The sequence below is a fragment of the Ischnura elegans genome (assembly GCF_921293095.1).
Source record: "Ischnura elegans chromosome 13 unlocalized genomic scaffold, ioIscEleg1.1 SUPER_13_unloc_1, whole genome shotgun sequence".
In the NCBI taxonomy this organism is placed as follows: Eukaryota; Metazoa; Arthropoda; class Insecta; order Odonata; family Coenagrionidae; genus Ischnura; species Ischnura elegans.
Window position 1 is genome coordinate 11,898,176 of NW_025791657.1, and position 107,689 is coordinate 12,005,864.

Here is a 107,689-nt window from a genome sequence, read left to right on the forward strand (position 1 = left end):
TGTTCGGTCCAAGCACTTAAATTACGAATTAAATTTGATTTTTCGAAAAAGGTTTCTATCGATACGTCATCATCCCCACTGAATAACGGAATAAAATATACTTGTCCCCCAAGAGTGTGACGGATTGCAGAGTTAGGTGTAGGGAATGGCGGATGAGGTAAATTCTCTGAATCATTTGGGGTTATGGTATTAACGGATGGACAAAAATCAATTATATCCGAGCTATGCTCCTGCCGAAATAATGGATTCGAGTTTCGTTCGAAAGGAAAATTGTCCTGTGGCCAGGCCATACTGAAGTAATATCAAAATTAAAACACACACAAAAATAAAATAAAATAACGAAAATAACAAAAAAATCGGAGTAAATGTCCTTTAGATTATTCACTGCAAAGTAAGCCCCCGAAAAGTAAAATGAATTTTGGATAAATTAATTTTTCTCCTGACACCAAAATGTCGCGACGGGACGACACTGCTACCTACTAGTAGGTCTTCTGCCTGGATAAGGTCCCGAAGGGAGAGCGAATCAAATGCTCATTGGGAGTAACTAACTCAGCTTTTATTGTTCGCTTTTATTCCGTTCGTACACTTTCACGGGGGGGATTTGAGGCTGGCGCGCACGGAGGTGGAATGCTTGGGTATAGAACTTACGTGGCGGCGAGTAGGGAGAGGCGGTGCTGATGGTCGTGGACTTGGTCGTACCCGGTTCCATTCCCACTCGAGTTGTTGTTCGAGAACTACCGCAGCTCCCGCGTCAAGGTCCCGAAGAGTCCCCGGATGGAGATTCGCAGAAGTCCTCGAACGACGAACTCGTCCAACCCAGGCACCAGCAAACGCACTCACTGTACTGTCAAGAAAAACTGTCCACGCGGGACAGAATTTCTGCCCTATATGTCCACTTTCCGGGGGTGCGCGTGAGGGGGAAGGGGTCGCAGCGGAAAGGGTAGTGTACCCCAGTGCATGGTCCAAATTCTCGGAAATGCCCCTTGGACCCACGCACCCTAGGGCGGGAAAAGTAGCGTCACGCCTCCTTTCCCGCCACGCAGAGTATCCTCCGATCACCACAAACCGAATATGCAACAAGTGAGCTTATGTGTGGAGTCTCGCAAAATTCATACATCTAATCTGGGAACCAAAAATTCTAATAATAATAATATTAACTAATGAAACAAATTTAGTAATATGGTAAATACTACGTACTCACCTAGAATAAATCGGCGTTAGTGGTCGCAATTGATAGCTGCCTCTTCCACTCCAGTTCCTGGGGTCCTTTCTCAGCTCACAACTGCATTCACCACGAGTTCACGAAAGAGTGACGGAGTTGCAATTCAGAGTAGGTGGTGTCAGTTTTAGCCGCTAAAACAACTCCTTGGGTATGTTTCCGCGAACGTTATTATTTCTTTACAAACTTGAGATTCTCCCGTCTTCATTCTCCTCCCCTCCTTCCCCTTCCCCGAACTCTTGTTACTTTCACCCGTAAGCTCTGCAGAGCCGTTAAATCGCAACATATACATTTTGGCTCCTATAATAAGAAGAAAGGTTTGTTGACCTATTATAAAACCTAGCTTATTGCTTTGCGTGCCAAATTTTTAAAATTCAGAATTACCGTGAATTTTTATTTATATAAAGGCTTGAGTAATCAAGTTACCATCGCTCGCACCTTGTGTGGACATTTGGAGGGAAAATATGAAATAATCTTCGAACTCCATGTGAATTGGGAGGTGTTCTGTAGAATCCGTTGGCATCTGAGATCGTACAACCCGCGGACATCAGTGAAATAATGAACAAAATGAACAATCTTTGAATTAGTTCCCTAATTTAGTTCAAAGAATGTGCTGAGAACGTTCACCGTGCACATGTTCAAAGTTAGTGCAGCGGGAAACGATCTTTGCATGTTCTAAGCACGTTCTATGCACATTCATTAAGAATTAATTCAACTCTGCACATACTTTGAAGTAACTCAAACTTAATTCTGCACAAACTTTCCTCACTGGATAGTACCTAGCTCATAACCAATAGTGACCAGTGCACATAAAGTTATCACATAGTACTGCAATAATGTGATCCCTCATGGGCATTTCCCCTCACTCGCAAACCACGCTGTGAGAATGGACCATCCTTCAACCATTTCCTAACCCTTACATACTCACTCGCTTTTAGGAGGCCTGTCAACTGTGGTAACTAGATCACTCTTACCTTAGGAAATTGTTATAGCAGAAACAAACCTAATGAAACACCTTCAATAAAAATATCATAATGCCTCACAAACCGCTGAGCTACACAAGCAAAAGATATGAATGACATATTCTCATCGAATTATGAGAAGGAAAAGTAGCACTGCTGGGGAGGAATGGGTTGAAAAGCAACTGAGACACAATAAAATTCTGTTTTTCAAATTTTATTTAAGATTTTTTGGACGTAACACAACAATTTTCCTAATGCCACAAATAGATGATAAAGATGCAACTGTAGATAGACTGGCGGTTGTTGGAGAGATGGTGAGGCTGGTGGTTGTTGGAGAGATGTTGGGGCTGGCGGCTGTTACAGATACTGTGGGGCTAGGGGTGGGTATGAGAATGGAGGGGCTGGGGGTTGGTATGGGAATAGAGCGGCTGGGGGTTGGTATGGGCATGGGAGGGCTGGGGGTTGGTATGGGAATGGGGGGCTAGGAGAAGGTATGGAAATTGGGGTCTCGGATAAGGAGGGGAGATGTTGATATTAGGGTGGCACAATGGGAGAGGGTAGTTGGAGGGAGGTCCCCTCACCACCGACTCCACGAGCATCCTTAGGTAATCCAGGGCCCTCTCCTTCCTTTCCTCCTGCCTCCTCAGCATGCCCATGTAGTCTTCATTGGAAGTTCTTAGGTACGTAATTACGTCCGATTCACTCCTCCTCTTCCTCCGCGTTACTGATGGCGTGGCTGGAGCGGCTGAGGTGGGAGGGCCAGATGAGGTGGAGGGACCCCCATCATCACCCGTGATCACTTGTCTGAAACACAATATGAAGGAAGCATTACTTGTTAAACAATGGAATACGAATCGTGCCAGTTATTTAGAACTTCTATGATATCAAATGGAAAAAACACAGGGAACGGATTGAGGGCATCATTCCCTATGGTCCTTAAGAGACTAAACAGCAAATGGGTTACCAAGTTATGGTGATTCTTTGCAATGCCGGGTTACACTCATTCAAACAAGCATTCACTTATATTAGTCAGATGATTTGCATCTTTCAATTATGCCTTAGCTCACAACAAGAAACTTATTCACATTACATATTTCCCATCCCATTGAGGCTATTGTTTAAAAGGAATGAAAAGCTACCACTGGAGTGATATCTCTAAGCAACATTGAGGTGATTACGTGATTGAAGCACATGTTACATGCTATGAGTTAGTACTTACGATGATATTAGGGAGTCCATCCTTGCCTCAGGAGTCCCCGCCAGAGCAGTGGCATAAAGCTTATGGAGTGCATCCCAATGCACCCACTCCGGCGGATAGTCCCCTGACCTCATCCCCCGCTTCAACCCTAGGTACCTCCGCCTCAGGTTATTAACCTTATCTTTAATCTGGCTGGCAGACCTTGGGTATCCTAGGGTTGACAGCCGCTCCGCCAGCTCCACCCACACTCCCGCGTGGCTCCTCTGATTGCTCTGCAACCTATTTAAAGTAAAAGAAGTGATCAACTACTTTGCAACGAATATTTTGGTCTCAATAGGATATTCTGATTAGAAGTTTTCCGAGACGAGAAAAACTTAATTTAAATCATTTCATAAGAATGAAAATTTCTGTTCCAATACTAGTTAGGAAGGAAAGAAACTTCAAAGCCTATGCAGCAACTAGGAAGTCATAACAATGACACCGAAAATATAGGAAGAGGAACAAGGAAAAAGATGAAACCCATGATAGTTGAGTGTAGGACCGTAATTTCTTTCAGGATACACATAATTCACGTAGGCACATCCCCTGGAGAGCGTAAGAACATACACTTCAGCGTTTAATTAGAACACGAAAGATAAACACATTGCTACGCTTTGCTATTCACCAAGACACATTACGAAGGGTAGATCACATGGTAACCTTTTACGCATGAATCCCTACGTTATGAACACGTAATCAATTCAGAATATCAATGAGGCACTCAGCATTCTACGGTTTGATGACCTAAGATTTTAACACGAATTGAGCAACTCTATCCACTTTGTACATATGGGGAAAGATTTTCCAAACAACCATCATAGCATTCTACATGCAAGCACCATACCTCAACTTAGTCTTTCAAAAAAATGACACCATGTGCTCAACACAATTTGTAGTAAGTAGCGATTGAAATTACTTAATTTAAAAAAAATAAAATCACTAAATACCCACAAATATTGTACAATAAACTTACCTTCTTTGAACAATATTATTCGAGAAAAGAGCGAGTAGCACCTCCACCTCTCTTCGTCGTTTACTTAGAACACGAAAGATAAACACATTGCTACGCTTTGCTTTTCACCAAGACACTTAACGAAGGGTAGATCAAACAGTAACCTTTTACGAATGAATCCCTGCGTTATGAACACGTAATCAATTCGGTACCCGACCGTTTTCCTGAATCGTTTTTTCCGAAACTCCTTTTTCCCGAAAGCTTTTTTCCCGAAACCCTTTTCTCCGAAACATTTTTTACCGAACACCTTATTTCCCGATTGTATAAAAATGAGTTCATATTTTTCATATATATCATTTTTTTAGAAAATTATATTACGCGCGATAGCTCTAAGAAATTCAAGAAAATTCCTATCGTTCTTGTAATCTTCATATTCTTCTACAACCGATTTCAGCCTCTCGTGCATGTCGTACAATTTCTTTTTTGGCTTCCGGGTGGTTTTTCCCGACAAGTAACCTAAAGCGGTTATTCCAACCTTCAGATGCATTATTTGGTGTTGCATAACCTGCTTTTTTTAGCTCGAAAGTTGTTTCAACGTCTTCAACTGGAACAAACGTTAAAGCTGCCATCATATTAACTGTCGTTTTGAGGGTTCTATCTGTTGGGTCATCGTAAGGGACTTGGAGTCCCACTTGTTGAATTTTACGATAAATAGCTTGTTTTTTATACAATCGGGAAATAAGGTGTTCGGTAAAAAAAGTTTCGGTGAAAAGGGTTTCGGGAAAAAAGCTTTCGGGAAAAAGGTTATACGGGAAAAATGGATTTGGAAAAAAAAATTCGGGAAAAAGGTCGTCAGAAAAAACGATTCGGAAAAATGGTAGGGAATCAATCAATTCAGAATATCAATGAGGCACTCAGCATTTTACGGTTTGATGTCCTAAGACGCTAACATGAATGGAGCAATTCTATCCACTTTGTACAAGTGGTAAATCATTTTCCAAACAACCATCGCAGCATTCTACATGCAAGCACACTACTTCAAATTAGTATTTCAGAAATTGACACCATGTGCTCAACACAATTTGTCTTAAGTAGCGATTAAAATAAAATCACTAAATACCCACAAATATTGTACAATAAACTTACCGTCTTTGAATATCGTTATCCGAGAAGAGAGCGAGTAGAACCTCCACCTCCCCGTCAGAAAAAATTTTCCCTTTATCTCCCTCCATTTCTTTTTCCTCTATCTTCAAAAGGCGGGAAGGCTGGATAAAAATGGAAAGACTATGCATCGATCTTCATTTCCTTAATCCTTTTTTCTTGGCGCACTAGCGCTAACCATCGTAAGCTCCATAGAGGTCCCTCGACGATGGTTGTGTAGGTAAGTTCGGCAGTGTTACTAAGGCCTACGATGGTAACTCTGCGCGTTTAAACGACGCGACGTTTTGAGGTTACACGCGTACGGATCAACGTTGCGCCGATCGTTGTGTAAACGGTGCATAATGCTGCCCAACTTACGATGGTCATGAACAATAATAAACAATACTGATACATAAATAAAGGTTACAAAAAAGTTGTTTTTACAATAATATAATTTTAAAAATGAGAAGGATTTTGACATTAAAATGGATTTTTATACTTTTTATGTCAAAATTCTAGTGTATTCCTTCCTCATTTTTTAAATGTATTATTGTAAAAAACTGTTTTGTAACCTTCATATATGTATCAATATTGTATATTATTGTCGTCTCATTTTTTTCATTCATGGCCCTGATGAAGGTTTTAAAATAAGCCGAAACGTTGGCAAGAAAAACTTTTTGCATCGCATGACCTATACTCCAGGAATTATTCAATCATTAATTAGAAAAGGTCACGACAAGAGAAAAAAGAAAATCCAATTATGTAAACCAACATCATAACACATAAGATGCATTAAAATATTCGTTTGCATAAAAATTCATTATTCTGTATCATATCAAACTATTAAGCACTTTTACATGAGTGATGATGCAAACATGCTAGCTTCCGCTAACTAATTATAACGAGAATATCATGAGAGTTTATCATGCACGCTTAAATGCATTAATAAACCAAAAATCAATCATATAAATGCCAAATTACCCCTCAAATCAATGATTTTAGAACATACCATCCCTTCGCAAGACAAAATTTCAGCACACACGATCACGAAATGAAAACATTACCTACCGTGCTCGGTGAACATGTTTATATTAGTTCAAATCAGTTTTCTCAGGCAATATATTACTAATGTGGCACTTAAAAAATCACGTAAATTCGATGGAAAATATTATGATTTTCATTTCCTCCGACGAGGTTCGCATGCATGACATCAACCAAACTGGTTTGGTAATTGTTACCGAAATGGCCACAGCAGTCCGATAAAAACTACATGAGACATCGATGTAGAGATGGTTTTTAGCGTGCTGGGTGATATACTTAGCATGGATTGGGTCTAGTATGACGACTTTTATCACATGCCATTCAACATGATTGCGAACGATTATACCTGAGGAATACCTCTGATTAAGTAAGATTTCACTTTTTCCCGGCGTATGATGGCGGTGAATTCTTCTCGGGTTTCCATCCGGGTGAGCTCCATCTCCATCGCTGCCAACGTTTCGATAGAATCCTTTTCTATCGTCATCAGGGCCGATGAACGCCCTGATCGGCCCTGATGACGATAGAAAAGGATTCTATCGAAACGTCGGCAGCGATGGAGATGGAGCTCACCCGGATGGAAACCCGAGAAGAATTCACCACCTCTGATTAAGGTTTTTATGTGTCGAAATACACAAACATCTCCTAACAGCTTTAATGTAACGGATAACATTGCAATTTAAAGCATAAATAAACAGAAAAATAAACGTAAATAAAATTAAAAGTTATTGCCATCACAAATAATAACAAAATCTTCTCTACCAATCTATTTTTTATGTAAGGCATGTTTAAAAATCTTTAAAGTGATGAAATGGTTGTGAAGGGTGGGCCAGACCAACCTACGCTGACGAGGTGTCCTTCACAAGCAAAGTGCGCTGAAGGAGACCTTCAGACGTATCTCGAACTGAAATCTATCCTTCAGGAGCCGAGGAAGATGAAGGATGGCTAAAGAAGCGACAGACGATACCGGCTTAAAAGTGCATTACCTGTGTTTGGCTACGAACAGCACTTAGGCTATAAAAATCACGATTTTTTCCGTTGAAGGCAACGCATTAGAACACGCAGAGAACAGAAGGCTTCTCTTGCTTAAAGTGCCTTCCGAATCTTTTTCTATCTAAAGGATGAGAGGTCACTTTAGTCACAAAAAGATAATAATAAGTAAATCTCCGAACTCTAAATGCTCATTAGCCATATCAATTCATTAATAATTAATGTCATACCATCTTATGACCAAATCAGTCATTCTTACATTTTTTTACCCACACGAGCTGAATAGGTTGCATCAATTTGCCTTTCTCAACTTCCAAAGAAAACTCAAACAACATCTTGTATATACTACGTAGGAAACGTGCTAAATCCTTTCTTTTTCACTAGGGATGTACGGATGGGAGGGATTTTTTTTCGGATCCGGAACGGATCCTTGATTTTCGGAGCCAGATCTTTCGGATCGGATATTTTCGGATCCAAATGCATTTTCCTGCAATTCCTGCTATTAAACGAAGTAATCATTCAAGTTTATTCTGGGTACGATAATCGAAGGAATGCTTTTTAGATTTTCATGCACATTTTAATATTTTTATAAATTAAAAATCATTTTTATAGGCTTTCAAGTTGTTTTTAAATATCTTTACTTGCTCAGGACCTAAACTGTTACGCTTGGGTTTGAAAATGAAAATACGAAAATTCTTCGGATTCACTGACCAGTGGCGTAGGAGAAGAATCGCATGCGATGGCGCAGTCGAAGAGAGAATCGGAGCTCTTTCCACCCTTATGCGTTGCATTCACTGACGCGCTATTACTTGACATTTCGGAACCAGATCCGATGTCTTCCACGACTTTGGATCCGATGAGGGGCAATATCCACCGATATTTGGATCCGAGGTATCCGATCCGACCATCCCTATTTTTCACTTACCTCATTCATTCCTATATATTTATCTCCAAGAAATACCAAGCCGTACACCAGATATTGTTAATGGACTTACCTACAATTTTTATTGTAGTACTTTGCCAAACATATCCCTTGGAAAATGAAATAGGATTTTAACAGACTACCCCCTTTCACCCCATGACATATATCCTCACATTTAATGTTGAATAGGGTGGTTTCCTATTATTTTTTTATTGCCTAAAGCGAAAGATTATTACTCCTTGAGTACGTACTTCACGCTTTTAGATTTTTATATGAAGATATCTATTTTTCGCGATTAAATGAAAAGTGAAAATTTTCAAGCGCGCGAAAACGCGACGGCTAAGTATGAATGCCGGGAAAAACTACACGTGACGTCGTTCTGCTTCCCGCTGCCGCAAGTGAGGTGACCTTGGGGCGAGGATCTGAGCGCTGATATGATGCAGGATGCTAGCAGGTAGCTGAGTACCATGATAGCTAGTAGCGCTTGGCTTAAATAAGGATTATTAATGCCTTATCAAACGAATAAAACTTTCCGACGTTAGCCAGTTTTAATAGGTGATTATTAAGATGTGTTTCCCTGAGCTCTGTGCCTCATGCATGCATCAGTAATTACAGGCGATGTAAAACTCCTATCCTCTTCTGTAGAAACTAGGTACCTGTGACGTCACGTGGAGTGGAATCTCATGGGCGCCAATCTGGCCTTTTTCAAATGAGGATAAAATTGACCCTTGCCATTCGTCTAAACCGGTATTTCTAAAACCAAATAATTTGTATATTATGAATACACTATCCCATCCCATCAGCCTCCTCTCCGGATTTACGACCCTACCAGTGTCATCGGTTCGAGGTCAACTCATGGGTTGCTTATATGTGTTTGGCACATGGACAATTGTTTCTTGCACGTAAATTGCAGACTTTGAATTGAATTCCTCGTTTTCTTCTGAGCCTTGTCAAATTTTAAACGAAGTTCTAAGGTCAATATTAACGCATTTAATGCAGCATCAATTTCCATGTTGATGTTTATAAAGAACTCGAAATATAAGTTAATATTTATCGTAAAATTTCGTTTAAAAATTGTAAACGCTGCTCAAAAGACAAAGAATTCAATTCTTAGTTTATATTTATTGAGAAAAGAACAAATATTTATTTAGAAAACTGACTGGATAAACAATTGCATGACCGCGGTCCCTTTTACCCCTAAGAGGGATAATAAAGGCGAAGGGTCAGGGTAGTTGCTCCCGGACTCCGAGGGTAAAGCCTAAACCCCGCAGTATTGGGTCCCGAAACAAAGACGTCGTACACCCGCGACCGTCATGAAAGGGGGAAAGCTGGGAAACGTTTTTTCGCAGTTTTACTGGTTTTACTTTTGACTTGACATCCGAGTGACCACGTTTTTCGAAACTAGTGTCTTTGCGAGTGTCAGTTATTGAGGCTAGTGCGACAAAACTATATTCATCACTTCGTTTTTCGCGAGTGAATTTTAAACTGCTGTCACTAGTTCATTCTGTGTGACGCATTTGCTGGACTCCTCCGCCAGATTTCGACGGAAGTTTTTAAAGGTAAGTGTACGCGTACTATTAATAGCTGACCATATTCGTTAACATACCAGAGAGCACAAAAATCTCATGAAAGCGTTTCAAAAACAGCTAAAAAAAAGTACTGAAACAGTAAGTAATTAAGTCCGCCCGAGAACATTTTTTTCTCGACCATAAACACGTGTTTAAAGACGTAGGCCTTTAAATGCCTTTTCATGTGGCATCAGAACGTTTTCATGCAGTTTCAATTACGTTTCTTCGGCCCTAACCACGCTTTTTATGCTACGAAATTTTTTATATTCTAATAACGTTTTCGATGCCCTAATTTAAGAGCAAAAAAACAACAAAACAAATGTAAGAGACGGGAATAGGTACGTTAAATCTTAAATACGGGCATCTTATTGTGAAAATGTGTTAATGGATCGATTACCTCGGTGTGTGATGAAATTCTTTGTTTTCTGTTTCTACCAGGTCGGTTTGTTGTGGCGAAGACAATAATTTCGCAGAGCTTACCGCCAGCTTCTTCAGGTCGAAGATAAAAAATTACCGTTGTAAATCTTCCAAGTAGTAGCAGTAAATATTCGACTTGAGGACGCTGGCAATAGGGCCAGCATAACTTTTGTCTTTGTCTCAACAAACCGACGTGAAAGTTATCGAATATCAATAACCTCGAGAAAATAGTAGATTTGAAAGGCAAACATGTGAAATGAAATGGATGAATAAAACGTTGAAATTATATGATAGATGATGTTCTGAAAGCACAAGGAAAAAAGGCACAAGGTAAATACTTCACTTGAAATCACAAGACTATTATTATAATTTGTGCTAAGTGCACATAGTGGACCTTGTCTTTTTGAAAGATTAACTATCATGTACTTGCCCCTTTTTTTGGATGTTATGATTATTTACTTTTATCTCTTTGCTATAGGCGGTGTTAGAGGTAATTTCCCTAATGAAAACATTACGGACAAAGTAATAATTGATTCTGTGAAAAACTGCCCAGCTAGCAAAAAGTAAGTGAGTTATCCGTATCTTATGGTTTTCTTACGGAAAAAGCCGATAAGGAGCTTATAGTGAGCTAAGGAACTTATGTAAGTCAAGGGTAAGATTCCGTGGACGTTTGGGTAAGGAATGCCGTCAAATATCCTCAGGAAAAGTAAGACACTTCCTTTCGTACAGTAGCGCCACATGTGGGAAAATTCCATACTAACACGCAAACTGACGGTGATGTATTGGTGGCGCCATCTGTTAGCGAAAAGGAATACTAATATCTTATAGCGTCCTGGTTTCGGCGGCAGATTTGAATGCACAATTAACCGCATGCCTAGATCTCTGAAGGAGGAAGGACCAACCCTAACCACTTCCCCTACTGGCAAGCGATACAGAATACACAGGCGAAACGACTCTGGAATACTCTGGTTTACCTCAACTCATCCCAATGACTATAACAGGAAACCCTGGGGAGCCACTGAAACAGAACCTATGGGACATTTTTACACTGGAAAGGTGCAATATACAAAAGAAAGGGTGAAAAAACTTTGTTTAAAATTTTTTTATTCAGAAAAATACTGGATGTCACTCTCTTCGTACTCCTCACTTTCACAATAGGCCTCAATAGCAGCTTCAGCAACAGGAATACGGCTTTTGCCGTAGACTCTCTGCCGCGACACACGGAACCACTCCCCCATGCTCCTCGATACTGATGCCAGGTCCATGCTCTGGCCAACAGCACCCTTACTTCTCACTACATCTGTGAAATAACAATTCCATGTCAGTCAATGGTAACATGCAACACAAGAAAAGAAACTGCTGAAGTTACAACATTGTTAATTTCACATCAAATCTTGATTGGGGAGTGCATATTGATAAGGTGGTAGGGAGATCATTTATAACCCTGCATTGGGTCATGCAGAATATAAAAGGGAGCAAAAAGAAACAAAAAAATGGCCTACATGACCAGGGTTCGACCTGTTTTTAGTAAGAAGTGTGCATCACTTATTGAGTAATTACATATTGGTTTAAAAGGGAGAGTGAAATTGGGTCAATATTCATTTTTTAGTTGTATTATATTAGAATTAATGTATTTAGTGGATTGTTTGAAATTGGTTTATTGGGAAAATTAAAGTTAAAGCATTAGAAGTATGAGATTAGAATTAGTGTATTATTTTAACCATAAATATCTATTGTTTCTTAACTTTGCATTATATAGAAACTTGGTATGTACACATTTGTTATTCATGTACATCTAATGCTGCCACCAGTCAATTGCCTACTTTCAGCTATGTATAATAATAATAACTAATGGAAACTTACCAAATACCACATTGAGGGTATTCACGAATTCCCTCTCGAATGCTATTTTATTTGTAGCCCTCCCCTTCATACAAAATAGCATGCTCATCTCCTTCGTCATGAGTAAGGAGCACATATCGTTCACTGTTTTCTTCAGTGCCCCAGATAATGTCTGATAAGTGACATTCCTCATTAACATGTTTGTGGAGCGATCCCTCAAGTATCGAAACTGTAAGACATAAGATCATACATATTAGTGTACCATATGACCGGCAGCCCCCAATGCTAACAGCATGTGGCAAGATAGAAAAGGCGATGTCCAAAAAGCATTTGGTAAACCTACCAGGAACTTCCTGTAGTCTACACTTCTTCCCAACTCCACCTCCACCATCCTGAGCTCATCCACTGTTTGGCATGGAAGAGAGTGCCACTCTTCCAATTCATTGTTACCGATATCATAACTGCCACCAGCAGTTGTGCCATCATCAGTACTAGCCAGAGGTAAACTCTGCAGTCTCAACGACAGGGCATCTATTTTCTCACTCACAGCTAAGCCATCTTTGGTGATGGTCTTTGATATGGATGTTAATTGTTTTTTAATATCAGCCAGTTGCATGTTGATGTCTTTAAACATATCTGAAATATAAAATAAATTTTGTGTCATACATTTTAGAAATACATGACGCGGACTTGACTGACATAGGCTTCGTTTCACTTCACTAAGTCCTTACCCTTTACTAAAGGATCCATTTCTGTGCGGCAGCCTAGGTTGGGCAACTCACCAATGCCCTCATTAACCTGCTGCACAACAGCTGCAGCCGGTGGCTGGCCCACTGCAACTTTAGCCTTGGCTGCAACGTTCCTATTGATTGCTAATGCACAAGAAAAGAAGAGAAGATCAATGAATAAGAAATACTTCGTAGACACTATTCTTATATAACACCTGGATGAAAAAAAAACAGAGTCCTTAACAAAACAGGGAACTCACTGGGAGACTCCACGACTGCCCGCACTACCCTGGCTTGTTGCTCCACCACATTACCCTTTGGTGTTGCCTTTTTCTTTGGGATAAATCCCACCGGGTGAGTTTGTGAAGGATTGGCCACAGTATTCCTATGGGTGGCTAATGTATAAGAAAAGAAGTTTGATGAGATATAAGAATAAACATCCCATAAAGATACCTCATCCTTACAAACAAAAGCAGAATCATAAACAACAAGGCAACTTACTTGTCATAGCTGAGCTGTATTGCATCCCAAGTGGGTTTTTTGGCTCCCTTCTTGCACCCATTGTTTGAACACCAGGCTCGGATGAAGATGCTGTGACAGATCTTGCTATGGCTCCAACCGCAGCCTTAGGATGAGGCCTAGGCAACTGGCTTCTCCCAGGGACACCAGGCCCGTACGAAGTGGACATATGCACACCCACTGATCGTTCTGGCGAAAGAGGTGAATGCAACATTTCAATAAAGTGCAACAGGTCTAACAAAGACCTATCAACTATCTCTTAAAGATATATGTACCTGGCGAATGAGGAGGATCACTAAGCCAACCATTATCTTCGTCTACACTCGTATCAGTGATGGGCTCGCTTGGGTAACGGATATTTTTAGTTTTCCTTTTCCGCTTCCTCTCCTCACCAGCCATGCTCTCCAATACCACCTCAAGGTCAGTGTCGCTACACTCAGCAGCCTTGCGCTCTACACTCACTGCTTCCAAATAAGAATCTGTGGAAAGTTTTTAATTAAAAGATTTATGGTTCAAGTGGAAATCTATGCACATGACGAAAACCATGCTCATAATGAAAAGTAAGCACTACACACAGATACATACCAAAGGTGGGGGAAACAAACTTCACCCCCAGCATTTCCCAGTTGTCCTTGGGAGCAACCTCTTTATGGATCAGTCTGCTCATTGCAGCCCAGGAGTACCCAGGGGGTGGGTACCTTGTTACATTCTCACCAACTATCCAGCAGGCTGGAATTGTCTGGACAGTGACGTCCTTGAAATCCCGGTGAGGTAAAAACTCAGCCACCACAAATGGCATCCTGAAAGAAAATATTGTATGTAAAGAAATATAGAAAATAAAAAAAACACAGGCAAGACAACATACAGTTTCAGTTACCAAAAATGCAAAGGGCAATGCTGACGATCATCCTGCGAAGGTTTCTCCAGCAATGTCCGTGAGTGCAGTTTTCCGGGAATTTGGCAAAGGTATTGGTGAAGGTGAGCAGCTAACATCCAAGGAAGATTATAGAAAATGGAAACCATGTCCACCCCATCAGTATTCTGCAGAACAATGGAAAGTACTATGTGGGGTGGAAGCAGAATTTATGAACCGTCTTCGCTCACTAAAGATGAACACCTGTAGTTGCCGGAAAACTGCACTCAACACTGATGATCATTATACATCAATGATGGAGGAGCTCACTAATATAAAAAGATTGGCCATCAGATTCATCAAGTAAGGGGATACACATTGCCTTCCTTTTAATACTCTTCACTGGCCACAAACGTGATGCTGTCCATCCCCGAGCTACATATATTCCCACATTCTTGGATGAAGAAGGTACTTCATAAAAGCTAGTAACATCACTGAAAGCTTTTCCTACAATTTGCACTTCAGTTCCTTGTGTGGCAATTAAAGTGATAATAACAATTTCACCGCTATCAGTAACCACACAGTTATCTGGTTGTTGGTCTGAAAATAGTAATGAGTTTAACTCATATTTGCTGTAACAAGGAGGCTGCAAACCAAAAGGGAGAACTCTTGGGATCCGCCAGCCTGCATGAGGCCTTGTCTTTGACTCCCTTATACGATGATTAAACAAAGATGCCTCTTCAATGCGTCGCACAATCTGAGGAAGAGGAAGGTTTGGCTTCCGCACCAGTCTCTTTATTTTGCCTAGTGCATTCTCAAATTTAAAAGCACTAAATTTATCGACAGGCCCATGTAATCTTACATCATCTGCCAGATGGAGTAGTCCATGCACATTATATGATAGATGTTGCCGGCCGTACAATACACCAAACTTCTTCACAAAGTATTGAAGGAGGGATTTTGAATAATCTAAATTAACAAGGCAATCATTCCTGGCCAACAGTCTTAGGGCATAATGGAGAGCCAAAAAATGTTTGTAAACATTGATGTTTACAATATCTTTCATTAGCAAGGGCCCAGTATACAGGAGAAAGGTACGAAATTCGGTAGCTTTCCACCGCTGCAAATGAACCAAAGATCTTGGTTTCCGTGAGAAATCTGCAGGTACACCTTGAGTGATGACAGCTACCCTCTCATTCAAAGATGCCACTTTTGCAGCTGGTAGTCTAACAAGGAGACTCCCTTTTACCCAAGCTAGAAGCATCTTGCGCATAACCCCTAGGCACACCAAATGCATATATTCGAACGGGAATTGTGAAACCATCTTTACCTCTGGAATGTCTAACAGTGGGGAATGCCCAATGTGATGGTCTTCATCTAACCTTAGGCGGAAGGTAGCGTCAGACCTTAGAGGGGAACTAAGTTCATCGAACACCACTCTATTTTCCACATATTCCCCCTGTGAAGTGCACTTGCCACAACCAGAGTATCCCGTGTGTGATTTGATTTGGGCAACAAATGCACGAGCAGGGGCATCACAAACATAGCATGTGACATCAACACGAAAATCGTCACCGTCACAATTGATGCCACTTGTTTTAAGTTCCCTCATCTCCTGGACATAGTCATGCAGAAACTCAGAGCACGAAGTGGGTTTACCATTGCCATGGAAAATGCCCACAGGAAAAGGTGGGATTACCGGAAAGTCTTCCAAGCACATCAAAATAACCCACACCTGACTGCTGGAGCTCTTTGCAAGAGGAAGGCCATCGACATTACACTGGAGTCTTAAGACTTGAATGCCACGAACATCGGGAGATTCTCTGATTATGCGCAATAAGTTCTTTTGCACTCCTATATGGCTGTAAGTACCACCACCAATGTGCTTGACAATAGAGCTACGCGGCGTTTTCAGCAAAGTTCTGGAGTCTGAGGGCAGGTACGTGAAACAGTGATGTCGTTTCAGCAACGTTAATAACTCATTGCATTTCCTCATTGAAACTCCTTCACTTGCCCATTCTGAAAGACCTTTTCGGAATTCTCCCAGATCGAAATTATCGTCTAACTCCGAATCTGACGTGGAGAAATCACTGCCTCCGTTTGCAGCTTCCTCCCCAGGGCTAAGGTCACCAGAATCGTCCTCAATGTCAGTGGGGTTACAATTACTTCCCCCTAAACTCTCAGCAGGTTCAAATTCATCAAGGACTTCACTGTCACTGTCTACGTCATTGTCACTATGCTGAATTGCGGAAGAGAGGTGTCTTTTATGCCTTCCCGAACATTCACTGTACGGCTTGTACCTACGATTCGGCATCGTTGACGCAACAGCAGTGAAGTAGTGTAGTCAAGATATCAGAGGAAAGAGGCAACTGCTGAATCAACCGCTTAAGGCGAACCTGCCGATACAAAAAAATATACTGTCATTCTACCAGACTACTACCTACGTGCCACATTTACCCAAATAATAACAAAAGCAGGGTTGATAAAAATCTGATTTTATTTCAACAAAATCATTTTTGATGATTTTTTAAAATCAGATTTTATTGATTTGAATCGAATTTTATTGAAATAAATGAAATTTATGATTCTCCATTCAAAAAATTTCAGTTATTTGCAAAACTAACTATTTGGGCAGCATATTGGAGAATGATCGTTTGCAGAAACAATATGAGGCTACATACTCTAAACTTAATACAACATTTAGTCGATCAGGGGAGGGAACTATGGAAATGTGAATGGTATCAAATTAAAAATTACGTCGCCATAATATAAAATTGCCATTGGAAGTATCATATGTGCTATATTATGCGATTCTAGAGCATATGAAGTTTTAAAAAATTCTGCATCTTTGTATGGTGCCTACGCTTAGGAGTTAAATCAGAAAACAATTTTTTTTCAATGGATACACTAGTATTCTAACCAAAGCCATTTTTTAAAAATTTCATGTTACATGTATTCCTACGGTATCATTTCTATTTAAGAGCCAGCATTGTGCTCATAACTGTCGATTCATTGTATTAATTAAGAAATAAAAATCAAAATTATACTCACAGCTTCCTTTTCTTGACTCTTTAAAAATCAAAAATATAGATCACATTATGGTTAAAATCACCTGATTTTTTAAAATAAAAATAAAGTGATTTAAATCAATCAACCCTGAACAAAAGACTGCAAATTGTTCACTACGGTGACTGTGGGAAAAAATACGCTAATCCATAGCCAACAGAAAGCTACTTTCTGAGATTTATTTCTACAATGTGTGTATTGCAATTATTGGTGAAGCACGTAGGTAACTTAAAGGACATGTTCATGGTTAAGGACTTATAGGACATGGTTCAAGGACATGTGTGGTTATATGGAAAGGCATATTCAGCGAGTTACGAAACATCCCGTTCAAGCAAAATTACGCTGCAACTGTGAATGTCGGTGACAGTAAATCTTAATCGAATGACCTATTTCGTTTGGATCTTCACAAATCTTACAATTGGTACTCATTATTACTTATTTCTAACTCATTTCACATTCTGAACAACCCGACACAATAATTATACTGTTAACTGAATATTTATGAGGCAGGTAGCAAGAGAGTTAGTGAAGGAAGTTATGGATTGCTTTCAGGACATAAATCTATGGACACTCGAAATAAATCTCGGAAAGACGCTTCTCGCTACACACATATTTAATTCACTATCACAGAGCGAAATCAAAATCGAAGGCCGAAGAGAAAAGACGGATGATTAATCATTCCAGAAGTGGAGATGGTTTCACTGTTTCAATTTGAATGCAAGCATTTGGTGTACGTTGATGCTTTCAGCCATGGTGAAAGGAAATATTTGCCTTACCAACCTCAAGTAACAATTAAATAAAAGTTTACCAAATAGAATAATTATTCCCAGCATTCCACGTGATTTTCAAACACACTCCCACCATACCATCAAAAACTGAAATTACGCGTCATATTATATAGGTATACAAATACATAATCTGTAAAATATTCGACACTTACCTCAGACTTTCGCGGGAGCTTGAGACACGAGCGGTGCGAAGATATGTGGCCAGAAGAGTCCTCTCCTTGATATCTCCGATTACCCTCCGTAAAACCGCACGCTGCAAATTTCTCCGAAGATTACCACGAACACAAATGGAAGAGCCTTGATAAAATTTGAAATACTGCTCCAATGTGCTTCCCCTTCAACTTACCACGTGTGAGCTTAAATAAGAGTTCAACACTCTAAAAACCCACGTCAGTTAAATACTGAATCACTGGTGAAAATACACACAGGGATGCAGCAAAAATGCAATAAACCGTGAGAGAGTTAAGTCCAAGAGCGCAGGGTCAAATTTAAGTCAAGAAGATACCGAACGGAACCGAAATGAGAATAATCCAAACGAGAGCAAGGTCAATTTATCAAATAAACCGTCAACGGTCAAATTAATCCGGATAACTGATCAAAAAAGAGTAAGCAAGAAAGAGCAAGTCCAAAAGAGCAAGGGTCAAAAAATCAAAGCAATCCAGATGAGCGTCCTTAGTATCACCGAAGATGGCGTCTACGGAGGAAGTGATTTAAAAAACGTGGTGATCGGCGTGGGTTGTCGCTGTTCTCGTGGTGTACGTGATTCTCGTTGTTTTCGTGAATCTCTTGGATCCCATCTTCGAAGAAGTGAACCAACAGCCCAACAGTCCGTTCCACAATTACCTATTTCACTCGCCAGAGGTCTCATGGATAAGAAAAATATAAGACACTTCCTTAGTAAGCTACTTCCCTATTCCCTCTTTTCAACTTATCTCTGTGTCTTACGTTGTGCTGGCTGGGTGGTTGCGACACGGAAAGGCGAGGGCCATCAATGAAGCCAGGTAAACAATTCTGGTAGAGTCCTGAAATTACTATGTTCATTATTAATATTTGGCTTATTTATTTAATATTACAACTCACAGAAATATCTATACAGAGAGCATATCATTATTCCTATTTTAGTCTGTCATTAATTATGATGGTGGCCTAGGATGATCTTTAAATTATTTAGACTTTTGCATTATTGTTCCTACTATGGAGTTCCTTTTCATTGAAACAAAAACACAATTTTCAGCTACGTGACATTGGATTTATACTTCTGAGCTTACTGTAAAGGAATAATTTTAAATTGTTAGAGCACTAACCTTAGTTACTTACAAGCTCTATTATTTATTTCAGGAATATCCAGGAACCTGGTGCACATAATAATAATAATGTTAATAATAATTGAGTTTAAATAATGAAATTCATACATGTTCTAATTAAAACAAAATAGCATTGTATTGTAAAAGTCATAAGTTAAATAAATTTCATTTCAGAATGTTATTGCTCTTTCATCCATACCTCTGGTGATATCCAAAATCTTAGTCTGTTAAATTAATACAAGGTTCTCAATCACTGCTTGGTGTGTTTACTTATTCATTGCAAAAGAATGCATTAAATTTATGTAGCCAAACAAAGAAAAATTTAAGGCATTAACTCAAGTATAATTTCTATTTTACAGTGTAGTTGTGGATATTTGGTGGATCCACTCAATATCCTGTAGGTAGCATGCCAATTTTTGGGGATCTCCAAGAATTTCCCTAGACTCTGTATATCCCTTAGAATTCAAGACGATTTGTAATGAATATCCATTGAATACCTAAGTATCGTGGATATCCACTGGTTATCAAATGAATGTCCACAGGATCCTCGATGAGTATCCACTAGATGTCTAATATATGTCTATGGCCTATCCAGATAGAGAACATTTGGATATCCACTGGATATATCCACTGAAAATCCACTACAAATCCAGAGCATTCTCAATGGATATCCACTGGATATCCAATGGATGTCTAATGTATGTCTATGGCCTATCCAGATAGAGAACATTTGGATATCCACTGGATATCCACTGAAAATCCACTACAAATCCAGAGCATTCTCAATGGATATCCACTGGATATCCATTGGATAAATCTATGGATATCCAATGGATGTCATGGCAACCAACATGGATATCCATTGGATATCCAATGGATATATTTGTGCTGTGTGGGAAGATAAATGTCATCGTAAATATAAGAAATGAAGTATTGAAATATATATAAAAAAAAGAGTAATGAGATTATTTTATAATAAGAACCTGACAACAGAACTTTCGGCAAGGGTAACTGCCCTAATAAAAATATTCTAAGAAAAGAAAATATATTTTAAAACAATATTCACTCTTTTCATGAACAATTACACTACTGCTAAACATAATGGTTTGGCTGAAGACTATAGATTAGTGGTTAGTTTCATGAGGAGTCCTAATGAATGCAATGAATGTGTTAAATTCATTGCAAAAATCATAACCGATTTCTCCTCACGTGAATACAACATTAAGGTTTCTTTAAATAACTCTCTTTAATTTCTCTAATTTCTTAAAATCTACAAAATAAACTTTGCAAACTTGATGCTAAATCCACAGTAGTTAGTCATTAAAATCCTTTGAGGTAAGTGGGAGATAATAATGCAGAACACAAATGTAAGGAAAGAAGATGTTTAAAAATTATATTACATTACTGCCCACCAAGGCTTTTCACTATACATGTTTAAACAATTAATTTCAAATTGAAAAATGGGATCCCCTAATGCAATATGATACCACAATGAATAACCTCTTATACTCAGTGATTGCTACATGAACTTTCAAAACTCGTTCCTTAAACAAATTCATTCAGGACCAATACTGCACTGCCCAAAGACAAACATCAAATAAACAGGCAAAAAATCTAAAATAGTGGAATAGAAAGAAGACTTCCCTTATCAGTAATTCATTTCAATCTGTACTCTAAAAAATTTCATTGGCACCAAATTGATAAAAATAATTTGATCCATAGAATAAAACACCATTTCCTCCTCTATACCATGGATATATTCACAGAAAAACACTTAACTGAACAAAAAATAAGGGTTTTGTAAGAAGTAAACCACAAAATATATATCATATAAGAACCGAATCAATCAAAGGAATGGAATGTGTACCAATGCAGTGACAAAATCAGAACAGATGCTATTTTCCTTTCATGCATTAGTGCAAGTTGTGTGGTTGCACGATGCACTCTTGTGTACATACATGGGTTCATTTTTTTAGACAATAACAAGTACAGGTAAATGCATGGTGTGAAAAAGCCTTTATACATGATCCTTTTATCAATGAGTCCTGCAAATTTAAAAAGCAATATTGTGAATAATATCACCTGTCACGATTGTGAGGACTGTTACAAGGATAAATATCTCAGTATCTAAAAAAAATACGATTTAATGACAAAAAACATGACTTAGAAATAACATGCCAATCGGAATGATCTCTTCCCAGACGGCACAGGAAGTTTTCGTACCTAAATACGAGGGTGGACAATCAAGATACAAAAATCGCGCTTAGGAAGTTACTTAGAAGGTTTTGTTTCTTTATTTCCTTTAATGACGAAAAAAGATGCAAGAGGACTGGCAAATTCATATGCATCGATAAAATTGTATCTCATCGATAAAACTGTATTCGGTCTGGGACTATTTTCTTTCGCGGGTGGTGCCATCTGGTGCCATCGTGCCCTATCCTCCTAGAAAGATCACATGCCTTCACAAGCCGTTGGAGATCGCGTCGTTTACGTCACGTCTCACTACATTTCAGGGATTTTTGTGGTTAAGTTAGTGAAGAATAGAGTGTCTGGTAATGTGGAAGTTTCCCTTATTCTTTAATTTCATTCACTGGGCTTCAGAAACGTGTTTGTGAGATATTTTTGTTAGAAATGCCTTTCGTGTGTGTATTGTCGGGATGTAATGGAAACTCCGGGACATATGGTTCAAGTTTTTAGCTCTCCAAAAGATCCTGAGTTGAAGAAGAAGTGCATTTGGGCGATAAGAAGAAAACATTTCACCCCTACGAAAAACTGTGAGGTATGTACTCTTTCTCGCTGTAATTATTTGGATGTAATTTTAAGTCAGAAGTGGCTATTCAGTACTAAAAATGGTGATTCAAAATATTGTAGCAGCAATTCTTTTGAAAATTCTTGCATTTTAGCTGTCTTTTTTGTATTAATTCATTCGGTAAACGTGTGGTTAAAGGAGAAACTAGGAATAAGCTGCCAAGTTTATAGGATCGAATATTGCTTCTTAGCTTGCCCTATGGTGTATTACACGTCGGCTTTCATCATTTCAAATTATCTTATGCTATAGTTTAAAACAATAAAAATATCAGGCATACAAATATTTACTATATTTACGAGCCTAGTAATTTGATTTCTCATGCAGAAATACCAAAAATTGGAAATGATTTGACCTAATAAGTTACATGGTATTTTATTATTTATTAATTTTAGGTGTGTGAGCTTCACATTGCACCATTGTGATATCAGAAAGTAATCTGTGGCCTTGGACGAGAAGACGAGGAGAAAATTCTTGCTGAATGGAAGGTGCCCAGATTGGAGGAAGGTACCATTGCTTCACTGTTACCTGTCGCCAAGAAGACAGACATTGTGGCAGAAGTGACATATTTGTGGATGTGGATTTGATTTGTGCAAGTTGGTGCAGTGATAGTGGACGTTCATCGGAGAAAGTATTGACGATAGTTTTTATGTATCGACCAGTCCTCTTTTAAATAATTTTCTATTCGAAAGAGAATAAGAGTAATTGTTTCGCTAAATTAGATGTGGGATAGAAGAGAAAATTGGAAATATTATTGTGGTTGACAATAGAAAATACATAATATATGTATTGTATTTCTGTGGGTTTTTTCTTTCCTGCCTCTTTAAAATTTCTTGCGGTGGTGACTTCATGCAAAGTAAGTATAAAATCGGAGGTGTGATCTAAGAGATAACATGTTTTATTTTACAAGTGTTTATGCTGGTGATTTGGCAGGACTTTCATATTTTTAATAGGTTGATACATTTACTGCAGTTACCTAGGGACTTTTACTCATACCAAATAATTTTTCAAATACTTTAGCGCCTGATATGGGTAAGTTTTAGTAGCTGAGATACTGAACTATACGTTAATTTTTGCTTGCATTTTGATGAATTCGATCATACTAATAGCAGATGTGTCAGCCATCCTGTTTCATCGGCAATTTTTATTTAAAAATCTTATTTCGTCAGGCTTTAGGGTAAGCTTTTTAATGCTCGTGGGCTATGTGATGTCTTATTTAGTGTCAAAATTAATAAGAATTTACTCTCATTAACATCTCAAGGTTTCCAAGTAAGTACGAGCCACTTAACAATGCTGGATGCTGGTGGTGCGTGAATTAGCCGTGAGAATCTCATTTTTCGCAGAGTTATTTAAGTGGCCGAGTAAGTTTTGTAAGTTCTCAATGGGTAAATAATACTATATCATGAATTCTAATTACCATGAAAAACTCACAACCGACAAAAACTTTGTCGGTCGTGAGTCTTTCATGGTAATTAGAATTCATGATATGGTGTTATTTACCTATTGAATCAAGGTTCTCGCTACGGTCGGTAGTTATCGATTGTGTTGCGTTCGATACATTTTTCGATCGTGCGAGTTACGATATAACTAATTTCGACCTAATCGATTGAGATTAGCCTGAGTGCCGTGTTCCTGCGCGCTATGTATCCAATCGTACGTGCTTAGTAGCGGACATTCACATGCTGCGTACGCGCTTCGTCGACAGGCCGCGAATGGTATGTATCCATTGACGAAAAGCGACGGAGCGGCACAGTATCCCCTTAGTCAATGGGTACTATGTACATACGAATTAGATACGGAGGGTTCTGTGCCGTCTGGGTTCTTGGTCGTACCATTAATAAAAAGCACACTTACTTTTTATAACACCAAAGTTATATAATCAAAATATGTATTACATATAAAAATGTCATATAAATAAACTGTTTTTATAATAAAGCAAAAAAATAAATAAAAAGAACTGACATAGATGATTTTAGTAAATTATGTTGCAATAAAATGAATTAAATATGATACAGCTATAAAAATTTTAATGTACCAACATATACATAGCAACCAACAAGTAAACTAAACAGGCAGGTATGTCAAATCAATTTTCTTAATATGTTCCATAATTTTTAAATCTAGTTTTTGAAATGCTGTATTGGAAAGTTTTTTACAGATGTATTGTTTTTTTTTAAATACTTTGATACTTTTGTATTTCTCCCATCTTTTCATGCGATACAACTTGAGAAATGGTAATAAATACACTTCAGAAACGTGAGCAAATACGGTTATATTAATGACTTAAATACTCAATACTTCAAATTTAAATCGAAAAAGGAGGAAAAGAAATACACCGAAAAAATTCCACATTAACGGTTCATTTTCACTGATATCCTTTTTCAGTCGATCATCAGTAAATTGGAATGACCCACTTTATTAGCTATGACTGAATTGTAAACGCAAAGTTTTGCCAAAAGACGAAACATCTTCAATCGTCGCCACTGAATGACCGAGAGCAAGTTAACTAACACCTTGTCAGGATTCGCAAATTCGGAAACACACTATTTGGAAAATTGGACTTGTCACACTGCTCGGTCGATCCCCTACGCGAGCCTTTCATAATATCTTATATTTTTAATATGTACGATGGATTAAAAAATTGAATGCTCCATTAACTTTTGATCTCTGATTGAAGTGATTTTTTAGAATGATGCAGTCATACATAATAATACTTTGCTTGCAAAGGCAACAAGTGATTCGTCAAATATTTCCAATGAGAAAAAAACACCCACCCTTAAGTTATTTCTAGACGAAAACGTTCTCAGTTCTACGCCCGATTTATGACATATATTTCTGAAATCGTTGAATTCCATTAGCTTCTTCAAGCACAGTGGACATAAATTGGCGGCAGGCCATTTCCCACAGCAACCTACGGATGCAATGATAGCGTATGCAAGAGATTTTAGACTTTTCTGGGAAAATGGATTCATAGAACGGAATAAAATATGAACTTGGAAAATCTCGAAAATGTAACCCAGCATTCACTTCTAAGTCGACTAAATCATGTAAGGCATCCTCTACAGTTATCTCGCTTGATACCATAGAAGTGAATATATTGTAATAAAAATCATTTAACTCCATGCAAAGTCTGCAGGGGGTACCCTCGGAATTCCTTTCTGAAGATTCCGAGAAATTACCAGGGGTAGCACTCATGTTTTCACTACAATAACTCATTCAATCTTTAAATCAGTTCACTCCGCAAAGAAACCATCCACACACCACTCGTAAAAATATCCTAATCCCTACATTACAATCATTTCCATAGACCTATTCCAATGCAAAAACTTAAGACTGCTCACGGATAAAGGCATAAAAAGCTCACATTTAAATATCACCTCAAAAAGAAACCATATTGCAACAGGATAGACAGAATATATTTTAAGTGATCTGCATTGCCATTGACACCAAAGCTTACAATAGAACATGCAAGCAAAGATTAGTTTAGATTTTGGACTTTGTTTCCGTACCTTACCACTAGAGGGCAACGCATACAACTGGCCTACCATCGCAAAATGACGAATTCTTGCATTCCCTAGGTAGACTGATATATTATTGAGCTTAATTGCATGAATCCTAGCATGACTATTTGGAAAACCTTAATTTCAGTTACTCCATAAAAAATTTCGGAATCCCTATTCTGACAAACCAGTAAAAGCTATATTACCGTATGGAAGCCAAGTTGGGTTTAAACTCAATTCTGGGCAAATAATTAAACATAAATTAACAAATAACTATTACCCTACCATCAATCAAAGAAGAATTTATGATATTCAAATTAGATTTTCATATATTTTATGAAAAAAAAACAAATAAGTCTTCAAACGCGGATGGTTGGCCTGTTCCACAGTTACGCTCTTGGCGGAGGAAATGAAAACTAGAAATCCACGATTCTACCATTCTACACCAAGTTTTGCTTCCATTGTCTCATATTAACAAGTACCCGGATGATAAAATCGGTGCGTACCCGGATGATAAAATCGTGTCAATGATCATGAAATTTTGAGGTGATTTAATGATTGTTGGCATTTATTGATTGTCCTTTCGTTGTACATTCTAAAGTATTTGTATTTTCGAACGTCTTCGAAGTGAATTTCGTTTTCGTGTTGGATTTTGATATCTTTGTCAGTGCTGTATGGATGACATCTTTGACGATTGAACTGATTAGAAGATCAAATTAGATATTCAAGGGAAAAGATGAGTCGTACCACCAGTATTTTGACGGATTCGTCAGAAAATAAATCAGAGAGCGACCTTTGCAGGCTTTGTAGGAAGAACAATTATTATTTTTACAACATATTCACTTCGAATGTATCGTGTGAAATAACTGTGAAGGATGCCCTACATGACTTAATCGGCTTACAAGTAAGAGGCACATTACATCTTATCGATTTTCCTTTACAATGGGAATTACTTCATTTTGGGTTTTTCAAGATAATTTCGCTGACATATATGTCGTTTGTTGCTATCTCAGGTTGCTGTTGGAGATGGACTGCCCACTACCTTGTGTCCACCTTGTTTGGAGAAACTCACGGAATTTAGTGTTTTCAAAAAAATTTGTTTAGAATCTAACACAGTTCTGAGAAGTATTTCGCCGAGAAACTACTGCAGGGTGAGTACATAAAGTTTTTTCTTATAAATTTCGGACTTTAAAGTGACAGTCTTTGGTTTGTGTCGACGACAATGTGAAATATAGAAAAATAATTATTAGTGGACTGAATATTAATAGCATGAAGTTGTAAGGATTAACTCAATATGATAAATTTAGATAAATTGTTTGGCGAAACAATTGGAGAAATATATTGTATGAGCACCTTTGGTCATTTAACCCAGTATTAATGAAAAAGGCGCTTGGATTAACGTTCAAAAGTTAATTGAGGATCCCCTTTGTTAATCAACAATATTAGGGGGCATGAATGGCCCTCGTACATCGCAAGACGAGTTTACAGTTTCGACGACTGAAGGAGTTTTGGTGAAAAATTCCGTGTGTTCCAAATAATCGTGTCCATTGGTGGAATTAGGAGGAAGGGTCACGGTCACACATGCTTTCCCAGATGCTTAAAAAATTGATAAAGTTTAACGCTGTTTCCATCAGGTTAATATCTATTTGTGTATTACGGAGCCTTAAACATTTAATTTCATATTAATAACTTTCATGTGATATTAAATAGAACATTTTGCACAGTAGTTGTTGTATCTTGTTTTGTATCTCAAGTAAGAGTTCTGCCTACCCTTACGCCCCCCAGAAAAATTTATGGATCCGCACCATAGCTTATCCAGGAAAATGGGGCGTTCGAAATCACCATTGATCAACTCAAAAAAGAAAATTACTCACTATGCCATGCCACAGTCTCTTTATAACAATTCGATTGGGTAACTGGAGCATATTAAAGTGAACAAACAAATTCCTGATCATTTTCTACAAAACAGTCGAACGTGAGAGATCTATAAAGTAGTTTTTTATGTGTTGTCAGCCATAGTCTCGAGTGTCTGTAAACATATTGAAACACATCTGTTTCAATAAAGTGTATTGAATGTATTTTGATTCTTATGATTATTTTGTGGTCAACTTTCTTGAAACTATTTATATTTTGTTGAATAACATTTTGTGTAGTAATTGTGTGATATTTGGCATGGAATGCTGTTTTTTTGTTGATCAATTTTGTTAAATGAGTTTGGAGTACTCTGACAGAAATATATTTTTTTAGCACACAATGTAATTATTGATGTTGTTTGCTGATTTTTTCCTAGGTTGCTATTCTGGATGGCATAGCATCATGCTTTTCGCCGATATTACACCCGAAGTTGCAATAATATAGTGTATTGGAACACAGATGCAATATTGTGTTCAGAACGGTTGCAATTCGTGTTTTTATTACAATGGAGGACGTAATTGTCAAAATTGCCATAGTGCCATTGCAATTCAATATTGAGCAATTCCACGTAAATGTCATACTGACTGGTAAATAAAAAAAAGTGGTTGGAGGCTCTGATATGGATCAAAATTTGTGCTATAAAGTCCAGACTTTCGTTATTAAGTGCTGACCCTAGCATGAGTCGCGTGTGTCTCTGATAAGAGAAATTTTTTTGTGCTCACCACAGTTTTTAGCCACATACTAAATTTAATGAGTCATCTACGCGCAAAAAACATCTGTTTCGCTAATTGATTTTTATGGCCACTGTATTAATAATTTTTTTCTATTTTGTGGTTCGTTCATTATTTTGAATGATTTTACGGATTTTTGCACAAATTTGTTTTGTTTATTTTGAATTAAAGAAGTTATTTTGTAAAATTTTTTGGCAGTGAATAAAGTTATGCCAGAAGGGAATCACAAAAGTCAGTCCGTGACATTTCTGGTCAGTCCGTGACGATGGTTTTCTAGAGGAATTACTCCTCTGTAAAATCAGTTATTGTAATGGGCTTTGCAGCATTATGAAATTTGCATTTGGTGTTCTGAGATGTATTTTACTGAAACTCTGATCACTCTTTGTTTCAGAGCAAACCTTAGAGGTTTTACTCTGAGCTGAAAGTTCGTTTCATTTTTTTCAGTCCGTGACAGTGAATTTTAAGTCACGTAAGTCCTGTATTTTTCAAGACAAAGTAGTGTATCAACCAAAGTGAAACTTCACACCATTGTGCAGCAATTTGGAAGTTGAAAACGTTTTGTATGTCAGTCCGTTCGCGTTACGTGCGTTCTTCAAAGTTCAAAAACGCATTGTGACGGTCAGTCCGTGACGCGTGGAATCGCCCTATTCTGAACGGCGAATCCCACTCACAGTAGGGAAATTGCATATTTTTCATAAACAGTATGCTGATATACAACTGTTGAGTGTCAAACAGAATGGACGTTCTTTCTTTCTTACCCAACCTGCGCCAACAATAGTAAGGGTAGGACAGATAGCACTACTTGTATGCCATGGAATGCCTTGAGAATATTGCAACTCCCAACAACAACAGTAAACACTTGGTACCGCAATGTACTTTTTTCCGCTTAAAATTCAGTTTATACACTAGAAAATACTCCCAAAAGTCACCCGAGTTTCGCGGGCTAAAAAATACCGCCCCCACCAATCTTTGGCCGTGACGTCATAGTTCAGTAGGAGTCCAAGATCCAAGCCCAGTAACTGCAGGTTTGGAAGAGCCACGTTGCGTTTAAAGGAGAACATAGGTGAAGTAAGGAAAAATTACAAGTGGTGCATTGTTCCTCTGTGCAATAACACCCCAAAAAAATTTTCGTCTGCATTCCCACGGAGGAAATTAGAAGAAAAGCCTCGATGTACGCCGTCTGTCGGGATGAGCGTTACGGAAAAATAAGAGTATAATAAACGGAATGATAAACCCGTGTGCTATGTGAGCGAAGATAACTTTAATATAAATAATATTTCCATATTTCATTGGCTGAATAACTTGAAACTGAGATTTTTCGATAACTCGGCCGCCGTAGATTAAAAACTCAACTTCACAATAAAAATCGAGATAGGTGTTTCTCGATGGTTACAATTGACTCAAATTATTTATGGCACTTATTCAATTTCAGTTACGGAAGGACATAGAAAATTCCATGATTTTTAAAATCAAGGGAGGAAATATGAAAATATAGAGCAACCTTGATCCTCATGCATTCGAGTACCAGCCAAGAAGACAGCGTTTTCTTCTACTGTCGGCGTCAAATTGATGTGCCGCTTTACTTTGCAAATTTATATCCTGGCTTCACATCATGCTATAATATTGAACTATACATCATTTTAAAGGAAATTTTATCCTAAATTCTGATTTATTTTATTACAAAAAAATTGAAAAATGTAGACACGGCCAGTACGTGCAATAAATGACTCCGCGCACCGAAAAATTAGCCGTTTTGTCAACTTCATGAACTTTGCAACTCAACCTAAGGAAAACTACTACGTCTACAGCATTCATCTTCCACATTAATTTACACTCATCAGTGCGGATTAATAAAATGGCTTTTGGGTATTTTTAGAACTTCTATTTTATCAAATTAATGAAAATATTTAAACATTATATTGTCCCATAGTTTACCCCGAAAGATAAAGGAAGTTGTAGATGGAAAAAGAATGAAATCCAGAGGTGGTCACAAAAAATAAATCGCATCATTCTTTGATTTTATTCTACGCCGGCTTGCTTTTCAGAAAAAGTTAAGTCACAAGAGGAATGTTCCGCGGCCCCTGATTTGGAAACTGTGGAGTCAGAGGAAGACGTGTGGATCAGCAATTTCCATTTATTTGGTTGTCAGGATAAACCAAGGATACATTTAAATGTTGTCAGGCCATCGTATAAAGATAGGACTGATGTGCACCACAGGGGAAATGGAGTGTTTGAGGGAAAGTCAACCCCAAAGTTGCCCAAAGAATGTGCAGTTCTATGTTGCTCTTTCCCCAGTTAAAACCAAATAGAAATAGGATTGGGATGATATTTTCACCACGGGTGCCAGTGATAGTGAGATCATGGTCATCGTCGAAGGTCATCCCTCTAGGATTTCCGATATGGAATTTTTAAGTGACAACCGATTGCAATGACGATGAGCTCGCCTTTAGAGTAGGTTTCAGATATATCGTGAGAAAAGCTCCCAAAATGTATTAAAAACTCTGTTTGGAATACATTCACATTTCAATGCTAATTTAGGGAGGACTTCATTACAGAGTATCTTATTAACACTTGAAGACGTTGTGTTTATTATATTGATCGAAGTGCGATTGACCGATTCTTTCTGCAGAATGGGAAGTGGCTTCGGGGTTTTGAGTCACAAGATGGTAGATTGTGTTGGAAGTTCGTCTATATTATCGCTACTAAATTTAAACATTAATAGTCTGGCTTCCTCAGAGCTTCCTGTCGCCCTACAGGCAAGGTATTTTTAAGTTGAAAGTGTCATCGACAGAATCGAGGTGGAAATAAGTTCACCATAAGACTCTACCGGACTGCCAAAAGAATACACATTTCACATGAGTATACGCTTTCGCCAATATTATACGCAAGTCTCACTTTGTTATGAACTATAAAACATTTCAGATGCACATCAGCTACCTTTCCATTTCTCGACATCGACTTTCCGTGCCGACGAAGTCTACAGTGTCACTAAAATACCCTGTTATCATGATGGAATCAGTAACAGGAAGCTTGCTAGGATCAGCCTATGAATAACCATATTCCTTCTACTCTACGCAGTCTATCGCTTTCAATGGAGGAGAAATAGATCAAATAATAGCCCTGAAGTCACAATGAACAACTTCGATACGTCTGCACTTCAATAAATGAATCATAACCACGCCGTCGCATGTATTCAATTCAAGTACTATGGCCGTGCCGCCGTGCGTCCTCGTACTGAACTATGACGTCACTTTTCTACCAGCCAATCATCGGACGTTTTCGATTCTCACTTGCATTAGAAAATTCTCGTGAACTTTGATGCATTAAATATCGCAAACCACGTCATAAAATAATAAAAAAAACTTTCACCGAGGTATGCAAACATATATTTGTATATAATTTTGGGGCTATTGATTATATCTGAAATATATGCAAGTTCCCTATTAGTAGGGTTGCAATAATACTACATGGTCTTCGAGGCCGAGCTATTCAGTATTGCAAACCCAGAAAACGTGCGAATTGCAATGTTGAATTGTTTTTCTGAGGTTAAAGTAACCTAATCAATTACTGAAAAATAGAATAATAGCCAACAATAAAATGATATTTACTTTATCTTAATTAAATAATTGTAGCATAAGAAATGAATATTTAACTAGTTAAGTAAATTGGGTAGAAATAAAAATTCAAGCTTAATATGTGGAGTACAAGCTTGCTTCATCGACAGTACGTAAACAGTAACAATTAATGCAAAGAATTACAATGAATAGCCCAAATTTTCCACCTTGCATTCTATTTACAATTCATAATTTTATTTCAAGGCTTGACGTGCGATGAAAACATCCTCAATGTAAGCTATCAGGTCCATTCTTGAAAAATTTTAAGCTTGTGTTAACACACTACGCCAAATAATGGTTATAGCTTTCAATGAAAGCCATATATTACCATAATAATGTCATATATTGTGATCAGGCGTTCATTTCCTCAATTGGACAGTATCTACAAATACATGCAAAGAGTCGAAATTATTTCCCCCACTAATTGCTACCTTCCACAATTAGAACATACAATCAACTAAATTATAACATGGGCAGTCGACTTGAATTACTTGCCTGAAAACAAAGGATTTCTCCGAGCACCAATAAAGTTTCCAAACAAATATGATTCAACACAAACGTTTAATAGAATATCCGTGAACAACATTTATGCAATATATGCCGTTCGGAATTCAATAAAAATTGTTTCCTCTATAGGCAAGTAAGTGATTCACACAATTAAGATTAAGTGTATCGGCTCAGTTCAGGATCTGTCAAAAAATTCAGTGAGCCTATTAAAATCAGCTGATACCAAAACAATAATAAGTGACACAACAGCACTTTCAACACGATTCACTATTATTAGATCCACTTTTTCACAGCTGTTCCATCCATCCTCAAATTCACCATCACCTCCCTCTGCTTTTTCCACATCTGAAGCTGAAATATCGATATGAAGAGTTGAATAGTTTATATATAGTTAAGATATATAGTTTTTTGACATAAAAGTATATTTTCATGAATTTTTACAGATTTTTTCAAGCAAAGCAAATGTACCCGAAATCCTCTGAATGCGTTGCCTCAAGCGTGCGTGACACACATAGGCAGCCGAAGGTTTCATCAACAATTCCTATCTCTTAGGCATCCATATATGTACTTTTAGTGAGTATATCTGTGAGAAATATCTGCCTGCTTTCCTTCTGTGCCTCTAATTGCCTATGTTTGTGTGCTCGAATTTTTTTCGAATACTTTTTATCAGCTGATGCCAGGATGCTTCCTTGAGGAGCAGTCCCTGGTGGATGCTCATGGAAGATATTCCTCCTCTCACCCTCCGAATTTATATGCTTTCTTAGTAATTGTGTGTTCTATGTGGGGACGACGAATGCTTTCCTCTGTGGTTCGTTATCATCTGTTATTCTGCCTCATCGTTCCCTTTCTCTTTCATCGTGGCAATGACAGTGAAGTCATGGACCGTCAGGGCATTGTCACTCTATGGTTCTTGGAACCTCGAAGAGCTGCCAGCATTTGGTATCTTATTTACGACGTTTGAAAGTTAGGGTTAGAAATTTTTCACACATAAGTTGCTTTGGTGGTTTTACTTTTTTTCGGCCTTGGGTTCCTTCGGTATCTGAACCCCTCCTGCAATGGTGTTCCTCCTGCAGTGAAATAATGCAATGCGTTGCTGTACTCATCAATTTATATCTCCAGATACCATAGTCATCCCAACTTGAATATTTACCATCTTCTAAAGAGTATCATGAAGAAAAAATATATTTTTTCATAAATTTTGGAGGTGGCATGGTTTGAGATATTCCAGGTGAAAGGTCAAGGTCACTGACTTTAACTATGAAAATTTCTGTAATATGACAAAATTGCATAACATTGGAAAACTTGTTTTAAGACCTTTCCAAAATTACCTTGTTCACTGTTCGATCATTATTAGAACTTCAAGTGGCCATTACTCTTATGATACTTGTGATAAAATTCTGTAATTTGTTATTTTTCATTCTCTTGTCATGCGTAATGAGCACACGAAGTTTCATGAAAATCGAAAGGGGTCAGGTTGGAAATTGTACTTTTCTGAGTTGATTTGAAATGAAATGACCCTAATAGGGCCACTATGTGACTCTAATCAGTACACCAAAGATCTACCTGCCTAATTTTGTATCAGCAGCTAATTAGTCTTGAGTTATTGATTAACGGACACCTCTCAATTTTTATGCAGTAGCTTGGATATCACATTAAAAATCCTGTTTCATCAAGATTAGGAATATGTCTCATTTCTTGACACTGAAGGAGGTGAGTTGTTCATCACTGTTACTCTTTCCACAGAGTATCCAAGGAGAGGAGGCAGCTGATGAGGAGTTGGGGACTCCTGCTGAGACAAAAGACTGTGTTGAAGACGATATACAAGGCTACTCACATCTTAATTGCTCACTCGAAACGACTGAAATATACATTCCTGTGCCAGACTCCCATCAACCCAGAGCTAATATGTTGGTAAGTTATATTCTCATCCATATTGAAGCCTGAGTTAAATGATCTTAATTAGTAGATATTTACTAGGTTGCATGACGAAATAACTATTGCCCAGTTTGACTATGCATTTCTACAAGAAGTCACCATAACTTATGTGCCCATCAGTTGTACGATACGAGACAGAAAGCTTAACCACTCTTATTTTTTTATACAAGTCAATCTAAGCTATATATCACCTCTAATCTTGTGAGAGAAATGTGTTCTACGAATGGAAACGCCCATTGGCTCCACCTTATGTCTGGTGCGGAAGGGTAGAAAATGTATAAATGGTGAGAAAGCAGGAAATGGAAAAGTAACCTCAAATTCATAATGTTGAACAATTAAAATTAAATAGTAGTATGATATTGTTTTTTGTTGTTTGTGGATCGAACTTTTTGAAAAACTTATTGTATTTGTAACAGCACCATTTAAAAATTTTTGCTGAGGCAATGTTAAATTTGTTCCCCTAAGCAGTCCACTGAGATGAAATCAGAGAAAATACCCTTTCTGCATTTGTATTTTTCTCTAGTATGCTATAGTAATGTTGTGAAGTTCTTAATGGATGATAAGAGATTTACTATACACCAGTGGATCCCAAAGTGGGCGCTACCGCCCCCTAGGGGGCGTTTCTGTAGTATTTGGGGACGAAAAGATCCAAGGGGGTGGCGGGGGACACCAGAGGGTCCTGACAATGTGACAAATGCGAAGGTTCCGTAACCTTCCTTTTGTCTTATTTTTCAAGCTTCGTTTCAAAAGTTTATTATGTTTCCTGCATCTGGAAGTTATTTAAGCCGTGTTTTTTTTACATTTTCAAGTTAGAATGGTTGAAAAATATTTCCAAATCTTTCTTGAACAAGGGAAACATTTGAAGGGATTTAGTCTCATTTAGTCCATTTGTGGCACAACTTCACAACACAGAGAAGTTCGGCAGTAAATTTCATTGTGAATAAAATGGTTGTGAATGCAGAGAGGAATCAGGTCATCTGATAACTAGAGTCGGTAGTTTCACAGCAAATTTTTACCAGAATTATCCTTTTCCAGCATTACTATCGAGGCTTTTTTGGTAAGTGATTTTTCATTCTTCAGATGATGTCATTACTATTATAAATATTTTGTATAATTTGATGATGTCGAAGTATATTACAAAAATAAACGACCAGTATATTGTTTATATTTTTATGAAATGGTAGTAAATTATTCAAAACGAGGACCTTTTCTCTCATACTTTGAACAAGTAAGATTAAATTTCCCATTTCCTGGCTGAAAATCAATTTAATAAATTCCCTGTTTACCGATCTAATTCCCCCGGTCACGATTTTTCTGATATTGTACATTTCCTTGGAGCATCTGCTTATCAAACAATTGGTAATATTTACAATAATTCTTTGAATAAAAAGAATACATTGGAAATAATTCGAGAAATCGAACACGTCGACAAAAGGAAGAGTGCCTTGATCACCTTAGGAAAAAATACAGCCACCAACGAAGATAATTATGAAGTACGAGAGCCTTCAACATTAAATAACCATTATAAAGGAATACTTAATGTGAATCCAGCTCCTAAAAAACGAAAGCGCCATATGATAAGTGGCTCAGATACAAAGGTATTTGATAAGTCAAGAAATTTAAAAATTATTGCAGTGAATTGTAGAAACATTCGTAAAAAACAGGCAGAGTTTTTAAGTATTTATGTTGGGGACATTGAAGTACGTGCGCAGATATTATGCTCAGAACAGTGAGTTTGTGATATCTCATATAAAATTATGATGATAGCTTCATCTTTATTGATTGATGGACTTCAGGACTTTGAAGTCCTCTCCCATGATCAAGTTGAAGGACCCAAATATTCCAAGGCCTGGATAGGAGAAGGGCACCCAGTTTGGAATCGAATCTGCAACCTCTGGGTTGGGAGGTGAATACTTTATCCACTTCTACTGTGGCTAGCTAATTGAGAAGCATTCCACAACAAGGTGTGCTTGGGAAACTGATCATGTCAGCCATTTCATTGTAGTTGGTCACTAAAATCTTCTACAAACATGTTTTTGGCCAGCTTGTGTGGTCTCAGGCGGTTTTGTTGTTGTCTATAAGCATTTACATTTTTTTCCCTATTGATTGATATCATGCATTATCTTCTAGGTAACTGTGAAAGACGAGAACAAAGATCCTCTCAGTGAAGGTAATTATCCTGTGATGAACACTGTGGATCCAGCTGGAATTCCAAGTGTTGCTTTACACCCATTGGCAACTGACGACTTGGTAAGTTCATGTTTGCTTTATTGAGCACAGTTTTGCTACAACACATATTCAGTCATCCATGTTATATTCCAATATCAATTACCATAATAGCAGTACCTTTTCCCTTCCTTTTTCATATGTGAATAAGTAAACTTGAGATGTGTCATGAGTCTTCATTAGAAAATTCATGGTTAGTCATCATGTAAGTTATAGAAAAGCTTCTGGGCTATGTTGCCATGCAAATTTTTGGGTGGCCCTAGTGTTTTTTACCGATTTTAGCTGCTTTTTAAGGGATATTGTGGGATTCATAGTCCCAATTTTTTTAAGAAAAGCTGCTGGGTTATGTTGCCTTTGCAAATTTTTTGGTGGCCCCAATGTTTCCTGACCGATTCTGGTTTCTTTTTCAAGGGAGATTAAGGGAATCAAAGTCCCAAAAGTTTATGTTAATTGTCACAAAATATTTTTTTTACTAACATAGATGTGTTGCTCTTGAAGAAATAATTCAAAATGAATGGTTCATTGTTCTGAACAGAATGTGGGCATACAGCTGCTCTGATCACTCACCTTTGATCACTAAGCGATTGAGGGCTCTGATGTCATGGCATTTCCCATATTTGTCAGCATAGAAACACCATTCTCACTTCCAATCACCATGAAACAGAAGGACGGATCGTCATCATAAGTCGTGAGATATGTTTGAGACAGCTCTTTTGTCCGCTAACCTTTCCATTGGGACGTATTTCTTCTCTTTTACATCTTAATAACCTTGTTATTCTTCCACCAGTCCTTCTAGTACTGTTTTTATCAGACCATTATTGCTCATTATGTGGTCAACTAAGTGTTTCTGTCTTGTGCTAAGGGTTCTCAGAAGAATTCTCTTTTCTGCCAGTTTTCTTAGCACTTCCTCGTTACTCACATGGTTGATCCATTTTATCTTCATCATTCTTTGGCTGCATCATAATTAAAATGCTTCTACTCTACACGTTTCTGCTGATGCTCAACATTCAAGCCTCGCATCCATGAAGAGATATGTTGAAATTCTTTTCCTTCCATATTATTCAAGCAATATAGAAGGAAACAAGTGAAATTCATGCTACCTATTGTACCACTTGGTACCCTCACGGAGAGTTATTGTGATGTCATGATCAACAGATCACCGATCATAGTGTGGCTGGGTACCCCTAATGATTTGAATCGTGATTCTCTAGTGAAATCATTCCAAATGATAAAAACCTTTCATGTAGAATGAGGAATCCTATTGTGTTGGTTCTGGCTGGCTGTATTGCCACATAATCAGGTGATGCAGTTTCTAGGCAAATCTACCAAACATGAATTGCTCCCAAAAAAGAATTTATATAAGGCATATTCTAATTGTAGCAGATGTGGAGAGGACTGTATGGAGTAAATTGTATGGGGGACTCAGGATTTGTCATTCACCATCTTTGGAAAGGCTATTAGATGTTGGCAAACCAGAGTGGTTGTTGAGAGGCATCAATTTCTTTCCGTGAGCTGATTTTGATGCGGCATGTGGTACATTCAACTTTTACTGAAATAAAATATAATGATTACCATTAATGGATTAAATCAACATAATTGTACCCCATCTGCTCCTGCAGAGAAAGATTCTTGGTTGTCGATAAATGATGTAACGAGACCATGATGTCTCAAAATATTGCTGGTAAATTTGTTGTTCCTTATAAGGAGGGTTTTCCTACGGCTAATTGATACGGCAGAGTAACTTAATGGGCACTATTTTGTTAGTCGATGAATTTTTCCCATTTTCCTCTCTGAGGTCAGAATAGATTTTCAGGGAATTTTTCATTATGCATACACCCTAGATTTGTTGTATTGGTTGTGATCTTTTTGATTCTATTACCTATTGGTGCAAACCTGTATCAAGGAAGTGTTAATTCTCTTTTTTCTTGGAATGGCATGGGAACATGTGGGTCTCCTTCTGTAAAAGCAGATCAGTTCAGTGATGTTGGAAGGGGATATGCACACAATTATAGCCCTAATAGGGCAACAAAGGACCTGATGCTGACAAATTATGAACTTGTGTTCCAAGTCTCTGATCAGGTAATCATAATAACAATAATGGAATTTTAATTGGTCCAGCGATTCGTTTGGACAAACCTAAGACATGTCAAGGAGTACGTATGGTACATACACAGAATTAATGAAGATAGAAAAAATTTTTATATGAAGAAATTCGTCATTATTATGAATATAGTTTTTTGCACAAACAGTTGCAGTATACATTAACACAGAGGGGTGATGTAATATACATAGTTTTTGAAGTATAGGGTGGCATGCTATGTAAGGAGACATTTTATCTAAGAGCTGCAGTATCCTCTTTTGAATTTTGAAAATTATTTTATAATTGATACAATAATCGCATTCATGTAGAGGGAAGTATGATACCCACTGCATGTTAGGTTAGAATGGCAATGGAATGAGTAAAACTTGCCGTTATTGTTTGCAAGCTATGAATTGCTCATTTATACTCCTTAGCTATTTATTGCCTGGCTCACTACAGAATAAAAAACTTTGCTTTACCGACACATGGAATTACAACCCCTCGGATCATCATAGTAACCTTGGTAGATGTAAGAATGGGGGGGTAATAGTAAAAAAGGCAGGGACTATGGTTATCACCCGCAAAAGGCAGAAGAGTTTGAAAAGCCTACCATGGGAAATCAAGGTTGGTAATAAGTCCAGGCATTGCTGCAATGAGCTAACGATATGACGCACTCCTGTCAAGTGAATAAACACATCTCATCCATCTCTCAGCACAGCATGCTTTGTGTTTTTTCTGTACTCTCTTGAGTGATTTGCCCAAAATTGATTCTTATATCTATATTTTGAAAGACTAATGTGAATTTTGATTATGATTTAAAACATCTAGCAGATAAAATCCACGGAATAAAAACACTTTTTGCACGTGTGGAAGATAAGTCAAAGTAAAAATAATAATGAGAGCAAATATATTTTGAAGCAAATTCAAAGTAAACCCAAGTCTCAGTCACACATTCAAGCATTAGAAAAATAATTATTTACACTTTAATTTAGTTTTTTTACCTGATACTTATCCTGCATTTTTTGATCAGATGAGTTATTTCCTTTTTTGATCACTGTGATGCATTATAATTATTGTACAATCATTTACAAAAGTCTTGCAACAAATCGAGCGGTGCCACTTTTGCTCCACAAAGATTGTGCTCGGAAACTGTATGGTTTTCAGGTATATTCAGTAAACCAACACTAGTCTTCATGGTTCAATATATGGTGAATGGGTCATTATCATCCTTTTCAGTCCTGGGATCTGATCGCTTCCTTTAAGTGAAATTAATGTTCATGATATTCCCCCAAACACATTGTAGCATTTAATGCAGGTGGAAAGATCGATGGTAATTCCCTGGACAGCTTTTAAAAAGTTTGTAGCTTGGCTCTTTTTGAGTGATCTTAGCTCTTTTCAGAGAGCTTTAAATCACGAGTCGCTCACTGTGAATATGGCAGACTTTTGTTTACATCTATTGACTCGAGTTGATGTTTTTAATACAATATCTACGACATTAGATACGAGGAAGCTTTGATATTCCAAATGTTTCATCATATAAATGTCTGAGCAAACGCGAAAAATATGAAATTAGTGAAGCTGATGGGCTTTAATCATTGCGTAAATAGCAACAGAGTTCTCCAATGTACGTCAACCGGTAAAGATGTATTCCTTTCCACGTATTCAAGGTATGACGAGGAAATTTTCTGGATATACACAGTTACTTATACCACTTATTTTATAAGAGCGCGACCCGGGTTTCAATGAGTAATCATCATCAGGCGCTAATTATAATTTGTTTATCTTGTTGTTACCTAGTTACTTGATGAATTTTAAAACGGACGCCAGAATAGGTGAAAAGGATGGGTAGAGGTATTCATTTATATTGGTACTATCTTGATTTTCAACAATTTTTAAAATTTCTAACTGTTCCCTTGAATCCAGTTCTCGGCGGTCATTGCAAAAATTTAAAATATTAATTTTAAAATCGCTTCTGTGGCAGTTACATATTAAGTGCTTAACAAAATTACTCTTTTCATCTTTATTATGTTTGTAAGCACTTAAATGTTCTTTTTTCCTGATTTCAAAACTTTTTCCTGTCTGTCCCATGTATACACCATTGCAATCGCTGCATTTCAAAGAATATACTCCACATCTATCCAATCGGTCTATATGGTCCTTGCATTTAACAATCAGTCTCCTTAAGGTGGAATAAGGTTTGAAAGCCAAGCGGAATTTGTCCTTGGGTAAATTATGAGCCATTTTCAGAGAAAGTGCATCGAGGTACGTCACTGTGCACCACTGCTTCTTTTTATCCTCGTCCGCCGAAAACATTTGGTCGATAGCCAATCTTCTCTGTTTTTTTAAAATCAGTTTATCTATTAAATTTTGAGAATAACCGTTGGCAGAAGCAATGTGTTTAATGGTGATGATTTCTTTCTTAAAGTCTTCTTTGGAAAGTGGTATGCTTAACAGGCGATGAATCATGGAATGAAAAGCCATAAGTCTGTGTGAGTAATGGTGTCTTGAACTTGCTGGGATGACATGATCGGTATAACAGGGTTTCCGAAAAATGGAGAAGGAATGCCGGCATTTATCGAGTTTGATTGTAAGATCCACATAATTTAAGCAATGGTTGGAGACTCTTTCACAGTTAAATGAAATTGTAGGATGGATGTCATTCAAAAAACTCAAGAACATATCCAGTTGCCGATCAGTTCCATTCCAAAGCACAATAATATCGTCAACGTACCGGTACCAGTGTACCACAGAATTTAGTAGGCTATGCCCTGAGCATCCGTTTTAAAATTCATCAAGTAACTAGGTAACAACAAGATAAACAAATTATAATTAGCGCCTGATGATGATGATTACTCATTGAAACCCGGGTCGCGCTCTTATAAAATAAGTGGTATAAGTAACTGTCTATATCCAGGAAATAATGGAATACCACAAAGTTAACAAAGAGTTAGTGAATTTTATGACGAGGAAAGCTTAATTTCTGCTAAAAGTCTCTTTTCATTGATTTTCGGATTTAAACAGGTATTGTTTGATAATATGTTGCGCTGCTAAATAAGTGTGAATGCATATAATAATTCTAAGCTGCTATATTGTTGATGAATAAGTTATCATATTAAGCTGCAATCTTTTAAATAATGCTCTGATGAATTGGGGATAATTAGTATACTTACTAAGCATCATTAATTAACTTCTCTACTTGCATTTAGTAGGTTATATGGTATTAGGAAATGTGTTTGTTGGCAATATGTTTTATGTTTAGGGCAGGATTGAAATCGGTGGAACTGCAGCTCATTTCATATGTCGAGTAAGTTGGACGTAAGCAAATCCTAACAGAATTTCTGTTTGAAAAGAATGTATATGCTTGCTTCATTAGAAATACAAATACAGGCGGTCCCCGACTTTCGTACACAATGCGTTCCCGAAAACTTGTACGAAAGTCGAATGTACGAAAGTCGAACCATTGACTTCCATACTAATTAGGGGTTACGTTCCAAAAGAGCGGAATATACGCACTAAAACCATTTTTTTCGCGGATTTTATTTCAATTGACTTAATTTTAATAATATGTCAATAAAACTCCTCAAATCGTCTAATCCTATTCGAAAATACGCTGAAAATGCTAATAAAAGTTTAAAAAACAAGAACTCCGATGGCTATCGAGTGAAACTTCCTCCTGGCGTTTAATTTGATATTCCACTTATTACGTCCACTATTAACAAAAACACGTATCAAGAAGCATAACAAAGTAATTGTTGAACCCGCACTCTGGATACCTTTTAATTTTTACACCAAAATTTGATATTCGGCAGGTGACATTCGTGATCGTGTATATGTCGCATGTTATTAACAAAAAACAAAAGACTGCAAAAGACAAATGGAATTCGGGTGATATTTCGCTCAATATCGTTGCTGAAGGTGCACATGAATAACAGCACTCAAACGAAAAAAAAACACAATTAGAAAGAAGATCTTATTAGTTTTAGTGAAAGTTATTTGCGATGATGTCTAGTCAACTTCTTTTGAAAAATATCTCCAATGAAGGCAATCTCTTCTCTTGATAAAGGAGCCTATGTAGCAGGCAGTCTCTCTCCCAAATAAATCACCTAGTTCAGAGTCAACTACCAACAATTCCCTTCATTATATACGTTCGTGTTGTTCGCATATACTGCCATTTGAAACAATTGAATGTTGGGATGCGCAATAAACATCGCGGGAATTTAAAAAAAATACCGACCAACGTCCGAAAGTCCGAATTTAGCGTACGAAAGTCAAGTAAAAGGTGTCAATTTTGAATGTACGAAAGTGCGAATTGTACGAAAGTCGAGGACCGCCTGTACCTGGTTAGAAACAAAATAACAAATAATAATAGCTTATAAGGACGATACCATGATACCAAAGCCAGGGGCGACTCGAGCAGCAACATCATAATATTCCTATACTAACCAGCCGAAACGTAAAGTATGCGAAAGCCTCCGTATTCAAGCTATAACGACGTAAACGAATAAAAGACTATAATACTGAGAAAGTGATTATTTTGTTCAAAAATCTTTCAATTGGGAACCATATCACAGCAGCTTAGTGTTACAATTACGATAAATGATCAAAATTACCATCCTTTACAATTAAAGTCTGAATAGCACAGTATTCTAGGCTTTTAATGCGAGGAGTAAAATAAATAATAAGTAATCAAATTTTTTTTCCTCCTCACAGCCGTATTTTGTTTTGAAGTTTTTTTTTTATTTTTTAACCCTTTCGCGCCGAATGCCTCACCTGTGTGGCGAGGATTTTCTTCCATAAACAACGAATGCCACACCAGTGCGTCCTGAATGTTCTTACCCTAACCAACGAATGCCGCGCCTGTGCGGCACAGGTCGAAAATTGTGACCGTCGCGGACACAATAGACCCACGGACAGGGTCGCCCCTCACGATCCGCCTAGCGTGAGCCCAGTCCCATCTTCGGCCGCTCAGGTCGAACCTTTTCCATCCTCTCCACGCGGTCAACTACTGTTATTTGCAGTGTGTTTTCCAAAAAAATTTGTTGCTTTTAAAATTCAATGCTAGAAATGAATTCGTCTTTTTTTGCTGTTCACATGGAAATTTCAAACAAAATTCCAACGTTAATCTCAACGGAGTTATAGAACAACTAGTAAATACATTAAATCCATCTAAATCAACGTTATAACTTCGTTTAAAATTTCTGCACGTTCAGAAAAAAAAACACAAAATTCATTTTGAAGGTAAAAAAATCGGAGCGAGCAGCAAATATTTTCATATATTTTGCATAAACATTTTAGCCAGTTGACCGTGAACTCGTGCTAGTAAGGGGCTTTAATCCTTCTAGGGTCTGGGGCAGAGTCCGATGAAAGGGATTTTTGCCCTCTGAGTTGGGTCCAAAAATGGTTAGGGAGGGAATCACTGCCTTCAGTTGATGCGAAAAAGCTTCGTACAGTGGAGTAAAGAAAACTTTCAAGAGACTCATATTGAGGAAGAATTTCCCTGAACCAAGGTCCGGCGCGAAAGGGTTAAATTTATGTTAAGAAAATACCAAATGTTGAATTCTAGCATTTTTAATAACAATTTCTAATTTAAATGATCATGCTACAGGAATCCTTCGTTGTTAGCGCGGTAGGACGAATCATTGCGTTTCCCTTGAGGGAACTCCAACCACAATCACTGGTGAATGTGATTCCCAGTGTTATAAGGTTTCCTTTACAGGTCCGTAACTGCTCATCATTATTAACCTTTGGGATGAGAATTATCGTAGTAATCTAAGGCTCCATGTACGTAATTTCTTAAATAGATCAATTTTAGCTGATTAAAAAGGCAATTATGAGTGATATTTTGTAAATTTTGCAGCGATTATGTTGTCCGTCAATGTGGTATGCTGTCTAATTGTTATCAACTTGTCGCCGTTTCCTACCAAGTTAATTGTACCAATAAAGTTTTTCAGAATAATTTTACCCTTTTCCGTTTCGTAAATGAGCAGTGACGGTAATTTTCTTGGAAAATTTTCAAGAAAAAATCCATCGATAGAAAAAGATATAAATTAAGTGAAGAATTTTACTTTTAAACTGTAGGCCTCAATATTCTATAATCAGTGCTGTATCTAATACAGGAATTTTGATGAAAAGGGACAGAATGTGAGTCCAGCTGATGTACTGAGTACAATCCTAGGAATAACCTATGTAATGGTAATCCTTATTCGAGCACGCACCCCGGCGCTGATTTTTAAATATAGGAAAGGCTTATATTGAGGTATTTATCAACTATTCTTCTAGTACGTACTTTCTTCAAGCAAATTATGGCATCAACATGTATGATATGATAGAGCTACAAATTGGCCCTATTTACACTTTTTTGGAAGTTTGTGAGAATCAGTTACGGCCTGCAAGTTTTACCCCAGGTAAATTGCTTCCTCGTCCCTGGCTGGTAAAGTCGCGATAAAGATGTAGGGCAAGATGAGGTGCAGGACTTATCAGCTGACCAAAACTACGGCCCGGGAGCACCTGATTCAGCGTTAAGAGCTGAGGGAGTGGCTAAATTCTGCGCAAAATATTTTACCTCCCGCATCGATAGTCTGGAATTTAAAAAGGGCGAATATTGGTTGAAATTGATTTTCAATTTAATCTCCGTCCGTTGTTGTTATTGGAAACCTTACCAATGGAGGCCAAGGCATACATGGATAGGGAAAAGTCGTACTATTAAGTCACTCTTTAACCCTTTCACTGCTGTGGACGTACCTAGTACGTCCGCAAGGCAGACTGCGGTGGACGTACTTTTTCTTCCTCCCTGCCATGCGGTCAGCACTTTCGCCGAAGCACTTCGAAGGGACCCACTAATCAAGGGCCCTTTCCTCGACGAACTCACCCACGCAGGACCGTCTCATCGGCCCCTACCAGCGGGGGCCCTACCTCCGGAAAAGTGATCGCTCTGACTACAATTTGAAAATCATTCAATCAATCCGATCGTCACAAAATGATTGTTTTCATCGCACTCCTGCCAATCAAGCAATCAAGTATGTCTTTGAACCGTGTTTCTGCGATGAAAAATACCGATTTTGTTAACTTTGATATAATGGCAGTTTTCCGGTGGTCCGCAGCCACGTTTTGTTGCAAAGTTAACAAAATCGTTATTTTTCATCGCAGAAACACGGTTCAAAGACGTACTTGATTGCTTGATTTGCAGGAGTGCGATGAAAACAAGCATTTTGTGACGATCGGATTGATTGAATGATTTTCACATTGTAGTCAGAGCGATCACTTTTCCGGAGGTACCCACATAGCAACGACTCAGAGACGTCTCACTATGATCTCGAATGTCTCGAATATCGCAAATGTCTCAGAGATGTCTCAGAAATGTAATCGTGAGCCGTTCAGGAATTAAAAAAAACTTATTTAAACGCCATCAATGCCTTCCATATTATTTTTTGGTGCAATTGCGCAGTTTTGATTGTTAAAATCACGACATTTAATATGGGTTTCTTATTTTCAAAAGGTCATCCCTCACAAAATTCGTTGCTAGAAATGATCGAGATAAGTAGGTCACAACTGTATAATTTGCATTTAATTATTTTTTGCCTACATTTTTAAGCATACCAGAGTACAAACTCTTTTGAGACATCTCGGAGACTTATCTGAGACGTCTCATGAGACATCTCATAGACCATTTTTTTTGGACATAGTGACGTCTCAGATAAGTCTCAGAGATGTCTCTGAAGCTCTCAGAATGTCTCCGAGACGTAACGTGCGATATTCGAGACGTCTCAGAGACGTATCCGAGACGTATTACTGCTGTGTGGCTAGGGCCCCCGCTGGTAGGGCCGATGAGACGGTCCTGCGAGGGTGAGTTCGTCGAGGATAGGGTCGCGGATTAGCGACCCTTCGGAGGGTGTACCACACCCATCCTGGAAGTACCTGCTCCATGGGCCCAGGAAACGCATTTTAACATTTTCGCCACATGTAAGGAGGTTTCCGGAGATTGAACAGCAGCGAAAGGGTTAAGCTGCCTGTTCTTAAAATATAATAATGTCCTAAATATTAAAGTTGAAACAATAATTAATTTATTATAACAAAATAGAAGATTAATGCGATATGTTCTCTAAATATGTTAGTGCTATCGTAAAAATTTAAGTCTCTCCTAGCTATGTAAACAGTAAAAATAAAGAAACATTCTGCTAGCAACGATGAGGCCTAGCGATTTTTTTGGCAATCAAATCCCATTTATTTCCGAGGAAACATTTCCATTGGTGTAAATATATTTATCCAATTAACAAAAATTTATAATTAATTATGAAGAAATCTTATCAAGCTATCTTTATCACCTTCAACCTATGTAAAGAACTTTTTAATGTCAATGAAGGAAAGATGATGGAGTCGAAAGAGCCGTGTTTTTTCCGGAAAATTGCCAGTTAATATTTTTTCATTCGTTAAGTCTCCTATATCGAACAAATATTTCAACAACTTATAAAGTCTCTTGAATGACGTTGAATCCCCAAAAAGTGTTACGAGCGAGTTGCTTTCCGTCTTCCTAATGGCAAAATCGTTGCCCCAGCCGGCCTAATGTGGTTTACCATTGGAAGCAAGTCCTCATAGATACCCAATTTTTTAACCCTCACAGGATTATCTGTGCCTTAGCGGCGCTCGTGGTTTTAAAAGTCGTGTAAAAATTTTCCATTCCAATGGATCATTTTGAAATTTTCAGTAGTGTATTTTTTCTGCTTTCTTCGTCTACAGGTAAAATTTTGTTTGAATAGTGTCAATAGTTTACATTTTATTGGCCTCTAATGGAAAAAGTTACGTCGTTGGATTTACTGCGCCGCTGCGGCGCTCAGTATTTCCTCGTCGCTACATCGTGGACTGCACTCTCAATGTTAATGTCAAAGCAATTATGTTTCGTATGAAATGCTTTAATATATTTATAATATTATTATTTACATTTCTAAACTTTATAAACGAATTGAAATTGTTAAACAAAAGGAAAATATTACTATACCAATTTTTCTTTCTATTTTCGCTAAGAATAATAATGTTTGCCTCAATATAATGTTCATTGACAAAACTTCATCTTTTTGCAAGAATTATTCATAGAAACTCATGGCTAAGCTAGATTGTTTTTTCCATGGCATCCGTCTTAGTTTTGCTTGGGCACTTCCGCTCCGCGTCCATGTACCTGCCGTGGTGATAGTCCCCTTTGAGTAAATCCCAGTGTTACTCTGTTTAGAATTACACCAAGCAGCAATCCTAAGAAAATTTTAACATAATGCATTATCCGAATTCTTAGAATAATGGTTCCTCACCGCCGTGTGAATATTTCTCGTTGAATGAGCAACTGTAACTTGCCAGGAGATTCAGAGGTTTCACCGACTACCGTGAAGAACACATTGCACGGTTACTGTTATATGTCTTGTACCTCTCATTCGAAAAATACCTTTGCGTCTACGATAGTCAATGCAAAATCGCTGACGTTTATTTAATTACCGATGACGTGACAATTTACCATTGGGGTGAAATCAAGATAACTACCCAACTAATTGTGTGATAGAAAATAATTTCTTTTTCCTGACCATTAGTTCAGTATTTTACATGGTAAAAATCGTTTCATGATGAATAGGAGAATAGACAATTTGCCGTGAAGTGAAAATTTGTAAATATATTTCTCGTTTCTTTGTGTACTGAAATGCACAGATATTGGGATTTTAGTAAAGTGAAGGGGTGAGTGAGAAGGAGAAAGGAGAAGGAATGCCAGGTAGGTGTTTTGAGGTGAAGGGGTGGTAGTGTGTCGACTGCCAAGGATCAGGGAATACCCAGATCGTTAGGCCAAGTAAGAGTAGAAAACCCTTATCGCGAAAAAGGTTGGGAATGCAAGGAGACTATTAGATACAATAGCCTGCTTTTTCTTTATCTTTCCATCGCTGCATGAGGGACAGGGAACAAAAGCCTTGTCAAAACGCCTCGCGGTGGCTCTCCCTTCATTCCAAGAAGGTCCAGCTCGGGTGGGTCATTAGGGCGGAGAGAAGTTCAATCAACTTTTGTGGGAGGGGGAAGAAGGTGGTGAATGACGAATAAGTAAGCTTAGTGGGAAGGTATGGATAGTCTCAATGTTTTCGGTGTGTGAAACGCTACGGAAAGAAACGGTGAGGGAAGTCCTCCCAGCTTGAAAGTATTTTTGTCACCCCAGAACATTCTTTCTTCAGTCCCTCACGGAGAGCTGGACAAAAGAAAATAGGCGCCTGTTCCTTCTTCCCTACCTCCTATAACCCATACTTCTAAGAAGTTATTTTCTTGGATTTCCCACCAATCCAGGAGTAAAACCTCATCTGGTACACTCCCACGCATCACATTTACTCGTCCATCTCTAAGGAAACGTCCTCAGTGAGGGAATGGGTCTCCGCAGTCGAAAAAAAATATCGGCTCTTCTAGCTCAACCTCCGAAGCGGCGTTGGGTTGTTGGACACGTCGCTAACTATCCCATATTCGTTATATTTCCAAACCTATAGGACTTTATTTTTTTAATTGCAGATTATGAGCTCCCAGAATATTCGTAAGATTTGCCTTGATCGCCAGAATCCTGTAAAAATCACGAAAGTAACACTCGTCTCTTCTCACTTTACCTACAGCTGTTTCATTATTAACGTGTAAAAACTTATCCTTCTGTATACACTGCAAAGGTAAAACATATGGGTGGACGCGGTGAAGCAAAATTATGTCATATGGGCATAAACGAATTTTATTCGGTACTCATTTTTAGTATTTAGATACATAAAAATATAAACAATATAAACATTAAAAAGCGGGGTTATTCCAGCACTGCATCAGAAAATATTTCAAACAACCATTACACACGAAATTAAAACTTTCATTCGAAAATAGCAGACAAAGGAAGCAGAAATAGAAAGCATTACGGCAAAAAATGGAAAAGAATGTAGCGTTCAAGATTTTTTGTTATAACTTCCACAATAATGGGTTAAATCTAGCAAAACACGGTGAGAAATAAAGATAAAAGATGTATTTACCATTATCAATCAGAAAACTTGTAAATTCAGGCTAACTTTGAAAGATAATAGCAAAACATGACGCGGCGCCGCTGCGGCGCCGATAATCCAACGACGTAACTAAATTTGTAAATCCATATGAGGGTTAACGCATAAATATTTTCAATTCTCTACTCCAGTCAATTACGAGTATAAAAATAATTTCAAACGCCGCGACGACGCAACAACACCGACGCTCGTTTGCTCAACTGAGCATCATAAGGATTTCCTACGTCTCCCTCCCGTGTCACGATGACCCGTTCGTGAGTCGTTCCCAAGCTACCATGAAGATTCATACCCAGATAGCGATCATTCAAATTTAATGGTGGCCAGAAATTGACAATGGAGCGAAAGCTCGATTTGTTGCAAGACTTTTGCAAACGATAGTACAATTTAGTGCACATAAATATGACCCACAAGCTGTACATGTGAATATTAACAAGCGAATGTTTTGGGGCGGTGTATATATTTTTATCGATGCTATATATGGGAATCATTATTTTTTCGGCGAACTAATAAATCTATTTCTATTTTCTGTCCCTGTATCTAATGATGCTGGTTTTGGACTCATATGCAGGCACAGGCGTCAATATCTTCCCAAGGCAAGGAGGTGGATGCTGAAGGCACTCAAGCTATCATGATAGACTATAGATGAAATATAAAACTTGAAGATTTTTTCAATTTTTCCTTTTAGGAGACAAGTGAAGGTTTTTACATTTTGGATTTGGGGGGGGGAGAGGGTGGAAGAACCCCCCCAAACACATTGACATTGAAGGAGATGAGTTTATCATGGTTATGTTCTCCACAGAGTATTCAAGGAGATCAGGTAGCTGATGATGAGTTGGGGTCTTCTGCTGACACTAAAGACTTCATTCAAGATGAGATACAAGGCACATCACATCTTACTCATTCAGTCCAAAGGACTGAAATATACATTCCTGTGCCAGAATTCCAACAATCCAGAGCTAATATGTTGGTAAGTTAAATTCTCATCCACAGTGAAACCCTAGTTAACCCTTTCGCACCGAACCTTTGTTCAGGGAAATACTTCCTCAATATGAGCCTCTTGAAAGTTATCTTTACTTCCTTGTACGAAGCTTTTTCGCGCCAATTGAAGGCAGTGGTTCCCTCCCTAACCATTTTTGGACCCAACTCAGTGGGGCGCCGATCCCTTTCCTCAACCTCTGTCCCAGACCATAGAGGGATTACAAGCCCCTTCCTAGGACGAGTCCGCGGTCAACCTGCTAAAATATTACTGCAAAATATATGCAAATATTTGTTGTTCGCATCGATTTTTTACGTTCAAAATGAATTTTGTGTTTCTTTTCTGAGCGTGCAGAAATTTTAAACGAAGTTCTTACGTTGATATAGACGGATTTAGTATATTTACTAGATGGTCTATAACTCCGTTGATATTTATGTTAGAATTTTGTTTGAAATTTCCATGTGGTCAGCAAAAAAAGATGAATGCATATCTAGCATTGACTTTTAAAAGTAAACAACAAATATTTTTTTGAAAACACACTACAAATAACAGTAGTTGCCCACATGGAGAGGATAGGGAAGGGTCGACCTGAGCGGCCGAAGAAGGGACTGGGCTCGCGCTAAGGCGGATCACGACGGGCGACCGCGTCCTTGGGTCTATTGTGTCCGTCACGGTCACTTTTTTCGACCTGTGCCGCACAGGCGTGGCATTCATTGGTTAGGGTAAGAATATTCAGGACGCACTAGTGTGGCATTCATTGTTTATGGGAGAAAATCCTCGCCGCACAGGTGTGGCATTCGGCGCGAAAAGGTTAAGTGATCTTAATTTATAGATATTTACTAGGTTGCATGACGAAAGTGGCTTTGTGCACTGTAACTGAATGAATTTCTACGTGAAGTCACCCTTGCTTGTGTGACTATGGAGATGCCATGAGGTGAAAAAATAGGAGAGCACCCTATTGATAAAAAGATGAGAGGAAAAGTAGGCAACTTGAAAAATAACGTCCATTTTATAAGTTGGATCAATATAATTAATTTGCTGTATGAATTTATATATTTTTCTGTGGATCTAATTTTCTCAAGCAATGCATGTCCTTGTATCAGCTAGCTAGCCATTAACACATTCAATGCAGACGCGATTTTCATGAAAGTGGTCAGAATTGGTGGATAAAATAAGAAAGAAAAAGGGGGAGTTTTCACAACATACCTGCGGTTCCAACACTGTTTTTACCAAATGGAGCACAGGATTCGAAGAAGGGGTCCTTGCTGAAGGTCATACACACGATTTTAACACTCGGGAATAGATATATTATTACGTACCGAGTGGGATAAAGGACTCCTGGCCTGACTGGCAGAGCCTTTCAATTGACGTTCCGCGCGCTGAATGTGTTGAAAATGATATAAGAAGAAAATAGGCATTTTGAAAAATAGTGGAATTTTAATAATTTAGACTAATGAAAATTGTTTAGACATGATTTTACATATAATTCGTGGACTTAATTTTCTCAAGCAATTTTAGCATTTTTTTACAGATAGCAAGGTAGCTGTTAACAAATTTCCTCTACACGTAATCAATTTTTTCAATGAAAAGGACAATTTCCCAATCTTAAAAAATCCACCGATATACCAGACAAACATCCTAACTCCACCCACTGGCAGGTGTTATATGAATAAAAATGCCCATTGGCTCCACCCGAAATCAAGGTGCAAAATGGTTAAAAAGAAAGGATGAATTGAGGAAAGCAGGGCACATGAAACGTAATTGCAAATTCATTATTTAGAAGAAATAAATTATTAGCAACTGTGATTTTGTTTTTTGTTTTTGGATCTAAATTTTTCAAGCAATTTTTGCATTTTTATATACCACTTATAAGAGTGTGCATAAGCAATGTCAAGGTGTGTATAAGCTGTGTTTCTCAAGCTGTGACTCCATGCAAAGTGCTTGTTACCTTGCAGTTGATGTTTTAGTGGTGGTAAGCAAAGACTTTTTGTTGTATGATTCAAGTATGTGTTTGTAAAACAATCATAGCTAACTAAGTGGGGCACTGAAGTTGGCCAACTCAAAAAAGGCAATCTACCCAGTACACTATGAAACAATCCCTTTTAATATATGTATTTACTCACATGGGTGACCGAAGCAAGTTAAAATGAACAAAAAATCTCCTACTGGCTCCTGCTAATTGTAAGTGTGAACTGAAGTAGTATTATTAACTTATTATTTTACCAAGTGATGATGTTTAATAATTGAAAAATCTACTAAATGAAAAGGGTTTCATCCACCTGACTATTGATGTGATTGACTGACAGAATTTCTTAGGTTCTTATTTATCTCTTTTGTCGTGCCGAACAATATCCACTGCATTGGCTTCTCAGGCAATACTCTCTTGACCATTGTAATTGGTCCCAAATATCTCTAACTGCTGCCCCATCTATGACGTTTTGTGCCCATGGACATTTTCTTCTCCTCGTGGGCGCTTCCCTACAGCTCTCTCTTCCAAGATCAGTCTGAGGATTTCATACTTTACTGCCTTAGAAAGTGGCCTACATATGAGATTTACCTCTTTTCTCCTAGATTTCATATTTGGGTACGTAATACCAAGAGGTCGATAACAATGGCTATGAATCAAAAACATGTTCTACATCAAAAATTCATATTTGAGACACCACTGCTGAAAACATTTATTTTTCTCTTTCGTCGCCCCAAGGATGTTGTAATACAGCCACAATGTGAACTGAGTATACCAAGTATCTTCCTGCCTAAATTAGTTTCAGTAGCTGCTTGGCTTTTGAGTTATTGATTAACAGACACCTCTCAATTTTTACGTAATAGCGTAAATGACACATTATAAATCTGGTGTTATCAAGATTAGAAATATGCTTCATTTGTTGACACTGAAGGAGGCGAGTTTAACACAGTTACTTTCTCCACAGAGTATCCCAGGGGATGAGGTAGCTGATGACGAACTGGGGTCTTCTGCTGACACAAAAGACTTCATTCAAGATGAGATTCAAGGCTCCTCACATCTCACTTGCCCAGTCCAAACGACTGAAATATACATTCCTGTGCCTGACACCTATCAATCCAGAGCTAATATGTTGGTAAGCTATATTCTCATCCACAATTAAACCCTGGTTATATGATCTAATTCGTAGATATTTACTAGGTTCAAGATGAAATTCGTTTTGCCCAGTGTAAATGAATGCACTTGTATAGGCAGTCACCCTTGCTTGTGTGACTAGGGAGATCAGATTCCATGAGGTGAAAAAAGAGGACAGCACCCTATTAAAAAAGATGTAAGAGTTAGAGTAGGACACTTGATAAACAATGTCAATTTTATAAGCTGGATCAATAAATGTATTTCCTGTATGTATTTAGGTATATATTATTTTGTGGATCTAATTTTCTTAAGTAATTTATGTACTTGTATCAGCTAGTTAGCTATTAACACATTCAATGCGGATGTGATTTTTATGAAAGTCGTCAGAATTGGTCGATAAAATAATAAAGAAACAGGGGAAGTCTTCCACAACATACCTTCCATTCAAACACTGCTACATATTTACAAATGGTGCACACAGTTCGTAAGAGGGGTCCTTGCTGAAGGTCATACACACGATGGGAAATCTCAGGAGTGGATATTATTTACATACAGGGGTAGGTAAAGGACTCCTGGCCTGACTGGCAGAGCCTGTCAATTGACGTGCTCCACATATAATGTGTTTAAAATAAGATAAGCAGAAAATAGGCATATTAAAAAATAGCGTCAATTTCATAATTTAGATTAATAAAAATTGATTAGATCCACGATTTTACATATATTTCGTGGGCCTAATTTTCTCAAGCAATTTTAGCATTTTTTTACAGATAGCAAGGTAGCTGTGAACAGATTTCCTATGCACGTAATCAATATTTACAATGAAAAGGACAATTTCCCACTCTTAAAAAATCCACCTGGATACCAGACGAACATCCCAACTGTACCCACTGGCAGGTGTTACATGAATATATATTGTAACCCCACCGTGCGGGGCACATTCGGGGAAGGGGAGATTGGAGGGCAAAAGGGGAGGGCAGAGGTGTAGCGGGGATATTCCGTGCACCTGGGGCGAGGGAATGGGATTTTGGGAAAGGGTAGGAGGGGGAAGTTTAGGGGTGATGAGACCTGAGACAGGAGCGTTCGGATAAAGAAAGCCGTTCGACTGCGTAGTTCGCTCAACATAAATTTAATGAGTTTAAATATGATCATTTACAAATACAAGCAAATCAATAGCAAAAGTAACAATTAACTTCTTCTCCTTGAATTCAATGAAATACAACGCATAATTCACTATGCTGCACAACAGAAAAATTTCAGTCCTTAACCTTAACCCAAAAAAAAATCACGCTACACGTTTTTACATTCATAACCCATACAAAAACCACAAGAAAAGGGGCAAATAAAAAAAACGAGAAACGGGGGGGAATGGAAATATGAAACAACGAAATAGATATTGCACAGAAATTCACACGGTAATAGGGGAAAGTACTGTCCTCTTCTCTATTTGTGCGGGGGGGAATTTTACAAACGTTTTTAATGAATTCTCTTCTTGACTTGGTGAAGTGGGAATTTTCTTCTGTTCCTTGAGGGGGGGATGGGATTTCGTGGCTTTTTCTCTTACAGTTTGTTGAATTTTCGGGGCTCTCAATCTGCTGATCGTGGCGATTCGGTTCCGCGGCGTAGTCTGCTCTGCGTCAACTCCGGCAGGGTCACGAGTGGGAGATGGCCTCTATGCGACAGTTGGGAGATCCTTTCATCGGCACCACGAGTCTACCTTGCAACTCCTACTCGCATTGGGCACCCTCTCTCTCTCTCTCTCTCTCTCTCTCTCACGGGATCTCTACACTAACTTTTTCTTCTCTGCCTCCCCACACTCCGCCTACTCTTGGGAGCGTTTTTTTTTGGTTGGAACCGCCAAAAAAATAGAAGCCTTTTTCCTCCGGTGCACCACGTTATATAGCCATTGAGGGGAGGAAACACCGGGGAGGTAGGGGTCAGGGGAAAGAAAGGGATGATGCACTTGGGGGCTGGACGGTCACTTCACCATGGACACGGGGGGGAAACCACGTTCTTCTTCGTCTTAATCGTTCGATTTGCACACTTTAGGGGGGGAGGGGAGAGCATTATACATCAATGTGGGGAGGAAAATAGGGAAACATCAAACGGGGACTCCATGATTCATAACACACACTCAAAAACCCTCTTACACTCACTCACACATTCATACGAACACATATCTAAAGAAAAAAAACGGCCTTCCTTTACCTCGCACTCCCGTCTTATGCGTTACTATGTAAGCGGGCAGAATGCACCGGTTACATATGCCCTCCTCTCAAAAGGAGGAAATACGGGGAACGTATTTACGAAAAAAAATATACAGGCAATCCGCCCAAAAAAAATCGCGACACGCGAGGGGAACGCCCTCCTACTCAGGCGGAGCAACACACAGTTAACAATGGCGGAATACATAACATCGCCTAGGGAACGCGTCTGGCAAAGGAAAAAATTAAATCTCGGACATGTACGGAATTAGATTCCCGAAATTGTACGGACCTATCAATCCGCCGTCTTCTCCTTCCAACTCGACAGCATTTGGGGCAACGATACGGCGAATGACATATGGTCCGCTGTACAATGGGAAAAAATAACATTGGACTGATTCTATCATAATAATTTTTACAACAACGCGCGTAATAGTTACACATTCCAAGGAATGCACGGAGGCTCCGAACGTTTTTCGGCCGTTCGCAATCCACTATCGCCTTCACCTTGTCTGGGTTGGCCTTCGTTCCCTTAGTATCGATAACGTATCCCAAAAAATGGATTTCTTTCCTTAGGAAACTAGATTTCGTTATATTTAACCTTAAATTTGCTTTCTCGAAACGGTTGAAGACCTCCCTCAAATGAACCACATGATCATCTAATGACCTGGAAAAAACAACAACATCATCCACGTACGTGGTTACGCAGCTCGCCATATCGTCTCCTAATACCTCCTCCACGCATCTAGTTAACGCTGCGCCACTGTTCTTGAGTCCAAATGGAACTCGACAAAATACATAGGTTCTAGATTTGAAAAGAAAAGCTGTATACTTTTGGTCGTCTTCGTGGAGACGCATCTGCCAATAGGATGACGTAAAGTCTGTGCTTGAAAACCAAACAGCCCCCCCGAACTTATTTATAATACGGTCTACTGGGAGGGGTCGATCATTTTCGGCTATCGTCCTCGCGTTTAATTTACGGGCGTCTAAACACAGCCTTACCTTCCCGTCTTTCTTTTTGACGACCACCAACGGGTTTAAAAAGGGACTAGGGGCTTTCCTTATAATACCTTTTTGAAGCATACTTTCAATTTCAGCGGCCACCTCCGCTTCGTATGCCTGAGGGATCGGGTAAATTTTCTGCTGAAAAGGCGTTTCATCAATCAACTTAATTCTAAACACGACATTTCTCACAGGGGCTAATGACGGCATAAACAATGCGCTAAATTGCCTGATTACTTTCGTCACCTTGTCCCTTTCGTCTCCTCCCAAACCTTCACGCCCTACACACCCCTCTATCTCTTCCTCGATTGTTGCCTCTTCTTTCGCGATCGTCCCACACACTAAGTTATCCTCGCCTTTATTGAATTCTCGCACCACCACACATTCACCTGGGAACTTAAACACTACTACACCCTTTTTCACGTCAATCACCGCCTGCAACCTCCTCAGCGTATCTATTCCGATAATCACGGGGCGAATCAGTTTTTGGACCACCAAACATACCAAGTCGTATTTCTGATTGCCTATCGTCAGAGTCATCGATACCTGTCGCGTTATCGGAGCGGACCTGCGTTGGTCGGCCCCGATGATAAAGGTTTTCCCGAGGGGTAAGGTGGGCAATTCTATTCCCAAACATCTCAACTCCGCGACCTTTTCCTCAAAAACTACGGATATTTGACTTCCCGTGTCAACTAGGGCTAGCATTGCATGGTTCCCGCAAAGCACTTCGATTTCTGGACATAAATGGAGCCTCTCCTTCTCCTCATGATTCAACTCGTGGGCTGGGATCCTTCCTACCCGTAGTGTTGATAAAATGGGGACTTCCACTCTTATGCTCGCCGGGTTTGGGTGGGGGAAGTCGCTCGACCCAAACTCCGTAAGTTTTCCGCCCGCGGAGGTGGAAAGGAAAAATCCATAAGAGATTGGGGCATATTATCCTCATTCCGATTCCCTTCGCCCCTTTCTCTCTCATTTCCCTCCTGTCTCTCTGCTTGAGTCTGCCCTCCTCCTCGGTTTCCACCGTGGTGCCATGAGCCAAACCCCCTGCGTGACGGATTTCTTATCGCGTTTACGTTAGGGTGGGTCTCTTCTGCCCTTCCTAAATGATTTTGGGACTGGTCGAATCGCCCGAGCATAATTAAGAGCTTGTCGTAAGTGGCAACTTCCAAACTACGGAGCAAATCCTGAACATATGGTGGGAAATGTCTTACCAATAATGCCACCATTTCCTCCTCATTCTCCGGCGGCTCACACAGTTTGATCGCTGCGATTTTCCGAGTCGCGTACTCTTGCATGCTACTTCCCGGCGTCCTCCTGTACATTCCCGACATAACTTTAATTTTGTAATTTATCCGATGATCTTTACTCCAATACCGCGCGACAAATAGTTGTTTGAATACTTCCATCTCCTCCGGAAAAGGAAAAATTGTATCTGCCTATCCCTTTGCCCCTTCATCCAACATCTGATAGAAAAACCGCGATCGTATCTCGGGCGGGATAGCGTGAACGGAATAATAGTTTTCAACTCCCCTCATAAATGCTATGGGGTGTTCATGTGGTTTGCCTTGGAATTGCAAATTAGCCGGGGGACTCGGAAAATTAGTCGGAGAACCCGTACCGCCTGCCTTCATTCGACGGATCCCCGCTACTTCTTCGGCAAGATCTTTAATTCTTTTTCCGTGGTGGATCTTCTCCTCCTGTACATCTCGGGAAATTATTGCAACTTGCTCCCTCACAACCTCTACCTTCTCGCTTACTTCCCTTTTTACTTCCTGAACGCGTTCGTCCACTATCTCCCCGATTCCTTCAATCTTCCCATTAATTGCCTCCAACTTCTCTTCTAGTTTCCCCCTTTCATCTTTCTCAGTATCGAAACGCTCTTTCATATCCTTCATTATTCGTTCGAATTTCTCGTCAAGATTCCCCTCTAGTCTTTCAAATTTCTTCATATCCTCTTTTCTAGTTCGCTCAGCTTTTTCAAATCTCTCATCAAGTCTTTCCTCAGCTCTTCCGAATCTCTCGTCAAATTTCTCCTCTAGTCTTTCAAATTTATTAATATCCTCCCTCCTAGCTTCCTCAGCTTTTCTCTTATCTTCTCTCCTAGCTTCCTCAGATTTTTCAAACCTCTCATCAAGTTTTTCCTCAGCTCTTCCGAATTTTTCATCAAGTTTTTTAAATAACTCATTAAGGGCCGATTTCACCAACCTCTCTTTGATCGGCGATCAGTTGATCGGCATCAATTCCCTGATCCGAGATCAAGTCTCGCGTCCGTTTCACCAACGTCTGATCCTTGATCAACAATCAAAATCACTTGATTGGCAATCGCGTAGCATTATAATTCTCATAGATTTGTAAGTAGCTTTTCTATTGGCTGTCTACAGCGCATTACAACGGCATTTGTTATTACCTACGTGAAAACCGCGACTTTCGAGTTTAGAAAACAGCGAAAGCGAATAATTTCTCTGAGTTGGAGGAATCTCATCTCGTAGAAACTCATTCAAATATTATATGGAACAAAAGAACAGATGCTAATACATGCATTGAGAAGAAGAAAGCATAAGCGTAATATAATTAACTGAAAAATAGTGTACTAGCTTTGGAAAATAGAAAAATATAAATTGAGATAAAATAGGCTGCCCTAGCCAAAGTGAAGGAAAATAAATAAATAAATAATATTTCTCAAATCCTAGGTTTTTTTATCCTATTAATGTCATCAAATCTAAATTCCAAGTTATACTATCCGTGAATTGAGGTAAAAAAATGTTTCTGTAATTTATCTGCAGGTTTAAAATGCTATTGACTGTTTAAAATAGATGACATTTACTATTAAATTTTTTATGCCTAGGTAAAATGTAAAAATGAGAGAAAACCATTTACCATGAGGAACCATGCTATGGTTATCATGAAAGAAGAATTTATTTAAAAAATAACTCATAAAAGTATGCCATTAATTAAGGCTAGTCAAACAGCTGCTCCTGTGGATACCTCTCCCATGAGTTGATGAAGATTCACATTGACATCTTGAATGAGAACCTTGAATGAGTACCTTCTCTTTGAATATAATTGAAATTTTGTGGAAAACCCCAGTAGTCACAATGATGAGGAAATATGTATTTTTTTCATTCTTAGTCCAATGGAGAGGGAAGGAAACCTCTGTTTCAATACCCTAAAACTATGGGCATACCCAGCGAGAGGGCAGCTGCCCCGCCTTAGAAGCAAAAATCAAAAATGTCTTTTGGGAAAATATTTTTTCAAGCTAATAATTTTAAAAATTAATAAAGAGTTGTTACAGTTTCCTTAAAATGTTAATTTCATTCACCTTTTCCATGCTTAAATCTTACCTACAACTTGAACAACCATGGCTTGCCCCCCCCTCCCCCCATAGTTTTGATACTGGGTACGTCCTTGCCCAAAACAACATTCAAATGGGTTTAGGCTTTGCTCGTGAGCAAGGTTGTACTTCCTCTCTCCTCTGTTTACAGGGTGTACAAGGAGGTATGGCCTGAAGGGATAACCGCCATCACCTTATAAATAATCATCTGGTATCTCTGCACTTTAAACTTAAGCCCTCAAATGAAAAATATTGAAAATAGTGCTATCGTGAACAGTCCCAAGCCACCAAATTAGTCAATTATAGTGTAGGGGAGCAAACTGCCTGGGCATTGATAGAAAATTAGGACTTCTTATTTCCAAATAATTCCACATTTTTTCCTCCAGATGAAGTTGTTGGGATATGCATGCAGTCTATTGCCCCAATGATGCCTGGGAATCCAGCAATCCCAAAAAATTCTTTTTCCATTCTCAGAAATTCCTTTCTTCCACTAGGAAATTGTATGAATTCTTGGTACAGCATTGCTTTACAAAATGGGACCTTTAAATTAGACTGCTTGATTTACTCACTCTAAGTAGTTCACCAATTACTATGTATCTGCAAAAACTTTTAGATCTCAGGAGCTTCATAGCTTCCTCTTACCTAATTACATAAATGTATATTGCAACTTGAGGCAGGTTAAATGACTGTCAGCTGCATAAAATAAACCTCAATGTGAAAATTAAAAAGTCAATTAATCTCATTCAGACCATAGTTTGTTAGGTTATTTACAATGCCCTGTAAAATATTTTAATGAGACACAATCAAGACTGCATTTTAAGATATACTGGAGCAATGCATTTAGAAATTTCAAAATTTATTTTCAACATAAATATCAAGAGTCAAATGGTAACCACTGCTATCATTGAATTATTCCCACCACCATTGAATTATGATGAAAAATAGATCTGAAGGATATTAAATTGCCAAGAAGAATTTATAAATATGTATATAAAAGGTTGGTAAGAATTTCAATCGCCTAAATCAGGTCGATTGCTCCCTTGGGAACTAGCAACTGACCTACCAGTTACATTTGGTATCTTATTATTGTTTAGTGAGAAGTCTATCGCAATACAAAATTGCAATAATCTGTATTATTCATTTTAATAACAGTCTACTACTAGCTATGTGATGAGCTACACTTTTAGGTGTACATAATTATTTCCATGCCTAACACTAATCAACTCATACTAGCATTACAAAGGTCCTAGCATCAAAAAATTCCAACAGCAATTTTTTTCTTTTTATTTTATTCACTTGTATTTCATAATGATAACATGTGAGGATTATAGACCAAATGAAGAAAGAGATTGCTCCATTTCATGCTTTGATTTTAAAAGATAATCCTTAATTTAATTTCTGATCATGTATACAGATGGTTATGCGATAGAATGATAACAATAATGACACAACAAAATAAACTAATTAAGTATATTTTATTATACTAACAAAGCTGTTGTATATATCAAGCTATAATTGATGTGTGAACAATGTAGCGTGTTAAAATTTATACTTCCCATATCTAAATTGTTGTGAACCATCACATGCTACAGTTAAACAACAGTTTTATATTAACACAATTCATGAATTTGCGCCCACGATCTTACCTCACATCACATACTGACATCTATTTATCACTTCATTATACTAGGAGCGACAAACTCATCATGCCCAAGAACTCATGTAAAATAAATTGTGATATACATCCAACAGCAGTAGACATTACTCAAAAACAATTTAATGTCATTGATACATAATATACTTCATTGAAGATTATGGTTTAAAATCTCTAATTTGCATTCCAATATCTTATTAATACCACAGCTGCAAATGTAATGTATGCAATTAAATTGTCGATGCCATGATTTTACACCTTAATGTATTTATTACTATGCTGAGTATTCAATAGGTAGTTAAGAAAAATAATAGGATTCCTTCACTGGTTTATGATTAGCCATTTATCTAACTTTTACATAACATTGTGGGTTATGTGACCCCCTCACCTACATCACCTTCATGAAGTAAGATATTTTAAAGTGCACTACTATACATTAATCATCTTTAGGATACAACTAAAAAAACACTATTACCAGTTTGCTCCAAATCCTGTGCAGCAGTGTTATCTAAGTACATCACCTAGATGAATATGACTGACACCTGACCGTGTATAATGAATAAGATTACATCGTTCATTACTTCTTATCTCTTGACCATTAATTAATAAAATCTACCCAGAATTTGTAGTACCACAATATAGTATAAACATACTGCAATACCATTATCTTCGGTTACCTTTAAAAATCGTGAACTATTTTCATATTTGCCACAGTTAAAATAACCAGTAAAGGTTATATTAAGTTCACTAATTAAATTTCTAATTAACATGTGTCATCTCCAACATCACCGAAAGGCCAACATCGATCAAGCGAAGGTTAAGGTACACATAATTTTGAAATTACTTTTTCAATGGTTTTGATTTGTATGACCATTACACTTGATTTACATACATGAAACTAAAATGTAAAAGGGAACTCCTTATGTAAGCTGAGGTACCAAAATGCTTATCTTGAAATCGAGGTTAACTTATGTACTTACATGGAAACTTGACGCGACTATTGTCATACACACAGTAAAATTCTACATGCTATTTACTCTAACAGCAGCACTGATATTAATACTCGCTAATATAGTAAATTTCTTTCCTTAAGATAATATCCTTCAAACAAACAACTTGAAATTTAACGTTACAAACCTTCGCAACTACTGACCGATTGAACTACCATTTGATTCCATGCAAGTATACTTTATATTACATACTATTACCGCACACATAGTAGTTATAATAAAACGTATGATGTAAATACAAAACCATCAACGAAACAAGAACAACAGTAGGAATATCTTCCAACAACATACCGGTGTCTTCCATGGTGTCTTCATAAACAACGTCAATCTCATCGTTTCGATATTCGCTACTCTCATGTTGAAAACCCGCTAAATTTAAATACCGTGTGTTCAAGCCACTCAATTGAACCGCAGGCTTTTCGTTACGTAGAATCTCGGAGCTATTAAAAGCTGTTCCACGGGTGATATGGATGATTCCTTCTGCTTCCTTTGTCCTGTTATGAATACGCTCTAGGACGAAATCAACGGCAGGTTTGGATAATCTAAATTTCATTTTTAAACTCCTTATTCTTCGTATACATCATACGCATTTACTTCCAAGGACCTGTGGTGTGCACGTAAGTTTAAATAATCTATAATTATATCCAACTCCTCGTCAGATGATGACAATACGTCGGCCATCTTGGTTGATCATGGCTTGATCAAAGAAAATCCACGATCAACTTGATCAAGGATGTTGATCCCCGATTAGCGCTGATTGTCGTAGGTGAAACTCAATCAGCGTGATTTGAGATTATTTGTACGGTTGATCCAAGATCAAGCGTTGATCGGCGTTGGTGAAATCGGCCCTAAGGCTGGTAATTTCGGTGCCTCCACCCCTTTGCTCTATTCTATCCTCCGCTTGCGGCTCCTCATCCCAGTTAGAAACGTCAATGATTTTCACCTCACTACTGGCGTCTGACCCGTCCTCATCGTACCTAGGGGGTTCGCGATATTCTCTAAAACCCTTACCTTCCGGTTCCATCGCGTACGAGAATAATTATTACAACAAAATACACAAGGAAAAAATATAACTATGAAATTCGCACTTCGCTGAAAGAGTAACAATCATGGAAATCACGTAAGGCTGTAAGGCTTGCTTTACCTCTTCTGTAACAGAATCTGTGTGTTTAGTTGCAGTCAAAATTGCATCGTGTATAGCAGTGAAATGCGAGAATTGGTGGGTGTGAGACGGCAAAATAGCCCCTGTTTTAATTTTGTTCGTGCATTTGTGCAATTCCTAGCCATTTTAGAAATAAATGCCATTCTAATCTGAGAAATTCTGTGCCCCGTGTAAATCGGCCTTAACAAAGATTTTGGATGTTTGCAATGTTGAATCACTTTGATTTTTCATTGCGTCATGTCAACTATATAAATGCCCATAGATGTAAAACTGCCCACAAAAAAATCAGTCAATGATCCAGAATGTGGAAATTTTACTACTGGAATGGATTGTGCTTCTATGCTGTCACTAAATTTTCTCAACATGACGTTTTTTGTAACATATCTGTAGTTTTTGGTGAGGAATACCTGTATTAGATTCAAATATTTGATGAAAAGTATGCTTTCTTCCATGGAACGTCTTGATTCTCTCATAAAAAGTAAAAAATATTTGAGTTATTGTTTAGAAATTGTTTAATAACTGACTTAAGGAAACAATGTCATCATAGACTTAATGTCAACATAGACATAATTCTGTCTCGAAATGGATTCACAGATAATGAGGATTTTAAAGGATGGAAAAAATGTCTCAGTTGCAAGGTGAAGAATTTCCCCACTTCTACTGTGGCTAACACATTGAGAAGTATTTCACACCATTGGTGTGAAATACTTCTCAATGTCTTAACTGGTCATGTCAGCCATTTCATTTTAGGTTGTCACTAAAATCTTCTGCAAACATGATTTCAGCCAGCTTGAGTGGTCTCAGGTGAAAGAGGAGGTTTTATTGTTATTATTTATCATTACTCACATTTTTACTTTGCCCCCATTGATTGGCACCCAGCATTATCTTCTAGGTATCTGTGAAAGGTGAGAATGAAGACCCTCTCAGTGAAGGTAATTATCCTGAGATGTACACACCGGATCCAGATGGAATTTCAATTAATGCTTTAGACTCTTTGGCAACTGACGACTTGGTAAGTTCACATTTGCTTTGTTAAGTAGATATTTTCTACTACAGAAATTCAGTCCTCCATGTTATATTCCAACACGAAGAATGATGAAGATAAAATGGATTGACCGTGTGAGTAACCAGGAAGTGCTAAGGAGAGTGGGAGAAAAGAGAAGCCTCCTAAAAACATCAAGCAGAAGAAGGGACAACTTAGTTGGCCACATTTTGAGGCACTATGGTCTGATGAAGACAATCGTTGAAGGACAAGTGGAAGGGAAAAAGGGCAAGGGACGGCCCCGAATGAGTTATATAGGACAGGTTATAAAGGATGTAAAAGAGAATAAATATGTAGCTATGAAGAGATTAGCGGTTAGGAGAGAGAAATGGAGAGCTGCGTCAAACCAATCTTAGGATTGTTGACTAATGATGATGATGAAGTAGATTTTTTCCACTACAGAAATTCAGTCCTTCATGTTATGTTCCAATATAATTTACCATAATAACAATATCACTTCCTATCTTATATCAAATATAGAATAGGAATAGGATTACAGGAATATTTTCTCCATGGAATATTCCTGTATCAATTGCTAAAAAAGCAAAGCCTTTACCCTAACTTTGTCAAATGTAAATAAGTAAACTTGAGATTTGTAATAACTCTTCATTATAACTTTCACAGTTAGTCATATCAGTTAAAGATATGCTTCAGGGCTATGTTGCCTTGCAAATTCTTGGGTGGCCCCGTTTCCTGACCAATTCTGGTTTCCTTTTCAAGGAAGATCATCAAAGAAAGAGAATCAAAGTCCCAAAAGTTTTGGCCCATTTCCCCGAAAGTTTTTTCCAACTAACAGATATTTGTCGTTGGTGATGAAATCATTCAAAATAAATGGTTTATTGTTCTAAAGAGAATGGGCGCATACAGCTGCTCTGATCACTCACCTTTGCTCACTGAGCAATTGAGGGCTCTGCCGTCATGGCGTTTCACATTTTTGTGAGAAATAAAACCCCATCCTCTTCTCCAATTTCCACAAAAATGACGGATCATTATCATAAACCCTAAGATATGTTTAAGGCAGCTCTGCTGTCCGCTTACCTTTTCATTAGGACGTATTTTTTCTCTTTGACATCTTTTATAACCTTTACTATTCTTCCACCAGTCCTTCTAGTACTGTTTTTATCATACCATTATGGCTCATTATGTGGTCAACTAAGTAGTTCTGTCTTGTGCTAAGGGTTTTCAGAAGAATTCTCTTTTCTGCCATTTTTCTTAGCACTTCTTTGTTACTCACATGGTCGATCCATTTTATCTTCATCATTCTTTGGCTGCACCATATTTTGAATGCTTCTACTCTAGAGTTCTCTGCTGCTGCTCAACATCCAAGCCTCGCATCTTTGAAGAGATATGTTGAAATTCTTTTCCTTCCATATTGTTCAAACAATATAGGAGGAAAATAAGTGAAATTCATGCTACCTATTCTAGCACTTGGTACTCTCATGCTGAGTTATTGTGATGTCATGATCAACAGATCATGATCATGATTCCCTGGTAAAATTATTCCAAATGAGAAAAACCTTTCACGTAGAATGATGAATCCTAATGTGTTCGTTGTGGTTGGCTGTATTGCCTCTTAATCAGATGATGCAATTTCTAGCCAAATCTACCAAGCATGATTTGCTCCCAAAAAAGAATTTAAATAAGGTATATTCTAATTATAGCAGATGTGGATGTGGTGAGAACTATATGGAGTAAATTATAAGGGGGACTCAGGATTTGCCCTTCAACGCCTTTGGAAAGGGTATTAGATGTTGGCAAACCAGGGTGGTTGTTGAGAGGCATCAATTTCTTTCCGTGAGCTGATTTTAATGGAGCTTGTTATATATTCAACTTTGATTGAAATAAAATATAATAATTACCTTTAATTGATGAAACCAACATTTGTGTACTCCATTTGCCTATGTCGAAATAGATTATTGGTTGCCGATAAATGATGTAACGAGGCCATGATGTCTCAAACTATTGCTGGTAAATTTGTTGTTCCTTATTAGGAGGGTTTTCCTATGGCTAATTGAAAAGGCAGAGTAACCTTATGACCCATATTATGTTAGTCGATGAGTTTCTCCCGTCTTCTTCTCTGAGGTCAGAATAGCTTTTCAGGGAATTTTCCAGTTGTACATGCATATTTGATGTTTTGGTTGCGATCTTTTTGCTTCTGGTACCAATTGGTGAAAACCTGTACCAATGAATTGCTAACCCTGGAGTAGTCGTGCCTAACATGTAGCCTAATGTGGTCGCTGCGGGTGACTCTGACTCGCACTAAAAGAAATGGTTTTAAAGCTTAATTTACATTTTTGTTTTTTTGTAACTTCACACATTTCAGTTTCAAGGTATATAAACTCATACCATGTGTTTAAAAAACTATTTTATTACTTTAATATTATTTTCAATAATTAAGAAAAAGTATCACAAAAATGAGGTTTTTGTTAGAGTTCAAGATTTTTCGTAATTTTATGGTTAACTAGCTTACTTACAATAATTTTTAACTCTTTAACTTTGAATATAGGTTGTAAAAAATTCAAAAATTAGCCTATGGCATAATGTTATAAGGAAAATTTTTTAAGTTATTGAAGCATGAAAATAATGCACCCAATTTTAAAAAAAATGTAAAAAAATGAGCCAAGGTTTATCACAAAGATTAAAAGAAAACTTAAACTAATGCTTCATAATATTTTTTCCAATAGGAACAAATATTTATTTCCACAACTTTATGTCACTATGAATGTCCAGTTATTGGTTTAGTTGCATCCCAAAGTCAGTAAAGTTGAGGTATGTTGGCCATGAGTGAGCCTACAAAACCCACAACTTGATAAAATGTGCAAATTTATTTTTTATAAAAGCACATCAAAGCTTTCAGGTGTAAAAAGATTGGGTAGTCCCTATGTGTATAATATAAAAAACTCACTATTTATTTCATGTCAATACAGTTGAGACAAGTGGGTTTGGAGTGTTTGCCACAGACAGGGATGTTGCATGATGCACACGGCTTTCTCTTCTTTGGGACAGTGTCTTCTTTTAGAATGTGCTAAATATTTATACGGGTTGCCTTTGACAGAGATCCTTGAAGACAAGTTCTAAGATGAGGTGTAAATAGTTCTGTAGCCAACTCCTTGAGCCATTTCCTTAGTTCAAGTTTTCTTTCTTTGTCATTCCAGGAGCAAATGATGAGGGTTTAGTCCTATAAAGTCTAAAATATGGTAAAATGCTGTGAAGGGCCAATGCTTTGTCTTTCTGGCGACAGAGTAATTGCCACTCATTTCATCAACCACATCAACTCCTCCTTTTGTGACATTATAAAATGTTATTATCTCTGGTTTCTTTTGTTCTTCTATGGCATTGTCAATACTTTTACTGTGATGCATGGTGGAGGTCAATAGAACGACCTTGTTCTTATTTGGGACAAAAGATATTAGTGTTGTCAAGTTTTTGGCAAAACCAAACATTGACGAGTGTACTTCTCAATTCTTAGTTCTCAAAAACTCTGGAGGTCAGTATCTCTTTCTTGTTTTTCCTGATTGTTCCAACTGTGGTGAGTTTTTGATTTTGCAAGAGATCATTAGATAGGGCAATACTAGAAAACCAGTTATCATAAGTGACGTTTCTGTTGCTTCCACTTATCGGTTCGACAAGTCTGACTACTACTGGAGATTTTGTTTGACTTATGTGTTCATAAGGTACAGGGCGTTGTTTTCCAAGATATACTTCCATTTTTAGTACATAAAGTGTTCGTGAGTCAACCAGTGAAAACACCTTCACACCATATTTTGCAGGCTTATCATGCATATGCTGCCTGAAACCGCACCTTCCACGGAAGGCCCACAACATCTAGTCAATTGTTTTGTACTCACCAACAGAAAACTTTGATTTACATTTCTTTACAACAAACTCAAAGCATCCCTGAAAGTTGCTAAATGGTCCACTTCCATCCTCTGCACTCGAGTTCTTTTATCAAATGTTAGCATTCGAAGCAAAAATCTAAATCAATTCAAAGACATTACACACTTGAATAGATGCACTTTTTCCCACAACTCTTCTGCGTTCAGATGTGAAGCCTTCAACACACCTGTGTAATACAATAAACCCAACAGGGCTTTAGTTTCTTCAACTGTAGTGTTTTTACAGTCATGATCCCAGCCAAATTTATTTTTATTCAAGTCTATGAATAAATTAGTGTTGTTTACAATATTTTGTATTACTTCGTCAGGCAAGAAGAACTGCCATGCTTGCAACGGTTTTTTTAGCTTTTTTTGCCTCGCCTTTTGTTCCCGAAAATGAATGATAAGATTCCGCTGTCTGGTTTGTACGGATTGGGTAGGTTCTGCAATTTTCCAGGATGATTCGCCATCTTTCCCTAAATATCGACTCCTATACAAAAGAGGGATGTCGTCGTCTGATGTTTCATCGTCACTAGAAACTTCACTTCTGCTTTGCTCAGTGTCCGTATTCCTGTCATTGTCATCTGCGCATTCCTCAATGGGATCAACATCACTCCAGTAGTTGGATTCGTCATCCGATGTGTCAAAAGAAAAGCCTTCTTCTAAGGTAAACAAGAGTCCTTCTTCATCCAATGGAACGTGGCGATTGGAAAAAAGTAACTTGTCTACTGGAGCCAGATTTAGGTTTGCTTGCCATGTTTATAATTCAGTTTTATAAAAAAAACACTTAAATTAAGCCCTGACCAAGAAAACACACAGCATTACTCTACTGTACACTAACTTACGCTCACAGTTATAAAAAAAACTTGCACATTTTTTGACAACGCTAATGGCCGCTGTGGGTCAGGCTGACACGCACATGTACGCCTAGGTCAATGAACAAGCTGAAACTGAAGAAACTCAATAGGGTATGGTAGGAGGGTTTTATAGAAGCAGCGACATGGAAAGTGGAGACCGTTCATTATTTTGTATATTCAGCCCAGATATAAATAGTTGTGTGGGGGTCGGAGCGACCCGCAGCAACCACTCCCAGGTTAATTCTCTTTTTTTTTCTCAGTGGCATGGGAACATGTGGTTCCCCTTCTGTAAAAGCAGATCAGTTCAGTGATGATGGAGGAGGATATGCACACAATGAAAGCACTAATGGGGACTAAATAAATAAATTGACAATGATGCATCAATAGCTAAAATTTATCTGATAGAATAAAAAAAACAAGTAGATGTCATTTTTCTGCAAAACTTCTGAATATGTTGCTCCAAGGAGACTTCATTGTCTAGTTTTACACCCAGATAAGGAGAACTGAAATTTTGTCAAATATACAAAGTTTTATAAAGATCAGTTAGTGGGAAGCTGGTTGCATACACTGGTGAGTCACATGCACCGGTAAACCTTAAAATTTCTTAAAATTACATATTTAGATTATAACCTTAAAAATTTATATTCCTGTGCTTAAAGTAATACACATTTAATACAGTTACTACCTGTGAAGCACCCTTAATAATTTATCCATATTAGTCTATTCAAGCTCCAGCTTGGGGCTCATTCTCAGTAATAATTAATTTTTTATTTTTGTCTGATAAAACAATATTCAGCATCCCTCAGGGTGAACCCCGAGGCGAAGCCTGAAACGTTGGCCAACATGTATAAATTAACCTGGTGGGAATCTGGAAAGTAGTTGACTCAACTCAATTTCTGTCTGCTTTGCCCCTCAGTTGATGTTATTCTGAGCCGTGGAAGTACAAATAATAAAGTAATAAAGATATATGAATCAATCGATGAATTCAAAGGTGAGTGAGTATTTAAAAAGGAATGCTTCCTACTGCATTGCAGAATTCATATAGTCATTATTATGTTTGTAACATGCATACAGCCTGCTACAGCATCCACAGCAGTGACACAACACCTATGACAGCTGCAATAGCTGAAAGTACCCCAGAGAATTTTCTTTTGCCAGAGGCCACTCAAGCGACTGCACGCATGCACCAATGTAATTGGCCACTTACGTTATCCTCTTCACTACAATTATTTACCTTCAAATAAAAAAAGTGGAATTTGATATGACTGCATTGGAACTTAGGTAAACAAAGATATCGGAACAATTCTTGGTTAACAGTTGTAACAGAACTATTAAGACTTTCCTCTTGTCCAACGTGTGGCATTATGAGAAAACTCTTTGGGTGCGATTCATAGACCACATTGAAATCTCTCACTTTACAGTCTCTCTTTACGGTAAAGTGATACTTTAGCAAATGTGCGTTGCTGATTCGTTTCAAGGATCTCACTTTAGGTGTCGATCCGGCATTGAAATTTTGAGTGTTGGCAATGAACGCTGCGAAAAAGTGAAGAAAAAGTTGACAATCGATATTAATTGCATACCTAATTGTTACATATTCTGACGACTGGGTTTCCCTGTTGTATTTTGCTAAGATTTTATTAAGCTGCATTTTCTCGTTCTCTCATATTGTGTGCAAATTTAAATGAATACTGCGTTATTGAAAGCTTTTCCCCACTAACTTTTTTGTGCCTTAATGACTGAGTTGGCTGAATAAAAGCTCGCTTTTAATTAGCTTCGTGCATTGATAATGCCCGTTGATGTTTCCAGCAATGTAAATGTTCAAATGCTGATACCTTTGCGTCACTTTATGATCATCTTGTATGATTAACTGCATACGGTTGTTTGGACTACATGTAAGTCGATGTTTGATGGTAATAGTTCATTGAAGGTGGGTGAAATTCTCTCACGTTAACTTTAAACTCTACCAATTAATTTGAAGATTAACAATCAGTGGTTGTCTCTGGTGGATCCATATTTTGAAGGAGGTATGGGTGTGTATTGAATTCTTTTATGCCTACCAATATTTTAATTCTGTTAATGTTGACCAAAGGGGTTATATATTATAGAGAAATGGACATTCAAGAATACCTACATCATCAAAACCAATGAATAAATGGCCACACAATGAAAAATTTTGAATGTGAGAATGGATTTATATCAATAAATATCTCTTTGTCTACTTCAAATGATGCCTCGACTTATGTGAATACCTAACCCGTGTATCCATTCACGAATTTTGTAGTAAAAAAATTCAATGAAATCTGTGATGCTGTGTAAAGAAAATTTCATAACAATCCTATATCCTCGAGAAAATATTGCTTTGCTGCAGATAATATGGCTATGAAGGAAAGTATGTTTTACTTTTTATTGCTGCCTTTCATGACAAGGTCCTATATCATCATTGTAAATATTCAAATGCGTTGTCGATAAACGAAACAAAAACTCTGTAGTTTCAAAATGACAGGAACATGTTAAATGTGATATGGAGGCATGCGGAAAGGGTTCATTAAGCAATTATGGAATAAAAATGCTTCAAATGCAATGCAACGTATATAAACTAGCATTGGTTGGCCAAACGACATGAAAATCAAGTCTTTGTTTACGAAGACCATTGACGCCAACATTAGCAGAATTCTGCTATCATATTAGAGTATTTTTAAGGGAAATTATAGAATATGAACACATAAATGACCTAAGAGCTTAACAATTATCCTTTTCAACCACTTACTGTGTTGTAATTATCACAAGAACAAAAAGTCCTTGGTAGTATAACGACCGATGGAGTTCAACCTTAAAATACAAGTAATGGGTCATCTCCATCCATACTATACTCGAATCTCGATAATTTTCAGGAAAAAGAGATATATTACGTGACTGGTTATTTCTTGAAAAACGCTCGTCTGCTGCTGCGTTCTCACAAAAAAATTAGTTCCTATTAATTTCCGTAACCCAAATATCTTCATATTTCAACGTCAAAAACAGCCGGTGCGGCCATATTTATTCAGCCGTAAAGGACACTTTACCTTTTTGCGCCGATATCCTTCACGGGAAGTTGCTTTTGGCTCTACGAAGAGTTTGAGAAATTCTTTTTCGCCCCGCACGGAGTTTTTTTTTCGGCTTGGGACTATCCAGGTAGTCACTTCCTCCCCTTAATGACCTTTCCTAGCGTGGTCCCAGACCCTTTCCTCGGCAACTGGGCAAATACAATCCTCGACCCTTTTCCCCGATGGCAGCCCATCACCGCGTACTTTTGTGGTCAGTTTATTGTTACCAGTGCAATTTTAATTTTTTTAATTGTTACTGTTGCATTAAATGTCAGTTCACCAGTGTATTCCTTTCATTTTGCAATGCCTGTAGTACTTTTAAACGAAGTTCTACGGTTATTTTTAGGGTTTTCAGTAAAACGGCACTATATCATAGACCATCAAATACTTTAAAGGGAATGAAATATTTCAATGTTCCTAGCCTACTTCTAGGTACTTACGATTTATGATATGAACATATTTTAGATCCACGCTACGCTCCACTCGTTCAAGTAACTCTGAGCACGTCGGGAACGTAAGCAAAACTAACGAAAGCGAAACGAAAGGCACTTCAAGAAAAAAATCCTGGCTGTATAATTCCAAGAAAAAATGTAATTCCACCGAAACATCATTTGAAAGAAAATCCGTACAGGAGGAGGAAGGGGAATGCGTACAGAACATTTACGGTTAAATTTGAATGCACGCCAAGAAAATTTTGAAAAGAAAATGAGATATTCTATCGAATTTCACCGCAAATGTACACTTAGAATGTAGCTAACAGAGTAATGTATATTTTTAGATGTAAATCATTACAATATCGCTCCTATAAACTTGCTAGTAAGTTATAAAAATAACAATTAAACATCTAACCTTAGCGTCTCCAAAAATTGTTCTAGTTGATGATCAACTCCGTTAATATGAACGCTAGAATTCCGTTTAAAATTTGTAACCAATCAGCAGAACATACAGAATGTAATTCCTAGCATTGATTTTCAATAAATGCAACATGAACGTTTTTAGTTATTTTAACTTTTAAACAAATAAGTGACCATGAGCACCATCCTTGAGTGGGACACTGAGAGCCAGGATGGGCCGAGGTAATCCCCACACAGACAATAGGAAAGGGGCCTCTCGGGCTGAGGGACCCTAATGGCGGTTGGGACCCACTTGGCATGCTTGACCGCGAAACCGTGAAAACACAGCCTATAGCCTTTTGCTTCGAAAAATTCAAGCCGTGAAAATCCGGCCTTCCTTCTTTAGCATCAGAAAATTCAGGCCGTGAAATCATGCCCAGTGTAGGGAAGAGGTTAAGCCCTAAGGTGAGCTTCGGTTGGGCACTTTAAGGTAAAGTGACGATTTGCCCATTTTTCTTCTAAAGTGGCGTTTAAGAAACGGAAAAAGCAGACTTTAGCCCGGCTAAAGAATATTTTAGCCTAAAGTGCCGTCTATGAATCGCACCCTTAGGCCTGCTTTCCATGGTCACACGAACGACCGGTCATTTGACCATACACATGTCTTTTCATAACAAGACCTCAGTCCTACCTACTTGCTTGGTGGGGTTGATTCCACCGCCAAGTTCTTTGAAATGACTTAAATTATAATGCAGCCCCAGTAATCCTCTCTGGTTGCATCTGAAGCATCACCCCACCCCCCGCCACTGCCAATCTAGTTTATATATCTGTGGATTACCTGAACAGAGGCTTGGGCCACAAGGTCATCTGTGGCCCCATCAGTGCTATCATTGTGCACACATCCTCCTCCATCATCACTGGTCTGATCTGCTCTTACACAAGGGGACCCACATGTTCCCAAGCCACTCTGATAGGAAGAGACAATTTAGGTGAAGCTATAACCATGAAATCTTAGCTAACGAGAATAAGTAAGCGTGGTCTGGTCACCAACGTTCATTACTCTGCAGAACAATAAATGCTGCACACAAGGTATTGAAATAGAGTATCGTCTTATTTCTAGCCAAATCAGATTTTTTCCACATTTCCATTCTGGCATGATTTTAATGTCATGTTAGCTGGTGACTGCTGAAGAGAGAAGAGAGAGCAGTTAGGTGTTTTATGACAGCTTCTGTTACATCCAGTAAGGTGTCTGTGTCGATTGGCCCATAGAAATGTATTATACAAAGCGATTCATTATTAAAAGAAAACGCCACTTCTTGGGCATGCCCCGGAAAAATAAGTGTCTGATGTAATAAAATTGACCAATGATGCCTTCACGGCAATGGCCGTCCCCCTGCTGGGGGTTCGTGGAGGATTTATGAGTACTTAATAACCCGGTAGTCGGAGGCAAGGTAACGAATCCAAATTAGTTTCCTGCATCAAGGCTATATTCGGCTTTTGCTCATTTATGAAGGCAATCATTTGGGCCCATTTTTCTTGGCTTCTCACCAACTTTACCTTCAATGTTAGAACAGATATTCTGGACATGTTAAAAACTCTTCCTTGTGGTATATTAATGGATTCAAATAACCATAAAGAAATTACATATTAACACTTGAGAGGTGATTAATAAGGTGTGTGAGTGTGTGTGTGTATCTGTCTTTAATGATGCTGATTTTCGACTCATATGCAGGCACAGGCGTCAAAATCTTCCCAGGGTGAAGTGGTGGATGCTGAAGGTACTGGAGCCATCGTGACAGACCTTGACTCTATGCAAGTTTTGACCAAGAAAGAACTATCTCTCAAGGAGACTGATGCCACTGAGGTATGCATGAAATTCACATTCAATTAACCCATTATACCCCATATGGCATGTAGGGCTTTTACCTTTGGTTATTTTGTTTTTTTTTCTGGCTTCTATTGACCTAATTAAGATTAATTTTTCAAAAAGTAATTATATTCATCATAATGTATGATTTGCATAATGTTGTGTTTATGCAATGCTGGGAAAACTCCGGAAAATAAAAACAAAAAAGAACTTTTCAAAACTTAGGTTGCATATTCTATTTTTCATCGCCTTTTCTGACATAATGTTCAATAATATTCTGCATGGAATTAAACAGCTCTTTTCACAACAAAACTTATCTCTGATTTGCACACTCGACATCTTGGCTGGGAATTATGAGTATGCCTGAGGATGAAATGCCCTATTCTCCCTTGACGAGCATGCTGGGGTATAACATGTTTTCTAAGGTGTTCTGCCATTGGGCACCCATTTTTATGCATTAATTATGCTCAGTAGAATTTTACGATCTTGGATCGAAATTCTAACTAAGGAATTGCTTTGCCCATGACTTTGGCATACAATCACCATGGATTCACTACTGCACTATCAACACTTTTCAGAATAGAGATTTTTTGCCCTTAATCTGGATAGGATAACATGCAACTTAATTATCAGGTAAATCTACCCCTCCCATTCCCTGATTGTAATCGTTGATGACATTTCGATTTTCTTCAGGAATCGTCGTGAATACCTTTTCATCTTTACTTTGGGTTCCCTATTACGGTAATTTGAAGCAACAGTGATGACAGAGTTATCATGCATTTGCAGTAAGAGAATATGTTTTGACCTGTCAAACGAATAGTAGGAATCCCTGTCAGTTTTTTTGTCAGATCTCTCAAAGACATGAGTGGGCAGTTTTCCATTTAGATTTTCTCTCACTGTTCCCTTGGCAAAATATCAATTATCACTCAAAAGCCTCTAATAGATTGTAACCGATTTCAAAATTATAAAAATTCTTGGCATGTTATTTTGCAGACTTGCAAAATATTCAGCAAATTTAGAACAACCCTTTCTCCTGGTGCACTTAGAAATCCTGGAAATATCACTTTCAAGTTCCACCTCTCCATATGGCAAAAATTGAATGCCTGTAGATGAGGTACACTACAATGTATAACCCACTCAAAATTGTTCCCCACGAATGAACATTTTAGCTATGTGCCACCTGAAATATGGAACCATTTGTTGGGAAAATTCCCAACTGAATCAAATTTTGGTTTAGTCTTTTGAGGAAAGGTCTGACTGTCAAGAATGTGTCATTTTTGTGTAGTTAAGAATAATCGGAATGCTGTCAATATTTTTTTAATTCATCGAACCGAATCTGCGTCATATATTGCCTCACAATTGCAACAGACATCTCTTGCCTTGTCCAGTACTACATAGTGCCCAATAATATATGATACCCCAACAACATTATGATTACAATTATTTTTTTAAAATCTAGCTTACTTTGAGTAAATTTACGGTTATATATCTCGTAAGTGCAGTTATTTGAGTAGCCCAAAATTAATTCAAGTAATTTTCCACTGAGAAATAAGTGAAAAATTGGTGAGTGGCCTCCATGCTGAGTAATAAGTGTTTCTAATCCTTTTTTTCACGCAGAAATTCGGGACTACTTCGAGAGTAGATTCTATTTTTTCAAGTTTAGATGAACCTGTTTGTCCTCTGCATCTTTTACTTGGGGGTGCATATTTTATGGACGATCTTTCTTGAGGTACTGCATGAGTAAACTGGATTTGCCTTGCAGCGCCTCCTGCAATCATCCATGTTTGAAATACTGAGAAGAGGAAATCCCTAATGTAGTTCCAAAGTTAAGAAAATATCATACATCGCCTCTCTTGTTAATTTATATACTTCAGTTACCTTCTTGACGCTTCTTCTAAAGTAATCTTCTGAGGCGCAGAAATTTTGTGTATAATTTTCTCCTTTTTTTAATCTGAATGAAACCCCTGGATGGATTATTTTGCAAAACGCTGGGCAAAAACTACTGCGCTATTATTGATATAATACTGGATGAGAGATAAAGATGCATTTCAGAGGACTATTTAACTGAAATGTTCCCAACTAAAGCTAGATTATTAGCCTTACAACACCTAAGGTATAGAAGAAAAGAGAGGTAACTAAGGATTGCATGGAGAAAATTCCAAAGAGCAACTAGAGGAACACTCCACCTTCCATCACAATCCTGCTTCAAGGAATACGGTTCTCACCCTCTCATTATGAAACTGAATGCATCTAAAGCTGAATTAAACGTCTACTAAGAAAGACTTCCACTCGATGACATGGGAATGACATTGCCCGGTATTGGTTCAATGTGTGCACGTAAAAGTTTGCCTCTACAAAGCACCAGAGTGTTTGATGTTAAATTCGTACAGATGGCCATCTTGGAATTTAAAATACTATTCACGCTTTACTTTATATACTCACAACCTGTGAGTGCCAAAAATGCGGCTGAACTGCCTCCGAAAGACTACATTGTCAATTAAAAACCATACTGATAAGTTTCGTTATGCTTTGAGAACAGCCCTCTGGTCTACCGGAGAATTCCCATTGTTGTGTAATCGCAACACTTTTTACAACAACCATATTTATACCAGGAATGGCGAATGTTCGTGACAAAAATAAATATGATGAATTAAGAAACTTAGAATTCATAGAAAAAATTACCTCTAGTGGGATTACTCAATAAGTATTTGTAAAATATCATTTACAATTTGTAGTACTTCAATAGGAGGGAACACTCAAAATTAAAAATTGGTTTTCATTATTTAAAACCAAAAAGATATGAATGAAAAACACACACGCCAAATTTTAGAGCTCAAATTCGATTTTTAACCGAGATAAGTAGCTTTGAAAGTCCGCTAGGAGCTTCGGCCACGCCCACGGCGCGAAACGTATTTCTATTGGCTGACGCCGCGTGACGTGTGAACCTCATGAATGTCGCGAGAGTAATGCTTGAAGAAGCCGTAAACACACTGCGTCCGTGGAAATAGTGGCCAAAAGTTTATCGTCGTGGCGAAACACAATGTTAATTTTGTTTTGGCAGATACCAGAAGTGTACTGACATTATTAACAGGGACTCTGGACATATTTTTTGTCTCAAAAAGAACCATTTCATTGAAATGAATCTTCTTAAGATGAAATGTTTACACTTTTGAAAGAGACAGTAATCACGGCAATTATCGTGGATGTTTTAATTTGTGGACTTACTATCACGAAATCCTTTACTTATTACTTGTTTTTAGTTTCCGGATGCAAATTGTGAAATAAATGAACAAATGTGCTATAGCTATAGCTGTTTTCTTGCCCTCTGAAGGGAGGAAATTCGGGGTTCTCTCCGTTTCTTTAAGGATTAGCATTCCAATTTCGTTGGAACAATATTTTTTTAAGCAGAGGTCTCGCTTTGGACCACCTATGTTCCTGATAAATGTTCGAGTCAGTTTCATACTATGAAAAATGGTAAACAATTGTCATCAAAATGAAAGAGTAACTCAGAGATAGGGATTTTTACATGAAAATATCCGTAAGTTAACTTATATTTACATCAGAGTTACACGTACAATCACTTTCAAAAGTTTTAGGACAAAGTTTGTGGCACAACTTCTGCTTCTCAAGGAAATTTAGTATTCTATACTCCTTTCGTAGTTATCTGCTGCACTCCGCTTGTGATTATAGGCATGCACACAAAGGGACAAATTATTTTGTACTGTAAATTTATCCGCTTCTATTTATATAAGGTGTAATGATTATTTCTTGAGCATTTACTGCATACTTGCACCGGTTTTTACCCTTACTGGTTAAAGCAATTATTCTATGATTTTTGTCATGTGACGGCCGTGACCCGGGTCGCCGCGGCGGCGGCCTAGTGAGCAACGCTTTGAGCTCGGATAGTGAAGATTGAGGGGTCGGGACTGTCTCTCATAATTTTTTCAGCTCCTTTTCCTGATTATTAACAGGTTATTTATAATCGTAATTTCGCTGTAATTGATATTATGCTTTTATTATTGCCGATGCGAATTTTCAAAACTAAGAGAATAATGGTGGATAAAATCCTGGCGTTAGCATTAGCGTACAGTTTGAAGTCTGGCAAAAGGAGTCACACATTATAATTTATAATTTGTCAATTATTCTTTTTCGATTAATGATTGTTCAAACTATTTGCTAGTATTCATTCAGTGAGTATTTACCTCCGGTTTCTCTGTTTTGTTGTAAGATTTGCAAAGTTATCCGTGTCTATTTGTTCTTCTATTTATAGACCTGGTGTCACCGGGATTCAAATGTGCATATTTCTGTTTGTTGTGAGTAAATCCGATATCAATAGAAGTGATTTACATTAAAATGGCCCTCTCACATTCTATAACATCCTATTTCTGAAGGAATATGCAGTCTCCGTGCAGCGTCACACCACCGCCTTCCCCGGTCTGGGTCGTTTGGCACCACAAAAAATACTTTTCTGGCGTTTAACGAGAGGTAAATTCACCTCTCGGCACACAAAAATATACTTAAGGTTTCCTCCCACTCATTTAAAATTCTCCGTTTTATCTAGTATTCACTTATACTCGAAATAACGTATACGACAATGCACTCCTTATGCAAGCAATGCTGATATCATGAGGTTCACACGTCATCAACATGGCGTCGCCCGAGAAATACGTTTTTGGCGCGGAATTCAAGTTGAAACTTCAAACTGCTCCAGGGGCGAAATTATTGTGCGCTCAATGGTAAAATTTTGTGAGAGCCTTTCTTACACCCATTGCTTTATAAATCAGACAAAATATTTGAGTGTAATCCCTTCTATTATTCGAAATGCGCAAATTTTGAAGTAAAATAAAAATAATTATTTTAGTGAAAACTTTTACAAAATTAACTGGATAAGAACCCAGCCGGCACAGCCCATACTGCATCTATATGTGAAGTGGATGCAATTAGGATGCAATGTGTGACAGGATGCGCTAGGTACCAAATATCCTTTTGCCATCCTTTGCTAGTTGCGCCTATGTGTGCCATACTTTTCGTGATGTGGTTTAATACTTAATAATATCTACAAATCCTCGCATTAATTATTATAAAATATTAAGAATTATTATAATTATAATTATTCACTGTATTCAAGATTTTCACGAACGTACAGAACTGCCAATGACTACAGCAGTAGGTATGGACTTGTCGTCTGGTAGCCATCTTTCCCTTTCTCGACCTGTTGGAGCCTCGTAGATTGACCATTGCAGCAATTTTGACTGATCTCCCGGTATCGGCTCTCCTTCACTCATTGGCCTCTACTCTCCTGGATTTGAACTCTGCGTTTGTTTCGGACTCCGATGGATAGCAATGTTGTACTGAAGTTCTCATGTTCTATTGTGTACGCCTGTATTGCTCATGTAGTCCAATGTTCGTCTGTCTCTTGTTTTATGCTGAGTCATTTAAGTTCTACTTTTGAAGTAAACGTGCTCTGATTTATCCTGAGTTGTTTAAAACTATACTGAGATAAAGAGAACCAAGTAAGCAATGCAGAAACGCGATTTCGACCGAGTTCAATTTTCGGCCGTTAGATGGCAGCACATTCGTGCACTTGTTCGTGCATCCTCTCGGCATCTCTGTAAGTGCGGCGGTATCTCTTTTCCGCATCCCCTCGGCAGCGGTCCGGCATATGGATGGCATCTATATGAAAGGATGCACTCATACTCTTTGCATCTGGATGCCATCCAGCTGCCAATAGGAAATTTGATGGTTTGTGCTAGCTGGGAACGAATGGTATTTCAGATATTCAGAAAACCCGAGAAAAAATTATCCTGCACAAACGTGTTTTCTAATAATGACGATTAAATAATGCTGCAATTACGCAATGCTTGGGATTAAACGGGTTAAAATATTGGATGAAAGTGATGTTTGGGGGAAATCCTGAATTACAAGTACTGTAAATATGGGCATTAGAGCCCAAATTTCGAGACCTTTATTATTACTTTCAAAAATGTGCAGGACATATTGTAACTTGCCGCTTGTTTTTGATGCCACTTGGCTGTTTTCTATGGAACTTTAAATCAGCGTTCACAAGGTAAGGAGAACTGCTTCAATTTCGTGTGTGAATGTGTGTGTATACAGTGAAGATTGAATGGAGTGTTGAGTGTTTCCTCCTCCCCCCACGATTCCCTGCTTTCCCAACTTAGTGGTTTTTCAGTGATGTGTACGCGACCAGTGAAAGGTCCACATTTCTCCCAATCCCCTCCCTCCAAACAACACCCATGAGCAGCAAATGGGGGGTGACGGAATCTGCACCCCTTTCCCCTACAGGATGAGAACATACTTCAGAATCCCCCAGCCCCATGGTGAGGATTCTATGAAAACCCGCTTCTTCCTGAGTTTCCTCCAGTTGCCCCAACCTCAGCAAATTTACACTCTCTGGTTAATAAAGTACGGACGAATTTCTGTTTGAGGAGACATGTCGACCCGAGCTTCATGATGCAGCCAAAGGCTATGCCCGATAGCTGATGGTGTCTTGCCTGTCAGTTGAAAGAGAGGTGGAAAGAGAAGAAAATGGTGGAGGTTAGCCTGTGAGGTGAAGAGTGGTGAAGAGGAGGAAATAGGAGAATAGAATGGTAGTTTTCCCGTGCAATGAGGAATAAGGTCAACCCACGACGCCTTGAATTGCATTTCTTGATGTCCTCGTCCATAGGAAAGATAATGGCAAACTGGGTCATAGTGTCTTTCGAAAACCCACGCATACGGATCTGTGCCTCAATGGCCATAGTCACCATCATCCTTCCCAACGTGAAGCACTTTTTTCCACCCTAATACATCGTGTGAGAACAATTTCCGACGCGGAGAGTCTTCCTTCGGAATTGGATTATCTTAAGAATACCTTCCGCCAGAATGGGTACGGAGAGCGGTAGATCACTTTGGCCTTCAGGAAATCCTCCGCAACTGCAAAGAGCTCGGTTATGAAGGAAGACCAACCTAAACCGACAGCCAGGGCCTTTTTACCCTATATTTCCACTATTTCGGGCAAAATTTCTAGGGTTCTGAGGAGGTATAATATCGAAACCGTCCATCGCCCTATGACGAGTTTAAGAGATCGCCTCGTCTGTGTAAAAGATCCAATTGGCCTTATGACTCCTGGAGTTTATAAAATCCCCTGTGAGTGTGGTATTGTCTACGTGGGTGAGACTGGGCGAACAATATCTACTCGTCTCAAAGAACATCAAAGGCATTTCCGACTTGGTCAACCGGAAAAATCAGCCATAGTCGAGCATAGCTTGGATGAGGACCACAAAATACGGTGGGATGACACCAGAGTTTTATGGCGATCGGATCATTTCTGGGATCGTTTAACCAAAGAGGCGATTGAAATAAAACTTGAGAACAAGAAAGTAAACAGAGATACCGGATTTGCGATCAGCAGCTCTTGGAATAGAGCCCTTAACCTTTTCCCTACCGTACACGTATATATACGTGTGGACGTTTCCTGACCCGGGAGACCGCGGGCGTATATGTACGTGTGAGATTTTCCCGGTCAAGAAAACGAAACCCGTTTATACGTTATAAAATATACGTTTTCTAGCTCTCCCCCTTTCAGGACGGTCGTGGGTTTAGGCGCCTTTGTCTCGGGACCCAACGCTTCGGGGTTTAGGATTAACCCTCCGAATCCGGGAGCAGGTACCCGGACCCTTCGTCTTTTATAACCCCTCTCAGCGGTAAGGGACAGCGGTCATACATTTGTTTATAGAGTCAATTTACGAAATAAATATTTGTTCATTTCTCAAGAAATATAAACTAAGAATTGAATTGTTTGTCTTTTGAGCAGCGTTTACAATTTTTAAACGAAATTCTACGACAAATATTAACTTATATCTCGAGTTATGTATAAACATCAACATGGAAATTGTTGCTGCGTTAAATGCTTTGATAATGCCCTTAGAACTTCGTTTAAAATTTGGCAATGCTCAGATAAAAATGAGGAATTATATTCTATGTTTGTAATTTACGTGCAAGCAAGAATTATCCATTTGCTAAATACATATAAGCAATACATAAGTTGACTGCGAACCAATTCCGCAGGTATGGTCGTAAACCCGGAAAGGAGGGAGCACAACTACTCTCGGAGTCCGAGATAATGCGGAGTCCCACCGTGGAGGGGTCGAAAAAGGTTCAGCGAGACTCTTCTTAACAAATGTCCTTCAAAAATGCTCCGTACCACGAGAAAGAAGAGTCTCTTGGGGCTCGGTACAGCAGTCAAGCTAAGACGAAAACTCCGCGGTCTCGAAAGGGTTAAAAGAGTTATGCTTGCCAGAGCTAAGTCTACGCTGGTCCACAGTCTTCTGCGACAACAATCGGATCTCGACCAATCCGGCTCCTCCTAACGCTGGGCTTCAACGGTCTTTTCGAATTTTCTATCAGTAGCCGTGAGAATGGGTAGCGAGTCGGTACCCGAAACGTCGGCGCTCTTAAATAATCTAACCCGCGCGGTATCCCGAGATGATTTTTCTAATGTGATAAATATTTAACCATTATAGAGAAATATCATAAAACGACAAAATCAATAGGATTTTAAACTGAAATGTGAACATCCAACTGCAGAAATGGTTTTGATTGGCATGCTCTTCATCTCGAAGCTGCAGCATTACATTTTCTAGGGCTTCAAGTTTAGAATACTTAAATTTTGTTATATCGCACACCTGGAATTGTCCAGTACACGCTGCGCGGACATTAGTGCTCAGCCGCAAAAGCATCTTAATGGAAAGGCCAAGACGTAGCCACAACTGCATGTCTCTGCTTTGATGAGAATTTTGGGTGTTCAAAAATCTCATCAAAGCAGAGACATACCCTACCAATTTGCAAGTTTGAATGTGAAGTCAGGTCCTGATAAATTTGCAGCCAGTAATGTTTGCAGGACGAGGGACAGGCATGGGGAATTGCGGTCTTTACAGTCAAACTGGGATTTTTTCTTAACTACTTATTTAACATATTTTTAGGACTTTCATGGGAAAGCTCGCAACCTTTAACTTAAGCGTTACCAATGGAGGTCTAATTCTTAAATGAAAAGCGGCATAAATGAGTTTTTCTATTTGCTTGTTAATCTTTAAAACCAATGGGATTTCTGCGTAGTTATAAAGAAAGTCCTATGTGGCGTTACACCTCCTTAGGACCTTCTTTGAAGAGAGATGTAGTGGAAGAATGTGGACAGAGTCGGGAAAAAGGATTTCTGGGGAAATAAATAATCAACAACGGCGTGAAACTAAGAGGGCAAGAGAGGCTTGTTGGAAAAGGCAGTGGATATGTGTACTACACCACTCACTTGGTCACCCTTCAAAACCTTTATTTGGGGAAATTAGTTTTCCTTTTATTTCAAAACATACATCTATGACCTTTGACCCCCATTGTGACCCTCGGAGGTCAAAAAACCAACAATACGGATCTATGAACTGCCTAACCGACTTTGGCACCCTTTAAAACCTATGGTTTGGCACGTAGGTTGTCATGATGGCCCGACGTTCAACTCTATGACCTTTGACCCCCATTGTGACCCTCGGAGGTCAAAAAACCAACAATACGGATCTATGAACTGCCCAACCGACTTTGGAACCCTTCAAAACCTATGGTTTGACACGTTGGTTGCCATGATGGCCCGACGTTTAACTCTATGACCTCTGACCCCCATAGTGACCCTCGGATGTCAAAAAACCAACAATACGGATCTATGAACTGCCTAACCGACTTTGGCACCCTTCAAAACCTATGGTTTGACACGTTGGTTGCCATTATGGCCCGACGTTTAACTCTATGACCTTTGACCCCCATTGTGACCCTCGGAGGTCAATTGGTGTATAATACGGGTATTTGGACAATGTCAATGACTTAGGCACCCTATAAAACCCATAGATCGACACCTTTGACGGCATGCTATTCTTTTTGCCACCCTTATTACCTTGACGGTGACCTTACTGGGTCAACGCTTAAATTTTCGTAAATAAAAGTGTTATTTTTGGTTTTCTCGGGTCCGAAACACTAAGGATTGACATCTTGGTTTATGAAATTCTGACATTTTTCTATCTCGATTTTTTTAACATTGAAACCCCATAAGGCCAATTCAAATTTTTTGTTTGGACCCAAATTGTGAGGTCAAAAGGTCAAATATGTAAAATTTTGCTTACACTCAACAAAACTTAGGACCTTTCCCCGTAAGTGTGCCAATTTTCATGAATATTGCTCAATGGAAAGTTACTAAAATTACAGGTCAAAAATGAAACACGACCCTTGGGACAGTTTGTATAATCAAGAATGGAAGAACTTACTCTGAAGGAGACCTGTTGCCTCGCAACATTTGAACCTTGCATTTTACTCATTTTTTTGGTCCACTTTTTTCCCCCAGAAAGGAGTTTATATTTTAGTATGTAGGACATTGTATTATTGGAGTGTGTTTAGGATTAGTGTTGGTGTTGTCACTTAATTTTTTTGTATTCATGCCAGAAATTAAAAGGAATTTAAGATTTTTGTTTCATTTTTTTAATTTATTTATAGATGTCATTTGTAAATCTGAAATCGGCTTACTTTCAGCCTACTTTTACGGAGAATGGGGAGCTGGTTCAAAATCAGACAATGGCAATGGAGTCCATGACGGAGGCTATGGGTGAGTGATCTTCAGTGGTTTGAAAATGACTCTTCAGAGAAAAGATTTTTAACTAATTCTGACTAGGTGATGTCCAAAAACTGCATCTCAGAATTAAATACAATTTTGATTTTCATTTTTTTCGTACTTCATTAATGTTTTCTTATATTAAAAAAGCTTGTTTTTTTGTCAATATTGCCATTCAGTTCACTGAAAATTTTATTTTTACATGTGGCTCAACCCCGGGTCCTCCGCATGACAACTGGGCACTTTAACCAGTGGACTAATGCTCAACTTTTGTAGAATGGCTCTTACACATGAATATATTTGACCTGTAATTGTTTAACTGCATTTCAGTTTTAACTATTAGGTTATATAACCCCATATGGGGGCTGATTCAAGGACAGCTCCCAACGGACTATGTTTAACATAAAATTTGATTGAATTGTGAGACCCGGTTTTTGGACACTTCCCTTGTGAAGGATGTAGCATCTATATTTGTCATCCATCTTTACATTCTTTAGTTTATGATTACAGTTCTGCTTGAGAATATAATCAGGTTGGCAAATGTCTAGTAAAATTTTCGTCATCCTTCAGTGACATTAAACAATATATGCAGTCATGTGATTTCGTATGGGAATTCCAGTGTACTTTACCTAAAAATTTTGTCTTTAACACTGGGTAATAGAAAAAAATTCCCTATAAATCACTTGTGAAGAATACTAAGCATAATATTCCAGCTATGTACTATGTCAATTGTGGCGTCCATACACAAAATGAACATGGAACTGTTGAAATGACTAGTGGTTTTTTCAGTTTTAAAAGTGATGTTAATTTTTTCTTTGATAGACACCCCAACCAATTCATTGTTTTGTGCTCTTTGCAACTGTCCTTTAATAGGCCTAAGAGTTATTATTGGAAAAAGTGAGATACGGAAAAAAACTGATTTGGCTAAAAATAGGCTGAACTAAATTTCAATACCTTGTGTGCAGAAGTTATAGTTCTGCAGAGTAATGACAGTGGGTGACCAGGCCATGCTTATTTATTCTCGTTTGCTAATATTTCATGGTTATAGCTTCATCCAAATTTTAGAAGGTAGAACAGTGAAATTCAAGGCTTTAAGGGTGGATATGAGAAGTTGGAATAATTTCGATGTTAATTTAACTTATAACTGTTAAGTTTATCTTTTATTAGGATGTTCTTGTGATATTTTGTACATTGCTTCACATTTTAAGTACTTTGAGTTTAATGAAAATTCACTCTGGACGTATTGCAAATTTAATTATTAATGCGATGATTGCTTCTGAAAATAGGTAAATTATAAGGGAAGAGAAAGGAAATTGGAAAATGGATGCATGTGGATAACCTGGACATCAGGTATCTTTCCCAACTTTCAGTAGGGTCAGCCACTGAAATGAAACCATTGTATATGGCCCTAAGACAGAGTAGGGAAGTAGTGTGGGTGTAGGCTACTGATGTTATAAAATGTACTGTCTGACGGTTCAGGGCGTCTTTGCATGCAAAGCCTTTTATCAAAATTTTGGATGCGTTGTGCAGACAAGACAATCAGTTTGTCATTTTAACATTCTGCATACTTGGTATGTTCTGATGGTTTTTGAAACCAATCCATCATGAACCATCCAGGCTCTCAAACTAAGGCTGGGAGAAAGAGATAATAGTGGCACTGTGAGGGCATATTCAAAGAGAGAGTCAGAACCCTTTCCACTCTTCTCACATGGGGCGTCCATTAACTGAACCCATAATATAAAATTTCGGATCCAGTTCCGATGCCCTCTGGAACTTGGGATCCGATATATCTGATGAAGGGCATTAACCGCAGATATTTGGATATGAGGCATCCCATCTGGACATACCTTATGTTAATCTAGGTATGAGAACTTGAAATCCCTTCCTTAAACTTGAAATAATTTTAAAAATAATGCAAGGTATAGTGGTTAGGAAAGTTTTGTTAGAAATAGAGAGGTGTGCCCCGAAGAGAATGTGATCTTATTTTACTGCTGTTGTTGTTTTTACAGGTGTTTATTTTTTTAATGTATGTTCTCCTGAAGATAAGTTTTCATAATATGCTATATTATACCCCCTCCATCTTCCTCTAAGTGATTTATTAAGCTGACAATGATTTTCTGTAAGCTTTATTTACCTTTGGCCATCTACTTCCTTTACATTTCTTTATTGCATATTGAAGCTTTTTAATGTAAGAAAGTATTTGTTTTAATAATAATGATTATTGTTTCAATTCATCATAATGTGTGTGCATGTTATTTTTAAATTGAGTTTATGATTACTTCTGTGCATGAAAAAGTGCATTTAGGTGTTTTCTGGATTAGATACTTGAGGTTAGTATGCAATATTTTGCTCAATTACTCTGAGGGGCAGTGCTACTCAATTTGTTAAGAAATGTATGGAAACCACCATATAAAATTAACTGACACCTTGTCATGTGATTATCATTTAACCAAAGGATCGGTTAAAGCAGCTACCTTGGTATCTGTCTAAAGGTTCTTATGAAATAGTTCCACGAATCATAGAATTCATCCCTGACTATTTATTTTTAATGTGAAATTCTTTTCTAGAGTCCCCAGGTCCTGAAAGAGCCTCAGCCTTGTTTGCAGTCCTTGAACCTAAGACTAGAGCATCCAATTCAAGGAAAGGAAAGAAGTTGATGGATAAAGACGTTAAACAATGTGATACCTTGCCTGCCGATAAAATAACGTCGTGTTCAATTCCTAATGATGGACGGTTACATTCGAAATCTAGATGTGTGTCTCAAATCAGAGGGAATAGAGCAACAATGACCATTGCTGGAAAGAGAGGTGGTTGTGATAATACAGAAACGATAAAGATTATTAGGAGCACTGAGAATGAGAAGAATGGCCCAGAGGCGGCCATACGGGAAAACAAAGGGAAAAGTACTTGCATGATCAAAAATTCTGGGAAGCGTGACAGTTCAACGAAAAAATCTTATCATTGCTTCCACTGCAGAGACGAATTTAATTCGAAATATGATCTCAGTAAGCACCTCAAGAATCATTTCGGTTCTAAAAATTTGGATATTGATTCAAATTTGTCAATCGGAAAAGATTTGTCCATCAAAACCTTTGTGTCTAGAGGAGAAACTAATTGTTCTTGTACGCCCATTTCCTCCAGAAGTTTAAATTTAAGGCTCATGTGTAAAAGCCAAGGTGTGATAAGAAAAGGAAATGGGCTTCTTAAGGATAACTTCGGAGGAGCAAGGCAGAATAAAAATGTGAGGGAAGTAACGAGAAGCTTTATTGTAGAAAAGAAATCATGTATAGTTAGTCCACACACACCAAAGAAGTCTTATTCCTGTAGTGAATGTGAAAAGTCTTTCTCTTGGAAGAGTGACCTTGTCCGTCACATTCATACTCATACGAAGGAGAAACCTTATTCCTGCGGTGAATGTGATAAGGCTTTCTCTCAAAAGAGTCACCTTATCGGTCACATTCGGATTCATACGAAGGAGAAACCTTTTTCGTGCAATGAATGTGATAAGGCTTTCTCTCAAAAGAGTCACCTTATCAGTCACATTCGGAGTCATACGAAGGAGAAACCTTTTTCGTGCAATGAATGTGATAAGGCTTTCTCTCAAGAGAGTCACCTTATCAGTCACATTCGGAGTCATACGAAGGAGAAACCTTATTTCTGCGGTGAATGTGAAAAGTCTTTCTCTTCGAAGAGTGTCCTTGTCCGTCACATTCGGAGTCATACGGAGGAGAAACCTTATTCCTGCGGTGAATGTGATAAGTCATTCTCTCTTAAGGCTAGCCTTGTCGGTCACATTCGGACTCATACGAAGGAGAAACCGTATTCTTGCAATGAATGTGATAAGTCTTTCTCTGACAGGAGTCACCTTGTCAGACACATTCGGACTCATACAATGGAGAAACCTCATTCATGCAGTGAATGTGAAAAGACTTTCAGTCAAAATAGTCACCTTGTCCGTCACATTCGGATTCATACAAAGGAGAAACCTTATTTCTGCGGGGAGTGTGAAAAGTCCTTCAATGAAAAAAGCGACCTTGTCCGTCACATTCGGACTCATACAAAGGAGAAACCTTATTCCTGCTGTGAATGTGAGAAGGCTTTCTCTCAAAAGAACGCCCTTTTGTGTCACATGAGGATTCACACGAAGGAGAAACCTTATTCGTGCAATGAATGTGATAAGGCTTTCTCTCGAAAGAGCATCCTTGTCAAGCACCTTCGGACACATACGAAGGAGAAAATTTCTTCTTGCGGTGAATGTGATTAATCTATCTTTGATAACAGCCACTCCGTCCGTCACATTCGGACTCATACGAAAGAGAAACCGTATTCACGGAATGAATGTGAAAAGCCTTATACTACCTAACAAAACCTTGTGTTACTCATGCGGGTATACCGGAAAAACACTTCATTCGTGCAATGAATGTGAAAAGACTTTCTTAATAGATCCTTTTTTCATTTGCAAACTGTGTTAGATTTTGGTAGTCTCAGGGAAAATTTTCTGCTGTGTAAGTCACTTTGAACTGTCTTCCATCTGCTTTGTACCACTGATTTCCATGCGCTTGCGAACTGCTGTGGAATTGAAACACGGTACACAGCAGTTCATGAAGTCATAGCATATGTCATCAACTCATTTGTAACACATTTTGAACTGCTTTGGATTTCCATTGGAAACTGCCTTGGAACTAATTTTCAACCTTTGGAACTCATTTGGATTTAAATTTGGAACTCGTTTTGTACCACTCGTTCATCCGTTTTGAAACTGATTTGTACCAGTTGGACGACCATTTGGAACTCATTTGTACACCGTGCCACCTGCTTTGTAGCAGTACAAGATGGCGCATTGAATTTTCTTTAAGTTTATTTTGGTCTTTTTCGAAAATTTAGGTAATATGAATATTGCGAATTGAAATGCGGCAGTGCCATCATTTTGCAATAGCTCCATTGCTTTCCAAACCATAAGTCACAAGCGAAGGACCTTCAAAGTTGACATGTTTAAAAAAAAAATCATATTTTCATATTGCGGAGTGAGGGGTAACTTTGGTGGTCAAGAAAGTCCTTATCGAGAGCTTAATTCCGATTTTACGTGGTTGATGTGGATCATTCAGTGTCCATTTTTACTGAAATGCCTTCGTTTTTGGATATTTTTTTTCTTGAAAACGGTCCTGTTAAATATCTGAAAATTCAATGGAAAATGCGAAAAAAGGCCTTTCCGAGTAATCAAACTTTTCTACCTCGACAATGAAATATATTTTCGAAGGAGGGATTCATGGCGAAAAAATTCAGTCCTAAGATACGGATCCAAATATGGACATAAACCATTTCCTAGGGATCGCGAAGACAATACATCGGTATGTTTTACGATGCAAAATACTACTTTTCCGGTAATGTCAAAGAACGAAAGCAATGAAAAAGAAGGTTACAAAAATGCCGTAATATTCAATATTTATATGTGCGAAGTAATCTTTGAAAGCATAGACATTGATGTTTTTACGACAATAATATACTTGGAAACGCAAAAAAACGCGAGCGCTATGAAGTTGTTATTGAATACCTTTATATACGCAACCAAGATTCTCGGTACGTAGTGTACATAATCTTGTCGCATTTTAAATCGGACCCAAAAATATGATTCAGCAACAAGGAAAATAGAATAATTTTTAAACTCATTCGAGTGAATATTTAGGAGTTCCGTTTCTATTAACTGACTTGCGATTATTTCTTAAAGCACATGCATTTTTATTGCATATATTAAAGAATTTTCGTTTTCTCGACCAAATGTATCAGACTGAACCTGGCCATGGTGTGTTGGCGCGCAGAAGACAGTTCCAAAACAAATGATGACGTATATAAATCGCATGGATTTGCTCTCAAAGAATTGCAAACGTATGGAAAGCAGTAACACATGAATCGTCTCCGTATACAGAAGTTACAATACGAATTATGACGTCTGGAAATCCTATTGAATCATTCAACAAGAATTGCAAACGTATGGAAAGCCATTGCACATGAATCTTCTCAGTACAAAACAGTTACAATACGAATGATAACGTCCGGAAATCCTGTCGTGTCGTTCAAAAGGAGTTCCAAATGAATTTTCTCCGTACACAGCAGTTACAATACGAATGATGACGTCTGGAAATCCTGCCGAATCGTTCAAAAGGAGTTCCATATGTGCGGAAAGCAGTTCCACACGAACACACTCTGTACAAGAGAGTTCCAAAGGGATTACAAACGTCTTCATATTTCTAATTTTTGGTACAAATGAGTGGAAAAGAGTTTCACAGCAGTTCCTATTAGAAATTCACTCCAAATTTAGGATATCGGTTGCGAGGAAAAAGAAATAAACCACGCCAATATCCAATCGTTTCCGGTTGCATATCCAAGAAACAAAAACGAACCTTTATTCGTCACAAAAGAAACAAAACATAATCATACCCGTATACAAAAATGACACTGCATTAGCATGAATCCAAAAGCAATTGAGATCGCATATCCAACACCTTCCCTCGATCACAATTAATTTACAAAAAAAAGGTGACACTTCACAAAAGGAACACTTCACTGACATAAAACAAACAAATTAATCAGAATGCAATTCTCTTAATCCTAATTTGGGAATTACTTCCTTTATCCTTGGCCCAGTTAAAACTTTGGTTAGGATATCAGCTAAATTATCCTTAGATGAGCAATATACAAATTCCACATCTCCCTGTTCCACAGCATCTTTCAAAAACATACAATCCTTATGCACATGCTTGGTTCTTTCAGATACCATTTCACGTTTTGTCTGACTAATAGCACCAGTATTGTCAGCAAAAATTCTACATGGCTTAGGTAAAAACCTATCTTGTCCTATCTCTACAAGCAAACTAGTAAGCCAAATGACCTCCTTGGTTGCCTCTATCATGGCCATTGACTCTGCTTCAACTGTGGACAAAGCTACTCTAGCTTGTTTAGAAGTTTTCCAACTTACAGCACCACCCGCCAGGATTACAACATAACCACTGAAAGATCTTCTATCGATTCTATTGTTGGCCCAATCAGCATCAACATATACTTCAATAGGTTTATTTTTCTGGGAATAGTGCAATGCCAAGCGCTCGGTATACTTCAAGTACCTAAACAAATGCTTAACATCACACCAGTTCTCATTTGCTGGGTTACTGTTATGCTGACTCAGTTTACAAACCGAAAACATGATGTCTGGTCTAGTGGAGTTTCCCAAATACAAAAGGCTACCAATTCCCTTTCTGTAAGTTGTTGGGTTAACCTGAATTTTCTTTTCATTTGGAAGGTCCAACTTATCACGGTCATTCACCACAAGGGGAGTTTTAAGCCCCTTTGCATCTGCCATTCCAAAATGTTCAAGAACACTCTTGGCATAAATTTCTTGATCTAGGTAAACATTCTTTCTGTCACAATAAGTTACTCTGAGAGACAAGAAATTACAAACCTTTCCCAAATCTCTAACTTCCAACATCTTTGACAATTTCTTGGCTAGCCATTCCACTTTGATTTTGGTGCCCCATATCCCAAGATCATCAACATAAACCACCAAATACAAATCCTTTTCACAATGATAATATAAACATGGATCATTTACTGATCTTAACATACCACAGGATTTTAATTTGTCATCCATAAATTTGTACCAATTTCTAGCAGACTGGTGAAGCCCATACATGCTTTTGTTGAGCTTGTACACACAATCAGCTCTTTCAATATTCACAAAACCCTTTGGCTGCTCCACATAAACCATTTCCTTAATGTCACTGTTGAGAAATGCACACCTCACATCTATATGTTTAGAGTACCATTCATTTTCTACTCCTAAAGCAATTAACAATCTCACTAACTTACGTCTAACGACTGGACAGTGGGATTCAAAATAATCAGTACCATATTCTTGATGGTATCCTTGCACAACCAATCTGGCTTTGTATCTTTCAATCTTCCCATTAGCATCTCTTTTAACCTTTAGTACCCATTTGGTTCCTATTACCTTTTGATCTACTGGGCGATCAACAAGTTCCCATACATTATTGCACGTTAAGTTTTTCATCTCCTCTGACATAGCTTCATGCCATTTAGATTTGTTCTCACAACTCATTGCCTCTTCATAATCTAATGGATCATTAATTTCTGGAATATCAAAGGTATGACTATTAACTGCACGACAATATGAACATGGCCTATTGGCCTTTGGTATTCTATCCGACCTTCGTGGCACAACCAAATGATCATCTCCCAGGTTTAGCATAGGCTGAGGGGGCTCAACCTCTGCGATTGACTCTACTTCCGACATTTCTTCAGAAGCTTGACTGTTTATTTCTCCTAGACTATTATCAATTTCAAGTGGAAATCTGTTTTCAACAATTTCTGCCTCCTCCCCTGAATTCATATACCTCCCGACTAATTGATCATTACTAGACTGTTTCCTAGCTTTGCCCTCTGACCATTCACATGTCTTTGACAGCATAGGAAAAACATTTTCTTCAAACTCAACATCTCGCGATTCAATAACACATTGATCGTCCATTACCCATACTCTATAAGTTTTTGTATTACTTGAGTAACCTAAAAACACACCTAACTTAGCTCTGGGATAGAGTTTATTTTTACTTCTGCAATGTACAAATGATTTGCAGCCAAAAATTCTCATTCTTTGCAACTCATCAATGGGCAACTTCCTTCCAGTCCACAATTCATAAGGCACTTTCCCACCAATAGCTTTGGAAGTACACCGGTTTTTTAATAAAACAGGCTGTACTGATTGCTTCAGCCCAAAATTTCATAGGTAAACCTGACCCTATTAACATACAGCGTGCTAAACAAAGCAATTGTTGATTTAACCGCTCTGATACACCATTTTGTTGAGGTGTAAATGGTTGAGTCAGCCTTCTCTTAATACCTTCCCTTTCAAGAAACAATTCAAACTCTTTGCTAATATATTCACCACCATAATCGGATTGGAAAGCCTTCAACTTACAATTCAACTGTTTTTCAGCAAAATCCTTGAATCTTTGAAAACAACCCAATACTTCAAATTTATTCTTAATTATATTAACCACAGAATACCTACTGAAATCATCTGTAAAGGTTATAAAATACCTGCCTCCACCAATACTTTCTGGATTAACATAGCAAACATCAGAAAAAACCAAATCGAGCGGATGCTCTGACATACCATCCCTTTTACAAATTGGCCTTCTTTTCATCTTTCCAATGACACATACATCACATTTTCCATCTTTACCTTTTGGGATAATCGCAGCATCTGGCAGTGACTTAGAATGCCCAAACCTCTTATGCCACGTTTCACGACACACAGCTACTCTAGATTTGGCTGCAACCAACTCTTCCTCTGCATCACTTTCACTATTACCATTGGTACCATACCATGAACATTGGACTTCATACATACCACCATTTGCAATACCTTTTAGAAAAACATCTCCATCATGCATAACATTCAAACAACCCTTTTCCATCACAGCCTTACAACCTTTCTTGTCAAACTGCCTCAACGACATCAAATTGTCCTGCAAATCAGGTACATACAACACTCTCTCCAATTTCACACACCACCCTCCATTTTCATCACTCAATTTTAACTCAGCACTTCCCTTTCCACAAATTTTTAACCCATACCCATTGGCCACATCAACTACTCCCTTTGTATTACTATCAAAATTGGTGAGAATTTCCCTATGAGGGGTCATGTGTTCACTTGCACCGGAATCCACAAACCACTTCATCACTTTCTTTTCATTCCCTCTATCTGTCACCATCAAGGCTTTTACTTTGACCAAACTAGTTTTTGCCTGTTCTATTTCACTTTCCTCTTCCTTCTCCTCTACTGACGCTTTCGCTTCCCTAATTTTCGGATTGGTCTTCGAACAGTTGGTGCCTTTCTTCTGAACGTGTGGGCAATAACTAGCAATATGCCCAATCTCTCGACACACAAAACACACCACAGTACCTTTGCCTTTAGCTTCTAGCGCACGAGGGCAAAATTTCGATATGTGACCTGGTTGCTTACAAATAAAGCAGATTTGAGATTCCGTCCGCGAACTGTCATGTTTCTTTGACCAGAACGTACCCTTTGGTGGCTCACTTCTTAGCCCTTTCAATGCCTTCGGGTGAATATCATCGCACCGATCTTCTCTTTTCAGTCGTTTTTCCTCTGTTTCCATCTTGGATATCACTTCTTCCATGGTTAACACGGCATTCTTCGTGGTGATTGATCGCACAAATATTTCATATCTGTCCCTTGGGAGACCCCTTAACAAAAATATGGCCAAGGTATGATCATTAAACGTCACACCAGCCTTCCCTACCTTCCGACTCAAGTCTATCACTTTCGCCACATATTCCCTCATTGTCATATCATCTCCCTTTCTAATTGTAGCTAGTTCCTCCAAAAACTCGATCTGATTATACACGTCGAATTTTTCGTGCATATTCTGTAAAACTTTCCATGCCTTCTTAGCTGTCACGCACTCCCCAATATAATCAACGTATCTATCACTCACCGATAAAAGAAGGTGAGCAAGGGCAGAATGGTTCTTCTTCCTCTGAGCACTATCGAGTCCGGCCTCGGAATCTTCCGTGGAGAAGCCAGGATCGACGGCATCCCAGCAACCTTTGTGCATTAGAAATGCCTTGCTTTTTACCGACCAAGCGAAAAAAATTTCGTCCGTCAGCATAACTCCTTTCTCTAAATACCTATTTTCCTCCATTTTTACTCAAAAAAGGTATTCACTCCAAAAAATTCGCATCACTGGGCACCATAACCTATTAGAAATTCACTCCAAATTTAGGATATCGGTTGCGAGGAAAAAGAAATAAACCACGCCATTCTCCAATCGTTTCCGGTTGCATATCCAAGAAACAAAAACGAACCTTTATTCGTCACAAAAGAAACAAAACATAATCATAACCCGTATACAAAAATGACACTGCATTAGCATGAATCCAAAAGCAATTGAGATCGCATATCCAACAGTTCCAATGCAGATTTTGGTGTTCCAAAGCAGTTTCAAAAGGGTCCCAAAGCAGTTGCAAAGCAAAATGTTTTCCTTGAGGTCTTATTAATCTTGGTATTCTAGTGGTCGGCTAGTCTTGCTATTCATTAGCTATGAAGGTAAATAATTCTTAATATTACGAGTTTTACTTGTATGAAATGAACAAAATTGTCCCATGATGTTGTAAATAATGTAATAATATTTAGTTAGTTCTGTGACCTAATATCGTAAATTTTAAAGTAAATTGACTATACTATATTTTGAAGAATAAATAATTTATTCCCGTACATTTAACTGCTAATAATTTGACTAGTAGAAAATTATTTGCATTTAAATGTAAGCAATACATTTCAACACTTTTGATAACATTTTGAAGCACTTGTCAAGAATATTTTTCAATGTAAAATTAATGTTAATTGTGCGATTAATTCATTTTCATTTGTCCGATCGATGGTAGTTGAATCAGTGCTTGTATGTAATTCCTATGCAAATATCAAGTTGGTGGTAATGTACGCTTGATAAAGAGAGTGCTAAACTGAGTGACTGGTCTGTTTTAATTCTCGCTCTACCCACATGCCTTTCAATAAATACATCAGTATTGGGTTGTAGTTTGAATGCCTGCACCGCAATCACCATGCAAGTATTTGCTCAAATGAACTTAAAATGCGTCCCCTTGAAAACATTTTCAGCCATTGTTAAGACTTAAATGATGAACTCAGGGAGTTTCTTTCTAACGTAAATGGCCATAAATTTGTATCAATTGATAGGCGTCATCCCAATCAATTGATAGGCGTCACGCTTATCAATTGATAGGCGTGAATCAACTATAGTTCGTTTACATTTTCTGCTGTGGATAAATAGATTGTTTTAGGAAATTGGTCGTATTACACGCTAGGTATTGCGTGTCGAGAAACATCAGTTGAGACGATTTTATCATGGAAAATATTTCACGTAAAAATGTTGTCAATACGCATTTTTGTCGCAGGAAATGAAAAGCCCCGGTTTTGTGATCCCGCAAAAACATTGCTATCATGTAGATATTTTGGAAGCGAATTCATAAAAAATTAATCATATAACTTTTCTATCTGACGTTTTAGTGTTACACTTTCATAAATTTATGTCAACTTCATCAACAGCTAGATTGTTAGCAACAGCTATAAGAAATATCTTTGGCATTTACAATGTGTTTTACAATTTAAAATTCAAGAGGTCTGTTCAAATATCTAATTTCAGTCACTACAGTTATCTGCTCCTATTCTGCACCAACACTTAAGTTTTATTTAGTATTTGTAATTCGTTTTGAGTGAATTTTTTAAGATAAACTAATAAATTAACGCTGCGTAAATAATTGTACGCGCTTAGGGGGCAGTTAGTGTACGCTTTTGCACTGCATGAAAGAAACTAGGTTGCTGTGGATATTGCGTGATAATTGTTGAGGTTTTATATCGACCCGATTTTTAGTGAGTCTCTGCCGTGTGAATGAAAATTTGAAATAAAGTTACGAAACGCAAAGGTAGCTCGGATCTTCAGCTGTTGTTGACACTAATTTTGAAACATTTTCCAGACAAAAAACAAAATAATGGTATATACGACTTATCAACAGCTTTGGACTGATAACCTTCTCCCCTTCCAGTCCACATATTTACCGGGAGCACTTGAGTATTGGCTGGACCTTTACCATTTCAAAATTTGTAGTTGTTATTGCTGGTGATCCACCTTACGCCTTTTTGATTGGTGTAGGGTTGTTTACGCGCTGAGTCATATTTTCATCCAGAGTGCTTCCTAGAAATTTAGTTGTGTTACCTCGCCTGATTCTATAAGTGTCATAGTAAATTAGGATTCATGTGGACCGTTTATTCTTCCTTGTGAACTGTATCACCTGAATTTTTTAGGTTTAAGTGTGCCTTTACAGTTCGGCGTCCTGCCTACGCCGCGGGAGCTACCGCCCCGCTAGCAAATTTTGCCCTTCACAGTTCAGCGTTGGGAAAACAATTGATGGAATAAAAGCGCCAGCTTTTAAAAGTCGGCCGGGGAGCTTATCATCTTATGATTTCGAGCCAAACGCTCAATACATATGTTGTTTTGTACATTTTTGCGCATTTCAATTCAATGGATGTCCAAACATCGCGCTTGTGGACATCCATTGGGTGTATTTTTCTGGATTTGGAAGGAAAGGGTATCAACCGTTGTTACTGTTTTCGTCAGCACCTAGGTTAGCATATTATTAACTCATTTCCTGCCGGAGACTACGAAAGCAAAACTTTACCTCGCTACGAGTAGCATAAGAAAATTTTAAAACTCTCCATACAGAGCTTATTTTTGGGGGTGAGTTGCCAGGGTACAGTCGTCCCGCGGATTTGGGACCCAACTCAATGGGGCGCCCAGCCATTATCCCTGCCTGTCACCCGACCCTCGGACCCTTTCTTAGCGAGAGTCCGTGGTCAACTTATTATTTTACCAGTGATTTTTCTAAATAATTATTGATAAAGATTTCTGAGAAATTACACTTACACAATAATAACTGACATATTTTTAAGCATGGTGGAATTTTAAACGGGTTTCTAGCGTTGATAATAACCTAGTTAGGAATTTTTCATTTTTCAGAAGGTTAGATGTTTGAAGTCTTTTAGAAGGTAAGGTGAGAAATTAGAGACGGAATGCATTCTCGTATGGTCAGGCATAAGTACTAAGAAATGGGTTTTAGTGATAATATTTTCATAGAAGTTGAGGATGCATTCAGCAAAAAAGGAAAAAGGGTAGGGAAAAAGGAATGCAAGCCTGAAAACCCGTGAAAGAACTAGCACAATAGTATTTTGAGGATCGCTTTTCTTAGAATCGGAGAGGGTCATCGAAAAATTCGGCGAAAATGTCATTAGCGCTCAACACCTGGACTGTATGAAGGCACGTGCGATATCATTGTGAGAGTGGAAGGTTTGGTTTTACCACTTAGTTTACCCTAGACATCGTCAGGCGGCTGAGCACATGTTCCACCCAAAATGAGTAGCTAACAATAGGGCATACAACGCAGGTACGAAGTTGGATATACAAGTTACATTACCTTAGAATACCGGCGTATTAGTAATTACTCGGGGGAAAATGAATGGATCAGAAAATAAAGGGTATGTAATATAGGAAGTTATTTGGATTGTAACATTCATGTGCGATAAAACAATAAAACAACAGCATCTCCCCATTACATATTTTTCATCCCGTAAGATGAAAGAACAAGGTATTAAAGCATTCACATGAGAAGTTCGTTAAAAATAACACTAAAATTTCATTTAAAATTTGCCTACGCGCAGAACAAAACGAAGAATTCATTGCAATAAAAAAATTTGAGTTTATAACAAATTATTCTTTGCAAAAACATTGCCGTTTCAACCACTTCACCACAAGTACCTGCTGTGGGAAGGATCATAAATGAGTTGGGGGGTCGGGCTTAATTGCTTGAGGGGAGGCACAAGGGTCTCGCGAAGCTGGGTCTCGGGCCGGGCCTGAATACCACCGACTATAGCTACCGCTGCGGTCGGTTCCCATCCCCCGCGACAGCTATATCCGACATCGGTTCATCTGTGTAGAAAATTTTGCGACAGCTATACCCGACGTCAGGAGTTCTGCATATAAAATGCCCGTCGGCCTCACCCGACGTCCGGTGCGAAAGGGTTAAAATTACTTTTAGCCAGATTTTACATTCAATATATTGAGGACCATTTCCATCAAGTGAATTTCTTGAATATGTGGTCCACGACTAATACTATTACACAAACTTAAATAAATCTGAAATTGTTCATTGCATTTTCACATTAATATTTCATCGTTTAGATCAGTCGACTGCTATGTTGACTAATTAAAAAAATCGTACGTTTTTGACGTTAAAATTAATGTCAAAGCAAATAGTTCAACAAATATGAAAGTTGAAAATAATGTGGCCCAGGTATTTTCCTCTGGTCTACGAGTTTTAAAATATTACTGCGCACTCTTATAGGCTTTCGTCATATTCATTGATTGTGCCGAAGGCGAGTGCATAGTTAATAATCCTACTTATTGTCAAAAATGAGGAGTCATGGCGCCATGAGACGAAAACTGTTGTCTCCCAATTCAAATTTCCTGCAAGAATCAGGTATTTTCATAACGCTTATAGCAAAACCTTATTTCTTCGCAAAAGCATGCTATCTCAACCCTGGAATTTCTAAAATTAGCTACAGTTTTTTACTATAGAGTCCGGCCTTGAGGATTTGAAGTTTCACAGTAGGTAAACAAACAATTCAGTAAAAAGTTAGCTTTTGATCTTCGTGCAAGGATGTCATCTAATTGGTCATTTAAGTTTAACTTGAGTCGACCAGATAAAGGATTTTGAAATATAAATATAATATATTTTGAAAACTCCCATTTGCAGATTTGATCCTTTTTGTCTTAAGTACTCAACCAAGAAAAATAAACGCATGCATTCTAATATAAGATTTGGTTGTTTGCCATGCCTTTGGTTTGGCATGCATTCTGTTGGATATGCGATCTCAATTGCTTTTGGATTCATGCTAATGCAGTGTGTCATTATTTTGTACGGCTTATGATTATGTTTTGTTTCTTTTTATGACGAATATAGTGTTTCGTTTTTATTTCTTGTATATGCAACTGGAAATGATTTGAGAATGGCGTGGTTTATTTCTTTTTCCTCGCAACCGACATCTTGAATTTGGAGTGAATATTCAATAGTTTATGGTGTCCGGTGATAAAAACTTTTTTATGGGTAAAAATGGAGGAAAATAGTTATTTAGAGAAAGGAGTTATGCTGACGGACGAAAATTATTTCGCTTGGTCGGTAAAAAGCAAGGCATTTCTAATGCATAAAGGTTGTTGTGATGACGTCGATCCTGGCTTCTCCACGGAAGAATCCGAGGCCGGACTCGATAGTGCTCAAAGGAAGAAGAACCATTCTGTCCTTGCTCACATTTTTTTATCGGTGAGTGATAGATACGTCGATTACATCGGGGAGTGCGTGACAGCTAAGAGGGCATGGAAAGTTTTACGGAATATGCACGAAAAATTCGACGTGTAAAATCAGATCGAGTTTTTGGAGGAACTAACTTTGGTATCCCTAAGCCATAATGTGTTGGCGGCACAGGTTGCTGTTTTGTTTTACGGAGCACGTTTGTCTATTGTTTTGTATGAGAAGTCGGTCGGAATTAATGCGCTGGTAACAGAACCACGTTTTCCCGGGAGTTCGCAATTTATCCCCTCAAGGCGGTGAATCCTCGAAGACACGGAATGGGCGACGAGATTAATCGAACGTGCGTGTATTGTTTGATTTGGGACATTGTTAGTAACTTAATTATTTGATATTTTATGCGTCAACTGCGAAAAAACACGTGTGTGATAATGACGGTCAATTTCAAGACGGACGATCTTGAGAAATTTAATCCCGACGAGTGGTTGGAACGATTGCATGTTTATTTGAGCTTCATGAGTTTGACTGAACAACGGGACAAAATTAGTGCGCTGCTTCACTTCAGTGGCCCCAAAGTATATACCGTACTGCGCCAAGCCTGTTTGCCCATTAAGTCTGCGGAGAAGACTTTTGATGAACTGTTCAACATTTGTCGGGCAAATTATGAGTCCCAGCCCCTTTCCAGGTCCTATCGGCGCAAGTTCGCTATTCGTATTCAGCATCCGAGTGAAGCAGTGACTCAATTTGAAAATGCGCTGCGTGTTCTTGTCAGCAAATGTGATTACCCTAATGCTTATTTGGACACTGTGTTGGTGGACACTTTTACGCTTAATGTTAGAAGTGCCGAGTTAAAGGCAAAATTTGATAAGGCCAAGGCTGACGACATCACTACGCTTTCCAAGTGTTTGGAGCTAGCGAGATTGTTCGAGAGCTTTGAGGAAACCAAGTAGAGCCGGGCTACGGACGTAGTGTGTAAGACGTCCAGCAGGGCGCGTGTTGCCTTTGTGAGGGGGCGTGGAGCTTCCCAGCTCTATAGCCGAGGTGGCGCGCAGAATCGTGGCGGCTTAAGTCAGCGCGGGGGTCATGGTGGATATGGACAACCTAGAAATCCAGGAGGGAAGAGCTCTCAACCATCGCAGCCATCTAGAGGAAAGGCCTATGGAGGGAGGGAGGAGAGGTCCGTGCGGTGCCTGTGGCGATGAGGGCCAAAAATCGTTCAACTGCCGGTTCAAGAGTTATACTTGTAATATGTGTCAGCGCCAGGAGCACATTAGGAAGGCGTGTCCCGTGTCCAGGACCAAAGCTGTGGTGGATGATGAGCTGCAGCAATGTGATGAAGTCGAGGATTTGAGCCACTTACAAGATAAAGTTTACATCTCGACAGGGGTGCCGACTTACAAAAAATATTGGGGGGCCCAAACCAGGGATCTTGCCCCCGGAAATTTTATAAGTAGTGAGTTTTCAGTTTTTTAAGCATTTTAGAAGAGTCATACTATCAACATTAAAACCCTTATAACTCGAATCTCGATATCGGGACACTCCGGGGAAAATCTACAAGCCTTACACATTTTTTCCTCACACCGTTAACGAATTTTTGAGGGGGCTAGGGCCCCCTCAAGCCCCATGGAGTCGGCGCCTATGTATCTCGAAGAAGGTTTTGTCCCACTGTGTAGAGTGTAAGAGGATTCGTGAAGTCAGTGTCGGTAACAGTGACAGATGTAGGGAAAATATGTGTGATGACGAGCTTGATGCTGAGTTTGAGGCTACAAAATTGTCTATGGGTATTCAAACTGAAATGCAAATATGTGAAGTCCATGAGGGAAATATTAATGATGTTACGTAGGTATGTTACAAAGGTATTGTTGTTTGAGGCGCTAATGTGAATAAAGCATCATTGAGTGGGCACTCGTTATGTGCGGCAGGTGAAGTGCCAGTGGTTGTTCATGAGTGAGGGCAGGAACATAGGTTGAGGTTAATCATTTGTTATAATTCAGATGATTTTTCCCTTTGCTAGGCAGGGAATGGTTGGATGCCATTGTGCCCGAATGGCGTTCATTGCTGGGTTTCAAACAAATTTCTGAGGAGTCTCAAGTGAAGGCAGTGTTCAACGCTGAGAATGATAACGTGGGTGCTGAGTTGGGACAGCTTAAAGCAAAGTACCCGTCTGTGTTTAACCCTTTTGTGCCGGACTTTGGTTCAGGGAAATTCATCCTCAATACGAGTCTCTAGAAAGTTTTCTTTACTCCCTTGTACGAAGCGTTTTCGCGTCAACTGGAGGCAGTTGTTCCCTCCCTAACCATTTTTCGACCCAACTCAGAGGGCGCCGATCCCTTTCCTCGGCCTCTGTCCCAGACCCTAGAAGGATTAATAGCCCCTTCCTAGCACGAGTTCGCGGTCAACTGGCTAAAATGTTAATGCAAAATATATGCAAATACTTGTTGTTCGCATCGATTTTTTACATTCAAAATGAATTTTGTGTTTTTTTACTGAGCGTGCAGAAATTGTAAACGAAGTTCTAACGTTGATATAGACGGATTTAGTATATTTACTAGTTGGTCTAAAACTCCGCTAAAGGGTATTCTGTGCCTTATAGTGAGAGAGAGAGAGAGAGTAACTATCGTGCTAAGACAGAAAGTGCAGGAAGGGAGGTATGTCAGGGTGGAAAGGTCAGAGTGGGCATCGCCTGTGTGGCCAGTGCCCAAACCCAACATTAGTGGCATACGGGTAGTTCATGATTACAAGCGAACTGTTAATCCTTGCATTGTTGTTGACCATTATCCTTTACCTGTACCTGTTGATATTTTTAATGCCATGAAAGGATGTTCATGTTATTGTGTGTTGGATTGTGCCGATGCGTTTATGCAGCTGAGATTCGATGAGGAGTCCCAGGGTACATTGGTTCTCAATACTTGCATTGGTTTGCTCAAGCCCACTAGATTGCCATATGGACTAGCTAGTGCAAGTGCGTGCTTTTAATCTGTCATTGATCTAATTTTGCAAGATTTGAAATGTACAAGGGCGTATACTGACAACATTATAGTGGGGGAAAAGATGTCGAAGACTGCAGGCTAAACTTGAATGCAGTCTTGAGTAGGTTGGGGAAGCACAAGGTAAGGGTCAAGTTTGAAAAGTTAAAACTGTCCCAGAGTGAGGTTGACATATTGGGTTATGTACTGGGCCATAATTTTTACAAACCATCACCTAGGAAGGTGAATGCTATTCTCAACTGTGCTACGCCTAGAAATTCCTCTGAGGTTCGCTCCTATGTTGGAATGTTAAACTTCTATTCCAAGTTTCTTTCTAGAGCTAGTACGTTGTTCAAGCCATTGTATGACTTGTTGGCGAAGGATGCAGTGTGGGAATGGGGTGACCTATGTGAGGAAGCATTTAATTTGAGTAAGCAAATGTTGGTTAATAGTAATGCATTGGGTGTGTATGATCCATCCAAGGAGCAAGTTTTAGTATGTGATGCATCCCCTGTGGGCATAGGTGCCGTGTTGGATCAAAGAGATGGGAAGGAAGAGCGGCCAATAGAGTTCATGTCAAAAATGTTGACTGCATCGCAGCAGACGTATTCACAATTAGAAGGAGAGGCATTAGGAATAATAGTATCTTTGCAAAAGTTTCACAAATATTTGTGGGGGAGAAAGTTTTCCATTGTAACGGATAATATGCCACTAAAACCCATGTTTTCTCCCACGTAAAAACGCCCAAGGTGTCTGCTCAAAGACTTCAAAGATGGTCTGTTATTCTAGGGAATTACCACTATGAATTGGAGTATAGGAAGTCCAGTCAAATGGGTGACGCAGATATGCTTTCCAGGTTGCCCGTAAAAGATATGCTTGTGATGAAACTTGCAATGTTTTGGTAGATTTTCCAGACTTGCCAGTGTCACTTGAAGCAGTAGTTGAGGAAACTGACGATGTTCCACAACTATCAGCTGTAAAGAGATATGTTTTAAATGGTTGGCCGGCAGTTTGTCCTTGTTTAGATATAAAAGCTTACTTTGATGTGAGGTATGCTTTATCACTTGAGAATGATTGCATTTTGCTGGGAGACAGAGTAGTGGTTCCCTTTTGTTTGAGAAAAAAGGTTTTACGCAATTTACATGAAGGTCATTCTGGTATTCTGAGGATGAAACTTAGGGCTCGATCTATCCGGTGGTGGCCGAACATCACAAGTGACAGGGTTTGTGAAGCTTGTGATCCATGTTCCAAATGCAATTTCAAAGCAGCTTCAACAACAACCTTCCCGTGGGTACCTACCACTCAACCGTGGGGACGGATTCATATAGATTTTTATTTTATGAACGGTGTCACATATTTAATCTGCGTTAATAGTTTTTCTAAATGGGTCGAGGTGTGGACTATAGACAAGACCAATGCCTCCGCTGTAATAGACAAATTAAGTCTCAGTTTTTCCACCTGGGGGTTGCCTGTGGAAGTGGTGAGTGACAACGGTCCACCATTCAACTCTTTGGAATTCATTGACTTTTGCACGAGGAATTTCATTGCTGTCTCTAAGAGTGCACCTTATCACCCACAAAGAAATCGATTGGCAGAAAGATTTGTCGAGACAGTTAAAGCAGGGTTAGGCAAGGAATTGTCTAAGGCTGATGGTAGTTCTCTGTCTATCAAATCAAACTATCAAATTATTTGTTAGCTTTTCGGACCACACCGTCCACTGTTACAAAGAAACGTCCTTCAGAATTCATGCTAGAATTTGAGCCAAATACTTTAGTGAATGCTATCAAACCAAAGCCTAGAAAGTATTTGCCATCGGAAAGAGAGTTCAAAATCAATGACATTGTTAAAGTCAAACTATCAAAGAATCATGATGTGTTTCTTGCTAAAATTGTTAAAATAGTTGGTCCTACACTGGTGCATGTTGAAGTGTTTGACACCTGTAAAATCATGAAAGTGAGCACTAATCAAATTCAGCTTACATCTAATGTTGGTTCTAACCATCAGGAGGATGACAAATTCCAATTTCCTCTTATGGTAGAACCCCCTCAAGATGCTGTGCCCATTGTGTTACCCAAACAAGTAATAGCACCTTTTGTGCGAGTAGTATCACCCTTAAATAGGCCAGAACAAATCTCTGTACCAGTTAATAGTGATGTTCCTACTGTTTCTAGCCCAGTTGCAGACACACCACCCAGGCGTGAACTGCGTGATAGGTCCCAGTTGAT

At 38.4% G+C, this 107,689-nt stretch overlaps 3 protein-coding genes across 3 annotated transcripts; 1 reads left to right on the plus strand and 2 right to left on the minus strand.

Annotated features, from left to right (window-relative positions):
- Positions 1–11,383: 11,383 nt before the first annotated feature.
- On the minus strand, positions 11,384–12,458 carry LOC124172451. The gene is made up of 2 exons (XM_046551892.1): positions 12,309–12,458; positions 11,384–11,745 (listed from the first exon to the last, which is right to left on the minus strand). The coding sequence occupies exons 1-2, from the start codon at positions 12,421–12,423 to the stop codon at positions 11,549–11,551; spliced, it is 312 nt and encodes a 103-aa protein (XP_046407848.1). The 5' UTR covers positions 12,424–12,458; the 3' UTR covers positions 11,384–11,548.
- A 1,011-nt stretch (positions 12,459–13,469) lies between these two features.
- Positions 13,470–14,657, minus strand: LOC124172068. The gene is made up of 5 exons (XM_046551474.1): positions 14,412–14,657; positions 14,120–14,334; positions 13,810–14,013; positions 13,517–13,723; positions 13,470–13,474 (listed from the first exon to the last, which is right to left on the minus strand). Exons 1-5 carry the CDS (start codon positions 14,555–14,557, stop codon positions 13,470–13,472), a joined length of 777 nt encoding a protein of 258 aa, XP_046407430.1. The 5' UTR covers positions 14,558–14,657.
- An 11,694-nt stretch (positions 14,658–26,351) lies between these two features.
- Positions 26,352–90,780, plus strand: LOC124172069. Its single transcript, XM_046551475.1, has 11 exons — positions 26,352–26,755; positions 26,865–27,002; positions 34,361–34,528; positions 36,683–36,802; positions 50,697–50,864; positions 53,804–53,971; positions 65,223–65,342; positions 75,750–75,881; positions 86,448–86,520; positions 89,094–89,429; positions 90,722–90,780. The coding sequence occupies exons 1-11, from the start codon at positions 26,588–26,590 to the stop codon at positions 90,778–90,780; spliced, it is 1,650 nt and encodes a 549-aa protein (XP_046407431.1). The 5' UTR covers positions 26,352–26,587.
- Positions 90,781–107,689: the final 16,909 nt, after the last annotated feature.

Bases quoted from the DNA above. Each gene is read 5' to 3' on its own strand.
- LOC124172451 (XM_046551892.1), bottom strand. From the start codon at position 12,423: ATGTGCTCCTTACTCATGACGAAGGAGATGAGCATGCTATTTTGTATG. The intron at 11,746-12,308 runs GTAAGTTTCCAT...GTTATTTCACAG, and splicing joins TACCCTCAATGTGGTATTTG to ATGTAGTGAGAAGTAAGGGT.
- LOC124172068 (XM_046551474.1), bottom strand. From the start codon at position 14,557: ATGGTTTCCATTTTCTATAATCTTCCTTGGATGTTAGCTGCTCACCTT. The intron at 14,335-14,411 runs GTAACTGAAACT...ATTTTCTTTCAG, and splicing joins CATTGCCCTTTGCATTTTTG to GATGCCATTTGTGGTGGCTG. The intron at 14,014-14,119 runs GTATGTATCTGT...AACTTTCCACAG, and splicing joins GTTTGTTTCCCCCACCTTTG to ATTCTTATTTGGAAGCAGTG.
- LOC124172069 (XM_046551475.1), top strand. From the start codon at position 26,588: ATGAGTCGTACCACCAGTATTTTGACGGATTCGTCAGAAAATAAATCA. The intron at 27,003-34,360 runs GTGAGTACATAA...CTCTTTCCACAG, and splicing joins CGCCGAGAAACTACTGCAGG to AGTATCCAAGGAGAGGAGGC. The intron at 89,430-90,721 runs GTACTTGCATGA...TTCTCTCGAAAG, and splicing joins ACGGGAAAACAAAGGGAAAA to AGCATCCTTGTCAAGCACCT.